Source organism: Phycodurus eques, chromosome 14 (genome assembly GCF_024500275.1).
Source record: "Phycodurus eques isolate BA_2022a chromosome 14, UOR_Pequ_1.1, whole genome shotgun sequence".
NCBI classification, from domain to species: domain Eukaryota; kingdom Metazoa; phylum Chordata; class Actinopteri; order Syngnathiformes; family Syngnathidae; genus Phycodurus; species Phycodurus eques.
Window position 1 is genome coordinate 25,011,626 of NC_084538.1, and position 144,179 is coordinate 25,155,804.

Sequence of the window (144,179 nt, forward strand, 5' to 3'; positions counted from 1 at the left end):
GTTATTGTTGATTGTTCGTTTTGCTTGTTCATATTTCGAGTTTAACAGCATCCATCCATCCATCCATCCATTTTGTACCGCTTATCCGAGGTCGGGTCGTGGGGGCAGGCACATCCAGACTTCCCTCTCCCCAGCCACTTCATCCAGCTCTTCCGGGGGGATTCCGAGCGTTCTCAGGCCAACCGAAAGACGTAGTCTCTCCAGTGTGTCCTGGGTCGTCCCCAGGGTCTCCTCCCGGTGGGACGTGCCCGGAACACCTCACCAGGGAGGTGTCCGGGATGCATCCAAATCAGATGCCCCAGCCACCTCATCTGGATCCTCTCGATGTGGAGGAGCAGTGGCTCTACTGTGAGCTCCTCCCGGATGAGCTCACCCTATTTATAAGGGAGAGCCCGGACACCCTGCGGAGGAAACTCATATCGGCTGGCCATATCCGGACCCACAGCTCTTGACCATAGGCGAGTGTAGGACCATAGCTCGACCGGTAAATTGAGAGTTTCCCCTTTCGGCTTAGCTCCTTCTTTACCACAACGGACCGATACAAAGTCCACATCACTGCAGACGCTGCAGTACAGTGTACAGTCCAGAGTACCCATCCTTTTTGGAGTCCTTGGAGGGGGTGCTGGAGAGCGCTCCCGCTTGGGACTCCATCGTTCTGCTGGGGGACTTCAATGCTCACGTGGGCAATGACAGTGAGACCAGGAAGGGCGTGATTGGGAGGAACGGCCCCTCCTATCAGAACCCGAACGGTGTTCTGTTTTTGGACTTCTGTGCTCATCACGGATTGTCCATAACAAACACCATGTTCAAGCATCAGGGTGTCCACATGTGCACTTGGGACCAGGACACCCAAAGTCGCAGTTCGATGATCGACTTTGTGGTCGTGTAACTGCAGTTTTTTTTTTTGTTTTTAGTGATTGCTAAAATTATAAGTATTGGTTGAGCATGTTCATTTGGAAAATCTATACCTTTTATATCATCCAATAGACAAAGATTATGAGGAATTGGAATCCTACAGTTCAAGAGAGTTTCTGTGTAACTTGTGACCAGAAGCGCTGTACAGGTGTGCATTGCCAAAGAGCGTGAAAATAAGTGTCTGGAGTGTTTTCAGTACAATGAGTGTGTAGCGTATATGAGTTAAATAAAAAATTTATTAATTTAGGAGAAAAGAATAAGATGGAAGCAACACCTGCGTTACTTCCGGTTTAACGTAATTTTAAATTACACCGTTATAAATCAAGCTATCTTATCTCGTAAAGGGGCACCACGTCACTTTTTAGATGTCTAAAACTTCAGAACAAAGTGACGACAAACCTTTTTTCCTGTCTCGTAATTTGAAGGTTGCTACCTGAATTAGATAAGAGTTCTAGACAGCCAGAAGTTTATTCCACAAAGCCAAACACACACAACTGATGCAGATAGTGAATTCTGATAGAAGGTTTAATGAGATCTAACATGGGAATCTACAGGGTAACAATACAGAAAAAAACCCAAAACAAAGGACAGATGAACATTGGCAAAGGAAACTGACTTGTGATGTGAGGTTGGGAGTGAGCATGGGATGACAATGCATATAACTGGGGTTCCTGTTCTCCTTAGTTTAAACCCAAATATGTACTAATCTGTACTTTTAGTAGACCACAGGTTGGATTTACGTGCGTTGAGCAATTCAGGCAGGCGGGTCGACCTTCCGGATGGTTGGCAAGAGCGCTCACGAGGGATGGTTTGAAGAAAAAGGAAGGAAAGAGAAGAATGATGCACTTCAAGTGCAGGATAGCCGCAGTGCTGGCAGTGGCAATGCTTGCCACATGGTCAGGGAAAAACTCACACCCCAATTACTTCCAAACGGAGCCTCTTCCGTAAACTGCCCACACCCAAAAGGGTAGCTTCGGGGAGCTGGCAAGTGCTTCCTGCGGTCCACGTTTGGCAGTGAGGCAGAGAAGTTCGGTGTGTCCCAGCCTCCACCCCGTTGTGGGGAGAGGTGGGGCTCCCGGGCTGGGCCAGATCTTCGGCAGTTTGAACAATGAGAGTGAGAGAGAGCAAGCGAAAACGAGAGCACAGGACAAAGGAGCTTCGGCCTTTTATCCGCTTCAGAGAGTGAGGCCGGCCCCTTTTGACCAAATAGAAGGCAGATCATGCCTCTAGAATTGCATTTAATTTTAGGATAATTTGTGGTTTAAAATCAGTGGAAATAAATATTAATTATTGGATTTAAGATACCGAGACCATTGTCCATCTTTGCATTGTCACGCGCCCATCCTCTTTAATCCCTGTAACGAATTGTATGTAGTTGTTGAGAACACTGTAATATTTGCAATGTGGCATTTGTGTGGTGTGGGGTGAAACATTTCACCCGCTTCAGTTGACAAACAGATTTGACATCACAGATTCAAATTAGCAGAAAGACAGTCAATAGTGGCGTTCATGTAAAGTTCTTAAAATATTATATCACGTTCAAGTCCAGTGAAGATTGTGATTAGTTAATCCAGGGTTGCAGTGTCTTTCCACTACCTGTGGGTGTCACTAGTGCCCCGTCCATTGTTCCAGCCCGGGTGGGCAGGTGTCACAGAACACAGCAGGAAAAAGAAGTCTTTGTTAGTGAGCCTCTTCAGGCTGACTGGGGTGGAAGTTAATTAATTTGACGTCCGGGTACGAAGCCAGTTGTCTGTGTCTCGGCTTAGATGCTACTGGCTTGTAATTCATTTAGCGTCTGTGTGCAATGTGAAATCTCGCATCCCTGTGGTCGTCTCCCTCGGCGGGAGAGCGGCGACAGCGATGCCGCTTGGTCTGGTGTTTTGCGGTCACGGTGCCATCGGGTGAGAGCATGTCCGTTACATATCCCCCCCTTCGTCGGCTTGATCCAGCTCGATGGCGGCTTGAGGCGAATTCTCTTTGGAAGATGGGACAGGTTGGCAGGAACACACACAGCAACGCCGTCACCAAAGTGCATATCACCACCCCCTTATGGCTATAACCGTTGTTCATGGCATCTTCTTACTTAAGGTGTGCCTATATGTGCATATAGGTGTCGGTGTGTGGTTAGATGTGTGAATGTGTGTGCATTGGGATGGCAGTGAGACCAGTAATTCGGGGCAGGGGTGAAGCTAAAACTAAAACTAAGGGTAAACATTAACTAGGTGTAGAGTTCTCAGTATAAGTCAAACAAAAACTATAAAAACAGGGGGAGAGACTCAACACGGCTCTATGGAGAGGAAAGAAAGAGAAAGAAGAGCTAACTAGCTTCTACTTAGCACACAGGGGGCACAGCAGTCAGGTGTAGAACTCGACTCATCAATCAAAGAGGGGGAAGGTGCCAAGTAGAGGTTCTAATCTTGAGGACAGCTGAATCCTAGTCAAGATTCAAAAGGGGGTATAGAGGTCCGGTGGAGCGGTGTGGGAGCCGGGGCAGTTTAGGTCAAGGAGGACCGCCTCCCCTATCTGTATGGGGTTAGGTTCTGGTTCAGTCGTTCTTTTCCTACTGAAAATTTGGGATCACGTTTTTGAGCACTGGCTCAGAAGACCCTGCAAATCCATCTTTTGATGGAGCAGGTCGGCGATGCCGCAAGTCATGCAGTAACTGAGACTGACCAACGCAATTAAGATGTTATCTGCTGCGGACCAGGAGTGCATGAGCAGGAGTTCGGGTGTTCTGACCTCAGTGCTAATGGCGCGCAGGGTGTTGTCAATGTGGGTGATGTCAGTCACCTGAGTTCCTTCAAACTGAATCTGTTTGTGTCTTAGGATCAACCTCCAATTTGTACTGCCCGAAAAAGTTAGAAATCTCGATTTCGCTCTCATAATTGTCGGCTGGCAGGTGGTAGAGGGCGACGTCCTCGATATGCAAAATTGCATCTTTGGGTACGTCGAGCCACATGGTTTGATTTGGCAGGGCAATTCTTGTTGTGGTGTTGTGGCGGTCGTAACTCAGCGTTGCGCTGAGGGCTGGCATGTTGACGAACCATTTGGACCCAACAATTTCCACGTGAGTAGTAGTAACCTGGTAGCGAGGTGTAGCATCTGCTCTCCATCACGACCCATCCTTCATGGGCTTCAGGCCACAAATCCCATCCACTACATCTCGGATGAAGGTCTTACTGGGACACAGTTAATGGATGTCGTTTGTGAGAATGCACATGTGCAAATTTGGCGCCAGATACAGATCAGGATTACTATCATGATAGGCGACTTTCGCGGGAGTACTGACTCTGACGTAAGTGTTGCCCTGCCAGATGCCAAAATTAATTACGTCTTTTAGGCGAGAGATGTTGTGGGAGTCGATAATTGGAAGAGGAGCAAGGAAGCCTATTTCTCGGAACTCAGGGTTGACATACAAGACAGTGGAACTCCCGACAGAAAAAGCAAACTGGGCTTGGACAGGGCTAATGGGGCTTGCTCGAGCTTTAGAAAGGACGCGTTCGACTAAGCTTAGGGGTACAAAGTATGGAGGAATTCTACCCATTGCTAAGTTTTCTATGGATGAAGAGAGTTCACGTAGCATGTCATTCATTAATGTGGTAACAATCTGTGTGAACATAATCCTTTCGGAGTAGCGACAACAGAGAGGTTATGATCTGTCTATTTGGGTTAAGGGTTGCACTGCGAGCGTCGAGAACTAAGATGGCTACTCTTAGTGTGTTGCTTAGGGACCAGGAACTGGTGACTTCTTTAGCCATGCGTTATCGTGTGGTGGGGATTTCGGACTGGAAGCCCCGAGGTTGTGTCTCAATGGTGCTAAGGCTACAAGCGTCACCGGTGGGGCGCTGCAGATACCTGTTGTTTCGGTCGTTATGTTTTGGTTTGTGGCAGAGTAGCCCGTTCGGTTTCACTGGTGTCTCAGTCGGGCATCTGCGCTGGCGGACTTGGTATAGTCCTTGGCGTGGCAAGGATGTTGTCACAGAGGTTGGACCTGCTGGACCTGTCCGGTCTCAATGTTTTGTCCATCCTCCGTTTCGTGCATGTTGCATCGTGGGCGGATGCCCGTGTGATGCCCACCCCCTTTCTTTACGTGAGTCCATGAATGGCTGTGAAGTGCGCTTCACGGAGGCGTAATAACAAAAAGCCCACGCAAAGATCAAATGAAAAGCAGGCAACTTCGACACCACGAGTAACGTAGAACAGAAGAGGAAGGCTCTGAACCAGCACAGATGGAGGCATTCATCACCAGTGGTTGCTGCAGGTGCAATAGAAGAGCCGGATCCCAGGCGTTGTCTGAGGGAGCAAAAGGTGGGTAGGGTGGGTAAAATGGCACAGAGGTGCACTTTGCAAGGTCCAGAGAAGCAGGGCATGGGAAGTCAGAGGTCTCTAAGAAAAGACAAAACCCAAATGTCCCGTGCAGTTGAAGCCATGCAAGTGTGAAAATCACGAAAGAAGCAAGATGACCAGCAACAATCAAGGCTTTTACTATCACTTCGTCTTCGCTCAAAACTTCGCAAGCGTCAGGGACGGTTTGTCCCGACTTTAATGGTTTAAAAACACTGTTAGCGGAGTTGCTATTAGCGTGCGACCCCAAAACACTGTTAATGGTCTCAATTTGAATGGCCAGTCAGACAAGTACATCCATCCGCGCCAACATAATTTTTATGCGGCAACTTGCGGACTACTAGGAAGCAGTGAGTTAACGAGCAATGGTTCCATTGCAGGTTCAGGGCGTATACGCCCCTTCCAGTGACGGCACATGGCGGCATGGTATTAACGGGAAAAGCGAAATGTTTTCAGCGTTAATTGAAGTTCAAAAACTTAAGTCGTAGGGTGTCAAACAGTGCCTGAGAAGTTGCCGATTTGTCCGCCCACAAGGCCAGGATGACGTCATCCGTCGGGCAGTCATGCAAATTAATCCCACCAGCAACATTGGGGCAGTTGCGCTGTCAGGTTCAAACAACCTAGAACATTTAATAAACAATAAACAAGGAAGGAAGACAAGAGATGTTTTTTATACTCGCGAGGAGAGCGATTAAGAGTTGTTCGCAGTTTACAAACTCCTACCGCTCTGAACAAACTCTGTCGCTTCCTCTCTTTTTATTTTCTTAGGGCGGTTCCTAGTTACACAGCTGTTGCTGCTATAAAGTTGGGGGAGCGCATAGCAGCAACGTGTAACCAGACTCACAGACAACTTCAATACACATGATACAATCAACATACTGCTAAATGCATGCTTTGAAAATACTATAAGAGTAAATATGGGATAACAAATGTACTTTTATTCTAACATTTCCCTCCTGTTTATCACATATTTGCTCAAATTCTCATATCACCATATTTCAGTAACTTCAATTAGATATTTGACTGTAAGATCATTTTTTATGAAAATACATACATTTACTCTCAGAGGCAATGCTAATCTTTATTCATAGTCACCTGGATCTGGAAATAAATCCGGCAGGTCATAATGCACGTCATTATCATCATTACTGTCACTACCTTCAGAGTCAGGACCAAGTAAAGGATACATTTGAGCCATCTGGTACTCCATGGGTGAGATTGCTGTTGTTATCAATCTATTTATGAGAAAACGCAGACAAGGAATAAAACAACATCCACACAAGGTCAAAGTTGCTGTAAAAACAGCGTTTGTTACCAAAATTTAGGACACCACGGCTTTGTTTTTTCCAAAGGCATTCATCCAGGAGTTCCACATGGAGGTGTCAACACCATTTTACCATTAAGGGTTCGGAGTCCCTCTATGGCCTTGGTGAGACTGCCATCCGCAGCTGTGTTGTTGGGTATGAATATGCAGCATTGTACTCCTGAACATAGCACATACTCCTCTCAGCCAACAACATGTCAACAGCTACCCTGTTTTGGAATGCCATAAGTGATGTGACTGATAGCTGTTCATGTACAGCTTTTTTTCACATTGTAATGGATGTAGTTGATTCTGTCTACGTTTTTGTTGGTTGTGCACCACCAACAGATCGAGGACTCAAATCCTGCAGCTATTTGATACTTGAATTTGTACTCACTTGAAACACCATGTGGAACACCAATGGCGTCAATGTATGTTGGATCATTTCGGCATTGCCAGTCTGCTGCTTTTCTCTGACGTCGCCAATGTTCTGGCATGACAGTGGATAACCTAGCTGTTAACTCTTATACAGACATAGGATGTGCGGATACCGGTAACAAAAGGTCACAAGAGCACAAAGACCTGTTACATTCTTTTGCAATTCATCAAATAGTCTAGCATCTCCACACCACCACCAGATGTCCTCTCTTGGCTACGGATTGAAGTTAATTTCTACCATTATTGATACTGTAGGAAACTGAATTTTATAATCACCTATTACTCTCGAAGTTCCATGAGTATTCGTTTTCGTGAAAGTGTTACAGTTATAACGACGTGTTAAAATTCAACCAATTTATACCTGACAGAGGAGTCTATACATTTTACAGAGCTGTGGGTCAGTAGCTACGCTTATCCTTGCCTTAGCAAAGACAGCGCAGACTGAACAAAGCTATCTGTTCTTGTATGGAATCGCTGTCATCTGATTGGTCCATGGTCCCATCTAAAGTCCTCGTCCTGTAGAATGATGACCATTTGCCACTGGCTCCAGGCGCGGTCTTGCATCTTATGTCCACAGTGGCTCCCCGCAGCCACCTCCTCTCCGACATCTGTCCTCCGTGGTCTCCACATGCACCCTGGTGGGGGCTTTCCTGCAATAAACTCCTACACTCTTATCTGACTACACTGCAATGAACAACCTTGTTTACTCCCAGACCTTTTGTGGAAAACAGGTTCGTGCTTATCAACTCTAGTCACAGGAAACACGCTGTCCCAATTTATACATGTAATTCCTAGGATTAGTATTATTCATAACATCAATGACACAATTTTGCGGAATGATGGCTTGTATTATCTGTAATAATGGTCTAAGGCCCATGCACACTACACAGTCCTTGTGGGTCAGATTAGCAGCTTGTTCTACCATAAGCAACCAATTATTATTCTGTCCTGAAACTCCTGTAATGGACTGAATTTCCCAATCAAAATCACTTTGTGATATTCGTTTTACTACCACCCTTGCTTGGTTGGTGTACTGACTCACTTGGGGGTTCTCTAATAGAGTCATAGTTTTGTTTTCGCAAATTATTATTGGGAAATAGAGGTCTGTTCTAGTAGAATATGCCCACAAGAGAAAACCCCAACAGGATGTATTGAAAACAGCCACGTCAAGCGGTCTTAAGAGAGTCACTTCCCATGGTTACTTTCATATTTAACATTGATCCTTGTTTTCCAAGTGTTATCTTGTTATGAAAGTACTTCGCCTCGCCTCCTATGGACCAATAGTCACCCTCTTGGGTAGTAATTAGAGAATTCCAACTCAAATCTAATACATGTCCTGTAAGGTACCACCGATATGTCTCATAATCTTTTCCAGTTATCAGAATCAGAATCATCTTTGTTTGCCAAGTATGTCCAAAAACACACAAGGAATTTGTCTCCGGTAGTTGGAGCCGCTCTAGTACGACAACAGACAATTTACAGAACACTTTGGAGACAGAAAGACATTGACAAAAAAAAAAAAAAACAGTCACTGAGCAGGAAAGGGTTGCTAGTTATCTGGTAATGCCGGTACATTATTTTATTTTTTTTGACAATTGTGCAAAAAGATGCAGAGTCCTCTAGCACTTAGAGCAGTTCAAATGACTAATATTGCAATAGTCCGGTGCAATGACCATTGTGCTAAGGGCGCTGAGACTTCTAGGAGTGTATGCGGTTTAAAGTGACGAGTAGTGCGATCATCTGGGACAATGATGGTTGGGCAAATGTTACAGATACTCCTCAATCAGTGTGCAAATGGAGCAGATGCTACTCCGGCATGAGTGGCCAGTATATGCAAATAGTGCAGCATGGAGAGACAACTACAGTGAGTGCACGAGTAATACATAATTGGCCCAACAGAAATGTGACAACGAACTCAAGTCAAAAAATGTCCAGCTTGTTGTAATGGAATTATAGGTTAGGTGTTTAAGAAGTTGATCGCAAGAGGGAAGAAGCTGTTGGAATGTCTACTAGTTCTAGTTTGCATTGATCGGTAGCGCCTATCTGAGGGAAGGAGCTGGAAGAGCTGGTGACTGGGGTGCGGAGGGTCAGAGAGGATTTTGCACGCCCTTGTCTTAGTTCTGGCAGCGTGCAAGTCCTCAATGGTGGGTAGGGGGGTACCGACAATCCTTTCAGCAGTTTTGATTGTCCGTTGCAGTCGGAGTTTGTCCTTTTTTGAAGCAGCACCAAACCAGACTGTGATGGAAGAACACAGGACTGATTCGATGACCACTGTGTAGAACTGTCTCAGCAGCAGGCCGTGCTTTCTCAGAAGCCGCAGGAAGTACATCCTCTGCTGGGCCTTTTTGAGGACGGAGTTGATGTTGGTCGCCCACTTCAGGTCCTGAGAGACTGTAATTCCCAAGAACTTGAAGGTCTCGACGGTTGACACAAGGCAGCTGGACAACGTGAGGGGCAGCTGTGGCGAAGGATGCCTTCTGAAGTCCACGATCATCTCTACAGTCTTGAGCGTGTTCAGCTCCGTGTTGTGTCGGCCGCACCACAGCTCCAGCCGCTCTGCTTCCTGTCGATATGCAGACTCGTCACCGTCCTTGATGAGGCCGATGACAGTGGTGTCATCTGCAAACTTCAGGAGTTTGACAGTCGGGTTCGCTGAGGTGCAGTCGTTCGTGTAGAGAGAGAAGAGCAGCGGAGAGAGGACACAACCTTGGGGCGCCCCAGTGCTGATGCTGCGTGTGGATGAGGTGGCCTCCCCCAGCCTCACCTGCTGTGTCCTGCCCGTCAGAAAGCTGTAAATCCACTGACGCTGAGCTGGAGAAGCTTGGTTGAAAGGAGTTCAGGGATAATGGTGTTGAACGCTGAGCTGAAGTCCACAAACAGGATCCTCGCGTAGGTCCCTGCACTGTCGAGGTGTTCTAGGATGAAGTGCAGTCCCATGTTGACTACATCATCCGTAGACCTGTTCGCTTGGTCGGCAAACTGCAGGGAAGTCAAAGAAATTCATAACCACAGATGTCAAGGCGACAGGCGCTCTCTAACTTTGTCTCCAAAACATCGAACCTTGGCTGTCCCTCTGATGTGCTCATTTCTAATTTTATCCAACCTGGTCACTCCAAGAGCGAACCTCAACATCTTCATTTCCGCCACTTCCAGCTCTGCTTCCTGTTGTCTCTTCAGTGCCACTGTCTCTAATCCGTACATCATGGCTGGCCTCACTACTGTTTTATAAACTTTGCCCTTCATCCTAGCAGAGACTCTTCTGCCACATAACACACCTGACACCTTCCTCCACCCGTTCCAACCTGCTTGGACCCGTTTCTTCACTTCCTGACCACACTCACCATTGCTCTGGACGGTTGACCCCAAGTATTTAAAGTCCTCCACCCTTGCTATCGCTCCTCCCTGTAGCCTCATTCTTCCCCCACCAGCCCTCTCATTCATGCACATATATTCTGTTTTACTTCGGCTAATCTTCATTCCTCTTCTTTCCAGTGCATGCCTCCATCTTTCTAACTGTTCCTCCAGCTGCTCCCTGCTTTCACTGCAGATCACAATGTCATCTGCAAACATCATGGTCCACGGGGATTCCAGTCTAACCTCATCTGTCAGCCTATCCATCACCACTGCAAAAAGGAAGGGGCTCAGGGCTGATCCCTGATGCAGTCCCACACCCACCTGAAATTCGTCTGTCACACCTACAGCACACCTCACCGCTGTTCTGCTGCCCTCGTACATGTCCTGTATTATTCTAACATACTTCTCTGCCACTCCAGACTTCCGCATGCAGTACCACAGTTCTTCTCTGGGTACTCTGTCATAGGCTTTCTCTAGATCTACAAAGACACAATGTAGCTCCTTCTGACCTTCTCTGTACTTTTCCATCAACATCCTCAAGGCAAATAATGCATCTGTGGTACTCTTTCTAGGCATGAAACCATACTGTTGCTCGCAAATACTCACTTCTGTCCTGAGTCTATCCTCCACTACTCTTTCCCATAACTTCATTGTGTGGCTCATCAACTTTATTCCTCTATAGTTGCCACAGCTCTGCACATCACCTTTGTTCTTAAAAATGGGCACCAGTACACTTTTCCTCCATTCCTCAGGCATCTTCTCACGCGCTAGAATTCTATTGAACAAGCTGGTCAAAAACTTCACAGCCACCTCTCCTAGATGCTTCCATACCTCCACAGGAATGTCATCAGGACCAACTGCCTTTCCATTTTTCATCCTCTTTAATGCCTTTCTAACTTCCCCCTTACTAATCATTGCCACTTCCTGGTCCACCACACTTACCTCTTCTACTCTCCCTTCTCTATCATTTTCCTCATTCATCAACTCCTCGAAGTATTCTTTCCATCTAGCAAGCACACTGCTGGCACCAGTCAACATATTTCCATCTCTATCCTTAATCACCCTAACCTGCTGCACATCCTTCCCATCTCTATCCCTCTGTCTGGCCAGCCTGTATAGATCCTTTTCTCCTTCTTTAGTGTCCAACCTGCCATACATGTCATCATATGCCTCTTGTTTTGCCTTTGCCACCTCTACATTTGCCCTGTGTCGCATCTCAATGTATTCCTTTCGCCTCTCCTCGGTCCTCTCAGTGTCCCACTTCTTCTTAGCTAACCTCTTTCCTTGTATGATTTCCTGTACTGTGAGGTTCCACCACCAAGTCTCCTTCTCTCCTTTCCTGCCAGAAGATACACCAAGTACTCTCCTGCCTGCTTCTCTGATCACCTTGGCTGCAGTGGTTCGGTCTTCTGGAAGCTCCTGCCGTCCACCGAGAGCCTGTATCACCTCTTCCCGAAAAGCTGCACAACACTCGTCCTGTCTCAGCTTCCACCACATGGTTCTCTTCTCTGCCTTTGTCTTCTTAATTTTCCTCCCCACCACCAGAGTCATCTTACACACCACCATCCTATGCTGTCTAGCCACACTCTCCCCTACCACTACCTTACAGTTGGTAACCTCCTTCAGATTACATCGTCTGCACAAGATGTAATCCACCTGTGTGCTTCTACCTCCGCTCTTGTAGGTCACCCTATGTTCGTGCCTCTTCTGGAAAAAAGTGTTCACTACAGCCATTTGCATCCTTGTTGCAAAGTCTACCACCATCTGTCCCTCCAAGTTCCTTTCCTGGATGCCGTACTTACCCATCACTTCTTCATCACCCCTATTACCTTCACCAACATGTCCATTACAATCTGCACCAATCAAGACTCTCTTGCTGTCTGGGATGCTAAGAACTACATCATCTAGCTCCTTCCAGAATTTCTCTTTCACCTCTAGGTCACATCCTACCTGTGGGGCATAGCCACTAATCACATTACACATAACACCCTCAATTTCAAATTTCAGCCTCATCACTCGATCTGATACTCTTTTCACCTCCAAGACATTCTTAGCCAACTCTTCTTTTAAAATAACCCCGACTCCATTTCTCTTCCCATCGACACCATGGTAAAATAATTTAAACCCTGCCCCTAAACTTCTAGCCTTACTGCCTTTCCACCTGGTCTCCTGGACACACAATATATCAACCTTTCTCCTCATCATCATGTCAACCAACTCCCGAGATTTTCCTGTCATAGTCCCAACATTCAAAGTCCCCACATTCAGTTCTAGGCTCTGTGTTTTCCTCTTCTCTTTCTGCCGAAGAACCCGCTTTCCACCTCCTCTTCTTCTTTGACTTCGACCCACAGTAGCTGAATTTCCAACGGCGCCCCGCAGGTTGACGGCGCCGGTGGCGGACGTTGTTAACCCGGGCCACGACCGATCCGGTATGGAATTCTTTGGATGAACGCTCATATTTGTTTGGCAAGGTTTTAAGCCGGATGCCCTTCCTGACGCAACCCTCTGCATTTATCCGGGCTTGGGACCGGCCTACAGTTTGCACTGACTTGTGCCACCCATAGGGCTGCATTCTAGAGCGGCTCCAACTACTGGAGACAAATTCCTTGTGTGCTTTTTTGGACATACTTGGCAAAATAAAGATAATTCTGATTCTAATGTGCTCATGATGGATGGTGGAGCACCTGCCCGGTTGAGTTTGCACAGAAAGTAGAAGCATCACTGGGCTTTCTTTGCCATTGCTGCAGAGTTGGTGGTCCAGCAGAGGTCCTCGCTGATGTGCAGCCGCAGGAATTTGGTGCTATTCACTCTTTCCACGGCAGTACCATCGATGGTCAGTGGCGGGTGTTAGTTGTGACCTTTGCGGAGGTGGACAACAATCTCCTTGGTCTTGCTGGTATTCACCAGAAGGTTGTAGTCTCTGCACCATGGGGTCAGAAGTTTGACCTCCTTCCTGTAGTGAGTCTTATCACCCTTGGTATTGAGACCCACAAGAATTGTGTCGTTTGCAAACGTCATTATATGATTGGTGCTGTAGGTTGTTGTACAGTTGTGTGTTAGCAGTCTGAAGAGCAGGGGACTCAGCACACAGCCTTGACGTTAGCTTTGAAGTCTCAGCGTGATGCTGCGCGAGGTGTTGTTGCCAACGCATACTGCTTGTCGCCTTTGACTGAGAAAGTCCAGAAGCTAATTGCAGAGGGAGTTTCTGAGCCCCAGTTTGTCTAGTTTCCAGACGAGTTGCTGTGGTATTACTGAGTTGAATGCTGAACAGAATTAATGAACCGCATTCTCACATATGAGTCATTTTCATTTTGTCCAGGTGGGTGAGGGCAGGGCAGATTGCATCCTCTATGGATCGTTTGGCTCGTTTGGGGGAGTATGGATTTGATGTGTGACATGACCAGTCTTTCGAAGCACTTCATGACGACTGATGTCAGTGCCACAGGATTGTAGTCGTTGAAGCAAGATGGAATAGATTTCTTTGGGCATGGGTATAATGGTGGCGGCTTTGAAAGTTGATGAAACGACAGACGTGATAAAGGTGTCTGTAAAGACATCCTTAAGTTCATCAGCATAGTCTTTCAGCACACAACCGGGTATGCTGTCGTGACCTGTTGCCTTACCGGTGTTGATAGCGGAGAGTGCCTTCTTCATGCTGGTGGCAGACAGGCACATACTCTGATCGTGAGTTGTTTTGTGCTTCAAAGCTTGCAAAGAAACTGTTCACGTTGTTGAGCACAGAGGTGTTACTTTCACAGCTCTGTAGCGCGGGGTTGTATTCCATGATGGCCTGTATGCCCCGCCATAGGCTTCATGGAGCTCTGCTGTCTTTGAGGTGGGAGCTAACTCTTGTGTGTGTAATCCTGCTTTGCTTTCCTGATACTACGGGACATGTTTGCTCTTGCTATCCTCAGGTCCGATTCATCCTTGGTTCTGAAGGCGTTGTTCCTGGCCCTCAGCAGTCTGTGGTTCCACTTAGCCCAAATGATGATGCTTTTTGTGTGGTTCACATCATCTTGGTGATGTAGGAGGTCACAGTGTCTGTGTACTTGTCAATGTCTGTATGCTTGTTGGAAGTGGCTGCCTGTTTGAACATTTCCCATTCTGCTGTGTCAAAGCAATCTTGAAGAGTAGAGGAGGACCCCTCTGGCCACACTGTTACCTGCTTCTGAACTGTTTGTATGCTTGCATTAACATAACAGTGACTGGGTTAGAGAGTCCAATGTGGGGGAGGGGGGTGGCTTTGTATCCTTCTTTTTTAGCAGCGGAAACTAGGACCAAAATGCTATCCCCCTTTGTTGGAAATCAACATGCTGTTGGAAGAACAGTCTTGAGATCAGCATGATTAAAATCTCCAGCAAGGATGGGGGAACCATCTAGGTGTGCTGTTTGTTGTTCACTAATGGCGTTGTACAGTTCATTAAGTGCCGCATTCCTGTCACTGCTGTTGTTGGTCAGAGGGATATAAACAGTGACTAGCAAAATCACAGTAAACTCCCTCAGCAGATAAAAAGGATGAAACCTTATGATTATAAACTCCGCCAGTGGTGAACAGTGTTTACATAACACCACAGCATCCCGGCACCGTGCATCACGGATGGAAACACTGATTCCGCTGCCGCAAGTCTTTCCTCCATTTACGAGTGCCCTCTCTGTTCGATAGAATGCTGGCTGCTCTAGTTGTACCGCCGAGTTGGGAATGTTGTCATTTAACCATGTTTCAGTGAAAATAAACACACAGCTCTTACTCACCGTCCGATTTTCTGACCTCAGCAGTCGTATCTGATCCATTTTATTGTCCAGTGAGCGTACATTAGCCAGGAAGATGGACGGTGTGGCTGAGCGTGTTGGACTCCCTACTAGCCTAGCCCGAATCCCTCTGCATTTGCCCCTCTTCTGCTTCCTTGTACACCATTTCCGATGTCTCCTTTTCGTGGGAGGTGTAGCAGATGAGTCCGGTGTGATCACAGGTTGCCAGAGTACTCCGAGCTCCCCCAGTGTCTCTATTGAATCATCCAAAACGGTGCAAATCTTGCTTTAGCAGATGTCTAGAAGAGCCTGTTGACTGTACTTTTATTCCAACGTAAGCAGACGAGGCAAAAATGAAGATCTGTCGGACAAACACTTATTTAATGGACAAAAACAGTTCGGTTGGGTCGTCTACAGTATGACTTGAACCGGTTCACCGACAGTTTTTGAAATGTATGAAATTATTTTTTGCGCTCAAATGTTTTTATTTACATTTTGTTTTTTTATAAGCAGTGAAATTGACAAAAAAATACATAGTGTATGGTGACACACATACAGTATACACACACACACACGCACATGCACGTGCACACTCATTTGACACACCCTGTCTTTTTCACTGCTCTAATCTGTAAATAAAAATAGAAAGATGTTTTGTTAATTAAAAGCAGACTTAATATCTTGAAATGTGCGCAGGCCATTCCCATCATCGATATCATCAAGCAGATTAATTCCCCAATCTCTCCATTGTGGGAATTGAATGGGTCTGTCCCCAATTCGTAGATTAAAGTTATTAAAAACTGGCGTTTTCAAGTGCCAGTGTTTTAATATACACAGTTTTTCCACACAATGCCAAGTTGAAATCAGATGAAATATAATTGAACCAAACTGACATAATTTTTCATTGGTAAATTGGATGATAGCACCTTTCTGAGAGACCAAGGATGTACTATATTTCTTTTCAATATATGCCATGAAACCTTGGTTGTTGGATTAAACCATGCAGTGAGTGGGCAAAAGGTAAAAGCCCTTGAATGTAATTGAAAATTGGGCACAGACCACTCTCCGTCCTTCCTATTTGGCTGAAGAGAAGTCATTTTTAATTGCGGTTTCTTGCCCTTCCAAAGAAAATATCCTTATGTCATTTTTTGCAACTGCCCTCTGGGGGAACAAAATGGATTATGGAATTTAAAAATATTAACTCTAGGTAGCACATTCATCTTTATAATGTTATTGGCAGATTAATCCGTCTGTCCAAGTCGGACAGTTTTTCACCTGTTCCCACATGTTGTTCCACGGCTCCAATTAAGTCACGTCTAGTCAAACCTGCCCCCAAGCCACCATGTTCAGTACCAGACATTTTTCCTAGTTCACCTTCCCGAGACCTTGTGCACTCTTCCACTCCCGTACCCTCTACTCCCAAACCTCAAAGGCGGCAGGCTGAGGAAGCGACTGCAGGCCCCGTTTCTGCTCCTCTGCAGCTGCGGCAGGCTCCCGTTCCTTCTCCTCTGCAGCTGCGGCAGGCTCCCGTTCCTGCTCCTCGGCAGCTGCGGCAGGCTCCCGTTCCTGCTCCTCGGCAGCTGCGCCAGGCTCCCGTTTCTGCTCCTCGGCAGCTGCGCCAGGCTCCCGCTCCGGCGGCGCTCGTTCAGCGGCCACCACCCGTCTCCGCTCCGGCGGTGCTCGTCCAGCGGCCGCCACCCGTCCCCGCTCCGGCGGCGCTCGTCCAGCGGTAGCTTAAGCAGGGACACCCAGACTTCCCTCTCCCCAGCCACTTCCTCCAGCTCTTCCGGGGGGATCCTGAGGCACTGGAGACATAGTCTCTCCAGGGTGTCCTGGGCCTGGGCCGTCCCCAGGATCTCCTCCCGGTGGGAGGTGCCAGGAACACCCCACCAGGGAGGCGTACAGGAGGTATCTGAATCAGATGCCCCAGCCACCTCATCTGGCTCCTCTCAATTTGGAGGAGCAGTGGCTCTACTCTGAGTTCCTCCCGGATGCCGAGCTTCTCACCCTATCTCTAAGGGAAAGCCCGGACACCCTGCGGAGGAAGCTGATTTTGGCCGCTTGTATCCGGGATCTTGTTCTTTATGTCACAGCCCACAGCTTGTGACCATAGGTGAGGGGAGGAACATAGATCGATCAGTAAATTGAGAGCTTTGCCTTTCGGCTTAGCTCCTTCCACAACGGACCGATACAAAGTCCGCATCACTGCAGACACTGCACCGATCTGCCTGTTGATCTCCCGTTCCATTCTTCCCTGACTCGTGAATACCCCAAGATATTTGAACTCCTCCACTTGGGGCAGAATTTCACCCCTGACCTGGAGCACGCACACCAGCGTTTTCCGACAGAGGACCATGGTCTCATATTTGGAGGTGCTGATTTTCATCCCAGCTGCTTCACACTCGGCTGGGATGAAACTCCAGTGAGAGTTGGAGATTACGGCTTGATGAAGCCAACAGAAACACATCATCTGCAAAAAGCAGAGAGGCAATAGTGAGACCACCAAACCGGACCCCCTATATGCCTCGGCTGCGCCTAGAAATTCTGTCCATAAAAGTTATGAACAGAATCGGTGACAAAGGGCAGCCTTGACGGAGTCCAACCCTCACTGGAAACGAGTCTGCCGGCAATACGGACCAAACTCTCACACCGGTCGTACAGCGACCGAGCAGCCCGTATCAGGGGGTTCGGTACCCATACTGCCGAAGCACCCCCCATAGGACTCCCCGAGGGACATGGTCGAACGCCTTCTCCAAGTCCACAAAAGACATGTAGACTGGTTGAGCGAACTCCCATGCACCCTCGAGGACCCTGCAGAGGATCTTCCTTTCTAGCACTCCTGAATAGACCTTACCAGGGAGGCTGAGGAGTGTGATCCTCCTGTTGTTGGAACACACCCTCCGGTCCCCCTTCTTAAAAAGAACCACCACCCCAGTCTGACAATCCAGAGGCACTCTCCCCGATGTCCACGCGTTGCAGAGGCGTGTCAACCAGGACAGTCCCACAACATCAAGAGCCTTTAGGAATTCCCGGCGAATCTCATCCACCTCCGGGGCCTTGCCATCAAGAAACTTTTTAACCACCTCGGGGACCTCAACCCCAGAGATAGAAGAGCCCGCCTCTGAGACCCCAGACTCTGCTTCCTCATGGGAAGGTGTGTTGGTGGAATTGAGGAGGTCTTCGAAGTATTCTCCCCAACGGCTCACAACGTCCCGAGTCGAGGTCAGCAGCGCCCCATCCCCACGATACACAGTGTTGATGTTGCACTGCTTCCCCCTCCTGAGACGCCGGATGGTGGACCAGAATTGACTTGAAGCCGTCCGGAAGTCTTTCTCCATGGCCTCAACCAACTCCTCCCATGCCCGTGTTTTTGCTTCAGCGACCACAAAAGTTGCATTTCTCTTGGCCAGCCGGTACCTTTCAGCTGCCTCAGGAATGCCACAGGCCAAAAAGGCCCGATAGGACTCTTTCTTCAGCTTGACAGCATTCCTCACATTTGTGTCCACCAACGGGTTCGGGGATTGCCACCACGAGAGGCACTGATCTACCTTAATGTCCCCCGCCTCCTCTGGAACATGAGCAAAGTTTTGTCGGAGGTGGGAGTTGAAACTCCTTCTGACAGGGTATTCTGCCAGACGTTCCCAGCAGACACTTACAATACGTTTGGGCCTGCTACGTCGGATCGGCATCTTCCCCACCATTGGAGCCAACTCAACATCAGGTGGTGATCAGTTGACAGCTCCGCTCCTCTCTTCACCCGAGTGTCCAAGACTTGTGGCCGCAAGTCCGATGACGCGACCACAAAGTCGATCATCGAACTGCAACCTAGGGTGTCCTGGTGTGTCCAAGGACAACACTGCTGCTGAATTACTGCTCCCTACTAAGTCCACAATATGGTGCATTCGTCTAACATTGACACTTGGCAAGGTGAGATTTAATGAAACCTGTTGAGCGCAATGAACAAGTGTTGTCAAGTAAACATGTAGTCTGCAAGCATGAACCTTAGCATATATCTTTGTTGTGAAAGGATAAAAGGATGCACATCTTTATTCCTTGACTGCCAACAAAAACTCTCCACAAAACACCATTGCACCAAAACTACATATGAGCGCCAAAACAGTTTCCACACGCCCCCATCGGCCTGCCTGAAAGGCATGGTCCTAGTGTCCGCCACTCAACCCCGCTTAATGGGGTAATGAAGATGGCGCCTACCAGTGTGGTCGCCTCGGTAACGCGCTCTCTAGTATTGTCTTTGTTTTTGTGTTTTTCGTCCGTCTTTGGAGACCTTACACGACTCACTTACACAAGGGGAGACCTGCTAACCATCAAGGAGGCTACTCCGGACTTTCTGTCACCAACTTTCGAATATCCGCTCATTGTTTTCCCCCGAGTTACTCACCGGAGCGGCATCCGCGGTTTCCGGCGCATGGAGACGGAAGCGGCGCCACAGAGGGAAACGAGCCGGCATTCAGGTGAAACTCCGCAAGAGAGGACACAGATTGGCGAATGTACGCTCCCTACCCAACAAAATGGACGAGCTTCATCTTCTGTTAAAGACCAGTAAAGACTTCGGACGTTCCGCGGCCATGTGCTTCAAGGAGACCTGGCTTTGCGACGCTGTACCAGATGGCGCCGTCAATGCTTCCCGGCTTCAACATTCATCGAGCGGACCGCGACAATCGACAATCATCGGGGAAAACAAAGGGCGGCGGGTTATGCCTCCATATCAACGAAAAATGGTGTACGGACGTCACGGTGCTCAGCACACACTGAAGCCCGCATTAGGAGTCGCTATTCTTAAACTGTAAACCATTCTACTCGCCACATGAGTTTGCATCGTTCATACTGGCTGGAGTCTATATTACGCCTCAAGCTAACACAAACGCTCGCCGAACAAGTCAACGAAATTGAAAAAATACACCCGGACTCACCCCTCATTATTCTCGGGGACTTTAACAAAGCTAAACTCAACCACGAACTCCCTAAATACAAGCAGCACATCGACTCTCCTACCAGGGAAAATAATACTTTAGACCACTGCTACACTACGGTAAAAAACGCATACCGTGCTGTACCTCGTGCAGCCCTGGGCTCGTCTGATCACTGCTTAATTCACTTAATACCAACGTACAGGCAAGAACTTAAATGCGCGAAGCCTACAGTGAAAACAGTCAAAACGTGGACCAATGAAGCCAAGATGAAACTTCAAAGCTGTTTAGACTGCACAGACTGGAGTGTCTTTGAAAATTCAGCTGGCAGCCTGGATGAATATACGGACACTGTCACATCCTATATCAGTTTCTGTGAAGAGGTTTGTGTCCCAATAAAATAATTTCGGACATTCAACAACAACAAGCCGTGGTTCACTGCTAAACTTAAGCAGCTTCGCCAAGCTAAGGAGGACGCATATCAGAGCGGGGACAGGGCCCTGTATAATCGAGCTAGAAACCAGCTTACTAAAGAAATTAACATTGCAAAGAGGATCTATGCAGCAAAGTTGGAAAAACAGTTTAGCGCAAACGACTCAGGTTGGCGATCAGTCTGGCATGCATTCCAATCGCTGACTAATTACAAGCGACGATCCCCCCAAGCTGAGAACAATAGCACACTACCCAACGACTTGAATACCTTCTACTGCAGATTTGAAAAGGACAGTTTCACACCACACACCCACCCGGCCGCACCCGCGACCACAACCACACCTCTGACTTCTGCGTTAACCATCCATGAGACGCATCTTCAAACAACAGAAGATTAACAGAGCAGCAGGCCCGGACCATGTGTCCCCATCCTGCCTCAAAGTCTGCGCGGACCAGCTCGCTCCAGTCTTCACTCAGATCTTCAACAGATCTTTGGAAATGTGCGAAGTTCCATCCTGTTTCAAACGCTCCACCATCATTCCAGTCCCCAAGAAACCTGCAATCTCCGGTCTGAATGAATACAGGCCTGTCGCTTTGACATCGGTCCCCCATGGTGGCAGGCGATGATCTTAACCATTGGGCCACGGCTTCCCAAGACCAGCCGGACAGGGTGCCCATGTGAGACAGGAGAAGGAGGAAAACACCACTCGCATGAAAGCATGTGCGGGGGCTGAGGAGAGAAACCGCGGCGGGGAAATTGTGCCGGCAACAGTCCCTCGCCTGCCACTATATGAGTACATAATACATAAAAACAAAACGAGCTGACATAAGCTTGGACGGCACGAACAACCAAAGTAAACAATGGTGAATGGGGCAGGGGTCAAGGAACCTCTTTACGAAAAGGAAAAAGGCTTAAACAGGGAACTCACTGGCAAACATGCACCAGGAACGCGGAGTGTTTCACCGAGCACCAACTCCGCGGGAGCAACGTCAAGATCATCCTTCGGAAATCGAGCGCAACCCGAGCATGAGCCATGGCAGACGGACCCAGTTACTATCAGAAAGCACAGCACGCAGCGCAGCTTTCAGTGACCGGTGAAAACGTTCGCACAAACCATTGGCCTGCAGGTGGTAGGCAGTAGTGCGGTGTACCCGCTCATCGAAGGACTCCGCCAAGACTGTCCAGAGTTTGGACACAAACTGAGGTCCTCTATCAGAGGTGACATCCAATGGCGTGCCAAAATCTGCAACCCATGTCTACAGAGATTGTGGAGGACAGGGGAACTACTTCTGGCCACCTGGTAGGATGATCCACCGTAGTGAGCAGATGTGTAAAACCCTGCGAAGGAGGTAAGGGGGCTACCAGGTCCACGTGCACGTGGTCAAACCTCCTGACCGGAATTAGAAAAGGTTGGAGAATGGCTTTGGTGTGCCGGTGGACTTTGGTGCACTGACATGCACATTGCCGCCCACCCCCTGACGTCCTTGCGTAGTTCAGGTTAGAAAGACCACCAGCTTGACCGACACACGAACACCAGGATGTGAGAGGGAGTTGACAGCGTCAAAACCCCGGCAGCGCCATTTTACTGGAACTACAGGACAGGGGTGGCCAGTCGACACATAAAAGAAGAGTGGAACCGCCTTCTAGTATCACCATCTCCTCAAGCTTAAGAGAGTGCAGATGTCAGGCTCATCGGGCTGATCATCTGCCATTAAGGAAAAATCTATCCCAAGTTGCACCAGACACACAAGCGCGCGTGATAAAGAGTCGGCCACTGAGTTACACTTACCGGCCACATGCTGAATGTCTGTCATAAACTAAGAAATGGCTGCCAAATGGAGCTCACATCGATCTTCAATAGATCTCTGGGACTGTGTGAAGTACCATCCTGCGTCAAACTCCACCATCATACCAGTCCCCAAGAAAATGTGCAGGAAAAATCATCCAAGCCCAAAGGCGACAGCATATTATCCATAAGGTGTACCGCTGTGCCATCGCAAATACTCTGTCTGGATCCATGAAAGTAATATTTCTGTCTTACTTGATGAATATAAAATGCACACTGATCCCCGTTAATAGAGTTGAATTTTTTTTTACCTATGTATGCAATGCGAGATGGTCATCTGAATAATCAATTTGTAATGCATGATCCATTCTGCATATTTTAATTCAAATTGCTGTAATTTGTGGGACATCCTTTTTGAAATTGGAGGAAAATAGGATAACATTATTTCAAATACTGTCACTGATGGTGTAGTGGTACACTCGCCTGACTTTGGTGCGGGCAGCGTGGGTTCAGTTTCCACTCAGTGATGGTGTGAATGGGAGTGCGAATGTGCCCTGTGACTGACTGGCGACCAGTTCAGGGTGTAGACCTTTCGCTCGAAGTCAACTGGGATAGGCTCCAGTGTCCCGCGACACTAACCAGGATAAGCGGTGTTGAAAATGGATGGAAATTGATTATTTCAAATAAATACACCAACCAGTCCAGGAACTTTGAGTTCCTGGTAGCAAAAGGTTCCTGTGGCCCTTGTGGTTTGTGTTTCCATCGCACTAATTAATTCAGGGTACCTGAAGCAAATAAGGCTGATGTTGCTCACTACTGACACCTACTGGATCGAAAAAAAATGCTGGTATTTCAAGCTTTCAATGTCTTATTTTATATCTTAATCTAAATTTCAAGTATTTTTTATACCTTTAAAACCTAACCCTTTATCCAGGTGAACTAGGTTCGATTCTCATTTGCCATGCCAACCTGGCTGCAGACAGTCTTTGAGGCAGGGAGTTTTATTATATACAGGTACATTTCATTAAATTAGAATATATTTATGATATTTTATTGAGATGACATACACTTGGAGTCACTGATGGTGTAGTGGTGCACTCGCCTGACTTTGGTGTGGGCAGCGTGGGTTCAGCTCCCACTCAGTGACGGTGCGAATGGTTGTCCATGTCTATATGTGCCCTGCAACTGACTGGCGACCAGTTCAGGGTGTAGTCTGCCTTTCGCCCGAAGTCAGCTGGGATAGGCTCCAGCGCCCCGTGACCCTAACCAGAATAAGCGGTGTTGAAAATGGATGGATGGATGGATGGATGGATGGACATACACTGGGTTTGGAAAGTATTCACACCTCCTGAAATTTTTCACTCTTTGTTATATTGCAGCAGCACGGTGGCTGACAGCCTCACAGTTCTGAGGACCCGGGTTCAATCCCCGGCCCCGCCTGTGTGGAGTTTGCATGTTCTCCCTGTGCCTGCGTGGGTTTTCTCCGGGCACTCCGGTTTCCTCCCACTTCCCAAAAACATGCATCAATTGGAGACTCTAAATTGCCCGTAGGTGTGAATTTGAATGCCCTGCAATTGGCAGGCAACCAGTTCAGGGTGTACCCCGCCTCCTGCCCGATGATAGCTGGGATAGGCTCCAGCACGCCCGCGACCCTAGTGAGGAGAAGCGGCTCAGAAAATGGATGGATGGATGTTATATTGCAGCCATTTGCTAAAAACGGAATTGTTGAAATTTTTGCAGATATATTAAAAAAGAAAAACTGAATTATCACACAGCCATAATTGTTCAGACCCTTTGCTGTGACACCCATATATTTAACTCGGGTCCTGTCCATTTCTTCTGATCATCCTTGCGATGGTTCTACACCTTCATTGGAGTCCAGCCACACACCTGTCTATATAAGACCTTACAGCTCACAGTGCATGTCAAAGCAAATGAGAATCACAAAGTCAAAAGAACTGCCTGAAGAGCTCAGAGACAGAATTGTGGCAAGGCACAGATCTGGCCAAGGTTGCGAAAATATTTCTGCGGCACTTAAGGTTCCTAAGAGCACAGTGGCCTTCAAAATCCTTAAATGGAAGACGTTTGGGACGACCAGAACCCTTCATACAGCTGGCCGTCTGGCCAAACTGAGCAATCGGGGGAGAAGAGCCTTGGTGAGAGAGGTAAAGAAGAACCCAAAGATCCCTGTGGCTGGGCTCCAGAGATGCATTCGGGAGATGGGAGAAAGTTCTCGAAAGTCAACCATAACTGCAGCCCTCTACCAGTTGGGGTTTTATGGCAGAGTAGCCCGACAGAAGCCTCTCCTCAATGCAAAACACATGAAAGCCCGCATGGAGTTTGCCCAAAAAATAAATCCCCTGAAGGACTCCAAGATGGTGAGAAATAAGATTCTCTGGTCTGATGAGACCAAGGTAGAACTTTTTGGCCTTAATTGTAAGCAGTATGTGTGGATAAAACCAGGCATTGCTCATCACCTGTCCAATACAGTCCCAACAGTGAAGCATGGTGGTGGCAGCATCATGCTGTGGGGGTGTTTTTCAGCTGCAGGGATAGGACGACTTGTTGCTATTGAAGGAAAAATGATGCGGCCAAGTACAGGTATATCCTGGATGAGAACCTTCTCCAGAGCGCTCAGGACCTCAGACTGGGCCGAAGGTTCACCTTCCAACAAACAGCGAAGCACACAGCAAAAATAATGAAGCAGTGGCTTCAGAACAACTCCGTACCTGTTCTCGATTGGCCCAGGCAGAGCCTTAACTTAAACCCAATTGAGCATCTCTGGAGAGACCTGAAAATGGCTGTCCACCAACGTTCACCATCCAACCTGACAGAATTAGTGAGCTTAATCAACCACAGCAAACAGAATGAGAGTATTGTTGAGATTCTTACTAATGGTTTCAGAAAAGAGGTCTATAGAGGTCAAAGTAAATTTGGAGTTTCGTTTTTCTCCACTAATGCACTGCTTTCCTGCATTTTGATTTCAAGGCCATTACCATCATGGTGCTCCTCCATGGTGTTTTAGGTTAGCTCAAGGCTGTTTTACTTTTAATAGGAGCAACAGCATCCAAGACATAGGAGCTTCCCGATGTCAATTTATCCAGAATTTGATCAACTGTCTGCATTCACAGTTGGTGATACAGCTATGATTTCCATAAACTTAGTACTGGTGTTCTCATTTATGTTGGTTGTCTGAACATTTTGGCAAAGAACACACAGATAGGATGAGAAATCACTAAGTCCTAAATGTCAACTGATAAAATGTCAACATCGTTATAGATTGCCAGGTCTAGAGTGTGGCCTTGATTGTGTGTGTAGGGCTTTTCACTTGTTGTGAGAGGACAAAAACAGCAGAGCGTTCTTTGCTATTTTTTTTTCCCATGTTATTGTTAAAATTGTTAAAATGAATGTAAAAGAACAGAAGTTGGAGCGAGCAAATCCACCCCCCCCCCTTTTTTTTTTTTTTTTTTTTTATATTAATTTTTTATTTTTTTTTAACACCCATTCGACACTTGTGCAACTTGTGTGTTGGTGCTACCTCATTAAGACTGGTGCTATAGCTTCAGAGTAAAATGTCTCAATCATAAGTCATAATGATGTCATTAATTAACAGTAATTTGTTGACCAGTGATCCAATAGACAGACAGAAAGATAGACAGATAGATAGATAGATTAGATGGATAGAGATTTTATTCGTCCTGTGAGGGAAATTAGATCGTCACAGCAGCAATATTCACAATTACAACAACAACAAAAATAGGATCAACCAACAAAGTGAAAAGAGAAAAAGACAATACAAAGGCAGCATTTGAGGCATTCCATGTCCCACAATATGAATGTTAAAGTCTCCTCTGATGACTAAAAAGTGAATAGAGCTACCGTTGCAGAGATAACAAAGGACACTGGTTTGTTGTAAGGTTGAAATGCTACACTCACTTAACTTTGTAGCTCTACTTTCTTTGTTTCTCATTACTTTAACCAACTTTCTGTTACTTGTAATCATAGGGACAAAAAAATAAATAATTAAAAAATTCCTCCTGAACTCCATCGGGCCCTGACTTATTCTGGGGAAAATCATTATTGATATCAGCATTGCAGCCTGGACCCAGGACTCGCAGTTAGGATTTTTCATGAACAGAGAGCGGGCTTGACGACCTTGGATGGATGGTTGTTTTGTGCGTAGTGGAATAGGAGGTGCTGAACGATGAAGAAGGTTAAGGGTTGAGACTATAGGAGATGGACGGGGTGTGAGTTGAATTCCAATATTGACAAGGTTCTCAGTGAAATTCAGGAGAATCATTCGGACTGGGTGAGCTGGAAAAGGAAAGGGGTTGTGAAAATTGGTAAAATACGGAGTCTTGTTTTGGGCTTTGAGGTTGACTCTTCTTGTACCTCCTGGGGTTGGCGGTGAAGGGGAAGACTCCATTTGTTTGGGTGAAGTTGAAGCTTGCTTCTGCATCTGCTGTCCATCGGAGTGCTGTCTTGTCTGTTGTTCCGCATTATTTTGTCTCTTGGTTTTGGTTGGTGTCGTTGCGTGACACACAGTAAAAAATATTGGAAGTCAGTAATTTCACTCCTTGTTTATTTAGACAGATATCGTCTGGCTTGTAAAGGTGTTTGCGTTCCCCAAAAATGGAGTTCACTGATTGAGCAGTACACACATCATTTAGCCATCTATTTAACATCAATAATCTGCTGGAGTGTTCCTATCCTTGTTGTACTGTTGGCAGAGGTCCACTCAAAAACACAGCATTCAGACATGACACTTTGCTCAGGAAATCATTAAAATCCTGTTTCAGTACCTCTTAATGCTGCTTCAGAACATCCAGAATTCCTGTGTGTATGATAACAGATTTCCCTGTTGAGCGAGCTTCACGATTTTGTCAGAGATATTTGTTACCATGTCATAGGTAAAATACAGTACAAATTAAAAGTTCAACGATTAATTTTCAATGATCCCATTCCAACTCACGTTTAAGTAGTCCCATACATGGGACTGCGCCAAAATACTTTTTTATCTAACAGCAACAACAAAAACAGAATCACCCCTTAAAAACAAATTCGAATGGGGACTGGATGCACCTAACTTACTTACCTAACTAGGTATTGTTATCTGGTTGGAAGCTTACAAAACCTCATCAAATGGGTAAACCCTAACGAAAAACCTCAGGTTTGGCTACAATTAGAACAGACAGATTGTAATAACACCCAATTTTCAGACCTCCCATTCATTTCAACCCTCCTATGCCTATGAAATAATTGCATCTACTTTGTTAGAACCCTGTAAATGTTCCCAATTCTGGCACAATCCTTACTTAGAGATAAGCAAAATGCCTCTTTGCTTCAGCACACCAGAACAATAAGGATTTAATAACCATATCACAATACGTAAGACATCTCACAACCTGTTGCAAGTACTGTATGTGAAATAAGAGTTGCAAATTCCTTTAAAAAAAAAAAAAAAAAATCCAGAAAAGAATGTCAACACTTCAGACTACATTATAGCCACCAGATTAATAAGACAAAAATAATGAGTTATTATATAGCACCAATTTAATGTACATCGTTCTGTAACTTTTAGCACAAATGTTTTGTGTTTTGTTCAGAAACTGTCCACGACCTCAAGCACCAGACATATGATCCAAGAGTCATTTCTAATTAGTTGGGAAATTTAATATTTAATGGAGCATGTAATCTGTCTGTGTAACAATTTCTATGACTGTAGACCTAAATAAGGTGTGTGTTCAGCAGTAGACAGACCAATAGATAAGGTTGAAGAAAATGTACGACCCAGGGAAAATCATACGGGAGTATTTGTCAATGGCATGCGTGTTTTGGATAATGTTCAGGGTACGTAGGCTCTTCTTCTTCTTGGTCGTGGTCGACTCACTGCTCACTGACAGATGAACCACCATATGTTCTGGTTTTTCTGAAACGTCATGCATTTCTTCCTGCTCCTCCTCGGGCACCATGGGCTCGTCAGTGTAGCCGGCAAGACTGTTGGTGTCGGCCTCGCTGTAAGTCCCATCTAACATTGCCATGGTTCTTGTTTGGGAAATGCCACATGTGCAGGGCAGTGACTATTAGGAAAGAAACATGCAATAATTTAATGAGAAAACATGTCAATACGTGAGGTTAATAACAATGCAAATGCAAACTTAAACTGACACTTTTTTTGGTAGAAAATACTTCATTGAAAATCCCGAATATTTTAAAATAATACGTAACACAGAGTAACTCCAAAATCTTGCAATTTGTTATTTGAATTGCAAAAAAATATAGATGAACACAAAAAGCCTTTATACAAAATACAAAAGTCAAGACGTCAGATATCCTAGCTTTTATCCATCAAAAAAGGTAGCGTGCCATTCCGCGAATCTGAGTTGGACCATGACAAGGACTAGAGGTACAAACAACAATAATATATTAATTAATGGCTCTATTTTAATAGTGCTTGGATTGAAATCTATGTTTTCACTGTGCTTACGAGTTCTCTATCTCGCTTTCTCAGATGCAGATACGGGGTGGTCTGTCTCTCAAATGACCCCTATGATTTACTGGTCATCATCATGCCATTCTGTGAGCTGTGTTAAATAATGTCAGTTCGGAAAAGGATGAGGACCAAATAACATTCTCAAATGAGAACCAGACCAAAAAGGTTATGTGTACCCCTGAATACAGTGCATTTCAAAAACCACTACTTGCTGTAAAATACTGTGAAAAAAACAGTTCTTGCTCCCTAAACCTCAGTTTCAATTGCTGCTCTTGTTTTCTATGCGGTTGACAGGAGAGAGTCGGAGATTTGTCCTTACAATAGAGTGTAGGGAAAAGATAGGAGACTTTCTCATAATGTCAAACAAGCAGGAGAAACAAACTTACCTGGGATCGTGCCCGTTCTCTCATTTTACGTTCCCGACGGTCCTGGACAGTGGACAGGTAGTTGACCGCAGCATACTCCAACACAGATAAGAAGACAAAAACAAAGCTGACCCAGAGGTAAATGTCCACTGCCTTGATGTACGATACCCGAGGCATAGATGCATTCACACCAGTGATGATGGTGGACATAGTTAGCACAGTGGTGATACCTAGACAGAAGATCAATAACATTACCTCATGTTTTGAAATGTCATACCCAACCAGATACACAGTGTGCTATCTTACTGGATTTAATAACACGCTCATTTACATCAGATGATGTAATATGATCCAACAGCCCTTTAATAAAGGTAATAAAGAAGTCTTATTTCTCCTCAGGTAGTGGGGGGTGTCGTGGTCTGTCTTGCTTGGGGAGTCCAGGGGGTCTAGACCGGCCCTGCATATCACTAGTCATCAACACACAAAACCAAGGGCTAAGGGTTAGATTGAGGCTGAAGGATAGAACTGACGTTGGCCCCAAATGAAGCTGGAGTTGAAAAGCCTACAAAGAACACATATTCCCTTTGGTGAACTACCCACAAACCAGTGACCACCTAGCTGTCAAGTTATTGTACCTATTCAGGATCCCAACTTTAAAGGAGGATTTTATTACCCAAGGAAACTCTGGCTGGCACAGCCCGGCGGTCAATCCAAAATGACACCCATGATAGCATGACCATTAGTGTGGCAGGAAAATATGTCTGCAGCAGAAAGAAGAAGATGTGGCGTCTCAGCGTGAAGTTGATGTACAGGCGATTGTACCAGCCTGAAAAGACAGTGAGAGTACAGCTCAGTTCGATGTACAAGTAAGAATAAACAATATAGAAACTCATGCCCCAGTGAGGAGTTCTTGTATGTGGTATGGTGCATGGCTAAAATTGTGACAGTTTTGCTTTTGTTAATTGTGCCTTTTTTGAGAAAACAACAGGCGAGCAGTTCTCCCCTAAAACACCTTACAAAATGCAGGAAAACAACCACATTTTGCCTTCCATGTATTTTCTACAAATGATATTGTAATAATGCAGTATTTTTTGGAGACGATAATGTGGATGCTAAGCTTAGAATTGTGCCTTTGTGACTTCTTCACTGACACACAGTTCTCTTACTCTATGATGTGCTTTTCAAACATGGTTGCAGTTTACGACACCAAAATATTTTCGTTATTAAACATTGCCATTGTTAAACAGTAAACTGTAATTCCTCAAATCTTTATTATTGTGTTATGCCCTGTAGCTGGCAAAATAGCTATGTTTAACATCGGCCACATTTTGTAATCACTGTCCGATTTGTTTAAACACTAAAATGCACTGAGTGGGGTATTGACAAATGACATATATTTGACATAAATTACACTAACTGCTTATTCATAACACGTTTGATTTATTTATGTCAGCTATCTGTGAGGGCCGATATTTTGGCATTTCTTCTGTTGTATCAGTATCAGAAGCACTAAAAACAATAAAACCAAAATTTAAGTGTATCATGCATGTCATTTTGGGAAAAATCTGTTAAAATCTACATTCGGGTTACAGAAAACAAGACTAATTTCCATTTTTTTTGCATTACAATATTCTTGAGTTACCTGTGCTGCTGTAGAAGGCCAAACGAGATGTAGTGTGGAACTTTTGGATAAGGAACTGTGATAACGAAATACGATCATCAGTACTTAGGGACTCATCACCGCTTTTCCAGTAAAGCATCAAGTCTTCATCTGTGTATGCATCTGTAAAATATCAAACAGCATTGTTTTAAATACACTAATTAAAAATCTCAGCAACTGCTGTTTTATAGTATATATTTGTCACTTCTTTAAACATCGTGTGTATATACAGTATTTTATCACATTTGAGCGACTATCGTTATACTTTATAATGTCAGAGGTTGCAAATGGGTCGACCAAAGTACCCACACACCTCCTGAATGGAATTTATTCTCCCGAGATAGGAGATGGAAATTCCCCACACTTTGTGGGCAGAGTGAGACAGCTAAAAAGAGACAGATCCTGAAAGATGACTAGATCTTGCTGGCAAGATAGGTGGTCATGGATCTGGCCTGTTATACAGGGGGACTATTTTGGTTGTTAACAATCTCACTGAGTCGATGTTCTGGCACCAGATTAAAGTTGTTAAACCTTCAGACACTATCCTGACAGGGATACAAAAGAGGCAGTAACAATCTCTCCTCTTCTGGGGAGGTCATCACTGGACCAGATCCTTACCTGTGGTGGAAGGCGGTCAGGGCCTGATCCACCTCTGCAGTCAAGTTACATCTTATCAACTTCAAACTATACAGCAATTGCTTTGCCATAAATGACAGCTTTGTAGTGAAATAGCATCTGTGCTGCTTTGCAAAGAAATGAACTTGAGCTATGATAGGTACCTGTTTCTTCTGGAACTAGATGGAATGAACTACGACCAGCTCTTTTTATCACTCTGTTCTCAGAGCATAGTGAACAGTTTTAAAGGTCCAGAGAGACTGCTCCAAATGGTATGGCCGTATTGGGGAGGAGCCCCTATTTCGTAACTCCTTGAAATGATGCAGGATACTCAGCTCTGACAGTATGATAAAAGCCTTTATTGTAGGTGAACTCACGTTCAATCTGATTTAAGATCAGAAATACAGTGGAAAGCAGTTGCTACACTGTGGCAAAAGGCTGGTATTATATCAACTCGCTTAATAGAAAACGTATTGCAAGAAGTGACCGATGCCCTTCGTGGTTTATTCAGAGAAGCACTTAAGGAAGAGACAACTATGGATCAACCAGTGCTACGGCCTGAAATTCCATCTGTAACTGTGCTGCAGTGAGGGAGCAGGAAGATGGTACCTTCCTCTCTATTAAAAACACCAGCACGACAGGACTTAGCAGAGATGTCAAATATGGCCTTGTATATGGTGTCTGAGAAGATTCATAACAGAACATCACTGATCGGTGTACGGCAGTCGAGTTGGGTGGGTGTTTTCATGCCAGGATCATCTCCTAAGGGCAAGCTGTACAAATCCCCCATGGCACAACACAGTGCTGATCTTCAGTGTAGGGTGGTGGTGGGGCTGTGGCCATAAAAAGGCAAGTGGCACATATAAACCCTTAGGCTGAGAGTCACTGTCCGTTTTGTCATCGTGAAGAAACTCTGCTTCACCTACAGTTCAGTTGTCCTAGACTATGTCCCCTTTTATCTCTGCTGTAACCTTTGCTTGAAGGTTTTGGAGAAGTTGTAGACCAGTCTGTTAACAAAGTAAATTTCCTCATTGGTCATGCAAAAATGTCAGTCTGGCTGAGCAGAAGAGCCAAACAAAAGGTACAGGCTGTACAGATGCTGCAGTCATGTTTAGAGCTCTTGTAGCTGCTAGGTTAGAAGTGTAATCTACATATTTCAGAATGACATAAGTTAGACAAATTGTGATTGTATTTGGGGCTATGCAGGTGTTTTATGCACAGTAAACACACATCCAAAAGACCAAATACCAATATCTTGTTTTTAACTTCTGAATCACAGTGTCGTTGTTTTTCTCGTTGTGCCAATATACATTGTGTAGTTTGCATTGTTGTATGTAATTGAACAACTTGATCATCAGGGATCAGTTAAAGGTCAAAGGTCTCCCTCTCAAATTACTTTGACTTGACTTTGTATTGTTTTTAATTTTTATTTTTTTAATCATATCATTGATCATATACGATATAGTTGTCTGAACATTGAAAGTATGCTATAAAAAATCCTTGTCATTCATTGGAGCACATCTTTTTTCTCCTTAGGAGCTCTTTTAGGGGTTAAGCCAAAGGCAGCTTCCTTGATCCATCCTCTTTTATCGAACAGAATAAGTAGGTGAGAAAAATTATGGATGAATGAATGTGTATAACTACTTGATTAAAGATGCTCAACTCACAGCTTTCCAATTCCAGGGTACAAGTCTGAGAATCCAGGGGAAATCGGCTGAAGTCCATGTTACAAGCTGCAGTCACTGTGACTCTGAGAACAATAGACACATCAGGAGGACAATCACGACATTGCATACATTCGTCTGTCGTACTTGAAACTGTCAAGTGAGGCATAATCCTGAATCCTGGATGACAAAGCAGACTCACCAAAACAAAGTAATCAAACATAATTTATTATTATTTACAAGGGAGCAGGATCAATGTGACAAAACAAAAAAAACAGATAGTCCATTGTACTTCATTTGAGTTCATGCAAAGGTCGGTGAGCAATAACTCCATTGTCGTCAATTATCCCAAACTGTCACACTTCAAAGGGGGGTGTCCCAGATTCCTGGTCGTTGGGTCAGTCTATAGAAATACATACAAACATAAAAACAGGATACATTGATTTGTAAATCATGTTCAACCTATATTTAGTTGAATACACTACAAAGACAAGATATTTAATGTTAATGCTGATAACCTTTTTTTTTTTTTTTTTTTTTAGCAAACAACCATTAACTTAGAATTTTATGGCTGCAACACGTTCCAAAAAAGCTGGGACAGATGGCACAAAAGACTGAGAAAGTTGAGGAACGCTCATCAAACACGTGTTTGGAACATCCCACAGGTGAACAGGCTAATTGAGAACAGGTGGGTGCCATGATTGGGTATAAAAGGAGCTTCCCTGAATTGCTCAGTCATTCACAAGAAAAGATGGGGCGAGGTTCGCCTCTTTGTTAACAAGTGCGTGAGAAAGTAGTCCAACAATTTAAGGACAATGTTGCTCAACGTACAATTGCAAGGAATTTAGGGATTTCATCATCTACGGTCCATAATATCATCAAAAGGTTCAGAGAATCTGGAGAAATCACTGCATGTAAGCGGCAAGGCCGAAAACCAACATTGAATGCCCGTGACCTTCGATCCCTCATCAAAAACCGACATCAATGTGTAAAGGATATCACCACATGGGCTCAGGAACACTTCAGAAAACCAATGTCAGTAAATACAGTTCGGCGTTACATCCGTGAGTGCAACTTGAAACTCTACTATGGAAAGCAAAAGCCATTTATTAACAACACCCAGAAACGCCGCCGGCTTCTCTGGGCCCGAGCTCATCGAAGATGGACTGATGCAAAGTGGAAAAGTGTTCTGTGGTCCGACGAGTCCACATTTCAAATTGTTTTTGGAAATTGTGGAAGTCGTGTTCCCCGGGCCAAAGAGGAAAAGAACTATCCGGACTGTTATGGACACAAAGTTCAAAAGATGGTATGGGGCTGTGTTAGTGTCAATGGCATGGGTAAATTATACATCTGTGAAGGCACCATTAATGCTGAAAGGCACATACAAGTTTTGGAGAAACATATGCTGCCATCCAAGCAACGTCTTTTTCATGGACGCCCCTGCTTATTTCAGCAAGACAATGCCAAACCACATTCTGCACGTGTTACAACAGCATGGCTTCATAGTAAAAGAGTGCGGGTACGAGACTGGCCTGCCTGCAGTCCAGACCTGTCTCCCATTGAAAATGTGTGACGCATTATGAAGTGTATAATATGACAACGGCTGAAGCTGTACATCAAGCAAGAATGGGAAAGAATTCCACTTGCAAAGCTTCAACAATTAGCGTCCTCAGTTCCCAAATGTTTATTGAACGTTGTTAAAAGAAAATGTGATGTAACACAGTAGTAAACATGACCCTGTCCCAGCTTTTTTGGAACGTATTGGAGCCATAAAATTCTAAGTTAATGATTATTTGCTAAAAACAATAAAGTTGATCAGTTTGAACATTAAATATCTTGTCTTTGTAGTGTATTCAATTTAACATAGGTTGAACATGATTTGCAAAGCATTGTATTCGGTTTTTATTTATGTTTGTTGTACATCAGAATGTTTTAGGTTGTTCATTACAAACCGTTTAAGCCCATTGGGCATTTCTACAGAGAGTTTTGTATGTGGGCATGTGCTGTGGTCAAGTGGATGAGGAAGTACCACATGGCCAAAGTCATCCTTTCTGAGAAGCAGCAACTCCTGAGTAACTATCCTTACACTGCTGTTTTCATTAGATTCCAATAAGCTGTTAACATATAGTGATATAAAATACCTGTACATCAAATGATGACGGTTAATGATTCATTGTTGTGATGAGCTTTTACTGATGTGCATTTCTTTCAGACCTTTCCAGCACTCACTCATTATGGACGTAAAAACACGGTGGAATTCTCTTTGTTTGATGGTAAGAGATTTTCTGAGCAGTTGCCTGCCATTCAGACCAAAGTGATGGACCCAAGCATAAAGAAGCAGGTTGACAAGGAAAAGTAAGAGATATATTTTGCAACTATTAAAAAAGGCTAATCGGACTTTAAGACTGTGTTTCGAGTGAAAGAAGTTCAACCACGTGGTAAAACTTTATCTATCTTGAAGAAGTTAGAGTGTCATGATTCCATCAAGACAGAGGACTCCGCATTTGAAAGAACTATAATGGGAGAAGATCTGGACTCATTATCAGGTAATATCATGAGTGCCATAACCACATACCTAAAAACTTACATTTAAAAGCTCCTTAGAGGACCTGTTTGCAGAGGAGGACCAGCAAGACATGCACCAGGTAGCCCCTCAAGAGACCCAGAACATTAGTGAGCGTCTAGAATTGAAAATTGAAATGTACAGAAGCCTGCGTGCCATTCCCATCTCAGCTGACCCTGTTTTGTGGTGGCGGGAGAAGAGGGACACTTTGCCACTGCTATATGATTTAGCACAAACATATTTGTGTGCTCAGGCATCCCTCACTCCATTAGAGAGGCTCTACAGCAGGAGATACCACAAGTGTGGAGTGCTCACGAATCGTCCCTGAAAAAGCAGATATGCTCTTTTTCGTATAAATGGTAAATGGGCTGCACTTATATAACGCTTTATCTACACCTTCACAGGGCCCAAAGCCTCACATACGCATTCATACACCAATGGGCGACTGCTACCATGCAAGGCACTACCAGGCCCACTGGGAGCAAATTAGGGTTCAGTGTCTTGACCAAGGACACTTTTGACATGCGGACAGTTATAGCTGGGATTTGAACCAGTGACCCTTCGGTCACTGGACAACCGGCTCAACCTAATGAGCCACAGCCTCTATATAAATATAATATAAAAAATTTGTCTCTCTGGCAAGTTTCCAGTTGTCAAAATATGATTATTATGATTTAATGATTATTTATTGCCACTCTTACTTTGTTTATGATTCATGATGTGGAAACTACGGCCCGCGTGCCACATCAGGCCCGTTGACCATTTCAATCCGGCCCGCCAAAGATTGCTACAGAATCGCCCAAATCATATCAAAATCATGACTACATTCATTTGACCTTGTCCTGTAATGCTGAGTGATTCCACTAGGTTGTGCTGTAATCCCCAGTGGTTCCACTAGGTTGTGCTGTAATGCCCAGTGGTTCCACGAGGTTGTCCTGATATGCCCAGTGGTTCCACCAGGTAGCGCACTAGGTACAGTGATACTGACTTTAGCTGTTGTGTTTTTACTCTGCTACAGTTCTGAACCCTTCTTCAACCATGAGTGGGCCAAAGAAAAGTCGACAGTGAGTGCTCAGCAGTGATTCCAGAAAAACTGTTGACTCATTAATGTTTCTCAGCAAGTCGTGATTTGTTGTTGGTGACTCGAAAGCTTACACTCCAGCCATTCAATAGCATTTGACCATACACAAAAACTGCTGAATTCTAAATAAGTAAAAGAAGGGATTGGGAGGTGATTGTTGAGTCTACAATGCACAGTGACGGTCAAATACCATAAAAGTGCAGAGAAATGCACGATTTCACTATTGCCACACTATTTCTGTTATTTTCCTTTGTAAAAAGTGTATTTGATTGTTGTTATTTTTTATTATTTACACATAAATAATACAGTTTTACTGGCGCGTTAAGTGCGCAATCCATTGTGGGTCCTACCGAAATGTGCGGTCATAAATCGGTCATGGCAGTTAAGGACTGTCTCACTGAAGGACTTACAATACTTAAATAATATTTACAATGAAAAGGGAGAACTTTCAACTCCATTGTAGTCCAGATTGTGAGATGGTTTGATGCGCTACACAGCGGATGTCACGTAAGTAAGTGCTCCTCCCCACCGTCAATCACCCACAGCTTTGCTAGTTGAACAATTGCGTTATCTTGTCACCTTTTCTCGCTCTTCGCATCAAAATTACGATGGTGGGAGCAATGGTGTGTGTGTGTTTGTATGCCCCCAATATCAAACCGCCGCTCACTTTCACATTTACATACACGCACAAATGCACGCACACACACAGTTGCCTTCATGGACCACAATCTGCATCGATCCATCTATCAGTTAAGAGTCTTTAGAGAAGTGTGCTGAGAATAGTGTGCTTGTTTATGTTTAGGTACTTACTGTACTGTGTTGTCATGTCAATTCTGCACTAAGTTGCTGATTTAACACTAATATTTAAGTTATCGGTTCATGTTGATGTAACTGTAACTTGTGTGGCGTACATTACCAAGTAATGGTTACAGTTAAGCTAATGCTTTTTTTTTGTACTGTGGATGTGATATTCTTGCCACTTGGCAGCTGCTGAAAGTAATTAAAAAGTATTTTTTTTCTAACTTAGTTACTTTTGAAATCAAGTAATCAGTAAAGTAACTAAGTTACCTTTTCAAGGTGACTGTGGCAGAAGTGGTGCTGAGTGTTTAATATAGAATGGACTACTAAATACTTTTTCACTGAAGTCGGGTCAAAGGCTGTATGTCTAATTTGTTAAGAAACGATTGCGGTTTTAGAGGAATATAACATCAGCTGTTACTTTTCTACCAAGCATGCTGATTATGCTAGCAGCCAATCAACGCAGGAACTGATGGCTACGGCTCAGCGGTTAAAAATCAAGCTTGCAGGCTCAGTAAAAGGCCTTTATCTGACAAACTGCCATCTAAGATTCAGTCACACAAGACCCTGAAACAGCGCCACGGGAGCTGCAGATGGAACTGATTGATCTCCGATGTGATACTGCCTTAATGGAGAAGTTCAACTCTCAAACTGGATGAGTTTCATGCTTCATGAAGCACCGACAAATTTCCAAAAATCCGAAAGATGGCACAGAGGATGCTGGTGGTGTTTGGCTCGACACGTGTGTGAACAGACTTTTAGTGTGAACACCAACAAACCATCCTACAGATCCCAGCTGAGTGATGAACACCTCAGATGTGTTCTGAGAATTGCCACAACAAAACTAACACCAGACTTTGATGCAATGGCAAAAGAAAAGGTGACCAACAAAACAACACCGTTCCCATTAAAAGTAAATCTAAGTATTAACACTACAATGCCTTTTTAAAAAAAAAATTATATGTAAGCATCTGGTTTTGGCTTGGCCTGCCTGTCAAATTTTAAAAGTCAATGTGGCCCCTGAGCCAATAAGTTTGCCCACCCCTGGTTTACATCATATATAATTTCAAGGAAAACGACTTTTTAAGTCCTGACATTTGGTTGAAGCTTTAAATAAGTTACAGCAACAATCATAGATCATTTTACACTTGAGACGACGTGAGTCCCGGGATGTAATGGAAACAATGAGTCCCAGCCCTGGAACAATGTGTCCCTGCAACTTATCATCGCGGAATACAGATACAGTAATCTTTTCGCTACATCGCGGTTCTTGCTTCACAGTTCCGCTATATTGCAGAATTTTTATTACGGTTGCTATTCTTTAATCTTTTATACTGGGTGTACAATATTTTTCTGTTATCCATTGCTCTTGCTCTCTTTCAATATATTGTGTTTAGGCCTGCCACGGTCGCACATTTTTTTTAGAACAATATATTTTCCCAAAACGTTAAAGATAAACGATATTATCCATGTTTCTTTTTGCCAATGATATAATGATATTAGAGCATAATAAAGAATTGTACACATCTTACAAATTCTGCCCTGGTAATCAATCATATAAGCACTACTGTGTAATGTTCTCTCAATTACTAAATACAAGTAGGGCTGCATTTCATAACAGGCGCAAGTAAATAAAAGTTATATATGTTCTAATAAATTTTTGAACTTAACAAAGTTTGAGTCTCCCCTTTTTTTTGGCATCATGACACAACAGTGAAGTCTCAAACAATTTTACATATTTTAATTTAAAAAAATCTTAACTGGGAGCACGGTGAACCACTGATTAGCACATCTGCCTCCCAGTTCTGAGGACCCAGGTTCAAATCCGGCCTCGCCTGTGTGGACTTTGCATGTTCTCCCAGTGCCTGCATGGGTTTTCACCAGATATTCCGTTTCCCTCCCACATCCAAGAAACATGCACAGTAGGTTAATTGAAGGCTAAATTGCCTGTAGGTGTGAATGTGAGTGCGAATGGTTGGTTGTTTGTATGTGCCTGGCGATTGTCTGGCAACCAGTTCAGGGTGTACCCAGCCTCTCGCCCGCAGTTAGCTGGGATAGGCTCCATCATAACCGCGACCCTAATGAGGATAAGTGACCCCAAATTGAGGAGAGAGAAAAAACACAGGGGTGTCCAACTGTTTTTTGTCTCGGGCCGCGTTGTAGTTTTGATTTCCCTCAGAGGGCCGTTAGAACGGTGGAACCATATAAATGTTTAATCACCAAAACATTTTATTACCATTACACAACAAATTGAGGGATAACTAGGTTTGAAATCAGAAGACAAGGATAATAGTTTCTTTTGTTTAAGTTACTGCAGAAGGGTTTGGTAACAGAAAAATGCTATATCTCAACATTATTGTTTATTATTATGACAATTTGGAATTTTGGTCGAGATTTTAGCAAAAATTACAGAAGTTGATGAGCATGATTTGCTTTCGCGGGCACATAAAATGATGAGGCGGGCCGCATCTGGCCCCCGGGCCTTGAGTTTGACTGTTTGTGCTGTAGTGCATCTCTATGACACGAGTTTAACGATGAGAATATAATTCCTTCAATCCCTTTGGCCACCTCATTAGGCACACTGGCCTAGGGGAGCTTATATGCGACTATCCGGCCATCCTGCCTGCAACGAACCGTGTACATTTCAGATTGTAACGTAGCGGTGATGAAACTCTGTCTTGAGTCGAGGAGTATTTATTATATTATTGTTTATTATTATGACAATTTGGAAAATCACATAAATTGACGATTTTGTGTTGTGGGAGCAAAACCGCAGTGCCCGGAGAAAACCCATGCAGGCACGGGGAGAACATGCAAACTCCACACAGGCGGGGCCGGGGATTGAACCCCGGTCCTCAGAACTGTGAGGCAGACGCTCTAACCAGTCCCTCACCGTTCCGCCGGTTTATATAATCAGAAACCATAAAACTGGTTGCTGATTGTTGACTGTTGAACAATGGAACATGGTCAAGTGGTGATTAGAGATCCTGCCTGTGGACATTAAAATGACATTAAAGAATTCCCACGCTTGTAACAAGCAAAAGAAACCTTCATGAATATTTTAAATGTATACCAGGTCCGACTTGGACAGCTGCTGCTCTTGATTTAAAGCCAAACGGTACGGAATGAACAATAAGTAGTTGATTTGCCAAGACTAAAGTTTAAACAATCATTTTATATGCTTGATCTATGAGTGAAAGCAATTCGTTGGCAGGGTCACCCATGGCAAACAGGTCTTAGGTGAGGGACCAGACAAAGTACAGCTCCAAAAAGCCCTATGTAGATAAAAAATTCAGGAAGACGTTTTCCCTTGCCCGGACGCGGGTCACCGGGGCCCCCCTCTGGAGCCAGGCCTGGAGGTAGGGCTCGAAGGCGAGCGCCTGGTGGTCGGGCATGCACCCATGGTGCTCGGCCAGCTCAGCAGTTCAGAGTACCCACCCTTTTTGGAGTCCTTGAAGGAGGTGCTGGAGAGCGCTCCCGCTGGGGACTCCATCATTCTGCTCGGGGACCTCAATGCTCATGTGGGCAATGACAGTGAGACCTGGAAGGGCATGATTGGGAGGAACGGCTCCCCCTATCAGAACCTGAGTGGTGTTCTGTTATTGGACTTCTGCGCTCATCACGGATTGTCCATAACAAACACCGTGTTCAAGCATAAGGGTTTCATACGTGCACTTGGCACGAGGACACCCTAGGTTGCAGTTCGATGATCGACTTTGTGGTTGTGTCATCGGACTTGCGGCCGCATGTCTTGGACACTCGGGTGAAGAGAGGGGCAGAACTGTCAACTGATCACCACCTGGTGGTGAGTTGGCTCTCATGGTGGGGGAAGATGCCGGTCCGACATGGCAGGCCCAAACGTATTGTGAGGGTGTACTGGGAACGTCTGGTGGAATCCCCTGTCAGAAGGAGTTTCAACTCCCACCCCCAGCAGAACTTTACCCACGTCCTGGGGGACGCGGTGGACATTGAGTCCGAGTGGACCATGTGCTTCCATTGTTGAGGGGGCCGACCAGAGCTGTGGCCGTAAGGTGGTCGTGGCGGTAATCCCCGAACCCGTTGGTGGACACCAACGGTGAGGGATGCCGTCAAGCTGAAGAAGGAGTCCTATCAGGCCTTTTTGGCCTGTGAGACTCCTGAGGTAGCTGATGGGTACCGGTTGGCTAAATGGAATACGGCTTTGGTGGTCACTGAGGAAAAAACACGGGCGTGGGAGTTCGGTGAGGCCATGACGAAACGACTTCCGGACGGCTTCGAGGAAATTCTGTCTCAGGAAGGGGAAGCAGTGCACCATCAACACTGTGTACAGTGGGGATGGGGCGCTACTAACTAAAATTAATTCAATGAATGAATAAGTGGTTTAATAATAACATTGTATAACATTGTACATGTGGCTCAACTATTCAACAGGGGTGGTCTTCTGTATTCTTATAAGGAGTATAATATCCTGAGTATAATATCCCTGTCACTCCTATAGTTTTTGCGAAGGTTTTTGGAGCAATCTCTACGGGTGTTTGCTTGCTATTTAGATCGTTTGTAAGAATGGACATTAAACATTTGTCTCCCTTTGTCAGACACCCCAGTCGGTAAAAGTTGTTTGATTGGTAATGATAGTAGAAAAAAGAAAGTAATTCAACTCTGGTTGAAAAGGGATATCATTACAGTTACATGTGTGGTATCTTACTGTAATAAATATATGGACATCATTGACTGGATCTGTCTCTTACCCAGCCCTACTTGATATCCAATAAAGTTAAAGAAATCTCGTTCAAAATGATTCATAAATTCTATCCATCTAATGATCATATTGTTAAAAGATACAAAATAGATATTCGTTTGAAATGTACCTTTTGCTCTGTACATGTTGAAACAGTTACTCATTTATTTTGGCACTGTCCCATTGTCAAAAATCTGTGGACTGAGATATGTGACTTTATCCAGCCATCCATCCATTTTCTACCGCTTATCCGGGTCGGGTCGCGGGGGCAGTAGCTTTAGCAGGGACGCCCAGACTTCCTCTCCCCAGCCACTTCATCCAGCTCTTCCGGAGGGATCCCGAGGCGTTCCCAGGCCAGCCGAAGGACGTAGTCTCTCCAGCGTGTCCTGGGTCGTCCCCGGGGTCTCCTCCTGGTGGGACGTGCCCGGAACACCTCACCAGGGAGGCATCTGGGAGGAATCCGAATCAGATGCCCCAGCCACCTCATCTGGCTCCTCTCAATGCGGAGGAGCAGCGGCTCTACTCAGAGATCCTCCCGGATGACCGAGCTTCTCACCCTATCTCTAAGGGAGAGCCCGGACACCCTGCGGAGGAAACTCATTTCGGCCGCTTGTATCCGGGATCTCGTTCTTTCGGTCACGACCCACAGCTCATGACCATAGGTGAGGGTAGGAACGAAGGTCGACCGGTAAATTGAGAGCTTCGCCTTTCGGCTTAGCTCCTTCTTTACCACAACGGACCGATACAAAGTCCGCATCACTGCAGACGCTGCACCGATCCGTCTGTCGATCTCCCGTTCCATTCTTCCCTCACTCGTGAACAAGACCCCAAGATACTTTAACTCCTCCACTTGGGCAGGATCTCATCCCCGACCTGGAGAGGGCATGCCACCCTTTTCCGACTGAGGACCATGGTCTCAGATTTGGAGGTGCTGATTCTCATCCCAGCCGCTTCACACTCGGCTGCGAACTACTCCAGTGAGAGTTGGAGCTCACGGCTTGATGAAGCCAACAGAACCACATCATCAGCAAAAAGCAGAGATGCAATACTGAGGCCACCAAACCGGACCCCCTCTTCGCCTTGGCTGCGCCTAGAAATTCTGTCCATAAAAGTTATGAACAGAATCGGCGACAAAGGGCAGCCTTGGCGGAGTCCAACCCTCATCTGGAACGAGTCCGACTTACTGCCGGATATGCGGACCAAACTCGGACTCCGGTCGTACAGGGACCGAACAGCCCGTATCAGGGGGTTCGGTACCCCATACTCCTGAAGCACCCTCCACAGGACTCCCCGAGGGACACGGTCGAACGCCTTCTCCAAGTCCACAAAACACATGTAGACTGGTTGGGCGAACTCCCATGCACCCTCGAGGACACTGCCGAGGATGTAGAGCTGGTCCACTGTTCCACGGCCAGGACGAAAACCACACTGCTCCTCCTGAATCTGAGATTCGACTTCTCGACGGACCCTCCTCTCCAGCACCCCTGAATAGACCTTACCAGGGAGGCTGAGCAGTGTGATCCCCCTGTAGTTGGAACACACCCTCCGGTCCCCCTTCTTAAAAAGGGGGACCACCACTCCAGTCTGCCAATCCAGAGGCACTGTCCCCGATGTCCATGCGATGTTGCAGAGGTGTGCCAACCAGGACAGCCCCACAACATCCAGAGCCTTTAGGAACTCCGGGCGAATCTCATCCACCCACGGGGCCCTGCCACCGAGGAGCTTTTTAACTACCTCGGTGACCTCAAACCCAGAGATAGGAGAACCCGCCTCAGAGAACCCACACTCTGCTTCCTCATGGGAAGGCGTGTCGGTGGAATTGAGGAGGTCTTCGAAGTATTCTCCCCACCGACTCACAACGTCCCGAGTCGAGGTCAGCAGCGCCCCATCCCCACTATACACAGTATTGGTGGTGCACTGCTTTCCTCTCCTGAGACGTGGGATGGTGGACCAGAATTTCCTCGAAGCCGTCCGGAAGTCTTTCTCCATGGCCTCACCGAACTCCTCCCATACCCGAGTTTTTGCTTCAGCGACCACCAGAGCTGCATTCCGCTTGGCCAGCCGGTACCCATCAGCTGCCTCAGGAGTCCCACAGGCCAAAAAGGCCAAATAGGACTCCTTCTTCAGCTTGACGGCATCCCTCACCGTTGGTGTCCACCAACGGGTTCGGGGATTGCCGCCACGACAGGCACCGACCACCTTACGGCCACAGCTCCGGTCGGCCGCCTGCGCAATGGAGGCGTGGAACATGATCCACTCGGACTCGATGTCCCCAGCCTCCCCCGGAACATGAGCAAAGTTCTGTCGGAGGTGGGAGTTGAAACTCCTTCTGAGAGGGGATTCTGCCAGACGTTCCCAGCAGACCCTCACAATACGTTTGGGCCTGCCACGTCGGAGCGGCATCTTCCCCCACCATCGGAGCCAACTCACCACCAGGTGGTGATCAGTTGACAGTTCTGCCCCTCTCTTCACCCGAGTGTCCAAGACATGCGGCCGCAAGTCTCATCAAAGTCCGCCACGGTAACACACCTTACAAAAAGTCTAACTTCACAAAAGCAAACACCTGTGTTACATCATCTTCCCAAACTATTTTGTAAAGGTCTTAGATCCATGAGCGATGCAATAAATACAACAATGAGCTGAATAAACGTGGATATGGTTGGAAATGAATCTGCACCTACAGTGGGTACGGAGAGTATTCAGACCCCCTTAAATTTTTCACTCTTTTTTTTAGCCATTTGCTAAAATAATTTATGTTATTTTTTTCACATGTACACACAGCACCCCATATTGACAGAAAAAACGAAATTGTTGAAATTTCTGCAGATTTATTAAAAAAGAAAAACTGAAATATCACACAGCCATAAGTATTCAGACCCTTTGCTGAGACACTCATATATTTAACTCGGGTGCTGTCCATTTCTTCTGATCATCCTTAAGATGGTTCTACACCTTCATTGGAGTCCAGCTGTGTTTGACTGATTGGACTTGATTAGGAAAGCCACACCCCTGTCTATATAAGACCTTACTGCTCACAGTGCATGTCAGAGCAAATGAGAATCATGAGGTCAAAGGAACTGCCTGAAAAATATTCCGGCTGCACTTAAGGTTCCTAAGAGCACAGTGGCCTCCATAATCCTGAAATGGATTATGGAGGCCTTCATAAAGCTGGCCGTCCGGCCAAACTGAGCAATTAGGGCTCCACAAGTCTGGGCTTTCTGGCAGAGTGGCTCGACGGAAGCCTCTCCTCAGTGCAAAACACATGAAAGCCCGCATGGAGTTTTCTAAAAAAAAATTCCAAGCGGTATGTGCGGAGAAAACCAGGCACTGTTCATCACCTGTCCAATACAGTCCCAACAGTAAAGCATTGTGGTGGCAGCATCATGCTGTGGGTGTGTTTTTCAGCTGCAGGGACAGGGAGACTGGTTGCAATCGAAGAAAAGATGAATGCGGCCAAGTACAGGGATATCCTGGACGAAAACCTTCTCCAGAGTGCTTAGAACCTCAGACTGGGCCGAAGGTTCACCTTCAAAAAAGACAATGACCCTAAGCACACAGCTAACATACCGAAAGAGTGGCTTCAGAACAACTCTGTGACTGTTTTTGAATGACCCAGCCATAGCCCCGACTTAAACCAAATTGAGCATCTCTGGAAAAACCTGAAAATGGCTGCCCACCAACGTTCACCATCCAACCTGACAGAACTGCAGATGATCCCCAAATCCAGGTATGAAATACTTGTTGCATCATTCCCAAAAAGACTCATGGCTGTATTAGCTCAAAAGGGTGCTTCTAATAAATACTGAGCAAAGGGTCTGAATACTTTTGGCTGTGTGATATTTCAGTTTTTCTTTTTCAATAAATCAGCAAACATTTCAACAATTACGTATTTTCTGTCAATATGGGATGCTTTGTGTCCATTAATGAGGCAAAAAATGAGCTTAAATTATTTTACCAAATGGCTGCAATATAATAAAAAGTGAAATATTTAAGAGGCTTTGAAAACTTTCCGTACCCACTGTACTTACCTCCATATGTGTCACGCGCTGTTCTTCCTTCTGCAACGAAGCATTACGGCTATTTTAATCAAACAAGCCTACTCAAATGTATCTAACCTCACTATTTTCAATCATTATTGTCTAAAAAAATAAAAAAATCCAGACTTTCAAAATAGATGACAATTACGCTGCACAAGTTGCCTCTGCAGAAACAAGGAAACACTTTTCAGACAGTTTTAGCATTCACAAGAGTTTGTTTTTGTTTCACACTTTAAAATTGGTTAATATTGCGTAAAAATAACAGATGAAATGGGAACAGGCCAATATCATCAATTTGTGAAGCAACCAAGAACACATACTAGTCGTATTACTACAGTCGAACTTCGATAGAACGGACTAATAATTGATCCAAGATGGCGCCTACCAGTGTGGTCGCCTCGGTTACGCACTCTCTAGTATTGTTTTTGTTTTTGTGTTTTTCGTTCGTCTTTGGAGACATTACACGACTCACTTACACAAGGGGAGACTTGCTCACCATCAAGGAAGGTACTCCGGACTTTCTTTCACCAACTTTCGCAAATCCGCTCAGTTTTTTGCCAAGTTACTCACTCAGCACTGGGGCGCCCCAAGGTTGTGTCCTCTCTCTGCTGCTCTTCTCTCGCTACAAGAACGACTGCACCTCAACGCACCCGGCTGTCAAACTCCTGAAGTTTGCAGATGACACCACTGTCATCGGCCTCATCAAGGACGATGACGAGTCTGCATATCGACAGGAAGTGGAGCGGCTGTAGCTGTGATGGGGCCGACATAACCTGGAACTGAATACGCTCAAGACTAGAGATGATCGTGGACTTCAGGAGGCATCCTTCACCAAAACCGCCCCTCACGTTGTCCAGTTGCTTTGTGTCAACCGTCGAGACCTTCAAGTTCCTGGGAATTACAGTCTCTCAGGACTTGAAGTGGGTGACCAACATCAACTCCATCCTCAAAAAGGCCCAGCAGAGGATGTACTTCCTGCGGCTTCTGAGAAAGCACGGCTTGCCACAAGAGCTGCTGAGACAGTTCTACACAGCGGTCATCGAATCAGTCCTGTGTTCTTCCATCACAGTCTGGTTTGGTGCTGCAACGAAAAAGGACAAACTCCGACAGCACCGGACAATCAAAACTGCTGAAAGGATTGTCGGTACTCCCCTACCCACCCTTGAGGACTTGGACGCTGCCAGAACTAAGACAAGAGCGTGCAAAATCCTCTCGGACCCTCCATATCCCGGTCACCAGCTCTTCCAGCTCCTGCCCTCAGGTAGGCGCTACCGATCGATGCAAACTAGAACTTGCAGACATTCCAACAGCTTCTTACCTCTTGCGATCAACTTCTTAAACACCTAACCTACAATTCCATTACAACATGCTGGCAATTTTTTGACTTGCGTTTGTTCTCACATTTCTGTGGCGCCAATTATACATTACTCGTGCACTCACTGTAGTAGTCTCCCCACGCTGCACTATTTGCATATCTGTTGTTGAGCAATACTGGCCACTCATGCCAGAGTAGCATCTGCACCATTTGAACACTGCACACTGATTGAGGAGGATCAGCAACATTTGCACAATCAACATTGTCCCAGATTATCGCACTACTCTCTTGAAGTCTCGGCGCCTTTTGCACAATGGTCATTGCACTGGACAATTGTCAAAAAATAAATATGTACCGGTATTACCAGATAAGTAGCAACCCTTTATTGCTCATTGCCTGTTTTTTGTCAATGTCTTTGTCTCAAAAGTGTCTCTCTGTCAATTGACTGTCTGTTGTCGTACCAGAGCGGCTCCAGCCACCGGAGACAAATTCCTTGTGTTTTTTGGACATACTTGGCAAATAAAGATGATTCTGATTCTGATAATAGGGGCAGGGGTTTCATATATAGCCGATTGTCCGTTACAGTAAAGCTATTTTAGGCTTTTTAGGCTATTTTCACCCATGTTACTGTACAGTACAAAATTTGTGTTTTTTAGGTTTTTTTCGTGGACTAAAATGCCCAGTACAGTCCAAAGTTATTATAAATAAATAAAAGTGCTTGAAAATGTTTGAAAGATTCACATTTTATTCAAACTTACCACGCCGGTGTGCTTGGCATAGATGATTTTTACAATTGCGACTATATGACTCCTGGGATGCACGTCATGGAAAAAAAATTAGTCCCAACCCGGAACAATGAGTCCCTGATATATTTTCCCAAAAACTATAACGACAAACAATAGCATTGTTGATGTTTATATGCCACTGATATAATGATATTAGAGCATAATAATTCAAGTGCATCGATTTTTAAGAACAATGAACTTTTAATTCTAATTCCAAGAATAGTGAACATTGATATTGTATAATAGAACAATAAATAAACTATCTTAAATAAAACTGTTCACAAAAATTGCACTTAAACATATTAAACATTTGGCACAAGGGTATAAAGAGTCATTAATGCCGTAACAGGCAATATATTGCCAATCAAGTTTCCAGTTGGTTCAGAAAAAAAGTGCCAAGAAGCAACATTAATCACAACACAAGTAGATCAAAGCAACCTGTTTCAATTCAAGTATGTACTATTCAAAAATCTGCAGCCTTTCTTTAAATGCTGCTTTCTCAACATGTTCAATGGCTGCATCTCTTACAATAATAAGTACGCTATACTGAATATAATGTGAGCATAAGTGCACCATATAAGCTGTCACGCTTGTATTTACATGGTTTGGGAAAAGAGTTCCAGAACTGCAAGCTGACGGGAAACGGGAAATGTCCACTGTTTTTTGTTGCCAGCTGAAGAAATTGGGTGGAATGCTTGTGTTCAAATGGATTTTGTCACTTTGAGGTTTTAAGTTCCGTTTTCTTTGTTGCGACTTCATACAAATTCGACATACAGGTCTTTGGTGTCAGCGGGATGGCCGCGTTTGTCTGGCTTGAATCCAAAATGTTCTCACATCGTTGCGGTGGTGTTAGGCTTTGGAACAAATTTTATTCATGCACCTCAACTTTCTGTAATTGTACAGCTAAAGGCTTGCCGTCAGAAAACGTATTTTCGCGTATGCTAGCACCAGCATTTCAAAAGCACGCTCGCGTGCATGCACATGTACACAGAGATGCACAGAGCCAATCAGAGGTAAGGAGGAGGGTCACCCGCCCTTCACTATCTCTGATTGATTTCGAGATTGTCTGCTTTCAAGTTGCGGAAATGTTTTGTGACTGGGTGCACCCTCTTTTTTTTTTTTTTTTTTTTTTAACCACAATCAGAAATTTGCCACACTCTAGAGCCCTGTTGCAAAAAAAAATTAATACGCCGGATTTCCAGTACCACACCGGAATACTTGAATCAATAACATTGCATCCTAAAGCGCAGATTGGTTTTACTTTATGTGTCCCTGCTCATCACAGGCGAGTCACTTTCATGAGACGTGAGGAATCTGCTGCCAAAGGCGAATGGCTTGAAAAAAAATTAAACCTGTTACTGAACTAAAAATAGCATGCTCTAGAGTCCAAAGATTTGTGTTTTGTATTCCTCAGAGCCATGCCACTCTTTCTCACTCTGTGCACAATAGATAATAGATAAAACCATCATCACATGGCACGTCTTCTGGAATTGGATCTAGTCATATTGTGACCCGGAAATATGTCAGTCCCATTCTCTGCCTGCATTGCGCCAGTAAACAACAGCAGCCAATTCTGACAGACTTTGTCAACGGCATAGTAAATGACAAATGGAAACTATTTTTGGATACATTGTTTAGTCCCAACAGTCCATTTTAGCCGATGTCCATTATATCGGGGCCCGTTTTATCGAGGCTCCACTGTATAAGGAAATGTGCTCGTCTTTTGTCGCTGACTTCAGCAGGTTGTCGACGTAAATGTGAGCGGGCCAAAATCTGATGGAAAATTAAATGTCAGGAGAAAACAAGCCGGGAATTACGATTAAGTCTATTTTTTTTTGGGGGGGGGGGGCTGAGTCTGATCAATCTAACAGCAATAGAACAAAAACATTCATTCATTCATCTTCCGTACCGCTTATCCTCACGAGGGCCCGGGCGTGCTGGGGCCTATGTCAGCTATCTTTGGGGGAGAGGCGAACCCTGAACTGATCGGCAGCCAATTGCAGGGCACATATAAACAAACAGCTATTCACGCTCACATTCACACCTACGGGCAATTTAGAGTCTTCAATTAACCCACCATGCATGTTTTTGGGATGTGGGATGTGGGAGGAAACCAAAATACCCAGGGAAATCCTGGGTCCTCAGAACTGTGAGGCGAATGTGCTAACCGGATTCGCTAACCAGTCGTCCACCCTGCCGCCCAGAACAAAAACAGACTTACCAAAATAAAACTGGTAGATGTGGTCAGCATTCCTTTAAAGAACCGATACTTCTGCTCACTCATCCACATCATGAGTATTTTCCAATTCGTGTGTGACTCCGGTTATTTAGAGTAACTTCCAATGGATAGTCTTTTCTTCTCACTTTCCTCTACTCTGCCTCTGAAAAAGTCTTGCAAAAGTCCAAAGGAAGAGATTATTGGTCGATCTACGTTCTCACTTTCACCTTGCTGGCTGGGTAGTGACGGAACAACAAGTTCACAGATCCAACCAGCCACAATGATTTTCCTCTGCAGGCTGTCTGGACCCTCCCTCAGAGATAGCATGAGAAGGTGCATCAGAATAGAAGTGCTGCTCCTCCACATCATAAGGTACCCTATGAGGTAACTAAGGCTGGTTAGGATTTGTGCTGGATGCCTCCTCGGTGAGGTGTTCTGGACATGTCCAACCATCGGATGATGTCTCTCAACTGGATGAAATGACTTGGGAGAGTGGAATCTGGCCTCTATGCTAAAGCGAAGGCCCCTGCAAACCAACCCAGGATAAGGGGTGGTTGGTTTTGAGAAATTCTTTTTAACAGGAAATGAGTCCGGATACCTGAGTGATTAATGGACGAAGTTGTGCGTCCCAATATCCTTTAGTATAGTTTTTTTTTTTTTTTTTTTTTTAAATCTGTCTGGTGTTTTGCTTTAAGGGTTCACAACTTGCCATTTTATCCATGGCTGTGGCTCAGTTGGTAGAGTGGAGTCATCCAGTGACGAAAGGGTCGACAGTTACAATCCCGGCTCCGACGATCCACTGTCAAAGTGTCCTTGGGGAAGGCTCTGAACCCCAAATGGCTCCCATTGGGCCTGGCAGCGCCTTGCATTGCAGCAGCCACCCATTGGTGGATGATGTGTGCTTGAATGGGTGAATGTGTGAGCATCTGTAAATCGCTTTGGCCACCGTGATGGTGTAGTAAAAGTGCAACATACAGCGGCTGAAATAAGTATTTAACACGTCACCATTTTTCTCAAATATATTTCCAAAGGTGCTATTGACATGAAAATCACACCAGATGTTGATAACAACCCAAGTAATCCATACATACAAAGAATTTAGAACAAATAAGATCAGAAATTAGTTGTGTATAATAATGTGAAATGACACGGGGAAAAATATTGAACACGCCAACTGGTATTTATTTAATACTTTGTGTAAAAGCCTTTGTTTGCAATGACAACTTCAAGACGCCTCCTGTATTGAGAAACTAGCCGCATGCATTGCTCTGGTGTGATTTTAGCGTGAGGCAAATGGTGGTCACACCAGATTCTGACTGGTTTTCCGACCCTCCCAAACCCCCACAATAAAGCAAAACTGAACATTTCAGAGTGGCCTTTTATTGTGGCCAGCCCAAGGCACACATGTGCAATAATCTTGCTGTCTAATCAGCATCTTGATATGCCACACCTGTGAGGTGAGATGGATTATCCCGACAAATGAGAAATGCTCACTAACACAGATTTAGACAGATTTGTGAACAATATTTGGGGGAAATGGCCTTTTGTGTCTGTAGAAAAAGTTTTTGGATCTTTGAGTCCAGCTCATGAAAAATTGGAGCAAAAATAAAAGTGTTGGTTATATATTTTTGTTCAGTGCATATTTAGTGATAAAAATTGTGATAAATACTTATTTCAGCCGCTGTAAATGCAATAAATTTCCAATTTACCATCCCTACCATGACCCCAAATTCAATTATGACAGATGAACATAAAGAGTATCAATAAATGTATTGGATGCTGACTTGATACACACACCTGAGACTGTAAAGCACGTGACCATCAGGAAAGACACGCAGCATGATGTTGTCTGTGGTTGTGTCGTGGATAAAAGATCTCTTGGAGTGGACGAAGAAGACATCAGGGACCCAGATCTTTTTTACCAGACGGCCATCAAATGTCATGCTCTTGTTGGTACTGCTGGTGAATGACAGACGTTCATCTTTCCAATAATGTCTCAGGTACAGTGTCATGGTAAAGTCCTGTTGGAACATGGTGACAAAGTGAACCAGAGAACATTGATGATGCAGCGTCAGCACCCATTGCAGCAAATATTGTTTGTACTATCATCATCATCTTAGTATCAGAGCAAATACTGTAACATCCGACCCGTGTGACCACTGCAAAAGAATTCAACAAATAATAAAAAATTGAGAACATAATCTTTCCACAACAATGGGTAACATCTAAAATTGTTTGGCCCCTTTTTGAGCAGTGGCTGTAAATTACAGGACAAGAGCAAGCCTTGAAGAAAAGGCACATTTTGTGACATTCCCATTCCATTTCTGATGTTGCAAGGGAGTGCTAATTTGACCAATAAATAGATTGTCTCTCATATCACTTTTGGGTACCATACCACTGTGGTTTGTTCTCCACTGATAACCCTTACAAATTTTGAAAAATAAATGTTTCATGTAAACGGCTGTCCTGAAGCACATCTTGTTCTGAAGCTTGTTCGGAGAACAGTTGATTATTTGCTTTAAAAACTTGCCAATCTTTGTGGAGTTGGGTATACTTTGGTAACAGAGGCTACAAGACTGTACTTCCAATAAACTGATTTCCCTCCTTCTTTTACAGTGTTAGCATATTTTCCAGAGGTGGGAACTCAACTCACATGACTTGACTCTAGTCAGACTTAATTGCCAATTTTAGGACTTGGGAATTATTCAGCGAGAATTTATGAAAAACTTGACTTTGACATAATATTAATGAGACTTGACTTGGAGTTAAAACATATGTATTGTCAAGTTTACAGTTGAAATATGCATTTTCAACATTGTTTTTATGTTTTTGCGCCAGGCGCACGAACCTTGTTGTGCTCCAATATGATACAGATTGCAGAGGCCACATCATGAAACACATTATGACGGTAGCTCCTCATATTATTATATTTGGACTCAAGGATCCCCTCCTTGAGCCGTCACCTTATCGTGGTGGAGAGGTTTTTATGTCCCAATGTACCTAAGAGCTAAGTTGTCTGGGGCTTCACGCCCCTGGTAGGGTCACCCATGGCAAACAGGTCCTAGGTGAGGGACAAGAAATATCACAGCTCCAAAAACCCCTATGACAAACAAAATTAATGGATTTAGGTTTCCCTTGCCCTGACGCGGGTCACCGGGGCTCCCCTCTGGAGCCAGGCCTGGAGCTGGGGCTCGAAGGCGAGCGCGTGGTGGCTGGGCCTGCACCCATGGGGCCTGGCCGAACACAGCCCGAAAAGGTAACGTAGGTCCCCCTTCCCATGGGCTCACCACCTGTAGGAGGGGCCATAGGGGTCGGGTGCAGTGTGAGCTGGGGGGTAGCTGAAGGTGGGAACCTTGGTGATCCGATCCCCGGCTACAGAAGCTGGCTCTAGGGATGTGGAATGTCAACTCTCTGGCAGGGAGGGAGATATAGTCGGGCTCGCCTCCATACATGGCTTGGGCTCTGGTATCAGTCCTTTTGAGAGGGGTTGAACTCTTTTCGTAGAGGGGGTCCAGTTTGGTGGCCTCAATATTATATCTTTTTTTCTTTTTGCAGATGATGTGGTTCTGTTGGCTTCATCAGGCCGTGATCTCAAACTCTCACTGGAGCGGTATGCAGCCGAATGTGAAGTGGCTGGGATGAGAATCAGCACCTCCAAATCTGAGACCATGGTCGTCATTTGGAAAAGGGTGGCATGCCCTCTCCAAGTCGCGGATGAGATCCTGCCCCAAGTGGAGGAGTTCAAATATTTTGGGGTCTTGTTCACGAGTGAGGGAAGAATGGAACGGGAGATCGGCAGGCAGATCGGTGCAGCGTCTCCAGTGATGCGGACTTTGTATCGGTACGTTGTGGTGAAGAAGGACCTAAGCCGAAAGATGAAGCTCTCTATTTATCGGTCGATCTACTTTCCTACCCTCACCTTTGGTCATGAGCTGTGGGTCAAAAGAACAAACGGTTCAGGGTGTACCCCGCCTCCTGCCCGATGATAGCTGGGATAGGCTCCAGCACGCCTGCGACCCTAGTGAGGAGAAGCGGCTCAGAAAATGGATGGATGGATGGATGAACACTTCCAAGCGGCACAGTGGACGACTGGTTATCACATCTGCCTCACAGTTCTGAGGACCCGGGTTCAAATCCGGCCTTGCCAGTGTGGAGTTTGCATCTTCTCCCTGTGCCTGCGTGAGTTTTCTCCGGGGACTCCGGTTTCCTCCCACATCCCCAAAACATGCATGGTAGGTTAATTGAGAACTGTAAATTGTCCAAAGGTGTGAATTTGAGTGTGAGTGGTTGTTTGTTTCTATGCGCCCTGGGATTGGCTGGCAACCGGTTCAGGGTGTACCCCGCCTCCCGCCCGAAGATAGCTGGGATAGGCCCCAGCACCCCCTGACTCTACTGAGGATAAACGGTAAAGAGAATGGATGGATGGATGTATTGATGGATGGATGGATGGATGGACGGACGGATGGTTGTTTGTTCAGGGTGTACCCCGCCTCTCGCTCAGAGTCGGCTGAAATAAGCCCCAGCATGCCAGCGACCCTCGTGAGGATAAACGGTATGGAAAATGAATGAATGAATGAACACTTCCAAAACTTTTAGTAAGACAAAGAATATTTTTCTTATTCCTAGTCAGCTGTTCGAAGCTCATACATGCACAGCCATGAACCTGATGCATTAATATGTAACAAAAAGCTAAATGAAGATGCACAAAGGCTGTTAAATGTGATGTGAAATGCCATTATGAACCAAAACAAAGGTTTTGAACAAACATTACCTCTAAAACGGTTCAGTTAATGTTTGTTAAAGTATGTAAGTTTGTTTGAGACTTCACTGTTGTGTCAAGATGCCAAACAGAAAAGGGGAAACTCGAACTTTTTCTTAAGTTCAGCACTTTATTTGAACACGCATTAACTTTCTATGTTTATTTACTTGCTCTTATTGTGAAATGCAGCCCTATTTGGTAAATGAGAGAACAATACACAGTTGTGGTCATATGTTTGATCACCAGGGCAGAATTATATATATATATATATATATATATATATATATATATATATATATGTATATATATATATATATATATATATATATATATATATATATATATATATATCCTAGGGTCGCGGTCGTGCTGGAGCCTATCCCATCTATCCCCGGGCGAGAGGCAGGGTACACTGGTCGCCAGCCAATCGCAGTCTTCAATTAACCTACCCTGCATGTTTTTGGGATGTGGGAGGAAACCGGAGTGCCCGGAGAAAACCCACACAGGCACGGGGAGGACATGCACATCCACAAAGGCGGGGCCGGGATTTTAACCCCGGTCCTCAGAACTCTATATATATACACACACACACACCCGCACACACACACAAGATAAATGATCAAATGGACTCCGATATAATGGATATCGGATGAAATGGACCATCAGGACTGAGAAATGTGGCAAAAATAGTTTTCATTTGTTACTTAAACTGCCATTGACAAAGTCTGTTTGTTCCAGAGTTGGCCGCTGTTGTTTACTGACGCTGTGGCGCAATGCAGGCAGAGAATGGGACTGACGGATTTCCAGGTCACAGATGTGCAATCTTACTTGATCAAATTCCAAAAGAAATGCCACACGTGCATTTGTGGTGACCGTGTTGAATGTGGGGCATTGACGTGGCGGCCCTGTGAGGATGGTTATATCTATTATTTATTGTACATGGAGCCGAGAGAGAGTGGCATGGCTGCGGCTTTAACTCTGAGGAGTACAAAACACAACATGTCTTTGGAGTCTGGAACATGCTATTTTTGGGACAGTAAAAGTTTTTTTTTTCAAGCCATTCGCCTTTGCCAACAGATACGGAGAAACAGAATCAGAATCATCTTTATTTGCCAAGTGTGTCCAAAAAACACACAAGGAATTTGTCTCCGGTCGTTGGAGCCGCTCTAGTACGACAACAGACAGTCAATTTACAGAACACTTAGGAGACAAAAAGACATTGACCAAAAAAAAGCAGTAAAGGGTTGCTAGTTATCTGGTAATGCCGGTACATTTTTTTTCTTTTTTTTTTTTTTTTTTTTTTTTACAATTGTGCAAAAAGATTCAGAGACCTCTAGCACTTAGAGCAGTTCGAATGACTAATATTGCAATAGTCCGGTGCAATGACCATTGTGCAAAAGGCGCAGAGACAACTACAGTGAGTGCACGAGTAATACGATAATCTGGGACAATGTTGGTTGTGCAAATGTTACAGATACTCCTCAATCAGTATGCAAATGGAGCAGATTCTACTCTGGCATGAGTGGCCAGTATATGCAAATAGTGCAGCATGGCGAGACAACCAAAGTGAGTGCACGAGTAATACATAATTGGCCCCACAGAAATGTAACAACGAACTCAAGTCAAAAAATTGCCAGCTTGTTGTAATGGAATTGTAGGTTAGCTGTTGAAGAAGTTGATCGCAAGAGGGAAGAAGCTGTTGGAATGTCTACTAGTTCTAGTTTGCATTGATTGGTAGCGCCTACCTGAGGGAAGGAGTTGGAAGAGCTGGTGACTGGGGTGTGGAGGGTCCGAGAGGATTTTGCATGCCCTTGTCAATCCTTTCAGGAGTTTTGATTGTCCGTTGCAGTCGGAATTTGTCCTTTTTTGTAGCAGCACCAAACCAGACTGTGATGGAAGAACACAGGACTGATTAGATGACCGCTGTGTAGAACTGTCTCAGCAGCTCCGGTGGCAGGCCATGCTTTCTCAAAAAGCCACAGGAAGTACATCCTCTGCTGGGCCTTTTTGAGGACGGAGTTGATGTTGGTCGCCCACTTCAGGCCCTGAGAGATTGTAATTCCCAGGAACTTGAAGGTCTCGACGGTTGACACAAGGCAGCTGGACAATGTGAGGGGCAGCTGTGGCGAAGGATGCCTCCTGAAGTCCACGATCATCTCTACAGTCTTGAGCGTGTTCAGCTCCAGGTTGTGTCGGCCGCACCACAGCTTCAGCCACTCCGCTTCCTGTCGATATGCAGACTCGTCACCGTCCTTGATGAGGCCGATGACAGTGGTGTCATCTGCAAACTTCAGTAGTTTGACAGTCGGGTTCACTGAGGTGCAGTCGTTCGTGTAGAGAGAGAAGAGCAACGGAGAGAGGACACAACCTTGGGGCGCCCCAGTGCTGATGCTGCATGTGGATGAGGTGGCCTCCCCCAGCCTGACCTGCTGTGTCCTGCCCGTCAGAAAGCTGTAAATCCACTGGCAGATGGCAGGTGAGACGCTGAGCTGGAGAAGCTTGGATGAAAGGAGTTCAGGGATGATGGTGTTGAACGCTGAGCTGAAGTTCACGAACAGGATCCTCGCGTAGGTCCCGGCACTGTCGAGGTGTTCTAGGATGAAATGCAGTCCCACGTCGACTGCATCATCCGCAGACCTGTTCGCTTGGTAGGCAAACTGCAGGGGGTCCAGCAGGGGACCTGTGACACTCTCTAGGTGGTCCAGCACGAGACGTTCAATGGACTTCATGACCACAGATGTCAAAGCAACAGGCCTGTCGTCATTCAGACCCGAGATTGCAGGTTTCTTGTGGACTGGAATGATGGTGGAGCGTTTGAAACAGGATGGAACTTTTCCAGAGATCTATTGAAGATCTGAGTGAAGACTGGAGCGAGCTGGTCCGCGCAGACTTTGAGGCAGGATGAGGACACATGGCGCTTTGTTAATCTTTTGTTGTTTGAAGATGCGTCTCACAGCCTGTTCATGGATGGTTAACGCAGAAGTCAGAGGTGTGATTGTGGTCGCGGGTGCGGCCGGGTGAGTGTGGCGTGTGAAACTGTCCTTTTCAAATCTGCAGTAGAAGGTATTCAAGTTGTTGGCTAGTGTGCTATTGTTCTCAGCTTGGGGGGATCGTCGCTTGTAATTGGTCAGCGATTGGAATGCATGCCAGACTGATTTAGAGTCGTTCGCGCTAAACTGTTTTTCCAACTTTGCTGCATAGATCCTCTTTGCAATGTTAATTTCTTTAGTAAGATGGTTTCTAGCTCGATTATACAGGGCCCTGTCCCTGCTCTGATATGCATCTTCCTTAGCTTGGCGAAGCTGCTTAAGTTTAGCAGTGAACCACGGCTTGTTGTTGTTGAATGTGCAAAATGATTTTGTTGGTACACAAACCTCTTTACAGAAACTGATATAGGATGTGACAGTGTCTGAATATTCATCCAGGCTGCCAGCTGAATTTTCAAAGACGCTCCAGTCTGTGCAGTCTAAACAGCTTTGAAGTTCCATCTTTGCTTCATTGGTCCACTTTTTCTCTGTTTTCACTGTAGGCTTCGCGCATTTAAGTTCTTGCCTGTACGTCGGTATTAAGTAAATTAAGCAGTGATCGGACGAGCCCAGTGCTGCACGAGGTATAGCACGGTATGCGTTTTTTACCGTAGTGTAGCAGTGGTCTAAAGTATTATTTTCCCTGGTAGGACAGTCAATGTGCTACTTGTATTTAGGTAGTTCGTGGTTGAGTTTAGCTTTGTTCAGGTCTATTATTGAGGTCTTACTGCTTAATCTCATCTATTTTTGTGTAAAACGCAGGATGATTAGAGAAGTAGCTTTAAAGACAAATTGAATATTTTACTGAGAATGGGTTAGAATACTGTGTTGGAATTTTTTTTTTTATATATATACCAAATATTACTTCTATTAGTTTTATACAACCTTCACAGGCTTTATTATGTTGTGACTACAAACTCTATCCCAGTCATAATGTGCATATTAATTGTTCCTAGCTATGTTGTGACTACTAGCTGCTATTCGGTAAAGATAAGTTGAGTGCAGCTGGACAAAGATAGTTGTTTTGTTTTCTTTCTCTGTTTCTCTCACTTCGATATAATAAAAGGGGATTTTTGTCTGAGCTTCAATAAGGGGTGACAACTTGTAAGACTTGTACCTTTTCCTCTCTTTGCAGACTTTTCTTTCTTTTTTGTAATAAAAACCCACAAAGACAAGATTGCTTCCTTACTTATTCCGTCAGAAAAAGATTTGCCAAAACAATACAATTGAGGGGTTTTGCCTTAACTACAGAGCCTGAGCCCTTGAGCTCTCTCCTGTGTCCCTGACTATTCTCAATTCATAATTTTAAGATTTTAGGAATGTTCAATCTGATCACTCAAATATTATTTGTACCAATTGAATTTAATTTTGAACTGTTTTCATTTACTATCTTTTGAAACTTTGAATGTAACCAAATGTTCTCCTTGATCTGATGTCTTTGGACTGCTTTGGTTTTCATCTCAAAGGGCCAACTTGTAACATTTAATCTCATTTGTAAGTGAGTAGACGTTGCACACCCAGTTCTTTTTTGTGAGTTTTATTATTTTCATTTTTATTATTTGTTCTTTTTGTGAATTTTATCATTTTTTATTTGTATTGGTTAAAGTCTGGCGGCATGGTGGGGGACTGGTTAGTGCCTCACAGTTCTGAGGACCGGGGTTCAATCCCCGGCCCCGTCTGTGTGGAGTTTGCATGTTCTCCCTGTGCTTGCGTGGGTTTTCTCCGGGCACTCCGGTTTCCTCCCACATCCCAAAAAACATGCATGGTAGGTTAATTGACGACTCTAAATTGCCCGTAGGTGTGAATGTGAGTGCGACTGATTGTTTGTTTATATGTGCCCTGCGATTGGCTGGCAACCAGTTCAGGGTGTACCCCGCCTCCTGCCAGATGATAGCTTGGATAGGCTCCAGCACGCCCGCGACCCTAGTGGGGAGAAGGGGCTCAGAAAATGGATGGCTGGATGGATAGATGGATGGTTAAAGCCTTGCCCTTGCTAAATTCTGCCAATTAAATTACCTTTTTCTGAGCATAGAAAAATGTCCCTTCTCTTTTTTTTAAGAATAATGAGTGCTGTGTTGTCAATGTTAGCAGACCTAATAACATTATCACCGCAGTCATTGATTATTCTCACTCTGTTTTTGAAAGGTTATTTCGGCTATAATTTTAAACACAATAACAGGTCCTGGCTGTCGTATCAAGACTGTTGAATTCAACCTAGGTCAATTACAAGTGCTTTAGACCATATGGGAGAGAGCAGCTTTCTGCTACAAAGGTTACTCTGTTAAAGTAAAGCCTAATCTGAGCGGGGCCGGCGCTTCACAATTGACTGTGAGAACCTAGGCGAGTCTCTCTCAACACCGGTTTAGGCAAGCTCCCGTTGCCGGTTACAGTGCAATGTGTAATTCGCAGGAATAACGGGGACCTTTAACCCTTTAAACGGAGAGCTGGTCAGTACTCCCTTTGTTCTAAGGAGCAGGGAAGGCTGGGCTAAGCGAGGTCTGACTCAATGGTTTTTAGTGTTTATTTTAGTCTTCAAACCAACGGCCATTGATGTATGAATGTGTGTGTGAGTGGGTAAATGTGAGGCTTTGTAAAGCGCTTTGGGCACTGTGATGGTGTAGATAAAGCTATATAAGTGCAGTCCATTTATCATTTACCATAAAACTTCACCGTAGCAACTTTACATCACAATGAATTGGGACAAAATTCACGAAACGTGTCACAGTATCACAAAAACATTTGCCTTATCGGTAGGTAAGGAAAGTAATGTCTTTTATGGTTTTATTGTATAACTAGTCTGAGTGTTTTATTGCAGGGAGGATAACATGTAAATCAGATAAGGGTGTGGGGGTGTGATGCAGGAAAGCTCCCAGCAGGGTGCATGTTGATCCGGCGGGGAACATTTGTTGGACACGACAATGGCTGCTGTAGACAATGCTGTAAACATAAGAAGCAAGAATGTGGAGACGGCGTCTGGAGCCAGCGGCAAATGGCCATCATTCTGCATAGCAACGATGACGTCAGTGGACCATGGACCAATCAGACGACAATTCCATACTTCCTCTTTGAGACATTGTATAAGTCTGGGGCAGGAACAGATAGCTTTGTTCAGTCTGTGCTGTCTCTGCTGAGGCTAGGATAAGCGTAGCTGCTGACCCTGAGCTCTGTAAAATGTATAGACTCCTCTGTCAGGAATAAATTGGTTGGCTTTTAACAAGTCGCCATAATTGTACTTCTTTCACGAAAACGAACACGCATGAAACCTCGAGAGTTAATAGGTGATTTTAAAACACAGCTTCCTTCAAATGGTGACCCCGACGTGATCCTGGAAGGACATTAGATAAAAAGACAGAGGAGTGGACACGGATTCAGTTGGACTGCAATCTCCCCGGTGCACCGACAGAAAAAGGTGAGCAGAAACTTGTTTGATTAAAGCACAAATTTTGCACATTGGAAATTGTGAAATTTGGGAGATTTGTAGTGCAGTTGTTTCATTGTCAATAGTTACTAGGACCTTGTGATGTTATTGTTGTGTTAATCAGAAGACCAGGGTAACAGAGGACCTGGGAAAAGTAGGATAACGAGGTGTCTACTTGTCCCGTCGTAGACTGACTTGAAATCGGACACGGTTTCATGCTGTGACATTTTGGTAGACGTTGGGGATTTAGGAACCCCCAAAAACCGATTTAGAATAAGATTAGTGTGCCACCAAAGCCCTGGTGTGAGAATTGGACAGTCGAGTGTAGAGGTAATGAATGCGATATGTATCAGAGTGATTACCAGAAGTCATTGGAGGATTTGTGGACTGAAATAGACGGTCAGTTGTTGGCTGGCATTGAAAGAAACAAGCAGAATTTAGAAGTGTGTGGGCAAAGTGGAAAAAATGAAAACTTTGATACTGCAAGGTGGATGGAGAAAAGAGAATTGAATAAGAAAATAGATGAGAATGAAAAATTGAGGAGAAAGGTTCATGAGATTTGTGTGGTGTCCACTGCCATGGCAGCTGTTCGGTGAAAAAGAGCGACAAATTGACCTACTAAATCCAATTATGGACCTTCCCAAAAGCACACCCCCTGTAACTTCCCTTTATCTGCCTTTGCCGGTCGAGGGAACCGCTCAAATGACAGACCAAGACACCGGGGAAGTAAAACTCCCATCGGCACGAGCCCGCATTCAACAAGGTGGGTTAATATACCAAGAATTGTCTTTAAAAGATCTTAAGTTTTTACAGAAACGGCTTCCCGGACTGGCTGCTGGTGGTGAAATGTGGATCCAGGCGCTGAAAAAAGTAGACGGACAGCATGAGCCTGGCGTGTGGTAACGTAGTGAGCTCGATTCGCGCCTGTTGCATTTTGGTTCATTAATCGGATGATATTTTGAGACGGTCTGGTCTGAATAATGTCAAACCTGAAATTTTATTTTGCACCTTTTGCTCCGCCAGTGTTTGCGATCATCCGTGACATGTTCCCACCCCCCATAGCCGACGGTGACGAAGCACCCGGACTTCCAACCTCGAATGGATCCCAGTTCTCCTTTCGAAAATTGCATAAGTATTTGGACAGATAAGACAGTGTCACGCCGGCATGGTGGACGACTGATTAACACATCTGCCTCACAGTTCTGAGGACCGGGGATCAAATCCCGGTCCCACCTGTGTGGAGTTTGGATGTTCTCCCCGTGCCTGGGTGGATTTTCTCCGGGCACTCCGGTTTCCTCCCACATCCCAAAAACATGCGGCATAGGTTGATTGGAGACTCTAAGATGCCCGTAGGTGTGAATGTGAGTGCGAATGGTTGTTTGTTTCTATGTGCCCTGCGATTGGCTGGCGACCGGTTCAGGGTGTACCCCGCCTCCCACGCAAAGATAGGCTCCAGAGATAGGCTCCAGCAGTCCGCGACCCTAGTGAGGATAAGCGGTATAGAAAATGGATGGATAGAAGACGGGGTCACATCCCTCCCGTTTTAGGGAGGCAAATGTTATTTATAGAATTGCTTTGCTTGACACATTACCAGATGAAGTTAGGACTGAACTTATTCAAGACCCTGACCTCATGGAAGGAGGAGATAGTTACTTTTATCATCATGTGTCTCACCATTTGAAACTTTTGGTCGACAGACACCAGAAATCATCAGACGAGGTAAAGGATATGCAGGAACAACCTCTGAAGTTACAATTAGCCCAGGGGCACCTGAGGCCTCTGCTCCTTTCTGATCTGGCCCTGCGGGGAGGAGAACCATATGCTCCTCCACCTTCTGTAAACAAGAATGTGATAAGCCTGTATTCGCCTCTGCCACCCACACCAGCACATGTTGGTAATTGGAGCAGAATGATGGGTGGAGTATTAAGTCCAGACTCCTCTCCCAAATTTCCAGATTAATTGAAGGGGACCTGGATCCCATGATCGAAGTGGCAAATCCTGCATAAGAAGGTGAAGGAGGCAGAAAAGGCAGTACAATTCTTGTTTACAGACCTTGGTCAAAAGAAGAGTATATGAAAGGTGGAAAGCTTAGCACCCTACAAAAGAGATAGAAGAGTGGTGCCGTGATATGCAGCAACTGGTTAGCACATCACACTGAAATGGAATGAGATTAGAAGTAAAAGAGTGGATGAAGAAACATGATGTAAACCTGGCCACTCAAGGCTTAGATGAGTTTATGAATCAAGCTAGACATGCTGAAAGTGTATTATGAAAAAAAATAAAAATACAAATAAAAATGAAAGCAGAAAAGCAGATGCGGATGGGGCAGGGGTCAACTTGGGGACAAGGCGGAAGTCGTAGGGGGATACACCAATGGGGGCAGAGGAAGCGCTCGCCATCCTCCAAACATGCTTCAACTGCGGTCAGCATGGATACTGGTATCGTCAATGTAATGCTCCCTCACTGATGCAACAGAGAACTCCAGTGGGACCCGGAGGGGCCCCACCTCAAAGAGGAGGCTATAGAGCTCCACGCGGCAGAGGTGGACGCAGCCCGGCACGTTGGCAACAGCATCCGCAGCAGGCTCCACGGCAACAACAGCCATCTAGCCATTTCCACTGCGATGAGTTCTGGTCCGAATACCCAATGGGCCCAGAGCCAGGGGACGGAGGAAAGGCAGAGCCTCTTATCCCTGCTAAGGTGGACAAGACGGACATCCACATGCTAGTGGACACAGGTGCCACATATTCGTCTGTATGTTTACCACTTCCCACATCCAAACACTCAGGGAAGGCGACCACCTTAATGAGCTTTGCAGGGGTGCCCAAGAATCTGCCGATTTCGATACCATTAAAGACTGAAATTGCTGGACAGACACATGACACAGTTTGTCCTGATGGAAGCGGGGCCTCCAGTGAACCTGATGGGCAGAGATCTGCTTATCAAAACCACAACTACCATCCTTTGCAGCCCGGACGGACTGACGATACGGTTCCCAGAGGGGACCGTGATGAACTGTGAGTGGGAAATTGTCCGTCGGATGGAACATGGTGGAACAGGAACTTCCGGAAGCAACCGCTGACATATATTAGGCCCGACTTAAACAAGAAACAAAGGTGTCTACTCGGCCTTCCTGCGGTGGAAGCCCTGGATCGACTCTCTTGCCTCCTACAGCCCTCTGATCGATCCCCTCCATCTCACAATGTACTGTGATAAAAATGACGATTTGGTTTACAGAGAAGCCTTTGAGTCAATACAGGATGAAAAGTGGATGCTCAATAGTACAGGTATTTACATAGGGAAGCAAGGTGTGGCAGCTGCCTCCACCTTGATGCCAGATGAGAGTGAGTGGTTTATGATGAGTTCAACATCTTTTCCACACATTTCACTTGCACTTGCACTAGGTCATGTAGCCCAAGAACTGGGACCCATGGTAAGGAAATGCCATTTGGCAAATGATCGGCGACAAGGTCAACTACCCAATGTGTTGTACGCTCCAAGGACTGAATGTTTTTGTATTGAGGGTCCCGCGCTGGACGAGGGGGTGTTGGAGCAGGTGACATTGGTGCGATTCCATGGCAGAGAGCCCTGGGGACGCCGTACAACTGTTAAATTCGCTGCTGGACTCACTGTGGTCCGAGGGGCCTGCCAATGGGGAACTATGTACATCCGTGACTCCGGTAACGTTCGGGGTAGACCTGACTGCTTTTGTTAACCTGCCATAGTATCCCTGTAAACAAGAGGGTGCTGAAGACATCGCGGAGACCCAAATTCTGATTTCCAAACGCTTTGGCCACAAATTATTTTGTGAAACCCTTCGCTCAAGCTGCAGAACTGCTGGCCATGTGCAGGGCACTGGAGTTATCTGAAGGTCAGAGTCTTACTATTTATTAATGGTGCGGCTGATGCCGAGGCTAAAAAAAAGAGGCAGGCTATCAAATGGATACTGAAGTAAACTATTTTGTTAAATAGGATCAGTTGATTGACTTTCTCCCTGCAGTAACGGTTGATATTGTCCGCGACCTCCAAGACGCGGCGCCAGAGGAAGACAAACGTGAGTGACAAAAGAAAGATGCTGAGTATGATGACATGGAGAAGCTGTGGTTTGGCCCTAGGAGAGGCCCTATGAGACTGGTCTTAACTACAGGAAAGTTCATGTGGTTAGTGGTTGAGGAAGCACACGCCCCGACACATGAGAGTTATGTGTCAATGCTGTACAAGCTGCGCTTTTGGTGGCATGCTGATCTTCTGCATAAGGTAAAAAAAGTTTGGTGTTTTTTGTGATATATGTCAGAATGTCAGTGTTGGCCCTACAACGAAGAGGGAACTGCAACACACTGAGATGGGCCGATGCCCGAATGATGTGGTGGTCATGGTAAGGTACTTATTAATGATTGTCGACACTTTTTCTGGATGGCCCAAAGCCTATCGTTGTGCAAAAGAGGACGTGCCGTCTGTCATCAAAGCGCTGGTTAATCATTATATCCCGAAACATGAGTTTCCACAAGTAATCAGATCGGACAAGTGGTTCTACGTGTCACAGACACGTCCTGCGCAGGCCTCCATTGTAGAGAAAAAAAAAAAAAAAACATGGACGAAGTGCGAATGATATAAATATTCTGTGTAATACGTCTTATAAATTGTGTACACAATATGAAGCAAACCCTAGTACTATGATAAATATAATTATATGAATATATATGTAAATATTTATAAAGCGCTTTCGAGGGTACCCATTACATTTATTGCATAAATAAATAAGGTATATGTATTGTGTGTATACATAGGTATGCACACGATATTCTGGAAGATAAATTAAATAATATATAAATTAACGGGCACGGTGGAAGACTGGTTAGAGCGTCTGCCTCACAGTTCTGAGGGCCGGGGTTCAATCCCCTGCCCCGCCTGTGTGGAGTTTGCATGTTCTCCCCGTGCCTGTGTGGGTTTTCTCCGGGCACTCCAGTTTCCTCCCCACATCCCAAAAACATGGGGTGGGTTAATTGAAGTCTCTAAATTGCCCCTAGGTGTGAATGTGAGTGCGAATGGTTGTTTGTTTATGTGTGCCTTGCGATTGGCTGGCAACGAGTTCAGGGTGTACCCCACCTCCTGCCCGATGACAGCTGGGATAGGCTCCAGCGCTCCCACGACCCTTGTGAGGATAGCCAGCTCAGAAAATGGATGGATGGATAAATTAACGGCGGATGTGATCACGCCAGAGTTGCGTTGTAACTTTCTACTTCCGGGTTAACAGAGCGGACCACCTGCGGCTCTGCGTGCCCGGGGTAGGAGCCTGAAAACAGTATCGAATGTTTTTGTTGTCAGAAAATGCTTCGGTGTATGAATAAAGGAGGCTGTTAAATTTTTTGGAGCCGCGTATGTGTTAGGGCGCCTTTACAACCCGATCGGAGAGGGCCGCTGTAAGTCGAGGCGTTCCCGGTCCGCTTTGGGCTGCACGCGGAATTTGAATGAATGGCGTGCAAGTTGCTGGATTTGATGTGTTAACTTCTGTGTCTGAGGGAGTCATTTTTCATTTTTACGGCGTGACACACAAGTAAGCGGCTGGAAGACTGTAATTGGGAATATAAAGAGAGTCTTTTTGTAAGTAGATATACATAGAAGTTCCTGTTTGATCTGTGAAGTCCTCCTTCACCCCAGAGCCCTGAAATTGAAGGGAGATGGTATCAAACTGTTTATGACAGGACACGGCTGGCGGGTGGGCCAGCTCTACGACTGGGCGTGTGTGCGAATTTACAATCGGCGGAGCAGGTGGTCGAGCGACATGTCGCAAACCACTTTTTTTGCACTTGGATAGTGATAAAAATGAATCATTATTAGCCTGAGCTATTTTTAAATCGTCACTCAAGCAGGAATATCGCTTTACTGCGGAGGGAGACCTAGTGTGGTGATTCAAACGTATCAACCTTCGAATACAAGCTGCGTGGTTGCAGGAGATGAGTCAACTATTTGCCCAAACAGGAACGAAGGAAGTCGGGTTTTAATTGCGTTAAAGAAGCCTCAGGTGGCTGTACAAGTTTCATAACTCTCAAATTATGGATGTAGATCAGCAAACTGGGTAAGAACACAAATGCTTCTAAATGGGATGGTTAGAAGTTATGGTTCAACCAATAAGTATTCTGTGTTCAGTTTTGTCTGTGTGGTGTAAGTGGGAATGGACATCCACTCCTGGGTCTAAGTCAATGTTATTGCCTCAGAATTCTCGCTTGTCATGTCATGTTAATTGTTTATGTTTTGTGTTAAATGTTTATGTTCCGTGTTTACTGTTTGTGTCGTGTTAATTAAAAGCAGAAATGGAGCACCAATGGAGCCGGCTAACAGAAGTGTTTATGGGGATGTGATCACGTATAGAGTAAGTCTCACCCATATTAAATATAGCATCCCAAGATGTTGGGAGCCTGAGTTTGAATGAAGTACTCTTGTGCCATGACCTTTTATTAGGACTACAGACCTTTAGTTACCAAGGACAGTGTAACTGACAAGAGAATACGGTCTACACAGACTGTTGAATGACTGACCTTTGCGACTTTAAACATGATGAAGAGGAGAAGACTCTGATTTGTGGATTTAACATTATTTTTCAGGACGCCCAGGAGGATGCAGCTTGATAGTGTTGTTGTATTGCATGTTGTTGGTTTGCTGACTTTACGCTGATGGTTGTATGATTTTTGGTCTATTGACATTAACACTTTTGTGAAACCTGTTAACAATGAATTGGGGAATGGTATCAATGTTGGGTGACAATTGCCGACTTGTCCCTTCTTTGGAGTATGGATACAGGAATTATATAGTCCACCCCTTTGGCAGGAGTATAATTTGCAGAGTTGTGATTAATTTATTTTGGGTTGTTTGCAGGACTTGTCAGCTGGGCCTCTGCGAGGGGGAAGACGACCTGTTTAATTGTGGATGGTGTTTTGTATGAATATTGTGTTTTGGTGTTAAATTGGTCATTTACCATTGGGGAAATATGTCAATCCTGTATGTCTGGCCGAAGAAGGTCATAATCATGACTGGTGATCTCCCTGATTATATTTACAGGAATCTATTTCGGAAAGCCCTCAAAACAAGAAGAACGAGTGGAAAAGAGGGCCGTGAAGCCAACAGAGGCCCTAGAGTTGAACTACACGCTCGGGGAAAGGACGGTATACCAATTTGATTTGTGTAAGGTGGTAGATTGTGTATCCTCCCCTTAAGTTTTTTGATATTGGCTGGATTTGGTTTGGGCTTTATTAAATATTATAGCAAACTAGGCTGCATATTTAGAGGGTGTTGATCTCTGAATAACAGAGATCAAAAGGGGGATTAATGTGTTATATGGTTTTATTGTGTAACTAGTCTGGGTGTTTTATTGCAGGGAGAATAACATGTAAATCAGATAAGGGTGTGGGGGTGTGATGCAGGAAAGCTCCCAGCAGGGTGCATGTTGATCCGGCGGGGAACATTTGTTGGACACGACAATGGCTGCTGTAGATGTTGCTGTAAACATAAGAAGCAATGTGGAGACGGCGTCTGGAGCCAGCGGCAAATGGCCATCATTCTGCATAGCAACGATGACGTCAGTGGACCATGGACCAATCAGACGACAATTCCATACTTCCTCTTTGAGACATTGTATAAGTCTGGGGCAGGAACAAATAGCTTTGTTCAGTCTCTGCTGAGGCTAGGATAAGCGTAGCTGCTGACCCCGAGCTCTGTAAAATGTATAGACTCCTCTGTCAGGAAAAAAAATGGTTGGCTTTTAACACGTCATCATAATTGTAGTTCTTTCACGAAAACGAACACGCATGGAACCTCGAGAGTTAATAGGTGATTTTAAAACACATGTTCCTTCAAAAGGAATCAACGTTTTGAAGCATTTGGTTCCATCCATTGGGAATAAAATAAAATAAAAATCACTGGTGCCGTGTAAGTTACTTTTCATGCCAAAATGCTGAGTTCCCGTACCCTACAAAATAAAAGCCTACAAGCTTAAACGAGGAAGTCAAGTTAAAACTTGCACATATAAACCATTTGACGTGATAAAAGAGTCCCAAATAATGATTTTAACTATGCTATATTTAACTTTCAGTAGAAACATTAATTAATAAATATTAAGTCAATTGGGTTAGTTCCACACACATTGCCTTTTAGTTCATAGGTTTGATATTGATACTGGTTATAAAGAACCCAGAGTCAAATGTTCATTTTAGTCTATGCTGCGGGCTGCTAAAAAAATGGATGTTCATAATTTTGACACCCTTTATTTAAACCATGAAAACTTTTTTTGACCCAGCCCCCTAAAAGAATGAGAATTGAGAATCGTTTGGAACTGGATTCAAAATAAGGAACCGGAATCGCTCAAATTCAGCTGAAGCCCAACCCTACGGATTATATCACAAAATTAAAAATGGAACTCTTTTGCATACAAGATATCCATTTATCAAAATCAGAAGAAAATTACCTTTCCGATTAAAATTTCTGTCAGACCTTTTCAGCTAGTTATAACAGCAGACAAAGAAGAGTCTCAATACTAATTCATAATAGACTACTTTTTACGCTAAATAGCACAATAATTGACCCAGAAGGCTGATACGTAATTGTTCAGTCAACTATATTTAATAAATCATACACATTAGTGAATGTATACGCCTCGAAGACTGATGATCCAGCTTTTATTCACACTTTTTTTCACGTGACCAATTTTTCAGCTAATTAAAAAATTATTATTCATGGTGTCTTTAATAGAGCACTTAATCCTACCATAGACCGCTCAAATTTAAAAAATACCAAACAATCACAGTCTTCCAGAATATAAGATGAATATATGCATGATTTTGGACTCACCGACATATGGAAAAAATTGTACAAAAAGGGATTAAACTTTCTTTTCTTTTCTTCAGTACACCGCTCCTTCTCTAGAATTGACTACTTTCTTACAAATAACTTTGTTGCTCAAAACAATACTTTCAAAATACATCCAATAATAATCAGCGATCATGCTCCAATTTTTCTCTGCCTCAAACTTAAATCAAACATGATACCTTCTCCAACCTAACGCTTTAATACTTCTTTACTGAAAGACCCAGAGTTCGATATATTTGTAAGGAAGGAATGGAAAGATTTTCTAGATATGAATTCACAACTCTATCCCTATCCTTACTTTGGGAAACAGGGAATGCTGTAATTAGAGGCAAAATTATTTCATACTGTTCCTACAAGAAAAAACAAGAACAAAAATTAGAGAATGAATTGGAGATGAAAATCAAACAACTTACAGAAGAATATGCAGTAAATCCGACAGACCTGCTAAGGGACCAACTTTATGATGCAAAACAACTTGATTGCATATTATCAAAAAGAACAGAGTTCCAACTGCAACACTCATTTTGAGCACAACAATAAATCAGGAACATTTCTTGCAAACCAACTTCAACGTAACAAAAAAAAAACTAATTACAACCATAAAAGATTCAAAAATACAAATGTATTAAATCACCACAGGATATAAATGATATATTCAACAACTAGGGCGGCACGGTGGACGACTGGTTAGAGCGTCTGCCTCACAGTTCTGAGGAGTGGGGTTCAATCCCCGGCCCCGCCTGTGTGGAGTTTACATGTTCTCCCCGTGCCTGCATGGGGTTTCTCCGCCGGGCACGCCGGTTTCCTCCCACATCCCAAAAACATGCATGGTTGGTTGATTGACAACTCTAAATTGCCCGTAGGTGTGAATGTGAGTGTGAATGCACGCCCTAGTGGGAAGAAGCGGCTCAGAAAATTGATGGATGGATTCTACAACTACTACAGTAGCTTATATTCATACCACAATAAGCCGAATAAAAACAACATTGAAACTTTTTTCAATAACGTAAACATCCCTTAATTAACTTCAGAAAGTAAAGAGTTTTTAGATGGCCCATTAACCCTCGCAGAGTTGCAGAAGGCCTTAATCGATATGTCAACAGGTCGCGCTTCAGGCTATGATGGATTTTCCACAGAGTTTTATAAACATTTCTGGTCTATACTAGAACCTCTATTTTTCAGAACGTTGATCAAGACAAAAGATAAAGGCCGAATCGGATGCCATAGGAACACTGCCGCAATAAAACTACTACTGAAACTAGGGAAAGACCCCACTCCTCCAGCTAATTAACGACCGCTGTCACTAATTAATATGGACAATAAACTCATTTTTAAGGCTTTAGCCGACAGACTAGAACAAATTCTCCTGTCGATAATACATTGTGACCAAACAGGTTTTATTAAAGGACGGAGCTCCACTAACAATGTTGGGCGACTGATAAACCTAATAAGTATGTCTCAGCGTAATGATAAAAAAACAATTGTCTTGTCACTAGATGCAGAAAAAGTTTTTGACAAAGTCAACTGGTCTTTTCTTTTTGCTGTACTTCACATATTTGGCTTCGGTGATTCATATATGAACTGGATCACAACGTTATACAACTGACCCAAAGCAACTGTCCCCACAAATGGGGTGATCACAAAGCCGCTGCTATTAGCACTATTTATCCAACCACTGGCAATTGCAATACGGCAGAAGACTAGTATTAAAGGTATCTGTACTCCTGTGTCAGAACACAAAATCAATCTTTACGCAGATGATATCCTTCATTTACAAGAACCCAAGGCATCACTTGAAACTATTTTGACCTCATTAAGACATTTTCGCAATTATCAGAATCAAAATCAATAATACTCCCTGTAACGAGTAACTCATGGAATCCTGCGGACCAAAATCCAAATTTTCCTATTTCGACAGTGAATATCAAATATCTAGGCATTAATATGTCAGCAAAACTAAAGTTAAGTTAAATCATTTAAATCATGTGGAATTTTTTTTGGATGATTTAAAACGTCAGCCTACCTAGCTCACTTTTATGGTGCATAGTTACAGTAAAAATGAAAACGTTACCATAAATTAGTTTTCAATGATACCATTCAAACCCACATTAAAATGGATCTAGATGCTAGACTCTACCATTTTAAAATTGTACACTAAAAATAAGAAAAATAGAATTAGTCTAGCTACCCTTCAGAAAGGTAAAACAGAAGTGGGACTTGGCGCACCCAACTTCAAACACAATTACATAGCTAGCCAAATACAGTACCTCATTAAATGGTTACATCCAAATGTTGAACAACAACATTGGCTGGAAGTAGAACAGATAGACTGCAATACCACCAAACCTTCAGACTTCCCTTTTATCAGCATGTCTCAAACGCCACAATTGTTTAAATCAAATTATTGCAGCCATGTTATCATTTTGGGGGAAAAGTCTAGAAACCACACAATCTCAGTCAGCACCATATCATTCCTCCCCAATCTGGCACAATCCTGATTTTGCGATTAACAAAATACACCTTTACTGCTGCACATGGGAACAAAGTGGAATTGACCACCTAGATAACTGATTTAAAAATAATGCATTCATGTCATGTGAAAGCTTATTCCAAGAATTTCAAATTAGAGGTGGTAACTTCCTTCAATAGTATAAAGTAAGAACAACAAAATAGTAGAACTACTCCCATAAAACAAAAAACTCCTTTCAAAAGCATACAAATGAATCTCAAGTACTAATGTAATACACTTACAAGTCGCAAAATGGGAAAAAGACCTCTCAGTGTCTACAAACAATGATTACTGGGCACAAATCTATAGAAATACATTCTCATTGACAAAAAAAAAACAGTAATTTACAGCTAATCAAGTTAAAGTACTCCATAGATCACACGTTACGCAACATAGTATGCGTAAAATGGGCTTTTCAAAATCAAACGTATGCACTCATTGTTCTGAAAACGCTCCAGACACTTATCTTCTTGCTCTGTGGCATTGTACAACTGTACAACGCTTCTGGTCACTAGTTACACAGAAACTTTCCACAGTTTTGAACTGTAGAATTCAGATTTTTCCTAATCTTTGTCTACTAGGGGAGTTAAAAGGTATAGATCTTCCAAATAAACATGCTCAACCAAAAAACAATATTGTTAAACTGGAAAGATAAACAAGCTATCTACATTAACACATAGCAAAATCATAGAGTACATAACACTAGAAAATATCTCTGCCAAACGTAATAAGCAAATGGATAATTTTAAGAAAAATCGGTCACCTTTGATTAAAATGTTGAACCTTGGAGCTTGATTCTTGTTTGAAATGTAATGTAATGTGTAATGTAAATGTAACTAATGTGACCAAATCAAATCTTTTCATTTTACACGCCTGTGCACAACATTTCCCCTTTCTCTTCTTGGGGCTGGTTGTGTCAGTGTTGCCACACACAATCACAATACAGGGATAATGGTTGCCAGTTGGGGGCCTGGTAACCATAGTAATAGGGTGGGTAGTGGGTATTCACATTTCTCTTGGCTTGACTGCTGGGGCCTGCAGTTGTCCCGCCTGATGGGCCTGACCTGCAGGAGCCATGCCTCTTAATTTCTCACCTAGCATACACTCACACCACTCACTGTATATATTTTTCTCACTAGTCACTTCTGGGCACTCCAGGGGTTCCTGGGGTATGCGGTTGGGAGTGTGCGAGTGTCGCACCCGGTTTCAGCCCGTCAGTGGTTGGCTGGGTGGGTGGCATTGGGTCCCTGCGGCCTCCTCAGGGTGGCCGGTTGTCGTGGTGCCTTGGTGGGGCCGGCAGACAGCCCTGGGTCCCTCGGTGCGGTACGTGTCCCGTCCGCCGGGCTGCTCTCGGGTGGAGTCCTGGACCCGATCCTGCCTCTCGATTGATTGGGTGGGGTGCTCAGCCACCACGGTGCAGGCACAGCAATTACAGGACACTTCTGTCACTCATTGTGGATGCAAAATGGTGTCACTTGTATTTGTCCGCAGGCACACACTGCTGGGACTTTTTCCCTGGGTGTGGGGCTACTCACTTATTGCGACAATTAACTCTTGAATATGCTTGGGTATCCCCTCACTCACACTCTCGTCCGATAGACTTTTATAATTTACATATAATTTACTCCCACCACACTTCAGTTCTACAGCCGGGTTCACAACCCTTGTTCTGCATGCTTCTTCTCCTGTACTTGACCTGTTCGTTCTTGTCCTGTCCTTCCCACACAGGGTGTAGCACTACTGCCCCATACAACACTCATATCTAATGTTTCATTGTTCTAGATATATAGTGATTTAGTTTTCTCATCTTGTTTCCACTTAGTGCTTTGTCTTTTGTCTTCTTTTCTCACTCCCCTCTAGAAACTTTGTTCTGTTCGACTGATCGACTCTGATTCTCAATAAATATCCATTATAATACGTACTAAGAAACCACAGCGTTTGTCTTGTCCTGTCTCATCCGGTTCAGTTGACAAACAGATTTGACATCAGACATTCAAATGTAGCAGAAATACAATCACTAGTGGTGCTATTGCGATGGGACCACTGATGGCGTTCATGCAAAGTTCTTAAAATATTATATAACATTCAATTCTGTGGTCAAGCGCAGTGAGAAGTGCACAAATGAATATATTGGGGAAACAAGCTACCACTGAACAGGCGCATTTCACAAAACAGATGAGCCAATTCCTCAGGTCAAGACTTTGTTGTCTACCTACATCTAGAACTCTTTTGAGGACAGAAATGTGCATATTCTGGACAGAGAAGACAGATGGATTGAAAGAGGAGTAGACAGGCCATTACATGAAGGTCGAAAGACCATCTTTAAACAGAGCAGGTGGCTTTCGACACCACCTATCTCCCACATACAGTGGGTACGGAAAGTATTCAGAACCCCTTAAATTTTTCACTCCTTGTTATATTGCAGCCATTTGCTAAATTCATGAAGTTCATTTTTTCCTCATTAATGTAGACACAGCACCCCATATTGACAGAAAAAATTTAATTGTTGCAATTTTTGCAGAATTATTAAAAAAGAAAAAATGAAATATCACAGCCATAAGTAGTCAGACCCTTTGCTCAGTATTTAGTGGAACCACCCTTTTGAGCTTATACAGCCATGAGTCTTTTGGGGAATGATGCTAAATGTTTTTTCACACCTGGATTTGGGGATCCACTGCCATTCCTCCTTGCAGATCCTCTCCAGTTCTGTCAGGTTGGATGGTGAACGTTGTTGCACAGCCATTTTCAGTTCTCTCCAGAGATGCTCAATTGGGTTCAAGTCAAGGCTCTGGCTGGGCCATTCAAGAACAGTCACGGAGTTGTTCTGAAGTCACTCGTTTGTTATTTTAGCTGTGTGCCGAGGGTCATTGTCTTGTTGGAAGGTAAACCTTCGGCCCAGTCTGAGGTCCTGAGCGCTCTGGAGAAGGTTTTCATCCAGGATATCCCTGTACTTGGCCGCATTCATCTTTCCTTTGATTGCAACCAGTAGTCCTGTCCCTGCAGCTGAAAAACGCCCTCACAGCATGATGCTTCACTGTTGTGACTGTATTGGACAGGTGATGAGCAGTGCCTGGTTTTCTCCACAGATACCGCTTTGAATTAAGGCCAAAATGGTATATCTTGGTCTCATCAGACCAAACAATGTTATTTCTCACCATCTTTGAGTCCTTCAGGTGTTTTTTTTTTGCGAACTTGCGGGCTTTCATGTGTCTTGCATGAAGGAGAGTTTTCCGTCGGGCCACTCTGCCAGAAAGCCCCAACTGGTGGAGGGCTGCAGTGATGGTTGTCTTTCTAGAACTTTCTCCCATCTCCTGACTGCATGTCTGGAGCTCAGCCACAGTGATATTTGGGTTCTTCTTTACTCTTTTACCTCTCTTCCTCAGCTCACTGTGGCCGGACGGCCAGCTCTGGGAAGGGTTCTGGTCGCCTCAAACCAGAATCAGAATCACAATCATCTTTCTTTGCCAAGTACGCCAAAAACATGCAAGGAATTTGTCTCCGGTAGTTGGATCCGCTCTAGTGTGACAACAGAGAGTCAATAGACAGAGAATACTTTTGAGACTTAAAGAGACACAATATATATATATATATGTTTTTATGGGGGACAAATGTGCAAAAAGATGCAGAGTCCTCTAGCAATTAAAGCAGTTTGAAATGTCTAATAGAACAATAGTCCAGTGCAAAGGGCGCAGTGACTTCAAGAAATATATGCAGTTTAAAGTGACAAGTTGTGCGATAATCTGAGACAATGTTGATTGTACAAATGTTGCAGCTGCTACTCAGGCACATGAGTGGCCAGCATTGGTCAGCAACAGAGAGAGAGTGAGACTTGGCGAGACTACTTCAGTGAGTGCAAGAGTAATGTAATTGGCCGGACAGAAATGTGAGAACAAACTCGACAAAAAATTGGCAGCATGAAATTGTAAGTTAAGAAGTTCAAGAAGTTAATGGCAAGAGGGAAGAAGCTGTTGGAATGTCTGCTTGTTTTAGTTTGCATTGTTTGGTAGCGGCTACCTGGAGGAAGGAGCTGGAAGAGGTGGTGACCAGGATGTGGAGGGTCCAAGAGGATTTTGCATTTTCTTGTCTTAGTTCTGGCAGCGTGCAAGTCCTCAAGGGTGGTTAGGGGGGTACCGACAATCTTTTCAGCAGTTTTGATTGGGCGTGGCAGTCTGAGTTTGTCCTTTTTTGTAGAAGCACCAAATTAGACTGTGATGGAAGAACACAGGACTGATTCGATGACTGATGTGTAGAACTGCCTCAACAACTCCTGTGGCAGGCCATGCTTCCTCAGAAGCCGCAGGAAGTACATCCTCTGCTGGGCCTTTTTTATGTTGATATTGATGTTGATCTCCCACTTCAGGTCCTGAGAGAATGTAACAGAGCAGTAGGACAGTGTGAGGGGCAGCTGTGGTGAAGGATGCCTCCTGAAGTCCATGATCATCTCTACAGTCTTGAGCATGTTCAGCTACGGGTTGTATTGGCCGAACCACAGCACCAGCCGCTCCACTTCCTGTCGATACGCAGACTCGTCACCGTATTTGATGAGACCGATGACTGTGGTGTCGTCTGCAAACTTCAGGAGTTTAACAGCCGGGTGCGAGAGAGAGAAGAGCAGCGGAGAGAGGACACAACCTTGAGGTGGCCCAGTGCTGGTGGTGTGTGTAGATGAGGTGGTGTCTCCCAGCCTCACCTGCTGTGTCCTGCCCGTTAGGAACCTTTAAGTCCACTGGCAGATGGCAGGCGAGACACTGAGCTGGAGAAGCTTGGAGGAGAGGAGTTCGGGGATGATGGTTTTGAAAGCACAGCTGAAGTCCACGAACAGGATCCTCGCGTAGGGCCCCGCGCCGTCAAGGTGTTCTAGGATGAAGTGCAGTCCCATGTTGACTGCATCATCCGCAGACCTGTTTGCTCGGTAGGTCTAGCAGGGGGCCTGTGACTCTCTTGAGGTAGTCCAGCACAAGGCGTTCATAGGACTTCATGACCACAGATGACAGGGTGACAGGCCTGTGTCATTCAGACCTGAGATTGCAGGTTTCTTGGAGACTGGGATGATTGTGGAACGTTTGAAACAGGATGGTACTTTGCACAGTTTCACAGATCTATTGACAATCTGTGTGAAGACTGGACCGAGCTGGTCTGCGCAGAGTTTGAGGCAGGATGGGGACACAAAGTCTGGGACTGCCGCTTTGTTAATCTTTTGTTGTTTAATGATGCGTCTGTTCGTGGATGGTCAACGCAGAAGTCAGAGGTGTGATGGTGGTTGGTCGTGTGGATGGGTGGGGGGGGGGGGGGGGTGAAAGTGTCCTTTTCAAGTCTGCAGTCGAAGGTGTTCAAGTCATCGGCTAGTTTTTTATTGTTCTCAGCTTGGAGGGGTTGGTTGCTTGTAATTGGTTAGCGATTTTAATGCATGCCAGACTGATTTCGAGTCGTTAGCGGAAAACTGTTTTTCGAACTTTACTGCAGAGTTTCTCTTTGCAATGTTAATTTCTTTAGTCAGCTCATTTCTAGCATGATTATACAGGGCCTTATCCCCACTTCAACATGCGTCCTCTTTCGTCTGGCGAAGTTGCTTAAGTTTGGCAGTGAACCACGGCTTGTTGTTATTGAACATGCAAAATGACTTTGTTGGTACACACACCTCTTCACAGAAACTGATATAGGATGTGACAGCGTCCGTATATTCATCCAGGCTGCCAGCTGAATTTTCAAAGACACTCCAGTCTGTGCAGTCTCGACAGCTCTGAAGTTCTATCTTTGTTTCGTTGGTCCACTTTTTCACTGTTTTCACCGTAGGTGTCGCTCATTTAAGTTCTTGCCTGTACGCAAATTAAGCAGTGATCAGACGAGCCCAGAGCTGCACGAGGTATGGCACAATATACGTTATTTAGTATAGCAGTGGTCTAAAATTTTATTTTCCCTGGTAGGACAGTGTGCTGCTTTAGGGAGTTCGTGGTTGAGTTTAGCTTTGTTAAAGTCCCCAAGAATAATGAGGGGTGAGTCTGGATGTTTTTTTCCCCCATTTCATTTACTAGTTCAGCGAGTGTTAGCAGTACGGCATTCTTGTTAGCTTGAGGAGGAATGGGAACACCGGCGAGAATGAAAGATGCGAACTCACAAAGTGAGTAGAACGGCTTACAGTTCAAAAACAACGACTCTAAAGCTGCAGTGTGTTCTGAGCTCCGCAATGTCAGTACACCATTTTCCACTGATATAGAAGCATATCCCAACACCTTTTGTTTTCCCCAATCACTCCGTGACGTGGTCTGCCCGGTGTAGTGTGAAGCCCAGAAGCATTACAGTGCCACTGGGGATGCGTCCACAAAACCAAACCTCCGTAAAGCACAGGGCGGTGGAACGTCCGAAGTCTTTACTGGTTTTTGTCAGAAGATGACAAACCCCCCCAATGAGTAACTCGGGGAGAACGCTGAGCGGATTTGCGAAGGTTGGTGAAAGAAAGTCCCTGACTCCCTAATGTTGAGCAAGTCTTTCCTTGTGTAAGTGAGTCACGTAACGTCTCCAATGACGAACGAAAAACATAGACAATACTAGAGAGCGCGTAACCGAAGTGACCACACGGGTAGGCTCAATCTTCCTTTTATGGATTATGGAGGCCACTGTGCTTTTACGAACATTAAGTGCAGCAGAATGTTTTTTTTTTAACCTTTGCCAGATCTGTGCCTTGACACAATTCTGTATCTGAGCTCTTCAGGCAGTTCATTTGACCTCATGATTCTTATTTGTTCTGACATGCACTGTGACCTCTTAGGTCTTATATAGACAGGTGTGTGGGTTTCCTAATCAAGTCCAATCAAACACAGCTGGACTCCAATGACGGTGTAGAACCATCTCAAAGATGATCAGAAGAAATGGATAGCACCTGAGTTAAATATATGAGTGTCACAGCAAAGGGTCTGAATACTTATGGCTTTGTGAAAATTTACTTCTTTTTTAATAAATCTGCAAAAATGTAATCCATCCATCCATTTTCTGAGCCGCATTAAAGAGAATGAAAAATGGAAAGGCAGTTGGTCCTGATGACATTCCTGTGGAGGTATGGAAGCATCTAGGAGAGGTGGCTGTGGAGTTTTTGACCAGCTTGTTCAATAGAATTCTAGCGGGTGAGAAGATGCCTGAGGAATGGAGGAAAAGCGTACTGGTGCCCATTTTTAAGAACAAAGGTGATGTGCAGAGCTGTGGCAACTATCGAGGAATAAAGTTGATGAGCCACACAATGAAGTTATGGGAAAGAGTAGTGGAGGCTAGACTCAGGACAGAAGTGAGTGTTTGCGAGCAACAGTATGGTTTCATGCCTAGAAAGAGTACCACAGATGCATTATTTGCCTTGAGGATGTTGATGGAAAAGTATAGAGAAGGTCAGAAGGAGCTACATTGTGTCTTTGTAGATCGAGAGAAAGCCTATGACAGAGTACCCAGAGAGGAACTGTGGTACTGCATGCGGAAGTGTGGAGTGGCAGAGAAGTATGTTAGAATAATACAGGACATGTACGAGGGCAGCAGAACAGCGGCAGAACAGCGGTGAGGTGTAGGTGTGACAGAAGAATTTAAGGTGGACGTGGGACTGCATCAGGGATCAGCCCTGAGTCCCTTCCTTTTTGCAGTGGTGATGGATAGGCTGACAGATGAGGTTAGACTGGAATCCCCGTGGACCATGATGTTTTCAGATGACATTGTGATCTGCAGTGAAAGCAGGGAGCAGCTGGAGGAACAGTTAGAAAGATGGAGGCATGCACTGGAAAGAAGAGGAATGAAGATTAGCCGAAGTAAAACAGAATATATGTGCATGAATGAGAGGGGTGGTGGGGGAAGAATGAGGCTACAGGGAGAAGAGATAGCAAGGGTGGAGGACTTTAAATACTTGGGGACAACCGTCCAGAGCAATGGTGAGTGTGGTCAGGAAGTGAAGAAACGGGTCCAAGCAGGTTGGAACCGGTGGAGGAAGGACTCTTCTGTCTGTTATGTGACAGAAGAGTCTCTGCTCGGATGAAGGGCAAAGTTTATAAAACAGTGGTGATGCCAGCCATGATGTATGGATGAGAGACAGTGGCACTGAAGAGACAACAGGAAGCAGAGCTGGAGGTGGCGGAAATGAAGATGTTGAAGTTCGCTCTTGGAGTGACGAGGTTGGATAAAATTAGAAATGAGCTCATCAGAGGGACAGCCAAGGTTCGATGTTTTGGAGACAAAGTTAGAGAGAGCAGACTTCAATGGTTTGGACACGTCCAGAGGAGAAATAGTGAGTATATTGGTAGAAGGATGATGAGGATGGAGCTGCCAGGCAAGAGAGCTAGAGGAAGACCAAAGAGAAGGTTGATGGATGTCGTGAGGGAAGACATGATGGCAGTTGGTGTTCGAGAGGAGGATGCAGGAGATAGGCTTACATGGAAAAGGATGACGTGCCGTGGCGACCCCTAACGGGACAAGCCGAAAGGAAAATAAGAAGACGAATTAAGTAAAGCTGGTGCTTTGAAGATATGAAGAAGGAAGAAAAGCCCAGCTAGCAGCTGAAATGCGTAAATACTTTGGCTCAGACTCTCCCCATGAATCCCCATTCGTCATTCGTATTGACAGTAACGAATGACAAGCGAAACAGAACCGAATCATTACTCCTTGTACAAGTACTATTCTGCAATAATAGTCCAACAACCCTTCCTTGTGTGTCCCAATGATCCTCAGAGCTAAGTTGTCTGGGGCTTCACGCCCCTGGTAGGGTCACCCATGGCAAACAGGTCCTAGGTGAGGGACCAGACAAAACATGGCTCCCAAAACCCCGATGATGAATACGATAAATGGATATAGGTTTCCCTTGCCCGACGGGAGTCACCGGTGCCCCCCTCTGGAGCCAGGCCTGAAGGTGGGGCTGGAAAGCGAGCGCCTGGTGGCCGGGCCTGCATCCACCACCTGTGGGAGGGGCCATAGGGGTTGAGTGCAGTGTGAGATGGGCGGTAGCTGAAGGCGGGAACCTTGATGATCCGATCCCCGGCTACAGAAGCTGGCTCTTGGGATGTGGAATATACCTCTCTGGCAGAGAAGCAGCACAAGTTGGTGTGTGAGGTTGAGAAATTCCGACTAGGTATAGTCGGGCTCGCCTCCACACACGGCTTGGGCTCTGGTACCAGTCCTTTTGAGATAAGTTGGACAATCTTCCACTCTGGAGTTGCCTACAGTGAGAGGCGCCGAGCAGGTGCAGGTATACTTATTGCCCCCCGGCTCGGCGCCTGTACATTGGGGTTCACACCGTTGGACGAGAGGGTAGCCTCGCTCCGCCTTCGGGTGGGGGTATGGGTCCTGACTGTTGTTTGTGCCTATGCAGCAGTTCAGAGTACCCACTCTTTTTGGAGTCCTTGGAAGGGGAGCTGGAGAGCGCTCCCGCTAGGGACGCCATCGTTCTGCTGGGGAATAGCAATGCTAATGTGCGCAATAACAGTGAGACCTGGAAAGGTGTGATTGGGGGCAACGGCCCCCCGATCAGAACCCAAGTGGTGTTCTGTTATTGGACTTCTGTGCCACAGATTGTCCAGAACGAACACCATGTTCAAGCATCAAGATGTCTACACGTGCACTTGGTACCAGGACACCCAAGGTCGCAGTTCGATGATCGTCTTTGTGGTCGTGTCATCGGACTTGCAGCCGAATGTCTTGGACACTCGGGTGAAGAGAGGGACGGAGCTGTCAACCGTTCACCACCCGGTGGTGAGTTGGCTCCGATGGAGGGGGAAGATGCCGGTCCAACCTGGCAGGTCCAAATGTATTGTGAGGTTCTGCTGGGAACGTCTGCCAGAATCCCCTGTCAGAAGGAGTTTCAACTCCTACCTCCGGCTGGCCAAGCGGAATGCAGCTTTGGTGGTCGCTGAGGCAAAACCTCGGACATGGGAGGAGTTCGGTGAGGCCATGGAGAACGATTTCCATATGGCTTCGAGGAAATTCTGGTCCACCACCGGGTGTCTCGAGAGGGGGAAGCAGGGCACCATCAACACTGTGTACAGTGGGGATGGGGCCCTTCTGACCTCGACTCGGGACGTTGTGAGTGAGTGGGGAGAATACTTCAAAGATCTCAATTCCACCGACACGTCTTCCCATGAGGAAGCAGGGTCTGGGGTCTCTGAGGCGGGCTCTCCAATCTCTGGGGTTGAGGTCACCGAGGTGGTTAAAAAGCACCTCTGTGGCAAGGCCTCCGGGGGTGAATGAGATTCGCCCGGAGTTCCTAAAGGCTCTGGATGTTTTGGGGCTGTCTTGGTTGACACGCCTCTGCAACATCGCATGGACATCGGGGACAGTGCCTCTGAATTGACAAACTGGGGTAGTGGTCCCCCTTTTAAAGAAGGGGGACAGGAGGGTGTGTTCCAACTACAGGGGTATGACACTCCTCAGCCTCCCTGGTAAGGTCTATTCCGGGGTGCTGGAGAGGAGGGTCAATTGGGAAGGTGAATCTCAGATTCAGGAGAAGCAGTGTGGTTTTCGTCCTGGCCGTGGAACAGTGGACCAGCTCTACACCCTCGGCAAGGTCCTCGAGGGTGCATGGGAGTTCGCCCAACCAGTCTACATGTGTTTTGTGGACTTGGAGAAGTACCTTTGACTGTGTCCCTCAGGGATTCCTGTGGGAAGTGCTTCGGGAGAATGGGGTACCCAACCCCCTGATACGGGCTGTTTGGTCTCTGTACAACCAGTGTCAGAGTTTGGTCCGCATTGCCGGCAGTAAGTTGGACTCGTTTCTGTTGAGGGTTGGACCAAGGCGGAACTTCGTCACCGATTGTGTCCATTGCTTTTATGGACAGAATATCTGATTTGGTGGGCAGAATGTCTGATTTGGTGGCCTCAGTATTGCATCTCTGCTTTTTGCAGACGATGTGGTTCTGTTGGCTTCACAAGCCGTAATCTCCAACTCTACTGGAGCGGTTCGCAGCCGCAGTTCGCAGCGCATCGGTGCAGCATCTGCAGTGATGCGGACTTTGTATCGGTCCGTTGGGGTGAAGAAGCTCAGCTGAAAGGCGAAGCTGTCAGTTTACCGGTCGATCTAAGTTCCTACCCTCACCTATGGTCACGAGCTGTGAGTCGTGACCAAAAGAACAAGAACCCGGATGCAAGCAGCCGAAAATAGTTTCCTCCGTAGGGTGTCCGGTCCTCTCCCTTAGAGATAGGTTGAGAAGCTTGGTCATCTGGGACTGACGCAGAGTAAAGCTGCTGCTCCTACACATTGAGAGCAGATGAAGTGGCTTGGGCATCTGATTAGGATGCCTCCTGGACGCCTGAGGTGTTCCTGGCACGTCCCACCGGGAGGAGACCCCGGAGACGACCCAGGACATGCTGGAGAGACTACGTCTCTCGGCTGGCCTGGAAGATCTCGGGATCCCCTCGGAAGAGTTGGATGAAGTCCAGGCCTCCCTGCTAAAGCTACTGCCCCCGCGACACGACCTCGGATAAGCGCAAGAAAATGGATGGATGGATGAATAGTCCAACAAAGGAAAAATCCGCTGGCACGTATTGGCTGCCAGGTCTTAGCCACCACATCTCCCTTTGGAAACGTTTTTTTTTTTTCGCATTTGTTTAAAATTTAAACACTTTAACCAGTATCCCTTGTCGTACCTTGGTCAAAGGTAGAAGTCTGTGTCTCTTTTGGTTGTCGGTGCCCTAAATCCTCGCTGCCTAGTCCTTCATGCCTTGGAACAAGCCTTTCCATCAAGCCAGCGAGCTACTTAGCCTGCTGGCTAGCTTGCCAGCTCTCATAATCTTTCACGCTGAGTTGGATAAAATTTCTCAAATTCAGTCTGCCGTGGTCGCTTCTGATGTGGCACAGCCATGAATAGCACTGCTGCTATTCGAAGCTAAGCTGAGGGAAGCCTCCTGTAGCTTTTTTTTTTTTTAAACACATTTTAAGAAGATGCTCACCAAGTCAAAATGGCGATGGTCATAAAACCATAATCGTGGAATATTTTGTTTTGTGAAGTAAATGTGGTGTGGCAACAGCCCTCCACAGAATAAAGCAGTATGTTGTTGTTTGATTCGTTCTGATCACCGACAACCCAAATGAGGACAAGCGTGATTTAAAAAAAAATAATAATAAATCAGAGGAAGACAAAGAGCCACCTGGAAAAGATCTACAGTACAATAATTAAGGGCAACGGGGAAAATCCTGGAAGGAACTCGAATAGTGTGCAAGAAAAATAACAATAGAGTTCAGTAATTGATTGCCATATTCATTATAGTAAATTTTAACTTGTAGTCATTATTAGTTTTTAATTTAAATGTAATTACATATTTACCTAAAACGTGATAACATAAAAATGATTGTATTTATTCTTCTTCTTATTATTATTATTATTATACATTTGTACCAATGCAAATCTAATGCCATACTCCAAATACACAGAGGTTACCGTACCATATCAACTTCCGAGATACTGTCCAAGCTCTCCACCTGAACATCTACTCCCACAGGGATAGCAGGACCTTAAAAACAAAATCACACAAAGAACCAGATGTAAAATCATGAATGGAAATTTGAAGCTACTGTATGTTGCTAAATAAGGCGCATGTGCCAGCTCAAAGCCCGCCAAAGAAATGTGGGCTGCAAATGCTTGAAAACTGCATGATTCCTTTATGTTTATGCAATATTATGCAACTGTAGACCACAGTCCCCATAATGCATGGGAATTTGCCTAATCGTGGTATCAAACCACTTAAGGCTGTTTTTAGCAAGATTAGTAGTGATTGAGATGAAAAAAAAAGAGGAATAGATCCAAAGTGTCCCAAAAAATTGTTTATGCTGAAGTAGGGGATTTTTACAACTGACAGAGACGGTAATGATGAATTATATGCTTGCGCTTAAAAGAAACACCACGATTTGTCTTTGGGCTTTGGGACCAAAGTGTCATGTTCAAAAGCCATTACTAATAAATTGCCATTACAAATAAATTGTAATTGGAAGAAAAAAAAAAAGCAATTTGAGAGCTGTGACTTCCTGGCCCTTGAGCAAGGCAGCAATTTAATGACTTCCACGCATGTGAAATCCTGAGAGGTTTTCTGTACCTCGCACAAGGGCAACTTGGCAAAGCTCAGTAAACAAAATATAATTTCTCCAGCAAGCATTCCTGGTTTCTGGCACAACAATTTCAGCTTCACTCTGAATTCAGTACATCACCTTCCCTCATTTCTGGATGCACCTGCAATGCAACTACTTTTGAATTTGTTCTAGTTGTTTTTTTTTTTTGCCAGTTTCTTAATTGCGACAAAGTGTAATTTGCTGGGTAACAGCTGGCTGATGGTGTAACAGATTGTTTGTGAATGCAAATCTAAACAGGAAGCAGGAGGAATGGTTGCCAGCTTAATCTGCTCAGGATTGCTGGGGTTGAGAGCCTGCCACATACTAAAGCTACACACCATGAGAGTTGCATTTCAAGCCACCTAAAAAACACCAAATCAATGCAGTTAATAGATAAGGCCATACTGTACTTTGACTCAAAATATTTGATGGGCTTGGGTTATTAACTGGGAGGTGATCATTTTTACGACATTGCGCCAAGCAACAGATTACATCGCATGTCACGTTGGTGCTCAGCGATAAAAAACCAAGGCTGTTTTCCTATGATCACTAGTTTGGGCATGGCAACAGAGTTACGGTTGAAATAAAATTATTTCATTTCGATTTTGCAGAAACCATGATGCACTATTTTTCATCATTTTGCCTTTCAAAATCTTCACTTTAAACTCTGGTCAAAAAGATATTAGGTTTACGATGGAATTCCGTTCCTATGGCGGCGATGGAACCTGGATACGTGCACCAGGCATTAGGTAATTTTCCCTTTCCTCAGTTATTCTGTTCAGGGAAGCACTAAACTACCAACAACCTACATTCAGGTGTGATCAATTGGAAGGCATGCCCCCTTCTTTGTTCAGTGTGGCCTGAGAGTAGTTGGAGGTCTCCTGATTAGCACATCTGCCTCACATTTCTGAGGTTCGGGCTTTGAATTTCAGCCTTTCTCTGTGGGGTTGGGATGTTTTCCCCATGCTTGCATGGATTTTTCCTCATGCTTCCTTGGGTTTTCTCTGACTGCCTCCCACATCCCAAAAACATGGCGACTTTATGTGTGCCTTGTGATTGACGCCAACCAGTCCAAGGTGTACCCCACTTCTCACCCAAAGTTAGCTGGGATAGGTACCAGTCACCCATGACCCTAATGAGGACAGGCGCAATAGAAAATGAAAGGACATCTATTAAGAATCTACAGTGGGAGGAATAATTATTTCATCCCCTGCTGAATTCATAACTTTGGTCAATTACAAAGCAATTTTAAATTTTTTATAACATTTTGAATTTGCATTGCACATACATACACACACGCACGCATGCGCACACACACAAATACACTCACACACAGATGCACACACACAAATAAAAAGCGTGGGTAAGTGTTTCTTGTTGTTTGTTGTTTTACTCACTGTTTCTGGTATTTTACAATATTCACAAAAACTATGTTTATGAAAAACATTGAGTGAGTGATTCGAGTTGCGGTACTAACTATTGACAGAATAGGTGACTTCACATGCAGCGACTTGTACATTTGAACAATTAACATTTTTGGTGTACCAAGAAACAAACATAACAAGAGGGTTAAGAGAGAATGATACAGTGCTGTAAAAGTAATTTTGGCCATTAGAATTGCCCTCAAATTTAAAGGCTAAATCTGAAATATTGCGAAACCACGTATTTTCTGAAAAGCACATGATGACCTCTATATAGTAAACAAAACAACTGATTCTGAGCCCACACATCAAGTGATCTGTCTGATGGGCTTTCCCTGTCTTCCTTCTATGCAGATTAACAACAAGATTAATCTGTTATTCTATTGAGGATTAAAAGCAATAATACCTCCCACATGTCAGCCACACTCAACCCCTCAGTCTGTATATATATATATATATATATATATATATATATATATATATGTGTGTGGGTCAAGTTTATATAATTTCATCAATAACGGTAAAGACATTTAATTGCATTTTGAAAATCAAGTCATTTTACTGATAGCTATCAGAAAAATTATTTTAAGTGATGCCGGCACGATGAACGATTGGTTAGCACTTCCGCCTCGCAGTTCTGGGGACCAGGGTTCAAATCCCGGCCCCGCCTGTATGGAGTTTGCATGTTCTCCCGTGCCTGCGTGGATTTTCTCCGGGCACTCCTGTTTCCTTCCACATCCCAAAAGCGTGCGTGGTCGGTTGATTGACGACTCTAAATTACCCGTAGGTGTGAATGTGAGTGCGGATTGTTGTTTGTTTCTATGTGCCCTGCGATTGGCTGGCGACCGGTTCAGGGTGTACCCCACCTCCTGCCCGAAGATAACTGGGATAGGCTCCAGCCCCCCTGCGACCGACGTGAGGATAACCGGGAAAGGAAATGGATGGATGGATGGATCTTAAGTGACATTTTTAACACTTTTAAAGTTAAAATGTCTTTACCGTTATGTGTCCCAAATGAAATTTCATAATTTGCAATGTTTTTTGAAGATGCTAATTACATTTCTGGAAAAAAATATAATTCTCCCGCCTATTGCTTAATATGCCTTTATCATGAAAACATGCAAAAGCATCTCAGTGTCTTGAGTTCCTTTTTTTGGTTATTTGACCAATGGTCCTTCTATGTCACTCAAACTGTGTTTACCAATAATGCCACGAGAGGGAGACTCATTCTGTTTTTGCAATACACCAGAGCGATATGTGATCTGAAGTGCCAGGATGTGGCAGCCATTTTGCATTCACACAATAGCAGACAGCAAAATAGATGGTGTTATTTCTGAGATATGTATGAATTTGTGAAAGACTATTGTCCATTATAAATATATGAAGACAAGACTGTAATGGGTTAAACGAGTTGTTAGGCTCATTCATGCACTTATATCCGCAGAGTTTGAAGGGCAACACATGAAAATTGTGTAGCTCACATGGTCACTATTAGAGCTGGGCAATATGGCGAAATAGATCCAGGAATCTCGTTTGATATGCGTCCTTAATTAAAAAATTAGCAGGGATGCATAACGTAGGATCAATCTACGTTTTAGGGCGCAGAGCTATGGCAAAGTACTCCGTCGTGGTGGTGGAAATCCGGCATGTGATATTTTTTTTTTTTTGACGAGACAGGACTATGGTCGCACATGTGACCTAATTTCTGAATGTTGTGCCAAAAAAAAAAAAAAGAGGGTGCGTACAGGTGCCCAGTCATTTCAGGAAGAAAAAAAGATTTCTGCGACTTGAAAGCACCCACATGAAAGCCATCGTGGTCTGCAAACCAATCAGAGATAGTGAAGGGCGGGGACCCTCCGTCTGATTGGCCATGTGTGCGTGTGCCTGCATGTGCATGCACGTGTGTGTGCCTGCGTGTGTGAGTGTGTGTGTGTGTGTGTGTGTGTGTGTGTGCGTGTATGCTTTTGAAATCAGAATCATATTTATTTGCCAAGTATGTCAAAAACACAAGGAATTTGTCTCAGGTATTTGGAGCCGCTCTAGTATGACAACAGACAATTGACAGAGAATACTTTTGAGACATAAAGAAATAAAAAACACAGTCACTGAGCAATAAAGGGTTACCAGTAATGCGGACGCTTGCATACACGAAGCTATGTTTTGTGACTGTGAGGTGCACAGTTAATGGAATTAATGGAATTAGTTCCAAAGCCTAACACCACCGCTGCGATGTGGGAACATTTTGTATTCAAGCCAGATGAATGCGGCCATCCTGCTAACATCATGAGCTGATACGTCAAATTTGTATGAAGTCGCAACAAAGACAACACGACTTAAAACCTCAAGGCGACAAGATCACTTTTAAACATAACCATCCCACCCAAATTCTTCAGCTGGGAACAAAAATACACGGTGGGAATTTTCCCGTTTCCTGTCATGTTGCAGTTATGGTACCCTTTGCCCAACAATGCAAATACAAATGTGACAGTGTATATGGTGCATGTATGCTCACATTATGTACAATATAGCATTACTCACTATTGTAAGAGATGTAGCCATTGAACATGTTGACAAAGCTGTGTTTAAAGAAAGGCTGCAGACTTTTGAAAAGTAGTGCAATCTTGAATAAAAACAGGTTGCTTTGATCGACTTGTGTTGCTTGTTGTTGCCACTTGGCACTTTTTCTGAACCAACTTGAAACTTGATTGGCAGAATATTCAGAATCAGAAACCTCTTTATTTGCCAAGTATGTCAAAAACATACAAGGAATTCTATCTCCGATAGTTGGAGCCGCTCTTGTACGACTGTAAACAGCCATTTAAACAAAAAATACTTTTGAGACATAATAACACACTACGCCGAGTCACTGAGCAATGAGAGTTTACCAGTCACGTGGTAATGCTGATACAAGTACAGTTGTGCAGATAATGCGGAGTTCGCTACCAATTTAATGGGTGGGTAGGGGAAAACCGACGATTTTTCCGGCAGTTCTGATTGTCCGTGGTAGTCGGAGTTTGTCCTTTTTGTGGGAGCACCAAACCAGACTTTGATGGATGAACACAGGACCGTGTCGATGACTGCTGTGTCAAAATGCCTAAACAGCTCCTGTGACAGGCCATGCTTTCTGAGAAGCCCCAGGAAGTACATCCTCTGCTGGGCCTTTTTGAGGATGGAGTTGATGTTGGTCTCCCACTTCAGGTCCTGAGAGATTGGAATTCCCAGGAACTTGAACGTCTCGATGGTTGGCCCTGTGTGTTGGACAGCGTGAGGGGCAGCTGTGGCGAAGGATGCTTCCTGAGGTCCACAATCATCTCTACAGTCTTGAGCGTGTTCAGCTCCAGGTTGTGTCTGTCGCACCAAAGCCCCAGCTGCTCCACTTTCTGCCGATATGCAGACTCATCCCGTCGTCAATAAATAATCTATTTCTCACTTCAGTCAGGCGTGCTTCCTCAAGCTCTTAAAGTAGCTGCCATTAAACCTTTGCTTTTTTTTGGTCAATGTCTTTATGTCTCAAAAGTGTTCTCTGTCAATTGACTGTCTGTTGTCGTACTAGAGCGGCTCCAACTACCGGAGACAAACAGAGAAAAATAGAACGCTGGACGCTTCCATGTTAGCAAGCTATAGACCCATCTCAAATCTCCCTTTCATAGCCAAGATTGTTGAGAAAGTAATTTTTAACCAACTCAGCAATATCTTGAACTTAAATTCACTTTTTGACACATTTCAATCAGGTTTCCAAACACATCACAGTACAGAATCTCCTCTTGTCAAAGTGCTGTATGGTATAAGGTTTAATACTGACTCAGGAAACGTGTCAATTCTGGTCTTGTTGGACCTCAGTGCGGCTTTTGATACGGTAGATCATAATATACTGCTGAACAGGTTGGAAGCGTGGGTAGGACTAACTGGAACAATCCTTAAATGGTTCAGGTCCTACCTGGAGGAAAGGAGTCATTTTTTAACCAACTCATCGACTGGCAATGACCTATGGGGTTCCTCAAGGGTCAGTTATTGGACCCCTCCTATTCAGCCTGTATATGCTACCCTTGGGTCAAATTCTTCAGAACTTTAATTTTGACTATCATAGATATGCAGATGACACACAGTTATATCTAGCAGTGTCTCCAGATGACTATAGTTCAATTGAGGTGTTGTGTCACTGTCTAAAAAAGATACATAACTGGATGAGCCAAAATCTTCTTCAATTAAACCACAACAAAACTGAGATAATTGTTTTTGGCAATAAAGCAAAGTGCAATTTGCTGTTAGTAAATACCTGGTGTCACTCTCTTTAAAAAAAAAAGACCAAGTCCGAAACCTAGGTGTTCTGATAGATTCCGACCTGACTTTCAACTGTCATATCAAATCAATTACTAAAACTGCCTTCTACCATCTGAAGAACATATCCAGAGTGAAGGCATGCATGTGTCAAACAGACCTGGAGAAGCTCATCCATGCTTTTAGCTCCAGTAGAATTGACTATTGTAATGGTCTTCTGACTGGACTCCCCATAAAGAACAATAAACAGCTGCAGCTCATTTAGAATGCTGCAGCTCGGGTTCTGACCAGAACAAAGAAGTCAGGACATATTACTCCAATTCTATAGTCTTTACACTGGCTTCCATTCAGCTTTAGAATAGAAGAATATAAAGTATAATGAAAAGTAATATATAAAGTTCTGCTACTGGTCTATAAATCACCAAACGGTTTAGGTCCTGAATACATGAATGAAATGCTAATGGGATATAAACCCAGTAGGGCTCTGAGATCGACAGACTCAGGTCAAATAGTGGAGCACAGAGTCCAAAGCGAACATGGTGAAGCAGCATTTAGCTATTATGCTGCGCACAAAAGGAATAAGTTGCCAACAGAAGTGACGTCAGCCCCAAGTGTGCATGTTTTTAAGTCCAGGTTGAAAACTCTTCTTTTTTCCCATGCTTTCTAGACCATTTCCACTTTTAAATGATCTTTCTGGCAGTGTACGCTGTTTTAATTGTATTTTTATTTTATTTTATTGTTTTGTCTTTGTTTTAAACGTTTATAAGTAGTTTTTTGTTTTGGTTTTTAAATGATACTACTCATGTAAAGCACATTGAGTTACCTTGTGGATGAAATGCGATATATAAATTTAAACATAAATACATTTGCTTTGCTTTATATCAGCGGCACGGTGGACAACTGGTTAGAACGTCAGCCTCACAGTTCTGAGGACCCGGGTTCAATCCCCGGCCCCGCCTGTGTGGAGTTTGCATGTTCTCCCCGTGCCTGAGTGGGTTTTCTCCGGGCACTCCGGTTTCCCAAAAACATACATTAACTGGAGACTTTAAATTGCCCGTAGGTGTGACTGTGTGTGCGACTGGTTGTTTGTTTGTATGTGCCCTGCGATTGGCTGGCAACCAGTTCAGGGTGTACCCCGCCTCCTGCCCGATGACAGCTGGGATAGGCTCCAGCACGCCCGCGACCCTAGTGAGGAGAAGCGGTTCAGAAAATGGATGGATGGATGCTTTATATCAGTGGCATAAAAAAACATTGATACAATACTCACGTTTGTCATCATAGTTTTGGGGAAATATAGTCAAAAAAATTTGCTATTGTGACAGGCCTAAACACATGTAATACAGGGTGATTGAAAAGTAACTCCCTATTTTAAAATACTTAGAATTTATTCATATGTTGTCATCTATCCATCCATTTTCTGTAGCGCTTTATCCTCACTCAGGTCGCGGGCATGCTGGAGCCTCTCCCAGGTATCTTCGGGCAAGAGGCGGGGTACACCTTGAACTGGTCGCCAGCCAATAGCAGGGCACATATAAACAAACAACCATTCGCGCACACATTCACACCTATGGGCAATTAAGAGTCTTCAATCAACCTACCATGCATGTTTTTGGGATGTGGGAGGAAACCGGAGAGCCCGGAGAAAACCCACGTTGGCACAGGGAGAACATGCAAACTCCACACAGACAAGGCTGGGATTTTCTGCCCATATGTTGTCATATTTTTCTTAATTTTTTTTGTGTATGTTCCATGATGTAAGGAGCAAGTCTATTCTACCAAACCAACAACTTTGGAAGAACTTGAAGTGCGAATACGAGAAGTTATGTCTTTCATTCCACAAGAGTTCCTTGTGAAATCAGTTAATGCGGTTGCCAGGCGGCTTGAGAAACTGGTGGCTAATGCTGGCGCCCATATGGAATTTTAAATAAAACTCCATGCATTACACTTTACTCTCATGTTCATTTCTTGTAAGAATTATTATTGTTAATTAAGTACTTATTAATTAAGTACTTAAAAATAGGGAGTTACTTTTCAATCACCCGGTATATTGCAAGAGAGCAAGAGCAATGGATAACAGAATCAGAATCAGAATGATTTTTATTTTGCCAAGTATGTCCAAAAAACACAAGGAATTTGTCTCCGGTAGTTGGAGCCGCTCTTGTACGACAAGAGAGTACGACAAGAGACAAGAGAGTCAATTGACAGAGAATACTTTTGAGACATAAAGACATTGACAAAAAACAGTCACTGAGCAATAAAAGGTTGCTAGTAATCTGGTAATACCAGTACAATTATGATTAGTTTTTGGACAATTGTGCAAAAAGATCCAGAGTCCTTTAGCAATTAGAGAAGTTTGAATGACTAATATAGCAATAGTCCGGTGCAATGACCATTGTGCAAAGGGCGCCGAGACTTCCAGGAATGTATGCAGTTTAAAGTGACTAGTCGTGCGATAGTCTGGGACAAAGTCGATTGAGCAAATGTTGCAGATACTCCTCAGTCAGTGTGCAAGTGGTGGAGATGCTACTCTGGCATGAGTGGCCAGTATTGCTCAACAACAGATATGCAAATAGTGCAGCGTGGCGAGACTACGACAGTGAGTGCACGAGTAATGTATAATTGGCCTGACATAAATGTGAGAACAAACTCAAGACATAAAATTGGCAGCATGTTGCAATGGAATTGTAAGTTAGCTGTTTAAGAAGTTGATGGCAAGAGGGAAGAAGCTGTTGGAATGTCTGCTAGTTTTAGTTTGCATTGTTCGGTAGCGCCTACCTGAGGGAAGGAGCTGGAAGAGCTGGTGACCAGGATGTGGAGGGTCCAAAAGGATTTTGGTGTACCAAATTTCTCAGTGCAAAAAACCCCACACCATAGCAGAGGAGCTGATACTGCCTGCAGCAGTTGACATGGTCTTCGTCATGCTGGATGACGGAAGTGCTGCAAAACTAAAAACCATCCCGTTGTTCAACGACACTGTCACCAGACATATAAAGGACATCACAAACGATCTCCAAGAACAGCTGGTGGATAAACTCAGAGACAAACGTTTTGCCTTACAATTTGATGAAGCAACTGACGGTAATAAAGACTGCTTGTTTATTCTATATGTACGTTTTGATTTTTCAAATTCCCTGTGTGAGGATCTACTTTTTTTGTAAATATGTCAGAGACAGAGCCACAGCTGAAGAGTGATTCAAAATGCTGGACAGCTTCCTGTCTGAGAATGGGCTAACATGGAAGAACTGCATTGGTGTTTGTAGTGATGGTGCTCAGACCATGGCAGGGATGAGAAAAGGACTTCGATCATCATCATCATCATCATCATCATCATCATCATCATCATCATCATCATCATCATCATCATCATCATCATCATCATCATCATCATCATCATCATCATCATCATCATCATCATCATCATCATCATCATCATCATCATCATCATCATCATGGGTAGCCGTACTTAAGCCAATGGTTAAGCTCATCACCTGCCACCGTGGGGGACCTAGGTTCAAGCCCCCGACTGGACCATCCGCCAACATCCCCAGGACTCACGGCTGTGGTGTCCTTGAGCAAGACACCGAAATCGGGGGTATCGGTGATCCAAGATGGCGCCTACCAGTGTGGTCGCCTCGGTAACGCGCTCTCTAGTATTGTCTTTGTTTTTGTGTTTTTCGTCCGTCTTTGGAGACCTTACACGACTCACTTACACAAGGGGAGACCTGCTAACCATCAAGGAGGCTACTCCGGACTTTCTGTCACCAACTTTCGAATATCCGCTCAGTTTTTTCCCCGAGTTACTCACCGGAGCGGCGTCCGCGGTTTTCCGGGCATGGAGATGGAAGCGGCACCACAGAGGGAAGCGAGCCGGCATTCAGGTGAAACTCCGCAACAGAGGACACAGATTGGCGTTCCCGTCGATCCACCTCGCGAATGTACGCCCCCTACCCAACAAAATGGACGAGCTTCATCTTCTGTTAAAGACCAGTAAAGACTTCGGATGTTACGCGGCCATGTGCTTCACGGAGACCTGGCTTTGCGACGCTGTACCAGATGGTGCCGTCATGCTTCCCGGCTTCAACATTCATCGAGCGGACCGCGACATGGAATCATCGGGAAAAACAAAGGGCGGCGGGATATGCCTCCATATCAATGAAAAATGGTGTACGGACGTCACGGTGCTCAGCACACACTGTAGCCCGCATTTGGAGTTGCTATTCTTAAATTGTAAACCATTCTACTCGCCACGTGAGTTTGCATCGTTCATACTGGCTGGAGTCTATATTACGCCTCAAGCTAACACAAACGCCGCAGTGCTAACGGTTGCCGAACAAGTCAACAAAATTTAAAAAAAACACCCGGACTCACCCCTCATTATTCTCGGGGACTTTAACAACGCTAAACTCAACCACGAACTCCCTAAATACAAGCAGCACATCGACTGTCCTACCAGTGAAAATAATACTTTCGACCACTGCTACACTACGGTAAAAAACGCATACCGTGCAATACCTCGTGCAGCCCTGGGCTCGTCTGATCACTGCTTAATTCACTTAATACCGACGTACAGGCAAGAACTTAAATGTGCGAAGCCTACAGTGAAAACAGTCAAAAAGTGGGCCAATGAAGCCAAGATGGAACTTCAAAGCTGTTTAGACTGCACAGACTGGAGTGTCTTTGAAAATTCAGCTGGCAGCCTGGATGAATATACGGACACTGTCACATCCTATATCAGTTTGTGTGAAGAGGTTTGTGTACCAACAAAATAATTTCGCACATTCAACAACAACAAGCCGTGGTTCACTGCTAAACTTAAGCAGCTTCGCCAAGCTAAGGAAGACGCATATCAGAGCGGGGACAGGGCCCTGTATAACCGAGCTAGAAACCAGCTGACTAAAGAAATTAACATTGAAAAGAGGATCTATGCAGCAAAGTTGGAAAAACAGTTTAGCGCAAACGACTCAGGTTGGCGATCAGTCTGGCATGCATTCCAATCGCTGACTAATTACAAGCGACGATCCGCCCAAGCTGAGAACAATAGCACACTAGCCAACGACTTGAATACCTTCTACTGCAGATTTGAAAAGGACAGTTTCACACCACACACCCACCCGGCCGCACCCGCGACCACAACCACACCTCTGACTTCTGCGTTAACCATCCATGAACAGGATGTGAGACGCATCTTCAAACAACAGAAGATTAACAAAGCGGCAGGCCCAGACCATGTGTCCCCATCCTGCTTCAAAGTCTGCGTGAACCAGCTCGCTCCAGTCTTCCCTCAGATCTTCAACAGATATTTGGAAATGTGCAAAGTTCCATCCTGTTTCAAACGCTCCACCATCATTCCAGTCCCCAAGAAACCTGCAATCTCTGGTCTGAATGACTACAGGCCTGTCGCTTTGACATCTGTGGTCATGAAGTCCTTTGAACGTCTCGTGCTGGACCACTTCAAGAGTGTCACAGGTCCCCTGCTGGACCCCCTGCAGTTTGCCTACCAAGCGAACAGGTCTGCGGATGATACAGTCAACATGGGACTGCACTTCATCCTAGAACACCTCGACAGTGCAGGGACCTACTCGAGGATCCTGTTCGTGGACTTCAGCTCAGCGTTCAACACCATCATCCGTGAACTCCTTTCCTCCAAGCTTCTCCAACGTCCCACCTGCCATCTGCCAGTGGATTTACAGCTTCCTGACGGGCAACACAGCAGGTGAGGCTGGGGGAGCCCACCTCATCCACATGCAGCATCAGCACTGGTGCGCCCCAAGGTTGTGTCCTCTCTCCGCTGCTCTTCTCTCTCTACCCGAACGACTGCATCTCAGCGAACCCGACTGTCAAACTCCCGAAGTTTGCAGATGACACCACTGTCATCGGCCTCATCAAGGACGGTGACGAGTCTGCATATCGACAGGAAGCGGAGCGGCTGGAGCTGTGATGCGACCGACACAACCTGGAGCTGAACACGCTCAAGACTGTAGAGATGATCGTGGACTTCAGGAGGCATCCTTCACCACAGCTGCCCCTCACGTTGTCCAGCTGCCTTGTGTCAACCGTCGAGACCTTCAAGTTCCTGGGAATTACAATCTCTCAGGACCTGAAGTGGGCGACCAACATCAACTCCGTCCTCAAAAAGGTCCAGCAGAGGATGTACTTCCTGCGGCTTCTGAGAAAGCACGGCCTGCCACGGGAGATGCTGAGACAGTTCTACACAGCTGAATCATTGAATCCGTCCTGTGTTCTTCCATCACAGTCTGGTTTGGTGCTGCTACAAAAAAGGACAAACTCCGACTGCAACGGACAATAAAAACTGCTATAAAAACTGCTGAAAGGATTGTTGGTACCCCCCTACCCATCATTGAGGACTTGCATGCTGCCAGAACTCAGACAAGGGCGTGCAAAATCCTCTCGGACCCTCCGCACCCCGGTCACCAGCTCTTCCAGCTCCTTCCCTCAGGGAGGCGCTACCGATCAATGCAAACTAGAACTAGTAGACATTCCAACAGCTTCTTCCCTCTTGCGATCAACTTCTTAAACACCTAACCTATAATTCCATTACAACAAGCTGGTAATTTTTTGACTTGATTTCGTTGTGACATTTCTGTGGGCCCAATTATGTATTACTCGTACACTCACTGTAGTTGTCTCGCCATGCTGCACTATTTGCATACACTGGCCACTCATGCCAGAGTAGCATCTGCTCCATTTGCACACTGATTGAGGAGTATCTGTAACATTTGCACAACCGACATTGTCCCAGATGATCGCACTACTCGTCACTTTAAACCGCATACTCTCCTTGAAGTTTGAGCGCCCTTTGCACAATGGTCATTGCACTGGTCTATTGCAATATTAGTCATTCGAACTGCTTTAAGTGCTCGAGGACTCTGCATCTTTTTGCACAATTGTTTTTTTTGTCAATGTCTTTATGTCTCTAAAGTGTTCTGTAAATTGATTGTCTGTTGTACTGGAGCGGCTCCAACTACCAGAGACAAATTCCTTGTGTGTTTTGGACATACTTGGCAAATAAAGATGATTCTGATTCTTCAATGCTTCAGCTGCCCCCTGCTCCAGTGTGTTCCACTAACATGTGTATGTGTTCACTGTGATGGGTTAAATGCAGAGAACAAATGTCGTGTGCATGCATGCATGATTATGACAATAAAAAGTGATTCTTCTTCTTCTTCATCACAAAGGCCTCACCTAATGCTGAGTGGACCCACTGTTATACACAGAGAAGCACTTGCATCAAGGCACCTTTCCCCTGAATTAAGTGAGGTGATGACTGACGTTATTGTTGTAGTACATTTGATAAAAACCAGACCACTAAAAACAAGAGTCTTCTCTGCTATCTGCGAGGAGCTGGGTACTGAACATTAAGCGGTGCTGTGTCACAGTGAAGCAAGGTGGCTGTCACGAGGAAATGTATTTTTTCAGGTTTTTGAACTCAGAGAACAGATAAGAGTGTTTTTGGAGCAGGAGCACAAATGTGGACAGAGAAATTTAGCGATGACAACTTCCTGGGAAAGCTGGCCTATCTGAGTGACATATTTGGAAAGCTAAATGAATTAAATCTTCAGCTTCCAAGAAAAGACAAACACCTCCCTGAGGTCACAGACAAGATCAGCTCTTTCCCTCGAAACCTTGGAATGCGGTGCAGGCGACTTGATGAAGGAAACACTGATTTCTTTGAGAACCTGCATGAATTTGTGGACACTACTGACTATGATGCTACCGCAGTGATTCCACACAATAAGCAGCATATTTTATCATTGGTGGGATTCTTTAAAAAGTACTTCCCTGAAAACAGTAACCAGTATGACTGGGTGAGAGATCCTTTCAATGCACCAGCTCCATCTGGTTTCAGCTTTGCAGATGAGGACCAATTCATTGACATGACCTCTGACTCCACATTGAGACTGAGGATTTCATCTGAGTGAATTCTGTGTAGAGAGACAGTATCCACTCCTGGTGAACAGGGCTATGGGTATTCTGCTTCCTTTTGCAACTTCGTACCTATGTGAGACTGGCTTCTCTGCTGTTGCTGCACTGAAGACCAAGTACAGGTCCCAACTAAACATTGAGCAGGGGTTCAGAGTTGCAGTATCATGTTCAAACTCCGCTTTGAAAAGCTGTGCACTGCAAAACGTGCTCATTGTAGCCATTAATTGTGACATTTTTTGATAGGAAAATATAAGGAACAGAAAAATCATCATACATCGCATGGAATTCGGTGAGGCCATGGAGAATGACTTCCAGACGGCTTCGAGGAAAATCTGCTCCACCATCCGGTGTCTCGGGAGGGGGAAGCATTGTACCGTCAACACTGTATGGTGGGGCCAGGGTGCTGATGACCTCAACTTGACTTTTTAAGAAGGTGTGTTCCAACTACAGGGGGATCACACTCCTCAGCCTCCTCGGTAAGGTCTATTCAGAGGTTCTGGAGAAAAAGGTCCATTTGGTAGTCGATTCGCAGATTCAGGAGAAGCAGTGTGCTTTTCGTCTTGGAACAGTGGTCCAGCTCTATACCCTCAGAAGTGTCCTCGAGGGTGCATGGGAGCTCTCCTAACCAGTATACACGTGTTTTGTTGACTTGGAGAAGGCGTCCGACCGTTTCCCTCGGGCAGTACTCTGGAGGGTGCTCCAGGAATATTGGGTACAGGACCCGCTAATAAGGGCTGTCGGTCCCTGTACAACCGGTGTCAGAGTTTGGTCCCCATGACCCGCAATAAGTTAAATTTGTTTCCGGTGAGAGTTGGAGAGCTGCTTTGTGTCACCAATTCTGTTCATTTCCTTTATGGATAGATTTTCTAGGCGCAGCCGAGGTACTGCGGGGATCCGATTTGGTGGACTCAGCCTTAGGTCTCTGATTCGCTCTCTGTATCCATGTGTCGTGGTGAAGAAGGAGCTGAGACAAAGGGCAAAGCTCTCTCTTTACCGGGCGATCTACGACCCGACCTCAGATAAGCGGAAGAAAATTGATGGTTTGATGAATCATTTTTTCCACCATTTATTTGAATTTATACAACTCAATTGATTTATTTTTTACTCAATTGAGGTGGGAAGTGAAACTAAACAACTGAAATATTAATGTATGTGATTGACTTGGACTTGAGGTTTAACGTGCTGCCTTCTTGGTCTGGTCAGCATTGCAAAAGAGATGTTCTGTCTTAACTGGTGTTTTACTTGGTTAACCAAAGGTTAAATAAAATAAATATAGATAAATATGGTTGCGCAAAGGTGCACTCACTCTTATAAATGGAATGTGGCTATGTTCAGGAGTAACTAATCACATTCAAATTAATGTTAACTGGGAGTTCACACAGACCTACCACCATTTTAATTTTTAAGTGCCAAAAAAAACAACAACACATGCATAGGACCTTACAGAAACATCATTTGCTTTATTAACTAGAATGGCTGAATGAAGAAGATGGTTGTTGACCAGATTTATTGTTTTACCCATCCATCCATTTTCAACATATGTTATCCTGGTTAGGGTCGCGGGGCGCTGGAGCCTATCCCAGCTGACTTCGGGCGAAAGGCGGACTACACCCTGAAATGGTCGCCCATCAGTCGCAGGGCGCATATAGACACAGACAACCATTTGCACTCACATTCACAATGTCACTGAGTGGGAACTGAACCCATGCTGCCCGCACCAAAGTCAGGTGTGTGTACCACTACACCAGGGATGCCCACACTTTTTGGCTCAGGGGCCACATTGCCGTAAAAAAAAATGTCATGTGAGCCAGCATTAATTTTACATGCTACCGACGAGGGGAATGCTTTTTTGTATTTTTATTTTAGTGTTTTACTATGCTGTCTGCTGCTAGGTAGATCTTATAACTCCCTGACCTGGATAAATTAAGGTTAAAATAAAAATTAATGAAATGCAAAATAAAGTATTTTTATGAAATTTGACTCAAACTCAAACTTTATTCATCAGAATCAACAAACAACATGTTTGCATTAATGTGAAGGGTGATACTGAGATCTCGACTGCAGTAAATGGGGCAGGTCTGGCTCAAAAGCGGTGGTTTTAATGCGCAAGATGTCACGCAGGTGGGAGTCACTTAGTCTTGTCCTCACGCGGTTCTTATTCATGTTCATGACTGAGAATGCCTTCTCACACAAATATGTCGAGCCAAACAAGCTCAACATTTTCTTAGCAAATGTACGAATCTCTTGGAACCTGTCTTTATCCAGCTGCTGGTAAAAGTTGACAAGAGGGAGTTGTTGGTACCAGCTGCGACACTCTGTGTCACACTGCAGCTCAATGAGCTCCAACTGCAGGTGGGCTGGAACGTCACTGAGATCCACGGAAACGGTTTGGCACATAGAACTTTTTGGTGAATAAAACAATGGAGTTTTGTAGCTTTACCTCCTTCTTCGCTTACTTTGTTACACACTAGGGTTGATAATCCACTGTGCTCGCCAACCATGGCAGGTGCGCCATCCGTAATAATCCCCGTGATTTTATTCCACTTTAATTTTATGTCATGTACGGCGGAACAAACAGAAGCAAATAAATATTTCCCTCTTGTTTGGTCCTTAAGGCTCTGGAGGTCAAGTAGCTCTTCACGCACGTTCATTTCACTGTCCACTCCTCTAAAAAAAATCAGTAACTGAGCGCTGTCGGATGCATCCGTGCTTTCGTCACAGGCTCACGAAAAAAATTCAAACTCCACTCCTTTTGCGTCCAACTGTCTCTTAATATCAGAAGAAACTTCTTCGATCCTTCGTGACACAGTGCTACGAGCCAGGAAAACATTGGCGAACTGTTGCTTTTTCTCAGGACAAATGTTCTCCACCATTTTCATCACGCAGTCTTTAATAAATTCACCCTCAGTAAAAGGTTTGCAGTGCTTGGCAATCAGCGTTGCCACCTCATAGCTTGCCTTTGTTGTATTTTCATTCGACTCACTGGCTCTCGTGAAAAAGTGTTGCTGTGCCGTTAAACCAGTTTCCAGTTGCTTCCATTTTTCACTGTGTTCGTTCCCAGTTAACTTGTCGTAATTAGCATGTTCCGTCTGGTCGTGCCTCTTTATATTGAACTCCTTGAACCCAGCCACAGTCTCTTGGCAAATTAGGCAGACGCAGTTGTTTCTAAACTCAGTGAAAAAAATATTCAGACTTCCATTTGTCCTGGAAACGTCGGCCCTCGCTATCAACTTTCCTTTTCTTACTTCCAGTTGCCATTTTAGAAATGGCCAAAAAACAGATCACGCGCAAAACGGCCCCGCGAGAGTTCAGCCACAAGTTTACTGCCATCCTGTGGTGAAATATAAAATTGCGCGTGTATATTGGACTGCCGGGCCACATATTATTGGTTTTATGACAGAGGCTTCGGGCCAGTGGAAATATGAACACGGGCCGGATTTGGCCCGGGGGCCAGACTTTGGGCATGTCTGCACTACACCATCAGTGACCATTTACTGATTTACTGAAGTGAGGATAAGCAGAACGGAAGATGAGTGAATTAATGAATAAAGGCTTTTTACCAGATCTGCTGCATGGTACTTGTACTTCAACTGTAGTTTGTTTGAGGGAGTGATAGAGAGAGAGAGAAAGAGAGAGAGTTAGAGAGACACACAGAGAGAGAGAGAGATTACACCAATGCAAAGATTCATGTTTAACAGTTACTTCTGACCATAAAATAGAGGTAATGTTGCCATACGTAGAGCTAAAATAAAAACATCTGCAATTTACCGCACAATGTTTTCTCAAGTTTGAAGTGGGCTGAAATATCCATGTTTTGGCCAGTTACAAAACTTCATTGTATGGTAAAGCTGTTGTTCTTCATCGTCTGAAATCTAAACACGAGTCACACAGCTTTTTCTTTCTCATGCTTTTTTTTTTTTTTTTTTTTGCTGGATATGAATCACTGTGAATTGCCCGCCATGCCCACTACATTTCCATTGGACTGCCATGAAATTTGTGTATTTATCTGTTGATTGTCTTTCCTATTTGTCATGTCTAAGAAATGGTTATGTTCACTTCTCATTTTATTTTGTAATTGTCTCTCCTCTTTTTTCAGGTAACTTGCCCTTGCCCTGTGTTTCCTGCCAGTCTGACTGTCTTCCCAGCCCCGATTGTTTCCACCTGTTCACCATTACTGTGTGTGTGTGTGCGTGTATGAGTGTGTGTGAGTGGGTGGGTGGGTGCATATATAGTCTGCGTTTCCCTTTGTCCTGTGCTAGTTTGTCTTGTCTGTTGAGTCAGATTGCTAAGCCTTGTTTTTGACACCACGTGACAAGTAAGCCTAGTTTTGTGCCAAGTATATAGATTGTCTATTTGAGTTTTTTTTTTATACTGGCCGAATGGTTAGAGCAGGCATGCCCAAAGTCTGGCCCATATCCAAATTTCCTCCAGCCCGCAGCATCCTGTCATAAAATCAATAATATGTGGCCCGCCAGCACAGTTTCCCACAATAAACAATACACACGTACAAAAAAAGCAATTTTATATTCCACCAGAGTGGCAGTAGACCTGTGGCCGCACTCTCATCGCGTGACCCCTGTGTGAACTTGTACCCCTGTGGTATATTTTTAGCCCATTTCTAAAATGACAACTGAAACTAAAAAGAGGAAAGTTGACAACAGCTGCAGTGTGACGAGGTGTGTCAAAATTGCCACCAACAACGTCCTCTCGTCAACTCGTCAACTGGACAAAGACAGTTTCCAAGAAATTTGAACATTTGCTAAGAAAATGCTGAGCTTGTTTGACTTGATTTACTTGTGCGAGAAGACGTTCTCGGTTATGAACATTAACAAGAACCATGTGAGGACAAGACTAAGTGACTCTCACCTGCGTGACATCTTGCGCATCAAAACCACTGCTTTTCAGCCAGTCCTGGCCTGCTTAATGCAGTCGAAACACCAGTATCACCCTTCACATTAATGCAGGTATTATTTTTTTTAATTCTGAGGAATTCAGTGAATTGATTTTTTGTGAGGATCAAACCACAGCTTTGTCAAATTTCTGTCATATGATATTATCGTCTGAATAGTATAGTTACTGTTCTATTCTTTGTCAAAATGCACTGGGATGTGATTTGTTAAAACAAAATCAATAAATATATTTAAAAAAATTTCAGTCAACTTTCATAAAATAGTTCATTTGTAGTTAATTTATTATTATTTTAACCTTTAACTACCCTGGTAATGCAATTAACAACAGATTCTCATTTGCAATATCGACCTAGCTGCAGACAGCAAAGTGATATAGTTACATATTTACACGTTAATTTACAATGGGAATGGTTCGAGGAATGTCAGGCCAAATGGTCGGCCCCCATACATTTTCATCAGACCAAAGCTGGCCCTCTGCAAAAAGTTTGGACACCCCTGGGTTAGAGCGTCTGCCTCACAGTTCTGAGGACCGGGGTTCAATTTCTCCGTGCGTGCGTGGGTTTTCTCAGTGCACTGCGGTTTCCTCCCACATCCCAAAAACATGCATGGTAGGTTAATTTAAGACTCTAAATTGCCCGTAGGTGTGAATGTGAGTGCAAATGGTTGTTTGTTTATATGTGCCCTGCGATTGGCTGGCAACCAGTTCAGGGTCTACCCCGCCTCCTGCCCGATGATAGCTGGTATAGGCTCCAGCACTCCCGCGACCCTTGTGAGGATAAGCGGCTCAGAAAATGGATGGAGTTATTTGTTTTCAGTTTTTTTTCCTCAAGTAGAGTGAGTTTGTGTTTGTATTTAAAGTTGTCATTTTTCCTCATGTACTTTTTCACTAAACAATTAATTGTTTGAAATTTGCTGTTTCTGTGTTTGAGTCGGGCATTTGGGTTCAGACTTTGTTCGGTCATGAAAAAACAAACTAGTCAGCATGAACCCAGCCGACTCTGATTGCGTGATTGCCCCCGTACACTCCCAAGGCGCCCATCTTAATCAGCAGGAAGGTCTGCTGACCTCTCTACAACATGGAGTGAGAGAACTAGCAAACAGTCAGGAAGGTCTTAAAGCTGCCATGGCCACCCAAGTTGACCTTCGTCTTCCCAAGATCAACAGGTTCTTTCGCCCCTCACAAAAGAAGCATCTCCTCATGATTCAGTTTTCACCCTCGCTCCATAACTGCCACAACCTAGTTCTCTGGTGAGTCTGGGGAATGCCAACCGTTTGTTGGTTACAAGATTGACTTTATAGTGTCACACCTCAATGGAAAAGCGAGGGCCTGGGTCACAGTTGAGTGGTCCCGGGGTTCATCCATCTGTGACTCTCTCTCAATTACTTTGTAGGAGCTCTGAGGAGGATTTTTGATCCTGTTTCGTTTGATTGAGAAAAAGCACGGGAACTGAGTAACATCAGGCAAGGTATTCAGTGTCTGACTATGCAATCTGATTTTGTACTCTGGCCACAGACCGTGGAAATGAATGCCATTGCACTTTCTGATATCTTCTTAAAATGACTCTCTGGCGATCTACAAGATTTGCTAGTGCTACTTGAGCTACCCTCAAATCTTGACTCGCTAATAAATCGCAATAAGAATGAGCAATCCTCTACAGGAGCGCAAGAGAAGCTGTCACTATCAGAACCCTGCTACAATGTCTCCAACTGGTGGGCACAGTGTCTTAACAGTTCCGCATCAGGTCTTCTCAGCACGAGCAGAGAAACCCATGCAACAGGGACAAGTCAAGCGATCCACAGGGGAGCGTCAACATCATTTGCAAGAAGGGAAGTGTTTTTATTGTGGGCAGACAGCTCATCTCCTTGCAGCATGTCCAGCAAAAGACGAGAGGACAATGGTGAGCCGTTTCCTCATGAATTCCCCCTGGCGGGTCCTAACGGTAAAACACATGACATTACTGTTACGCTCGGAGTGCTCATTGACTCAGGGGCTGATGAGAGTTTCATGGACTGGGAATATGCCAAAAGGTTTAGCCTAAAAACACAACAGTTATCCAACTCACTACGAGCCAATGCTCTTGATGAAAGCCTAATTTTAAGGTTACCCATAAAACTGAACCTCTGGAAATAAAGGAGTAAATAAATATTTTTCATTTGTATCGTTCTAATTTGCACCCTCATTGTGGGCTTTCCTTGGTTAAAGAAACACAAGCCACACATTGACTGGGATAAAGGCAAAGTTTTGAATTGAGGAAAGGCCTGCAAAGATTGTTTCAAGTCAGATCATTGTATAAACGTCAAGACCGCTGTTAACATTTCTCCTCACACAAACTCTGAGCCTCCTGATCTTACTACAGTTCCCAGTTCCTAACATGATCTGTGAGAAGTTTTCAGCAAAAGTAAGGCTACTTTCTTCCTCCTCACAGACCTCATTGAATGACTATATTAAGACCTCATTAAAGGCTGCTCTTATTCATCTCTGGCGGGGCAGTGTTCTTTTTTGTAGGGATAAAGAATGGGACTCGCTGACCTTGTATTGTTTACAGTCTGCTTAATGACATTACTGTTAAGAATCTGTATCGTCTGCCACTCATGTCGTCAGCCTTTAACCAGCTTCAGCAGGCCAAAATATTTTCTAAATTAGATCTGAGAAACGCATCCCATCTGGTTTGAATCAGAGAGGGGGAAGGATGGAAGAGCGGCTTCAACAGTCAGTGGCCATTACATATACGTTGCTATTCCGTTTCTACTTACTAATGGATCTGCTGTTTTCCAAGCAATGATTAATGACGTTCTCAGAGACTTCCTGAACATCTTTGCGTACGTGTACTTGGACGACATTTTGATCTATTCCCCTGATTCGGGCACTCACATTTGCCATGTGTACCAGGTTCTCTAGCATTTGTTAGACAACCACTTGTATGTCAAAGCGGAAACAAGTTCATTTCATGCCTACACTGTATCGTTCCTGGGGTTCATCATAGCACCTGGAAAAATGCAAACAGACCCGGCTAACATTACCGCAGTGTCTCAGTGGCCTACACCTGATAGCCCCAAAAAGGTGCAGCAATTCTTAGGGTTTGATAACTTTTACAGGTGGTTTATCAGTAACGTCTGCGCCATAAGCTTCAGTTCTCCATGCTCTCGCATCTCCCCAGGTTCCATTCCAGTAGTCCCCTGGAGTAGAGGCCTTCCAACTCCTCAAGATGTGGTTCACTACTGTGCCAATACTCATGGCTCCTGATCCTACCTGGCAGTTCGTGGTGGAGGTGGATGCTTCCAATGATGGGTTGGGAGTGGTTCTTTCACAGCATTCTGAGGAGAACAACCACCATCCTTGTGCCTTCCTGTCTCAGGAGCTCTTTCCTATCATGTCGGGAATCATGGGTTGTTGGCAGTCAAAATTGCCCTGGAGGAGTGGAGACATTGGCTAGCGGGGGCACAACACCCATAATAACATGGAATACAGTATATCTGTAAAGCTAAAAGACTAAGCTCATGTCAAGCCAGGTGGACATTTTTTTTATTTTATTTTTTTTAACAGATTAAATTTTGTGCCGTTTTACAGACCAGAGCACCAAACCTAATGCCTTGTCTGGTTTGTTTGGCCCCGAGCTGACTGTCAAGGAATCCGAGGCCGTCCTTTCACCGAACCGTGTGGTAGAAGGGGTGACTTGGCAAATAGAATCTTCTGAGAAGCAAGTGGATGGTAAGAGCCCAACACTCAGTGGTTGTCCAGTGAATCACATATTTGTCCCTGCTGCCATGAGACCACAGGTGGCCCATTGTGCTCACACCTCGCTGCTCACCTGCCATCTGGGTATCAAAAGAACAATGCATGCCATATCCCAGAGATGTCAAGGAATATGTCGAGGCATGTCCCAGCTGTGCCGGCAATAAAACCTCCTCCAGAGCACAGATTGGGTGGTTGCAGCCTCTCCTCAGTCTTTCCTGTCCCTGTGCTGAGATTTCCCTGGACTTTGTCACTGGGCTCCCAGTCTCTGAAGGTAACACAACTGTCCTCACTGTAGTGGACAGATATTCCAAGATTAACCATTTCATCGCTTTGCCAATGCTGTCTTCAGCCAAAGAAACTACTGAAATTGTTATGACTTGTGTTTTTTATCGATGGAATCCCTAAAGATATTGTTTAAGACCATGGGCCCCAATTTGTCTCTAGATTCTGGAAGGAGTTCTTCAAGCTTATTTTAGCCACCTTCAGCCTTTCCTCTGGCTACCACCCGTGATCCAACGGCCAGTCGGAGTGACTCAATCAAGAGTTGTCGACATGCCTTCGATGTCTGGTGTCTCGGAACCCAACATCCTGGAGCAAGAACTTGGTGTGGTTAGAGTATCCACACAACACACTCTGTCCACTGTCTTCGGTTACCAGCCTCTAGTTTCCTCAGAGACAGAAAAATATATCAGTGTTCCATCAGCCCATGGTCCACAGCATCTGGACAGCAGCCCGCAGGGCATTCCTACAGGCCGCACACCATATGAAGAGGGCAGCTGACCAGGGGCGCTGACCAGTTCCTGTGTACCAGCCTGGTTTGAAAGTCTGGCTCTCAACACGGGGCTTACCTCTCAGAATGCTGTTTCCGGAAAACTGGCCCCACAATTCGTGGGACCGTTCCCGGTGTCCAAGGTTGTGGGTCCCTCTTCAGTTCACCTGTGCTTGCCTTGGTTCCTGAGGGTCCATCCCACCTTCCACTTTAGCCTGGTGAAGCCGATCAGGGAGACGACCATGGTCCCAGTGGTCAGGCCTCCCTGGATGGTCGATGGTGGTCCGGTCTACTTCGTCAAGAGACTTTTGGCTGTATGCAACAGGGACCGGGGCAAGCAATTCTTGGTGGATTGGGAGGGCTATGGGCCAGAGGAAATGTCCTGGGTTCCGTCAAGCTTCATTGTGGACCCTGACATTTTCTTGGACTTTTACGCCAGTCATCAACAATTGCCTGGTTCATTCAGGAGCCATCCCTAGAAGGGGCGGAATTGTTATGTCTAAGAAATCTGCCTGATATATTGTATTATGTTCACTTCCCATTTTAATTTGTTATCTCTCTTGTTTTACGTAACATGCCTGTGTTTCCTGCCAGTCTGATTGTCTCGATTGGTTCCATCTGTTTGCCATTCCCATGTGAGGGTGTATATATAGTCTGTGATTCCCTTTGTCCTGTGCTAGTTCATCTTGTCCATTGAGTCAGAGTGCTAATCCTTGTTTTCCATGCCACATGTACAAATTGTCTATTTGAGTTTTGTTGATGCATCTGTCTCACAGTTCTGGGAGCCTGGGTTTAAATCCAGCCTCGCCTGTGTGGAGTTTGCATGTTCTCCATGTCTGTGTTTGTTTTCACCAATTTTTTTTTCCAAGTAGATTTTGTGTTTGTCGTTAAAGTAGGCCTTTTTTTTCCTCTTCTGAGTGCTTTTGTGTTTGAGTTGCACATTTGGGTTCAGACTTTGGTCGTGACACTTATGCCCTAAATTTTCAACTTACTTTTTGAAAGTAGGATGGGATACATTTTCCCTTATAAAACCAAGGCCGCAATATTTTTTTTAATAATGTTATGTTTTTACCTTTATTAATCAAATATGAAAAATTTATGTATGTAAATGTTATATGTAAAGTCCAGTATATAGTCTTATTTTTCACTCTGTAAAATATAATCGAGGGATTTGAACTTAAACCAAATCATTAGTTAATGTAAAAAAAAAAAAAAATCAAAACAAACAATGATAGTTGCTGTGCAAAAATGCAGCACTCTTTATTTCCCCAGTGTCGTCCAACCTCTGCTTGGCCTCAAGTGCAAATTAACCTTGTGTCCAGTTTTGTACATGTCCAGGCTGTGAACAAGTACAGTCCAGGCTGTGAACAAGATTGTTAAATGAATAAAAAATTATGTACTGAAAATAAATCAATAAATAGAAGAATGTTCACCACAAAGTGAACAGCCCAAAGTATTTATGCTGGCAACTGCCCACTCGTTTTTTAGTTTCACGACAGTTAAAAATTATAAAATGCTGCTTAAAACGTTGCCTTTTAAATTAAAAAATGTTATGTGACAATTTTGAATGTAAAAGAGATTGAATTACCTTCCATTATTATATAGTGGAAATATTGTTTTAAAATACGAACAAATCAGAGTTTGACAAACATCTCGGATTGTGGTCGACCCTTATGTATTCTCTAAAGACAAAGAAAAAGGATAACAGCCTAGCAACGAGCACAAAACTGATTCCACTAGAATGATGGACATCTTGCGGATATACAGGACAGTGGTATATTTTTCGAAAAAAAATACAATATTTTGGCCGATGAATATTATTTCCACAAGATTGGACAGGGAAAAGGAAGCTTTTTTTCAAGTAACTTTTTTGTAATGACAGATGACAAAAATACGACAAAATGTTTGGAGAATTATCAACTAAACTACAAGAAAAATTTGCTAAAAATGACGAGCGTGTTACTTACCTCCGAATGCTGGCCTCATGGTGAAGTCGTGATTATCTACTTTGATGAGATTCTCTGTCTTCATTTTGCGAGACTTTGTCACATCTGGAGGCTTCTTTGCCAAGGAGCTAAAGGAAGAGAATTGAGTAGTGCATTATGTTAGTGTCTTCTGCAACATATGGTTTAACCTACCCTTTACAGAATATGACGACTATTGATTCCACAGCGGGGAAATTCACTGGTTACATCAATAAGAAATAATATTACAGTCCATCCATTTTCCGTTCCGCTTATCCTCACGCGGGTCGCGGGCATGCTGGAACCTATCCCAGCTGACTCTGGGCACCCTAAACTGGTCGCCAGCCAATCGCAGGGCACATAAACAAACAACCATCCACACTCACATTCACACCCTACGGGCAATTTAAAGTTTTCAATTAACCTACGATGCATGTTTTTGGGATGTGGGAGGAAACCGGAGTATCCGGAGAAAACCCACGCAGGCATGGGGAGAACATGCAAACTCCACACAGGCGATGCCGGATTTGAATCCCACTTGTAATGGTCTATACTCATACTGAACATAAAGGTCAAGCAGGCGTTTGCTCAACAGGAGGTGTCTGTCCTCCCAAAATTGAGATATTTTTACCATAAATAGCATCACCAAACCCCATTCATTCATGCGCAACATTGGTTAAGTGCCTTGCCCAGGGACACAACAATGACATGCACGCAGGCGGGGATAGGAATATGCAACCTTCTCGTTGAAGGGCATACACTTAACCTCTGCGCCATGCCACCCAGGGGCACAACGTGCTCAGGTGGGATAGGGAGCGGCGACCTGCTGGTTGCAGGGCATATACATAACCTCTGCGCCATGCCAACTATAAAAATCTTGTTTTCTTTTATGTTTTGCACGCTCTATTTGTATTTTGTCTATTTTGCATTTAAATCTTTAATGGAGAGTTTGGAAATTATCCCTTGACAACCCAAAACAGAAGCATCAGATCAACTGGATTCTTATTTGTTTATATATCATCCACGAGACACATGAAGGTAACACTACAGTGACCAGTGGAACTTGAAAACATAGTGTACATCATTTTCCAATTGTATTATGTCTGGGTCTCAAATATTCATCAGAACATGTTGAATAAGCATTCTTGCGAGGATTATTTTACACCACTAAAAGAAATATAACTACAAAAGGTACTAAAACCGTGGTGCAAATTCTATATAGCAACATGTGAAAATATAGACGTGAATATTTTTGGTTTTGGTCTAAATTCTAGTGGATGTCTTATTTTCATTCGGCATCATCTTCCATCACAATTCACTACTCAAGTTCTCTGTATCAAACCCCCTACATTACAGTGGCTGAAATAAGTATTTAACACGTCACCATCTTTCTCACCACATATACAACCCCAATTCCAATGAAGTTGTGACGTTGTCCCATCCATCCATCCATCCATCCATTTTCTGAGCCGCTTCTCCTCACGAGGGTCGCGGGCGTGCTGGAGCCAATACCAGCTATCATCGGGCAGGAGGCGGGGTACACCCTGAACTGGTTGCCAGCCAATCGCAGGGCACATACAAACAAACAACCATTCGCACTCACATTCACACCTACGGGCAATTTAGAGTCTCCAATTCATGCATGTTTTTGGGATGTGGGAGGAAACCGGAGTGCCCGGAGAAAACCCACACAGGCACGGGGAGAACATGCAAACTCCACACAGGCGGGGCCGGGGATTGAACCCCGGTCCTCAGAAGTGTGAGGCTGACGCTCTAACCAGTCGACCACCGTGCCGCTTGGGACGTTGTGTTAAACATAAATAAAAACAGAATACAGTGATTTGCAAATCATGTTCAAACTATACTTAATTAAAAACACTACAAAGACAAGATATTTAATGTTCAAACTGATAAACTTTATTGCTTTTAGCAAATAATCATTAACTTAAAATTTTATGGCTGCAACACATCCCAAAAAAGCTGGGACAGGTGGCAAAAAAGACTGAGAAAGTTCAGGAATGCTCATCAAACACCTGCTTGGAACATCCCCCAGGTGAACAGGTTAATTGGGAACAGGTGGGTGCCATGATTGGGTATAAAAGTAGCTTCCCTGAATTGCTCAGTCTTTCACAAGCAAAGATGGGGCGAGAGAAAATAGTCCAAAAGTTTAAGGACAATGTTCCTCAACGTACAATTGCAAGGAATTTAGGGATTTCATCATCTACGGTTCATAATATCATCAAAAGGTTCAGACAATCTGGAGAAATCGCTGCATGTAAGCGGCAAGGCCGAAAACCAACATTGAATGGTTTTGGATGGAGTACCACCTTCGATCCCTCAGGTGGTACTCCATCAAAAAACCAACATCAATGTGTAAAGGATATCACCACATGGGCTCAGGAACACTTCAGAAAACCAATGTCAGTAAATACAGTTCGGCGCTACATCCGTAAGTGCAACTTGAAACTCTACGATGCAAAGCAAAAGCCATTTATCAACAACTCCCAGAAACGACGCCGGCTTCTCTGGGCCCGAGCTCATCTAAGATGGACTGATGCAAAGTGGAAAATTGTTCTGTGGTCCGACGAGTCCACATTTCAAATTGTTTTTGGAAATTGTGGACGTCGTGTCCTCCGGGCCAAAGAGGAAAAGAACCATCCGGACTGTCATGGACGCAAAGTTCAAAAGCCAGCATCTGTGATGGTATGGGGCTGTGTCAGTGCCAATGGCATGGGTAACTTACACATCTGTGAAGGCACCATTAATGCTGAAATGTACATACAGGTTTTGTAGAAACATATGCTGCCATCCAAGCAATGTCTTTTTCATGGACACCCCTGCTTATTTCAGCAAGACAATGCCAAAACCACATTCTGCATGTGTTACAACAGCGTGGCTTCGTAGTAAAAGAGTGTGGGTACTAGACTGGCCTGCCTGCAGTCCAGACCTGTCTCCCATTGAAAATATGTGGCGCATTATCAAGCGTAAAATACGACAACGGAGACCCCGGACTGTTGAACAGCTGAAGCTGTACATCAAGCAAGAATGGGAAAGAATTCCACCTACAAAGCTTCACAATTAGTGTCTTCAGTTCCCAAACGTTTATTGAATGTTGTTAAAGAAAAGGTGATGTAACACAGTGGTAAACATGATCGTGTCCTAGCTTTTTTGGAACGTGTTGCAGTCGTTAAATTCTAAGTTAATGATAATTTGCAAAAAAATAATCAAGTTTATCAGTTTGAACATTAAATATCTTGTCTTTGTAGTGTATTCAATTAAATATAGGTTGAACAGGATTTGCAAATCATTGTATTCTGTTCAATGTTCCAACTTCATTGGAATTGGGGTTATACTTCCAAAGGTGCTATTGACATGAAATGTTCACCAGATGTTGGGAACAACCCAAGTAATCCATACATACAAAAAAAGTAGAACAAATAAGATCAGAAATTAAGTTGTGTGTAATAATGTGAAATGACACAGGGAAAAAGTATTGAACACATGAAGAAAGGGAAGTGCAAAATCGCATGGAAACCAAGACACCTAAAATCCATAAATAATCAAACAACAATCCAGCCCCTTGTCAGCGCAAATGAATATCAACTGGTTCAGTCCTAATTGATGGCCTACAAAAAGGTCTCATTGCCAAGGTGTGAGTCAAGACACATCTCATGATGGGTAAGAGCAGAGAGCTGTCTCAAGACCATCGCAAACTAATTTTTGCAAAACATAAGGATGGCATGAGTTACAGGCGCATATCTAAGCTTCTGAACGTTCCAGTTAGCATGGTTTGGGCCATAATACGTAAGTGGAAAGCCAATCATACCACCATAAATTTGCCTCGGTCAGGTACCCCTCGCAAGAATTGTGACTGAGGAGTGCAAAGAATAATCAGAAGAGTTGTCCAAGAGCCAAGGACCACCTGTGGAGAGCGTCAAAAAGACCTGGGATTAGCAGGTACTGTTATCACAAGGAAAACAATAAGTAATGCACTCCGCCGCCATGGCTTGTATGCATGCTCACCACGCAAGACTACATTGTTGAAAAAAAAAAAAAAGCATGTCAAAGTTTGTTTAAAATTTTCTGCACAACATTTGGACAAGCCAGTTAACTACTGGGAGAATATAGTCTGGTCTGATGAGAGCAACATTTTATTGTTTGGATGGCATAATGCACACCACGTTTGGAGGAGAAATGGCACCGCACATCACCCTAAAAACACTATACCAACAGTAAAATTCGGAGGTGGGAACATGATGGTTGTGCGGCTGCTTTTCAGCAAATGGTACTGATAAACTTCATATTATTGAAGGAATGATGAATGGGCAAATGTACCGAGACATTCATGACAAACATTTGCTGCCATCTACGAGGACGATGAAAATGAAACGAGGGTGGACACTTCAGCAGGATAATGACCTAAAACATAGTGCCAAGGAAACTCTCAGTTGGTTTCAATGAAAAAGAATAAAGCTGCTAGAGTGGTCCAGCCAATCACCTGACATGAATCCAATTGAAAATCTATGGAAAGAACTGACACTCAAGGTCCATAAAAGAAGCCCACCGAACCTAAGATTTGAAGATTGCTTGCGTGGAGGAATGGGCCAAAATCACACTGGAGCAATGCATGTGACTAGTTTCTCCATACAGTAGGCGTCTTGAAGCTGTGTTTGCAAACAAAGGCTTTTGTACAAAGTATTAAATAAATAACAGTTGGCGTGTTCATTTCACATTATTATACATAACTTAATTTCTGAGTTTATTTGCTCTACTTTCTTTGTATATATGGATTACTTGGGTTGTTACCAACCTCTGGTGAAAATTTCATGTCAATAGCACCTTTGGAAATATATTTAGTGAGGAAAATGGTGACGTGTTAAATACTTATTTCAGCCGCTGTATGTGTATTGATAATTTTGTATTACAGTGTGACAAAGTCACCTTGTGCCTATACTTTTTTATTGAGTGTGCATATTTTGATGAATCTTTCACCTCCTCAATAAAATATGAAAATTTTTTGCAGTTATAATTACTCTGCAAATAAACTATGTCATGAAACATTGCAATTGAAATGCTGCTCTAGTAAATTGGGAAAAAAGATAATTGTTAGTTTTGTAAATGTTTATATTTACACCCACTCAAAACAGATGCAGTGCTCCTTATTATCAAACATCTTGCTTTTATTCTTCAAATGAGAATTAACCAAGATAAATCAATGCATACATAGATTTATAAGGTTTAAGTCGATGGTTATAACTTACGTGCCATGCTTTTGGGTCTCCACAGTACCGGTCCAGCTCCGCTCCCGATGACCACTCTTACGACATTCTCCAGTAATAAGTAGACATAAAAGTAAAATCAAAGGTTTGGTCAAATTGAACATTTTGATGACACAAATCCACAGGTGGGACTCTTGAACCCTCCCTTGAAGCAATTCATTCCAGCAGGACTCAGGCAGTGCATGACTCTCATCTGAGGATGGATGAGTCCTCAGTCATGGCATCAGACTCTCTGCATTTGCAGAGGAAAGCATGTGTGCGAATGTGTGCTTCTATTCACCGTCTGCACTTTTCACACCAGGGTGGAGGAGGGGGATGAATGAACATCTGCAGCCATGCTCGGAAGAGAGATGAAAAAAAAAACATTGGGATTATTTGCAGCCTAGCATGGCACAACATGAGAGGGAGATTATTCCTCCCTCTGGTTAAAATAAACCTAAAAAAAAAACATCTCAGAATTGCAGGATTCTTTCGACTGACAAATGTAAAGGCCGCAGTTAAAGTGCACCCTGCTCTTACAAACAAAAACTGCAATTTCTTCACATATGTATGCCAAAGGCATTTCTAGCCCATTTTTGGGTGTGCGGAAGCACCCCTAAAATAACTCCCAGCACCCCTCAAACTTGAGAGATAAAAAAAACCCAAAACATTCAATTTAAACAACCTAGAAAAGTTTAAAACCACAGTACTTCATTGTGACATATTTTAGCAAAAATAAACCATTAAATGACCAGGGGGGTTGGAGTTCAAGTGGGCAGCAATGTCCTCAGTGCAAGGTCTTGGCTCGATGAGGGGAGCAAGAGGCAGCTGTGCAGGCAAGGAATCAGGTGTGTGAATTCTCCAACAAAAAGTACTGAATTAGGATTCAAAGTACGAGACAACAAGAAATAAATAACGTGACCTAGATGTGATTGACAGTATTTCTACTTAAGTCGCTCTGGCGATGAGGTGGAGTTCAGGACTGGCTTTATGTACACCACTGATGATGAGGCATTGCAGCTGGTGCTGGCTCCAATTCGTCTCCACATCTGCACATAGACTCACTCACACGCACGCATGCACAAACACACACACACACACACACACACACACACACACACACACACACACACACACACAGGGCAGAGTTCAGGGTGCTGAGGCAGCAGCCCTGGCCTGGGAGCATGTGATGTCACAGACTCATTGCGTCCACAGTGTAAGTCGCAGTTGTTTTTGTAACGTGAACGACTACATAAGAAGATCGGATTCAACAAAAAATCTGAATTGGGCATCAGGCCCTACAATCTGAAAGTAGCCTTAGGTGTGTCATGTACATGTGATAATATTGAAGCCAAGGTGCTACTGAATAGCTTCCTGACTGGCATTGGCGTTTCTAGCCCGTTTTGGGAGGTGCTAAACCACCCCTGAAATGAATCTCCCCTGGTGTATGTTGAGAGATGCTATTCTGAGAATAAAAGCCAAAGAAAATAACAGGACTAGAACAATGATGTACTATAATATTTCATTTTAGCAATAGCAATGATAGCAATCGCTTGATACCATCCAGAGTCTGGAAGTCTGGAGTCTGAGGATGAAATGCAATCTGACTGGATACATGAAACTGCTCTGATCTTTTGATTATACCATAGCATCAGTCCCGTGTACAACAAATTATCATTATTCTTTTTGGATAATTTCACTATGAATAACATGAGGTGATAATCCATGGAGCGAGGGGCTAGGAGGAACAATGTAAGGCTTTTGCTGCGCTGAGATTATGCCGCTGTGCGTCTGTTTATCATCGATACAATCGATTTCCTTTGTAATACGGTACTGCAAAAACAGTCGTTCAAATGACTGCAGTATCAAAAGTATAGAAATTTATTTTTGAGGATCGATCTTCTGGTATCATAGGCATCGACATTTCAGACAGTATCGATCCTTCCCACACCAGTGACGCTGCTCCAGCCGGTGTAATGGCCGTCTTATCACAGCGCACACGGAGCTCTTTTTGTTGAATTTGTTTGAAACGCTACTCCATGTTGGGCAACTCCGATGTACAGTCGTCAGGACTTTGTAAATTGAATTATGCCGGGAAAAGACTATTACGAACGAACTAACTAACTATTACGAGTGAACTAACAAACAAAACCCACTCAGGCACGGAGAGAACATGACACACAGTGCCGACGGAAAGTATTCAGAACACCTTAAAATCTTCACTCTGTTATATTGCAGCCATTTGCTAAAATCATTTCAGTAAATTTTTTCCTCATTAATATACACACAGCACCCCATATTGACAACATTTTTTTTCCAGATTTATTAAATATCGCACATAAGTATTCAGACCCTTTGCTCAGTATTTAGTCGGAGCACCCCTTTGAGCTAATACAGCCATGAGTGTTTTTGGGAATGATGCAACAAGTTTTTCACACCTGGATTTGGGGAACCTCTGCCATTCCTCTTTGCAGATCCTCTCCAGTTCTGTCAGGTTGGATGGTGAACATTGGTGGGCAGCCATTTTCAGGTCTCCCCAGAGCTGCTCAATGGGGTTTAAGTCAGGGATCTGGCTGGGCTATTCAAGAACAGTCACTGAGTTGTTTGAAGCCACTCCTTTGTTATTTTAGCTGTGTGCTTAGGGTCATTGTGAAGGTGAACCTTCGGCCCAGTCTGAGGTCCTGAGCACTCTGGAGAAGGTTTTCGCCCAGGATTTCCCTGTACTTTTCTGCAATCATCTTTCTTTCCACCACCATGCTTCACTGTTGGGACTGTATTGTCCAGGTGATGAGCAGTGCCTGGTTTTCTCCACACATACCACTTAGAATTAAGCCCAAAAGGTTCTATCTTAGTCTCATCAGACCAGTGAATCTTATTTCTCCTCATCTTGAAGCAAACTCCATGCATGCTTTCATATGTCATGCAGGAGAGGCTTCCGTCGGGCCACTCGGCCTTAAGCCGTGACTGGTGGAGTGCTGCAGTGATGGTTGCCTTTCTAGAACTTTCTCTCATCTCCTGATTGCATCTCTGGAACTTAGTCACAGTGATCTTTGGGTTCTTCTTTACCTCTCTCACCAAGGCTCTTCTCCCCCAACTGTTCAGGTTGGCCAGACGACCAGCTCTAGGAAGGGTTCTGGTCGTCCCAAAAGTCTCCCATTTAAGGATTATGGAGGCCACTGTGCTCTTATGAGCCTTAAGTACAGCAGAAATCTTTTTTTTTGTAACCTTGGCCTGATCTTTGCCTTGCCACAATTCTGTCTCTGAGCTAGAGAGGCAGTTCCTTTGACCTCATAATTCTCATTTGCTCTGACATGCAATGTGAGCTGTAAGGTCTTATATTGACAGCTTTGTGGCTTTCCTTATCAAGTCCAATATGTATAATCAAACACAGCTGGACTCCAATGAAGGTGTAGAACCATCTTAAGGACGATCAGAAGAAATGGACGGCACCCGAGTTAACTATATGAGTGTCACAGCAAAGGGTCTGAATACTTATGGCTGCGTGATATTTCAGTTTTTCTTTTTTAATAAATCTGCAAAAATTTCAACAATCAGATGAGTGAGTGGCCCCACACCAAGCGAATAAGTCCCAGAGGTGAGTATCCGAGGACACATGCAAGTGAATTGACATGGTCTCGCATGGGCAATAACCTTTAGAAGTGACTGTGATTGGCTGGCGACCAGTTCAGGGTGGTCCCTGTCTCTCGCCCAAAGTCAACTGGGATAGACTCCAGCACGTCCGCGACCCTAGTGAGGAAAAGCGGCTCAGAAAATGGATTGATGGTTGGATGGATGATGTCTTTATTTAAATAAGATATTTCTTATTGAAATGCTTTAATCTACATCTTTATAAGTTACTCAAGGTGCTGTACTTTACCAAACCAACTTTTTCTAGTATTTGGGATAAAATATTGGCTCTATGGTGCCTCAGTAAACGTGAAATATTAATTAAAATCATCCAAGCATTACCTTATCGTGGTGGAGAGGTTTGTGTGTCCCAATGATCCGAGGAGCTAAGTTGTCTGGGGCTTTATGCCCTTGGCTGGGTCACCCATGACAAACCGGTCCTAGGTGAGGGACCAGACAAAGCATGGCTCAAAGACCCTTTATGATGATGACAAACAATGGACTCATTTTTCCCTTGCCCGGGCACGGGGCCCCCCTCTGGAGCCAGGCCTGGAGGTGGGGCTCGAAGGCGAGCGCCTGGTGGCCTTGGCTGCACCCATGGGTAACGTGGGTCCCTCTTCCCATGAGTTCACCACCTGTGGGAACGGCCATAGGGGTTGGGTCGGGTGCAGTGCGAGCTGAGCGGTGGCCGAAGGCAGGGACCTTGGCGATCCGATCCCCTGCTACAGAAACTGGCTCTAGGGAGATGGAATGGCACCTCTCTGGCAGGGAAAGAGCTTGAGCTGGTGTGTGAGGTCGAGAAGTTCCGACTAGATATAGTCGGACTCACCTCCACACACAGCTTGGGCTCTGGTACCACCCCTGTCGAGAGGGGTTGGACTCTCTTCCAAGCTAGAGTTGCCCACGGTGAGAGTTGCCGAGCAGGTGTGGGTATACTTGGGGAAGATGTCGGTCCGACTTGGCAGGCCCAAACGTATTGTGAGGGTCTGCTGGAAACGTCTTGTAGAAGCTCCTGTCGGAAGGAGTTTCAACTTCCACCTCTGACAGAACTTTGCTCATGTTCCGGGGGAGGTGGGGGACATCGAGTCCGAGTGGACCATGTTCTGGGCCTCCATTGCTGAGGTGGCCGACCGGAGCTGTGGCCGTAAGGTGGTCGTGGTGGCAATCCCTGAACCGGTGAAGGATGCCGTCAAGATGAAGAAGGAGTCCTATCGGGCCTTTTTGGCCTGTGGAACTCCTGAGGCAGCTGATGGGTACCAGCTGGCCAAGCAGAATGCAGCTTTGGTGGTCACTGAAGGAAAAAGAGGAGTTTAGTGAGGCCATGGAGAAAGTCTTCCGGATGGCTTCGATGAAATTCTGGTCCACCATCCGGCGTCTTAGGAGGGGGAAGCAATGCACCATCAACACTGTGTGTAGTGGGGTTGGTGCGTTGCTGACCTCGACTCGGGACGTTGTGAGTCGGTGGGGAGAATACTTTGAAGATCTCCTCAATTCCACCGACACGCCTTTCCATGAGGAAGCAGAGTCTGGGTTCTCTGAGGTGGGCTCTCCTATCTCTGGGGTTGAGGTCACCGAGGTGGTTAAAAACCTCCTCGGTCGTGTAGCGGACATGCACGCCGCAACTACGAGGCGTCACAGAGACTCACGACCACCTGAGAACCCCACTCCTCCATGCTGCCCTGCTGTGAGACGACGACTAGGACAGGGCCTGGTGCACGTCAAGTGGACCTTAACCTAATTATCAGCTTCCCGTCAAATCTTGATTCCTGTCTTCAAAAGACGCCTTCCTGGACCAAATGGTTGGGGAAGACTATGTGGGGAATATCCACCAATGCGCGTGAGGTTCCACCCTCTGGCGTTGAGAGGAGCTGCAAACGCCAGAATTTGTGGACGTGCCTCTGATGTTTGTTAACAGAAGATAAAATGTCTGTTTTTATACCTTGCAAACTGTAGAAATATTCCAAATGTACGTCTTGGTGTCTGTGTCCCCATTCTCACGTTGACAGGTCCTCTGCATGATTTTGAAAGCTGTTCATGATTTTAAATCAAACTGTACGAAATGTTGTATTGAAGCAACCCATCTTCCACGACCAAAGTTTAAACAATGATTCTACGTGTGAGATTACAAAATTGGGAGTGTTTGAGATTATTATTTTAAATCCTATTTACTCAAATTTACTCAAAGATTCAGGCTGGTGGACGTGGTCTTCTCCCTCTTTCTACGCCCCGCCCCTGGGGTATTTAACTCTAAACTCACACCTTTCTGGGAGTAGAGTTGAGTTCATGCTAGTCTTGTATTTCCTCTCCTCATACCATGCGGGCAGCTCGCCAGCCAGGCTGGCCGTTGGCCACCCCTCCCCCGTTTCCCCTTTTTGTGCGGGCACACGGCCCGCACAAAAAGGACGCAAGCCGGGATCGAACGCACATGGCTTCCCAGCCTAAATGTGGGCCTCCGCTAAGCAATCAGAGCCGCTACTACAAAGGTACCGGGTCTGCTCACCAAGCGGGATCGCTCTGAAATTGCCAGCGAGCCACGAAAGAGGCAGGAAGAGAGACGTCCGGTTCTCCCAAGAAGGTGTGATGATCAGTCATTTTTCTTCTCCCGCCTCTCTTGTTCTTTTTCTTTTTCATCTGCAACCAAATCTGTCGTCTTGCTTCCGGAGCCGCTTCAAAAGGAAGACCACCCCCAAAGACCAGCTGATCAGCGTTCGTGAGTCAAGACTGCAATCCTTAATATGATGTACAACATCAGTGCTTAATAATTGTGGGAAAGCTTCATACGAAATCCCAACTTTGCCTTCTCTCGCTCCGACTCAAAGCATTAAACGCTCACACGCTAATTTAGTTTAGCCCAGCGAGCACACACGATGTCCTCTTTTCCATTTTCGTACCCCTTATTTTCTTTCTTTTGTTTAGATCTTTGTGTTATTTTCTTGCTGTAGTTTCTTGTTGTGTGTTTCATGAAATACAGGAAGTCCTCGAGTTACGACACACTCGACCTACGACGTTTCGACTGCCTCGTCCTCCATTTTGTCCCAGCACTATAACGTTTCTGCTTAGCTAGTGCATAGTGCTTGTCTGTGTTTGTGCACCGGGAGTATCTGTGCCTTTTCGCCCTCCTTTTTTCACAGTCTCAACAGTAATGGTAAGTACAGCATCTAATTTTTTTTATTTTAATGTATTTTAGTTTCTTTATACAAAGTGTTAACCTTTCCTGCTACGGTCACCTGACCGTGGTCGGGTGACGCAGGGGTAAACTCCCTTCTCTCGTTACACAGCTGAGCTGGGTGGCGGGAACAATAAAGGCACGAAGCACTGATTTGCTGCTGTAATGGCTTTATTAGCTCTTCTGCACATTCAACATCAACGGGTCCTCCGCTAATCGCTACTCCTCCCCGGTCACCGTCACTACACTTGCTACTGTACACACGCACTGGCGCGCACTCCTTCCTCCTTCGCAGTCCCGCCGGACGACGCCTGCGTAGCCCCGTCTCACTCACGCATCGACGCACACGCCCCACACACACTGAGCTTGCTGTCACAATCACGTTGGACAATACCCGTAACAGAAGTATTTCGGCGTAAATTTCGACTTTAACGGTGAAATCCGATTTACGCGGAAATTCGTGTTACGTCGCCAGTGTAGGAACGGAACTCGTTCGTAAATCGAGGACTTCCCATATACCATAAAATTCCACTCATGGTCGTATTTTGTGTGTGTTCTGAATTTAAGTAAACCTCTGTAACCTAGGACTCAAAATGTCGTAGAGTGTAGCAACCTCCAGATTATGAGACTGATTAAAAAGATTTGTCGTCATTTCGCCTAAAGTTAAACTTGTAAAAAGTGATGTGATGCCCCTCATATATATCAAATATCTTGATTTATAACGCTGTAATTGAAAATTACGATAAACCGGAAGTAACGCAAATGTCGCTCCCCGCTTATTATTTTCTCCTAAATTAATTACAATTCTTATTTCATTCATAATCGCTATAGTGGCAAGGCCTCGGGTTGGATGAGATTCGCCCGGAGTTTCTAAAAGTTCTGGATGTTGTGGGGCTGTCCTGGTTGACCCACCTCTGCAACATCGCGTGGACATTGGGGACAGTGTGTCTGGATTGGCAGATTGGGGTTGTGGTCCCCCTTTTTAAGAAGGGGGACTGAAGGGTATGTTGCAACTACAGGGGATCACACTCCTCAGCCTCCCTGGTAAGGTCTATTCAGGGGTGCTGGAGAGGAGGGTCCCTCGGGAAGTCAAATCTCAGATCCAGGAGGAGCAGTGTGGTTTTCGTCCTGGCCGTGGAATAGAGGAACAGCTCTTCACGCGCAGCAGGGTCCTCGAGGGTGCATGGGAGTTCGTCCAACCAATATACATTTGTTTTGGGGACTTGGAGAAGGCGTTTGAGCGTGTCCCTCGGGAAGTCCTGTGGGGGGTGCTTCGGGAGTATGGGGTACCGAACCCCTTGATACGGGCTGTTCGGTCCCTGTACGACCGGAGTCAGAGTTTGGTCCGCATATCCGGCAGTAAGTCTGACTCGTTCCCAGTGAGGGTTGCACTCCGCCAAGGCTGCCCTTTGTCACCGATTCTGTTCATAACTTTTATGGACAGAATTTCAAGGCTCAGCCGAGGCGTAGAGGGGGTCCGGTTTGGTGGCCTCAGTATTGCATCTCTGCTTTTTGCAGATGATGCGGTTCTGTTGGCTTCATCAAGCCGTGATGTCCAACTCTCACTGGAGCGGTTCGCAGCCGAGTGTGAAGCGGCTGGGAATTGAATCAGCACCTCCAAATCTGAGACCATGGTCCTCAGTTGGAAAAGGGTGGCGTGCCCTCTCCTGGTCAGGGATGATATCCTGCCCCAAGTGAAGGAGTTCAAGTATCTTGAGGTCTTGTTCGCGAGTCAGGGAAGAATGGAATGGGAGATCGACAGGCAGATCGGTGCACCGTCTGCAGTGATGCAGACTTTGCATCGGTCCGTTGTGGTAAAGAAGGAGCTAAGCCGAAAGGCAAAGCTCTCCATTTACCGGTCGATCTTTGTTCCTACACTCACCTATGGTCAAGAGCTGTGGGTCATGACCGAAAGAACAAGATCCCGGATACAAGCGGGATGAGTTTCCTCCGCAGGGAATCCGGGCTCTCCCTTAGAGATAGAGTGAGAAGCTCGGTCATCTGGGAGGATCTCAGAGTAGAGCCGCTGCTCCTCCACATTGATAGGAGCCAGATGAGGTGGCTGGGGCATCTGATTCGGATGCCTCCCGGACGCCTCCCCGGTGAGGTCCCACGTCCCACCGGGAGGAGACCCCGGGGACGACCCAGGACACACTGGAGAGACTACGTCTCTTTCGGCTGGTCTGGGAATGCCTCAGGATTCCCCCGAAAGAGCTGGATAAATTGGGTGGGGAGAGGGAAGTCTGGGCATCCCTACTAAAGCTACTACCCCCGCGACCTGAACTCAGATAAAAAAATGGACAGATGGATGGAGACCTGAAATCAGGTCATTCGAAATTCTTGAGCTTATCTACGTCACTAGCGAAGATCTCCGCCTACCTCTCCGCTTCCGAGCCTGCACTGTCAACATAAAAAACACGTGTCCTCTCACAAGTGGGTCTTCTACACGGAGGCAACCAAGAGGAAAGGGCGCGGTCTTAGCCAAATATGGACAAAGCGGATACAAAACCGGGCGAAGCAGAAGTTTTTTTCAACTTTATAATTCCCAAGAAAAATAAAATAAACATTAGTTAAGTTTACATGCACTTTAAAAAACGCAACGTGGCATACGACATACTGTATGTTTACATGGCATAAAAAAAATTATGTTTCAAAATTGTCAAAATTTACTCTTATTTGTATATTTCGACTTCTTAATAAAAGGATATAGGAGCATTTAAATCAATATCAAATCAAATCGCAACATGAATCGAAATCAAATAGAATTGTGAGGTTCTTAACAGTGCCCAGCCTTATGTGCAACGAAATAATAATAATAATAAAATAATAATACTAATATATCAAACTTATATTGCGCTTTATGGTTGTGTGTACTTTGAACATGTATAAAATAAAAGAAACAGTATTATAAGTACACTTATGAGGAAAACAAAACAAAATAAACACGCATACAAACAAAAACAAAATAACAAACGAGAAAATAAAACTGGTCATCCGAATTATTGGTAATGAGTTATCCGCTTCCACATACATGTTCGAAAGGGAGTAGGAAAAAGTATAAAATTAAAATCAGTTAAAATTGATATTCGAATTGTTTATATGTTATGTATAACACAAGGGCTACCAGAAGTGCCGTTGCAATTGACAACCACAGCACGCTACACTCGCAATGGCGCAGCAATTACAGGACAATGGCGAGCAACGTGTTGGAATATGAGGAGGAGGATGAGTTCGATGTACAAGAGCACCCAACTGAACTTGGCATCGTCAAATCGTACACGTTTGAGCCGATCAGGAGGTTGGAACCTGACAGTGACGACGATGAGCAGCCAGGTTGCAGCTGAAAACCTGAAAAAGAGAGTGGCCACTGGCTCCATGTGAGGGTATGTCAAAAGCATGTATTTTTATCGAGTCATGGCTTGAAATATTGGCACCCAGGGGTGCCAATATTTTTGAGAACGACTATATGTACTATATATTCATATATGTTTCAGTGACACGGCACACATTTTTATATAGTATGCAGTATTCCAATATATTGTGTGCCCCTCGCTCGAGTAGTGTTATAACACGCCACAAAAAGTCGTTGCCGTGTCCGTTGGCTTGTCATATGAGCAAAAGTACAGACAACAGTACTGAAAAATACTGCGTGGGTCTTTTTTCATACTCCCCAGTATAGTACCCATAATAGAGTCGTAGGTATATACAAGGAAATCCTCACCTCTTGACTGCGCCGCTTCGCCGCGGCACCAGGGCGGCTGCGAGATTTAGTTCTCTTGCTGAAAAATAGTTGGCACCTCAGCTGGTTTCAGCCTCTGTATCCAATGCTTTCTACCGACTCTTTCTCACAACACGCCAGTTCAAAGTGATCAGCACAGTTTGGAATGCTTGCTTGGCACCCATAGCTCTCCGCGTTTCTTCCCGCCGATTGAACTTCCCTATCCGCTGGTCACGTATTCCTTTTTCACAAAAAAACTCTTGCCACTGCCTGAACCATTTGTACAACCAAATGCCACACAATAAACCATCCATCCATCCATTTTCTGAGCCGCTTATCCTCACTAGGGTCGCGGGCGTGCTGGAGCCTATCCCAGCTGTCATCGGGCAGGAGGCGGGGTGGTTGCCAGCCAATCGAAGGGCACATACAAACAGACAACCATTCGCCCTCACAGTCACACCTAGGGGCAATTTAGAGTCTCCAATTTATGCATGTTTTTGGGATGTGGGAGGAAACCGGAGTGCCCGGAGAAAACCCACGCAGGCACGGGGAGAACATGCAAACTCCACACAGTCGGGGCCGGGGATTGAACCCGGGTCCTCAGAACTGTGAGGCTGACGCTCTAACCAGTCGACCACCGTGCCGCCACACAATAAACCATCCTTGTTAAATCATACAACATACAAGGACTTGAACAATCACTGTATAATCACTTCAAAATGGCGGATGTGGTTTGTAAAGGGGTTCTAGAGTTATCAAGAAAAAAATCAAAAACTTTAAAAAGACTCAAAACATTAATTCGGGATAGGACTGCTCAAGAAAGACTTTCTTTACTGGCAATAGTCCCTATTTAAACAGAGAGATTTTTTAAGTTCAGTGGAAGAAAATCAGGACTTTTACAGGAAAGTAACAGACTTTGTCCACAAGTAAAGGTCAGAGAATTAACATTTTTAAATTTGACTTAAAATGAGATCAGACTGTGAAACAAATAGTCCAAAAAGCTAATTAAAAACGAGATTTGGAAGTTTTTTTTGTTTGTTTGTTATTTGTTATTAGTCTATGTTTAAAATATTTGGGCATGATAATAAAATATTAAAATATTATTCAAATATGAATATAACAATATAGCAATTTAGTGAGTAGCCTTTTAAATGAATAAGAAATTACAATTGCTAATACACTCACTCTTAACCGCCGGAAATAACGTTCTTTATGGCCAAATACATGTGTAATAAGAATGCTGATATGATTTTTTTAAAGTTTTTTTTAATTACTGGTTGCTAATTTAATGGCAATTGTAGCACTCTGTTTAGCTCATTAATTTGTAAATCCGACAAGTGTTAGTCCCTCACAAGCCATGAATCTCACTCCACGTCACTGGTTGATGGGAGACAGATGTGGATACAATTGAAAGATTGCTTTCAATTGTATCTTTACATATGTACTGTAAATTACTGGGAGTTGTAATAAGAATACATAGAACAAAAGCTATGGAACACAAAATGAGACTGGCAGGGTCGTTGAAGAGAAAAACGTGCGGGCCTCCAGTAATCACAACAAAAAAAGCCAAACAAATAAATTAGGGGCCTTTAAACTTTTAAGGCAGAAAGTCACTTGTGCAAATCAATTGAAAAATTAATTGACATCTTTTTGGGATAGAATCCAAGCACAGAAAAGGCTTAAATATTTGTCACCAGCCAAATGAAAGAATGAATGGAATAATGTTACTCATTTTACATGTACTACAAAAATGAAATGAAAACTAACACTAACCCACAGGGCATTACACTTATTGCACAATCACTTGTTTTGTTGCCAAGGTCAGGACACAGTGTATCTGTATGGCATTCGGTGCAGTTATTGCTTTCGGATAAAAACGTTTGTTCTTTAATTAATTGTCCTGACTCTCCTGCAGTTCATGTAAATGGTGTTTTGGGGTAAGTTGGGTCATGGAGAATGTTCTGGGCTTTTATGAGGCAGAGGTAGCTGTGGAGTTTTGGATGGAAGGGGGTAGTAAAATATTTTTCGCTCAGTGGGGATGACCACACACAGTAGGGGTCATATTCTCCCATGTGTGAAAGAGGGAAAAGGCGCACAGCTGTGCGTTTTTATGGCTACGCAGATTCTTCCATCGACTTAAGTCTTTCATTTACGCACTTTTCCTAACTTTTTATTTTGAACATTTTCCAAGTGAAGAATGCAGCAACTGAACACAAACCAAAGAAACAGTAAATAAACAAAAAACTGAGCGTGTGGGAGATTAAATTAATAAAGAGACATTTTGGTCTTTCCAGCAATTGTCTTCATCAAAACAAATTGTATTCTGACTTTACAACAGTATCTTTATAAATTTTCTAAATAAATTTTCCACTTTTTCCATTGTTTCTTTAACAGGCTTTTCCTTCAATTGTAACACAGTATGTGAGTCAGTTTCTCCATTGTCCATATGCCCTCCATTGTCCAAATGTCCTTTATTTGATGTCCATTTATGCACTTTCATGGCAGATGCAAACTTGGCCTTGTGCATATACTCCCGTTGACTTAAAGGGAGATTTGCAGTTTTAAAAAAGTGTAGTGACACTGTATATGTTGAAACTGTATGACCTAACAGTAGAATTTTATTATCCTTTGAAAAATCATCCCTCTCTGGCCCCATCGTATGCTTCTAAATGTACTGTATTTTAAAACTTGTCCTGCTGCGACAGGAGCAGCCTGTCGGAGACTGTTGTGGCAGAAAGCGTGACCTAAGAGTGTGTTAATCATTGCAGTGTTCACACGCGAGGTTTGAGCTCCTTGGCATCATGCTCAATTGATTTCCGGATACTTGCGAGTGAATGTGGGTGGGACGACGCACCGTTAAGGGGAATTTTTTTCAAGGGCTTGTCAGAACAGCTCAAGGACGTGCTTTCGGCCAGGGACCAACCTACCTCACTCGAGAACTTAATATCGTTAACCATCAAACTTGACAACCGCCTCCGATTGAGAGCTCGTGAGCGAGGAACAAAAATGCGTAGTTTAGCTCCACCCACGGGTGGGTGCGCCTCCAACCACTCCGCCGCACCTTGGGCCCCCTGCTCCCTCCTCTTCGGCCTTGGATGGACTGGAGGAGCCCATTCGGCGAGGCCAGGCCCGCTTAGACCCACACCGAAGGACCCAGGGCGGTCTGCCAGCCCCACCAAGGCACCATGACAACCGGCCACCTGGAGGAGGCTGCAGGGACCCAATGTCACCCCCTCAGCCAACTACCAGTAGCCAGAGCGTGGAACCTAAGGGGGCGCCAACAGACACCGCCCCAGCACCCACTAAACGTGGGCGAGTCACCATCACACCATCAATGCTCTCCGGGAAGTCAATCCAGTGGTCCCCCCCCCCCCTTATCATGCAAATCGGTCTAAAAAGTGAGAAAGAAAAAAAGAGAAAAGAAAAATAAATAAACAAAAAAAATAACAAAAAAAATATATATTAAAAAAAAAAAAAACAAGTACATAAATGAATAAGAAAAAATAAAGAGAATGACAAATAGAATAATAATAGAATAATAATACAACAACAACAACCTCGACCACAAAGAATATAGAGGTCAAAAGTTTACTTTGACACTTACAAAATAGTCTTGTTGTTGTCAGATGGCGCACTAACCAGGCAAATGAATCAAGAATCTAGATTTAGCATGTTGAGGTAGGGTGACCATCTACATATATATGTAATTGATTTTTTTCATTCCGCTGATATTTTTTTCTAATGCAATATATTAGATTTAGCCAATGATTGATGTTAACAGCTTGTCCCCCCCCCCCCCCCCCCCCATTTAATATAACTGTTTTCTTAGCGGAAACTAGCGCGTCGAGGAATGATTGCGCTTATTTATTTGGGAGTTCAATTGTGCTTAAGTTGCCAAGTATGCACAATGTTGGGAAAAGTGGAATCCTGCAATTCAAAATAGGAGAGTTTCTGTGTAACCGAAGACCAAAAGCATTGAATTGGTGTGCATCCCCATATAGTATGAACATAGGTGTCTTGGGTATTTTTGGTGCATTGCGCGCATGTATTTGATGGAGTGAAGCTCATTTTATGCATAGTGTACTGAGTAAAGTGTGTTCAATGGAGCACTTTGTGTTTTTTGTCATTCTAAATGTATTGTATCCAGTAGTTACGGTCAGCGGACATAGAAAGGTCTTCTTCGCATTTAGTGATTGGTAAGTGCATTGATTTAGTGCATGAAATTAATTTATAAACCTTTGAGAGACAATTCTTTGGGGGGGGAAATCTGGTATTTCCCCCCCCAATCTGGTATTTGATCTGCAGGATTCCATGAGTTTGCTGTTATTGGAGTATTGTTGATTTTGTCCAGTTGATAGAGTAATCTTATATTTGTGAAAATGTTTTAATGAGATTGAAGACTGTCTGAAGAGAAGACAGTAAATAAAGAAGAATATCATCAGCATACAGATTGATATTGTGTTCTGTCACTATCGAGCAGATACTTTTAATATTAGGATTTTGACGTATAGCGGAAGCAAGAGGTTCAATGAACATTGCAAATAGCATTGGTGAGAGTTGAAATCATTGTCTGGTTTCTCTTTGTAAAGTAAAACTTTCGCCAGAATACAAGCTGGGTCAGATGGTTGGGCTCTCCCAAACGGAATCCCGTAAGCTCGCTCCCCACTACATTGGTCCCTTTCCAATTGCCAAACTCACCAATGCCACCTCTGTTCAATTAAAGCTCCCCCAATCCCCCAAGATCCACCCAATATCCCACGTGTCTCTGCTTAAGCCTGTCTCCACCAGTGCCCTTAGCCCTCTGGCCGTACCCCAGTTGTCATCGATAACCATTCTGCCTTTATGGTGTCGTGCATCCTTGATGTGTGGCCCTGGCGAATGGGATTTCAGTTCCTGGTGTACTGGGAGGGGTCGGGTCTTGAGGAACGCTCAAGGATTTCGTGCAAGCAGATTTTGGACGACTCTCTTATTGGGGACTTTTATGCCGCTCACCCTGAGAAGCCTGGTAGGACGGATGGAGGTATCCGTTTAGATGGGGGTACTGTCATGATCTGTGCCCTGCAGTTCCTTTGGAGCTTGGGTGGTGCTTTGCGCCTTGCCTCTCTCTCCAGCAATTAGCATCACCTTGGCCGCGCACCTGTCTTCAAGCCGCACTCATCACTGCCTGCATATAAGCCTTTCAGTTCCGGGTAGCCGTCGCCTGAGTATTGACACTTGATTGTGGTACACCGGCCGACTCTCGTACCTCCAGGTTTTTGTTGTATGCAAGTAACTATCCGACAAACCGCATCTGTACTCACCTGATTGTGTTCTTCTTTGTCTCTAGTGCTCCCCCCGCCTCGCTGTCTGCTCCAGCTACGCCACCAAGCTCTTCCACCGGGTCCTGCTTCCTGCTTGTTCCTTGTTTCGACGGTCCACCATCACGCCTTGGATATCCTTATCCCTGAGCCAATTCCTAATAAACCATTCTCATCTACTCTCTCCGCCTCAGTCTGCTTTTGGGTCCAATACAATACAATACGATTCCAAATCGTGACACTGTTAGCCTTTTGTATGAATCAGTACCCAAAATTAGCACTCTCAAAAAGGTTGGTGAACCCTGCATGTTCAAACTGATGAATGTTTATTCATTTATTCATTTTCTGTACCGCTTATCCTCACTCGGGTCACAGGCGTGATGGAGCCTATCCCAGGTGACTCTGGGCAAGAGGCGGGCTACACCCTGAACTGTTCTTCAGCCAATCGCCGGGCACATATAAACAAACAACCATTCGCACTCATATGTCATATGCACACTGTTGATGATTGCAAATATTCTCTCGTTTTGAATTTGATGGCTGCAACACATTCCAAAAAAGTTGGAACAGGGGCAACAAAAGACTGACAAAGTTGAGGAATGCTAAAAAAACCACCACATTTGGAACAATCAACAGGTTAATTGGAAACAGGTGAATGTCATGATTGGGGAGCATCCCCCAAAGACTGGTCACAAGCAGGGATAGGGCGAGGTTCAATATTTTGTGAACAACTGTGTGAACAAATAGTCCAACTGTTCAAGAATAACATTTCTCAATGTACAATTCCAAATAATTAAATTTTCCATAATATTTAGTGATGCACCAAAATTTCGGCGGCTAAAATGTTTTGGCCGAAAAAAGCTCAAAAGTGCATTTTCTGTTTTGGACCGAAAGACTTTTGTAACCTAAATAAAACGGCCAAAATAACATGTTGTTAATTAATGCTGCTCACTCACAGCTTGGCCACAGCAGAGCTTATACACTACATATTTAAAAATGTTTTCTACTAACAAGCACTCGCTTGAAGTCTCGGCGCCCTTTGCACAATAGTCCGGTGCACAGACCCATTGTGCAAAGGGCGCCGAGACTTCAAGCGAGTAGTGCGATAATCTGGGACAATGTTGATTGTGCAAATGTTGCAGATACTCCAAAATCAGTGTGCAAATGGAGCAGGTGCTAGTCTGGCATGAGTGGCCAGTATTGGTCAACAACAGATATGCAAATAGTGCAGCATGGCGAGACTACTACAATGAGTGCACGACTAATATATAATTGGCTCCAATGAATGTGACAACAAACTCAAGTCAAAAAATTGCCAGCATGTTGTAATGGAATTGTAGGTTAGCTGTTTAAGAAGTTGATTGTAAGAGGGAAGAAGCTGTTGGAATGTCTGCTAGTTCTAGTTTGCATTGATTGGTAGCGGACAGAACCTGGAGCTGAACACGCTCAAGACTGTAGAGATGATCGTGGACTTCAGGAGGCATCCTTCACCACAGCTGCACCTCACGTTGTCCAGCTACCTTGTGTCAACCGTCGAGACCTTCAAGTTCCTGGGAATTACAGTCTCTCAGGACTTGAAGTGGGCGACCAACATCAACTCCGTCCTCAAAAAGGCCCAGCAGAGGATGTACTCCTTGCGGCTTCTGAGAAAGCACGGCCTGCCACAGGAGCTGCTGAGGGAGTTCTACACAGCGGTCATTGAATCAGTCCTGTGTTCTTCCATCACAGTCTGGTTTAGTACTGCTTCAAAAAAGGACAAACTCCGACTGCAACGGACAATCAAAACTGCTGAAAGGATTGTCGGTACCCCCCTACCCACCCTTGAGGACTTGCACGCTGCCAGAACTAAGACAAGAGTGTGCAAAATCCTCTCAGACCCTCCACATCCCGGTCACCAGCTCTTCCAGCTCCTTCCCTCAGGTAGGCGCTACCAATCAATGCAAACTAGAACTAGCAGACATTCCAACAGCTTCTTCCCTCTTACAATCAACTTCTTAAACAGCTAACCTACAATTCCATTACAACATGCTGGCAATTTTCTGACTTGAGTTTGTTGTCACATTCATTGGAGCCAATTATATATTAGTCGTGCACTCATTGTAGTAGTCTCGCCATGCTGCACTATTTGCATATCTGTTGTTGAGCAATACTGGCCACTCATGCCAGACTAGCATCTGCTCCATTTGCACACTGATTTTGGAGTATCTGCAACATTTGCACAATCAACATTGTCCCAGATTATCGCACTACTCGCTTGAAGTCTTGGCGCCCTTTGCACAATGGTCTTTGCACCGGACTATTGTGCAAAGGGCGCCGAGACTTCAAGCGAGTGCTTGTTAGTAGAAAACATTTTTAAATATGTAGTGTATAAGCTCTGCTGTGGCCAAGCTGTGAGTGAGCAGCATTAATTAACAACATGTTATTTTGGCTACCGATCAATGCAAACTAGAACTAGCAGACATTCCAACAGCTTTTTCCCTCTTGCAATCAACTTCTTAAATACCAAACATACAATTCCATTGCAACATGCTGGCAATTTTTTTGTCTTTTTGACTTGAATTCGCACAATCAACATTGTCCCAGATTATCGTACTACTCGCTTGAAGTCTCGGGACCCTTTGCACAATGGTCATTGCACTGGACTATTGCAATATTAGTCATTCGAACTGCTCTAAGTTCTAGAGGACTCTGCATCTTTTTGCACAATTGTCAAAAAATATATAAATAAAATAATAATGTACCGGCATTATCAGATAACTAGCAACCCTTTATTGCTCGCAAAAGTGTTTGTCTGTCAAAAGACTGTCTGTATTCGTACTAGAGTGGCTCCAATTACCTGAGACAATTTCCTTGTGTGTTTTTTGGACATACTTGGCAAATAAAGATTATTCTGATTCCGATTCTGATTAAGGCTTCATTAAGCTCCTTAAGCTCATTAAGCTCCAACTTTCATCTCGCAGTCCATATTATATTCTCTCAAAAGTCTTGGGAATCATTCAAATGTTTTCTTTTTTTTTTTTTTGCAAAAGAAAGACAAGCCTTTATGTTCTTTTTGGTCAGCAATGGTTTTCGCTTTGGAACTCCATGGATGCCATTTTTGCCCAGTCTCTCCCTTATTATTGTGTCATGAACTCTGACCTTAGCTAAGGCAGTTACAGTTCTTTCGAAGATGTCCTGAGTTCATTTGTGGCCTTCTGAATGAGTCATTGCTGTTCTCTTGGGGTAATCTTTGGATGCCAGCCACTCCTAGGAAGGTTCACCGCTGTTCCATTTTTTTCTCTGTGTGAGGGTAATGGGTCTGCCTTTGGTTCCCTGGAATCCTTAAGCTTTAGAAATGGCTTTTGTAACCCTTTACAGACCGAAAGATGTCAATTACTTCTGAAATTTCTTCAGACCGTGTCATTTTATTGCAGCTTTTTTAGATTTTTTTTTTTTTTTTTTGGTCCGATTTTTTCGGGACAGATTCTGTTTAAGTGATTTCTTGACTGAACAGGTCTGGAGGTAATCAGGCTTGGGGATGATCAGTGAAAATTAACCAAAAATTGTGTTTAGCCACAATTAACTCATGATTGAATAAGGGGAGGTAATTACTTTTTCCACACAGGGCCAGGTAACTTGGAAGGTTTTTTTTTCTCATAATAAATGAAATCATCATTTATTATCATTATTATTATTATTATTATTTTATTTGTTTTGTTTTTTTTGTTTTGTTTTTTAAAACCTGTCCTTTTCAGCTGCATGGCGTTGCAGAATGGTGGCACTGTATGCCTTTGTGCTGGAACAGTTTTGCTGTCCAACAGGGGAGTTTGAAATACTCCCGCTCTGCTTATTTTAAATGTTTTTAATTATTCTGATGTTTATTGAAAATGCAACCGGACAGAAATGGGTTTTAGGGGACAGACACAGGGACAGAGTGGACAAGGGGACTGGAGGTGAAAACCACAGAAGAACAATCGTGAGACAGTCTAGATATTTGAACACAAGTAACATTACAACAGTTACTTGTAGATTGGGGGTGGGGATGGAGACACCCGGTGAGAACAGGCAATAACTAACCAAAGAACAAGATAAGAGAGGACATAAAAGGGCAGGACAGGGTGTGGGAAAACGAGCAAGGCAGTGCTACTTTCGAGTGGTGCGGTGGGATTCTTTTTTAGTGTCTAAACACCTGGAAGAACCTGTGAGTCGATATGTTAGTTGAACCTGTGTTGTTATAAGTGATTCCAGCAAGAGTAATTAAAGTCTATAGTGTTTCTATCGAACTTATTGCTGAATGAACACCATATCCCATGCATGTTAGTCAACCAGTGTACAGTGTTACTGAGCCGGCTCATCAAGGAAGGGTGAGCCCACCCACCACCACACACAAGGAGGGGCCCTGTCAGCGAGCCCGTCCAGCAGGGGACCCAATTAGGGGGATGCCACCGACCACCCAGGACCCAAGGAGGTCCCGAGCCTGACTGACGCGCCAGTCCTAGGGGAGGGGCACGGGCACCGGAACACCGCCCCACACGCCCAAACCCCCCACACCACCCATCCAGCGAGCCCCGCCGCTGTCACCGCCTCCATTACACCCAGAGAACATGGGGGCCCCAGCCACCAACAGGGCCCCACACAAAAAAATATATATATTAAAAATTATCTATCATTTATTCTTATTGAAAGATTCATTTGGAACTGAAAACTGCTCCATATTGTTTGTTAAAAAGTAGTGCAATAAAAATAAAGATTTTTCTCTAACATGAGCAATAGTCGTGATTAATTATTGTGATTATAATTTTGATCAAAATAAATGGGATTATTATTTTGGCGAGAATTGTGCAGCCCTATATAAAACCATTTGAGCTGAATTTGCCCTAATTTGTTATTTTATAAAGATTTTATTTGAAAAATATTTTATTTTGAATGTATGAGATTAAGTTACATTGTTCAGCAATATCGGAATATGCACATTCCTATTTTATGTAGTTATTTTTATTTCATTTGACATTCATGGTTTGATTTCAAAAAATAAATCAGAAGTTACTCGTTACTCAGTGCTTTTTTCACTGAGTACTTACTGACTCTTCTTACTCAAGTAATTATTTGGAGGACTAGTTTTTACTTTTACTTTAGTCATATTACTCTTAAGTAACAGTAATCTTACTTGAGTACACTATTTGTCTACTCTACCCACCTCTGCATATGTGTAAGTCATAAGCTTTTTTTTTTTTTTTTTTTTTAAATCTCCACAACTGACCTTGCTGACTAACCCTAAACCAAAGCAGCTTCACTTCTTCTACATTCAGCGGTTGGGATTATATTTTAGGAGTTAGTTTCTCCTCTCGAGTGCACACCGCTTCACCCCATTAGTAAATGAGAGAGAGAAAAAAGAGAGGGTTTTGTGCGCCTATGAACCGAAACGAAAGGTTCGGACAACTATCATGAACCATCCCACCTCTAGTTACGTTACTTAGTTGCACTAAAACATTCACCGTCACATTTCTTTATTTGGAATCATCCCAAACCAATCTATGCAATTTAATGCTTGACCAGCAAGCTAAACTGTTAAATTAGCTTACCTATCTTTGTGAGTTTTGTCGTGATGGATGAAGTTCCATGTTGTTTTGGTTGTCTTTAATGCACAAGTTGCAAACCATGCAGTTTGCCATCCTCTTTTTAAAGACTTCATCGACTACACAATCCTTGAATACAAATTTGATTACCTTTAGTGCTCCTTCCATCGTTGTTCATGCAGGTGAAAACTTCAAACAAGTGCGCAACACTGGAGACTGTGTTGTCAGGTTGGCGCGAATGACCCCCACAAAATGTTTCTTTCTTTAAAAAAAAAAACAACAAGGCAAACTGTCTTAATTAAAATACAGAATTACAACTCTAAACGAGAGGAATTGTCAAGTCATGTACTAACTTTATATCCAGTGTAAAATGACTTAGATCGCATGATTGAAATTACTCAACAGGCACCTTCATATTATATCCACATGTATTGTATAACACAACATGCTGCTCATGTGTTCATAATCCTGGTTATATTCACTGATGCTACTCATTGTGTTTAGTCTCATTGCTTGCCCAGACGCGGGTCACCGTCTGGGCAAGGGAAACCTAAATCCATATTTTTCATCATAGGGGTCTTTTAGCCGCGCTTTGTCTGGTCCTCCACCTAGGACCTGTTTGCCATGGGTGACCCTACCAGGGGCGTGAAGCCCCAGAAAACTTAGCTCTTATGATTATTGGGACACACAAACCCCTCCACCACGATAAGATAACAGCTCCAGGAGGGGTTTGTTAAATTAAAATATGTAAAATTGTTTGAGACTTTACTGTTGTGTCAAGATGCCAATCAGAAAAGGGTAAACTCAAACTTTATTTTTCTTAAGTCCAGCACTTCTGCATGTATAACCTCTTTTTATTTACTCACACTTATTGTGAAACACAGCCCTACTTTTACTTAGTAAATGAGAGAACAGGGTATATTGGTAGAAGGATGATGAGGATGGAGCTGCTCGGCAAGCGATCTAGAGGAAGACCAAAGAGAAGGTTGATAGATGCAGTGAGGGAAGACATATGAGGGCAGTTGGTGTTCGGGAGGAGGATGCAGGAGATAGGCTTACATGGAAAAGGATGACGCGCTGTGGCAACCCCTAAAGGGACAAACCCAAAGCAAAAGAAGAAGAAGATATTTGTTAATTATATCAGTAATCAAGCCCAAAGGAAAAGTAGAAGTAGAGAACATTACACAGTTGTGCTCATATGTTTGATTACCATAATATATTGAAAGAGAGCAAGAAAATGCAGCCCTATGGGGGGCACAAGCCAGTGCAAACTGTAGGCCGGTCCCAAGCCTGGATAAATGAAGAGGGTTGTGTCAGGAAGAGCATCCGTCTCAAAATTTTGCCAAACAAATCTGAGTGTTCATCCAAAGAATTCCATACCGGCTCGGTCGTGGCCCTGGTTAACAACGTCAGCCCTGGTTAGCAACGTCACAGTCAAACTGCAGGGCGCCGTTGGAAATTCAGCTACTGTGGGTTGAAGTCCCACAGTAGTGGGACTTTGTCCCACAGAAGTCCCATAGAAGTCAAAGAGTCAAAGAAGTCAAAGAAGAAGAGTGTTGGATCTATCTCGCCCAACACCTATAAGAATAGACACAAAGGAATGAAGACGCTTGTTTCTTTTTGCTCATGAGGAGGACGTGTGGGAGATTGTTCAGTTACAGTCTCCTATCACGGTCTAAACAATCTCCTCCATTGCTCCTGTATTTATTTGAAATAGGGAGGTATCTAAGTTACAAGACATATCATACTAAGGGGAGGGAGTCAAGGTGAAGATATGAGATTAACACCTGGCTGTGTCCTTGGTCAAGGTGCCCTTTCCTGTTGATTCCTGCTGAGTCATTTTCTTGAGGGCGAGACATCTTCCTCTCCCCCACGGTCAGCAAGCAACCATCAAAATCGTCCACAATACCAATGCAAGCCATCAAATAAATGATAACTTTGTACAATTTATTTAACAAAGAGGTGGAAAGCAGGTTCTTCGGCAGAAAGAGAAGAAGAAAGCACAGAGCCTAGAACTGAATGTGGGGACTTTGAATGTTGGGACTATGACAGGAAATTCTTGGGAGTTGGTTGACATGATGATTAGGAGAAAGGTTGATATATTGTGACCTACAAGAGAGGAGGTAGAAGCACACAGGTGGATTACATCTTGTGCAGACGATGTAATCTGAAGGAGGTTACCGACTGTAAGGTAGTGGTAGGGGAGAGTGTGGCTAGACAGCATAGGATGGTGGTGTGTAAAATGACTGGTGGTGGGGAGGAAAATTAGGAAAATTAGGAAGACAAAGGCAGAGCAGAGAACCATGTGGTGGAAGCTGAGACAGGACGAGTGTTGTGCAGTCCCCCGTGAGACACGAGTGTTGTGCAGTCCACCGTGAGACAGGCTCACGGTGGACAGGAGGAGTTTCCAGAAGACTGGACCACTGCAGCCAAAGTGATCAGAGAGGCAGGCAGAAGAGTACTTGGTGTATCTTCTGGCAGGAAAGGAGAGAAGGAGACTTGGTGGTGGAACCATACAGTTACAGGAAATCATACAAGGAAAGGGGTTAGCTAAGAAGTGCTACACTGAGAGGACCAAGGAGAGGCGAAAGAAATACATTGAGATGCGACACAGGGCAAAGGTAGAGGTGGCAAAGGCCAAACAAGAGGCATATGATGACATGTATGGCAGGTTGGACACTAAAGAAGGAGAAAATGATCTATACAGGTTGGCCAGACAGAGGGATAGAGATGGGAAGGATGTCCAGCAGGTTAGGGTGATTAAGGATAGAGATGGAAATATGTTGACTGATGCAAGTAGTGTGCTAGATAGATGGAAAGAATACATCGAGGAGTTGATGAATGAGGAAAATGAGAGAAAAGGGAGAGTAGAAGAGGCAAGTGTGGTGGACCAGGAATTAGCAATGAGTAGTAAGGGGGAAGTTAGAAAAGCATTAAAGAGGGTGAAAAATGGAAAGGCAGTTGGTCCTGATGACATTCCTGTGGAGGTATGGAAGCATCTAGGAGAGGTGGCTGTGGAGTTTTTGACCAGCTTGTTCAATAGAATTCTAGCGCGTGATAAGATGCCTGAGGAATGGAGGAAAAGTGTGCTGGTGCCCATTTTTAAGAACAAAGGTGATGTGCAGAGCTGTGGGAACGAGAGAGGAATAAAGTTGATGAGCCACACAATAAAGTTATGGGAAAGAGTAGTGGAGGCTAGACTCAGGACAGAAGTGAGTATTTGCGAGCAACAGTATGGTTTCATGCCTAGAAAGAGTGCGCCCGCGACTCTAGTGAGTATAAGCGGCTCAGAAAATGGATGGAAGGACAGCCATATTGGCAACCATATTACGGAAAGACGCGTTGTTTCATGTTGATGCACGCGAGAGAAGGTTTCCCTGCATGCCAAAGAGATGAGTTGACTCAGAGGCTTTTTACATGCCACGGGCACTCATACAAGGCACGTGATTGGTTCCCGGCGTGACATCGACCAATGAGAGCACGAGTGGATTTATCCCGTGAGCTGATTGGGTGCGCATCATCGCAGCCTCACCCAGCATCTTCCCTTGTTGTGACTCGCCAGTCTCGTCCACGCTGTTGTGTTCGCAATAACTTTTTTGGTTTAAGCGAATATTTAAGAAGCCAGAAATTATGCATCTGTGGCACGCCATTATGGCGTGAATGAATCTACAGTGTGGTACATCTACATTGCGGAAAGAGGAAGCAAACATCCGCAAAACTGCTTCAATAACCTTCAATAAAGAAGCAAAACGTGTGGTAATAAGGGAATTGTGAAAATGGAAGCTGCATTGGAATTGTAGATTGCTGATTGCAGTGAGCACAAAGACCGTGAGTTTGGACACTAATATAATCAGGACAAAGGCCAAAGCTCTCTACGACCAAACCTTGCTCCTCCGCCACCACCACAAGGCTCTTTGCCTCTCTCACAAGGCAATGTTGATGAATGTTGATGAATGTTAATTACTGTATAATAAATGTTAATTACTGTCTAAGGATTTATAATTAAAGATTTAAGTAAATACGTGTACTGTTGTAATCTTTTTCTCAAATATGTAAAGTATAAATACTGTTTACATATTTTAAAAATTCTCGTACCCACATACACATCCACAAAAATTCCTACGGGGGGCAAATCCTACTTTGCGGTTTTTCACCTTTTGAGGGGAGTTCTGGTCCCCATTAACCGTGAAAAACGAGGGAGCACTGTAATAGTGTCAAAAGCTTTATTTAGTTAGGTAGTTCAATTCAAAAATCGAAACTCATATTATAGAGCTGCCCCACACATGGAAATATTTCATAATTTCTTATACATCTATAATTTTGATGATTATAGTGTACAGCAAATGACGACTCCAAATTCACCATTTCTAGAAACTAGTATATAACGTGACAAACTATTATGAAATAATATAATTTATTTTTAATGTAGAATTTAGGCAGGAATTTACCCTCTGAAAAGTATTTTCCCAAGTGTTTAATGTATGAGAACTGAAATTGAATTTTCTACCAAATTACCGCGACTAGGCCTGTCACAATAACATTTTTTTCAAAACGAAATATTGTCCCAAAAACTATCACAATAAACTATAATGTTTTTTTAATCCCTCTTAAATCATGAAAAATAAGGCCCTTATTCTTTTTTGCTTTAAAATCAGTATTGTTGTTACTATTATTGTTATTATTATAAATTATTTTTTGTTTCTCTGTTAAATTGTTTTACTTTCCTCCGTAATATGGATCCCCCTGGGTCTGAAATAAAGAATAAAGAGCTACAAGACGAGCCTGATTTACATGGAGCATTCTATTCCATTTGTAATCGCTTTAGAAGCTCAAGCTCAAGCTCCCAAAACCCACATGTAGATACATGAAATGGATCTAGGTTTCCCTTGCCCGGACGCGGGTCACCGAGGTCCCCCTCTGGAACCAGGCCTGGAAGTGGGGCTCGAAGGCGAGCACCTGGTGGCCGGGCCCGCATCCATGGGGCCCGGCTGGGCACAGCCCGAAAAGGTAACATGGGTCCTCCTTCCCATGAGCTCACCACCTGTGGGAGGGGCAATAATGGTCGGGTGCAGTGTGAGCTGGGTGGTGGCCGAAGGCGGGGACATTGGCGATCCGATCCCCGGCTACAGAAACTGGCTCTAGGGACATGGAATTTTACCTCTCTGGCAGGGAAGGAGCCCGAGCTGGTGTGTGAGGTTGAGAAGTTCAGACTAGATACAGTCGGGTTCGCCTCCACACACAGCTTGGGCTCTGGTACCAGTCCTCTTGAGAGGGGTTGGACTCTTTTCCACTCCGGAGTTGCCCATGGTGAGAGGCGCCGAGCAGGTATGGGTATACTTATTGCCCCCCGGCTTGGCGCCTGTACATTGCGTTTCACCCCGGTGGACGAGAGGATAGGGGCACGGGTCCTGACTGTTTGTGCCTATGCACCAAACAGCAGTTCAGATTACCCACCCTTTTTGGAGTCCTTAGAGGGGGTGCTGGAGAGCACTCCCACTGGGGACTCCATCATTCTGCTGGGGACTTCAATGCTCACATGGGCAATGACATTGAGACCTAGAAGGGGGTGATTGGGAGGAACGCCCCCCCCCCCCCCCCGATCAGAACCTGGAGTGGTGTTCTGTTTTTAGACTTCTGTGCTCAGCATGTCCAAAACGAACACAACGTTCAAGCTCTTAAGGGTGTCCACATGTGCACTTGGCACCAGGACACCCTAGGTCGCCGTTCGATGATCAACTTTGTGCTTGTGTCATCGGACTTGCGGCCGCATGTCTTGGACACTCAGGTGAAGAGAGGGGCGGAGCTGTCAACTGATCACCACCTGGTGGTGAGTTGGCTTTGATGATGTGGGTAGATGCCGGTCCGACCTGTCAGGCCCAAACGTATTGTGAGGGCCTACTGGGAACGTCTGGCAGTATCCCCTGTCAGAAGGAGTTTCAACTTACACCTTCGGCAGAACTTCACCCACTTCTCGGGGGTGGCCTCTATTGCTGAGGCGGCCGACCGTGGCCATAAGGTGGTCGGCAATCCCCGAACCCGTTGGTGGACACCAACGGTGAGGGATGCCATCAAGCTGAAGAAGGAGTCCTTTTGGCCCATTTTGGCTTGTGGGACTCCTGAGGCAGCTGATGGGTAGGAGGGTGTGTTCCAACTACAGGGGGATCACACTCCTCAGCCTCCCTGGTAAGGTCTATTCAGGGCTGCTGAAGAGGAGGGTCCGTCGGGAAGTCAAATCTCAGATTCAGGAGGAACAGAGTGGTTTTCGTCCTGGCCGTGGAACAATGAAACAGCTCTTCACCCTCGGCAGGGTCCTCGAGGGTGCATGGGAGCTCGCCCAACCAGTATAC

At 44.4% G+C, this 144,179-nt stretch overlaps 1 protein-coding gene across 1 annotated transcript; it reads right to left on the bottom strand.

Annotated features, from left to right (window-relative positions):
- Positions 1–25,922: 25,922 nt before the first annotated feature.
- gabrr2a (gamma-aminobutyric acid type A receptor subunit rho2a) lies at positions 25,923–116,790 on the bottom strand. Its single transcript, XM_061695455.1, has 9 exons — positions 116,473–116,790; positions 111,215–111,321; positions 85,530–85,597; positions 52,359–52,582; positions 33,051–33,133; positions 30,751–30,891; positions 29,782–29,934; positions 29,130–29,338; positions 25,923–28,330 (listed from the first exon to the last, which is right to left on the bottom strand). The coding sequence occupies exons 1-9, from the start codon at positions 116,592–116,594 to the stop codon at positions 27,995–27,997; spliced, it is 1,443 nt and encodes a 480-aa protein (XP_061551439.1). The 5' UTR covers positions 116,595–116,790; the 3' UTR covers positions 25,923–27,994.
- Positions 116,791–144,179: the final 27,389 nt, after the last annotated feature.

Coding starts and splice junctions, on each gene's coding strand:
- gabrr2a (XM_061695455.1), bottom strand. CDS start 116,594: ATGTTCAATTTGACCAAACCTTTGATTTTACTTTTATGTCTACTTATT. Junction 29,935..30,750: donor GGCCTTCTACAGCAGCACAG/GTAACTCAAGAA, acceptor CTGTCTTTTCAG/GCTGGTACAATCGCCTGTAC. Junction 28,331..29,129: donor GAGAACGGGCACGATCCCAG/GTAAGTTTGTTT, acceptor CTTTCCTAATAG/TCACTGCCCTGCACATGTGG.